Genomic DNA, 115,649 nt, shown 5'->3' on the forward strand with positions numbered 1-115,649 from the left:
TGATAACAATACTAATTCAAGCAAACAAACAAACAAACAAATAGTGATTGTTAATTTAATTTGTTTCTTTTTGCAAATTTTCCTTAAATGCAATCCCACAGCTCCAGCCAACAAATAAACATAATTATAGACAAAATAGATAGATTTGATAGAGAATTGCAGTGATTAAAGTGACATTTAATACATTTTGCTTTTGTAAAGTATTTTCCCATTTCTCACAAGAGAAATATTTATTCCACTTCAGCACATAGACCGAAATGTTTGTCAGCAGTATTATTCGTTTAAATTATTATTTTAATAATTAGAATTTAGGCCAAAAAACAAGCTTTTAAATATAGATTATTAGTATTATTACACTTCATTAATTATGATTAACTGACTCTTTTGCCTTTTTTTCCCTCTCTCTGTCTTTGTCTGTCAGCATGTAAGCGGAAGGAGCTGGAACAGTCTAAGCAGGAGAGAAACCAGGGACCCAAGCGTACTCGTCTGGTCTTCACAGACTTGCAGCGACGTACACTGATGGCGATCTTCCGAGAGAACCAAAGACCAGCCAAAGAGCTGCAGGTGACCATTGCACAGCAACTGGGCCTCGAGCTCTCCACCGTCAGCAACTTCTTCATGAACGCTCGCCGCAGAAACCTCAACCGCTGGATCGAAGAGGGCCGCCCATCCTCCACCGGGTCCTCAGGGTCCAGTACCTCCTCCCCTACTGTATCCTGCACAACAGCATGATGCTCCACAGAGCTCCACAACATGTGAAAGATCTGACATCTCTGTTGCTGACAGAGGTTTTTTCTTTTTTTATTCAAAGATATTTTACACAGGAATTAATCTACAACTGAAACCAAAGATAAAACTCTACACAAGAGATAAAATTCTCAGCATAGTTATCAGTGTTTAACTGGTAGTTCATCTTTAATTTGGGAATAGAACAAGTGATTTTCTTTTCATTAGAAGAAATCATGTCTGACTTAATTTCAGTAAAAGGTGATTGACCAATAATGCTGCAGTAGTTTAGTGAGCAGTAATTTTTGGTATTTTTGGTACTTTTGTTTTAATACAGAAAACAATATCAGTATTTTAAAACCAAAATCAAGACACATCACTTGGACATTTGTTTCCTAAACGACGTGCTTTAAGTTCCCTTGATACATTATGTAAAGAAAATTATGACCAAAGAGAAATGCCAAAAGAATGTGGAATGATGTTTTCTCCTTCTTTGAGAAATGCTTGCAAGTAACTTTGTATGGATTTTTAGTGGTTTATTTCATCTTGGATAAATTCGAACAAAAGCTACAGCTCACCCGCTGATCCTGCTGCCCAAGGTTCTGTGTGGAGAGCCTGAGCCTGTGAGCAGAACTGACTAGCATCCTCCCAAACTAAACAATAAGCCTGAATCCTATAGGGATGAAAACGGATCCTGAAGGAGAGGGAGGAGGGGCAGAGGATGCGTTTTTAAAGCGTACCCTCAAGAGCACTGATCGATTGATTGGTGAATCTCATGGGAGCTGCTGCAGAGAAATACAGACAAAGGTACAAAGAGGAATCCTCTGTAGATGTACAGTGAATACCATCTATTAGCATTTGCAATTCCCATTCACTGATCTGAAAATGACCAGTAGAGAAAACTCTTGTAGATTCATTGCAAGATTTTCCTTGGTGCTCATACTGAACAATGGAGAAAATTATCACTAGATAATGGTTTTCTACAAATATCAAGCACACAAGCCATGGTGGATTACTTAATGCCTGCTGTTCACTCTCCAAGGCATATCATTTATCATACCCAAAAGAAAAAAATGGATATCATTTGTCTCTCAAAATCTAAACTCGATGAACTAAAATGTACTACTAGTTTTTTATTATTATTATTATTATTATTATTATTATTATTATTATTATTATTATTATTATTATTATTATTATGCGGTTATTTATGTATTTATGTATTTATTTCCTGATTATTTATTTGCTAAATATTGTAACTATTTATTTCATCACATGTTGTTTGTCTAATAACTTGTTTCTGATGGGAATCCCATCATGATACCAAAGATGAAGGTTTGTCCTCCCTGAATGTAGGCTCTGCTGTTGTTTGTTTCTGTAACAAAGCTAGTGTTCTAACTGTCCATTTGAAAAAAAAAAAAAATCACACACAATGCATTCTCAAATGAGAGCACCTCTGACACTAGAAACTGCACCAGCTGGAAGACTAGAATATTAGAACACACTCACATAAAGCTAGCTGAAAATTCAGACTGAAAGTGCAGCTTGTTTATAGATGTTTTTTGACTAAGTCAGAGGCAACCAAGTTCCTAAACACGTTTGCCATTTTCACTAGACTCAGTTTAGTCATAATAGATTGATGCGATCCCCTTCAATTTAAATGCATTGTGCTCTATACATACACAAGCTCTGTGTCTTTTGGGATGTGCGGCGCAGTGTTACGTGGGGTTCAGTGGTACAAGACAAAGTTGCAATGCCGTTTTGGCTGTTTTCACGTGTGTCACCCCATCTTTAACCTTCACGGGGTGTGAAGTCAGGCCCCATCACAGCATGCACTTGAAAGAGAAGCCATGAAAGAGGCCATCGACTTTTGCTGACATGAAAGAGGCTCTTTTTATGTGTGTCCTGTTGGAGGCTGGGGCCGAAGCTTGCCGCTCACTCAGCCAGACCCATGGGCTTAGGGCATTCAGAGGGGAGGGCAGATCAGAGAAGGGCTGCATTACCAAACCAAGGGATAGCGAGCAGGGAGGGAGTGTTGGAGAGTGCAAATTAAACTTTAATGAGTGACAATTGTAAGCGTGCTGCGAGCAGAACAAGAACGCATGCATCAACGCATGTGTTAACACTCAGCAGTTGTCCGGGTGCAGCAGTTTTCCTAGTATGGCCAAAGGAGCCTTATAGATACAGCAGAATTTTTAGTTCAGATTTGCATGTTGCATCTCTGAACCCAAAACAACCATGGAACTATAGAAATTCAGTGAAAGTAGCTTAGGGAGCCCCTAGTGGTTAAAGGATTTTGCTGTCTCTTAAAAGAAAATGGCTGAATTGTTTAGAGGATAGGCCAAATACAGGCCAAAGGGTTGTGTAGGAGCTGTAGGAACTGGTCTGTAAAAACTGGACTGCACTGTGTTAGCGATGTTTTGGCATGTACATGCTGTAAACATACACTCTTGTTAATGTCTCTCATTTCTCCTTGTGCATATATATGTACACTACTGTATTGAAGCATTTGCATACCCATTTGAATACTACACAGTGGCTGGCCCATATTTTCTGGCTACAACTGTACACATGACTTCTTTTTTTGCCATTCACCCCATTCACTACTACAAAGAATTCATCTACCTCAATTGTGTGTGGTGTAGCTGATATGTAACTGTACCAAAGATCCCATGCATTCAGGGAGAGTTTGTGTCTCATCTTTTCTAACCAAATGTGCTGGAATCAATCTGAAAGCGCTAATCACAGTTTTATCTATAGACAGAGATAAAACATACATACAGAAGGAAAACATATTAGTTGTCTGTGTGTTGACAGGGAAATAAAAATCATCAATGCAGATACCAAACGGGACAATCGAAGCAGGAAAGGGTGGTCTTGCTGTATTTATGATTGTTTATTCTTCCCACAAGAGTGTAACCAATTAAAAATAGAATTAAAAAAGAATAGGTGAAAGTTGAATATAGATGACTTAAGAGCCAAACTTGACTAAAACTGTAAAGTGTCTGTTCATAATATAGTTACAGCCACTGGAAACCTTTTGTAATTTGTCTAAATAGAATCTAATTTTAGAAGACAATGTTACATTGCTAGAGAGCGTTTGAAGTATATACACAATTAACCTTTCAGCTTGTAGAACTGAAAGACACTTTAGAACAAAAGTTGGCATCTGATTTTCTTGTTTAAAAGGTGTTCAATATTGTGATCTCTAAAACATATAAAGGTTACAGGTACCAAAAAGCTTTAAAATCATTGCCATTCATCGTGTGTGTCGGTTTTTATTTGAACATTTGTCAGTAAGTCATTGTGCCATTCTCTCCTCATGTTAACCTATGAATGTTGCTAACCAACCAAAGGTTTTGAATCATGACAGTCTATGTGTCAATCATAACTGGATGTTGTGTACCAATTTTGAAAATCCTTTGATACCTCATGTGAAATTGTTTGTGGTGATGTTGCACTAATAAAAAGTCACTTGTAAAATCAGTGGGGTAAAATCATGTTTTCATGACACTTTTTCAAAATCTGTTCAAGCATAAAAGCTATTTATTTAGTAAAACAATAACATTTAAGATAAAGATAAAATCATAAAACAACTGATTTAAAAACAAAAATGTGATAAAATATCAATGAATATTATTCTGCCAATCTGTGCTAAATTCCACACGTTTCCTTTATTGTGGGCAATGTGGATGTAGCCTCCATCTCCAAATCTAGTGCCCAACCTGTCATACAAAGGACACACAAATTTATAAAAACACTATGGTCATCATTTGTGAAACATATAATGGCACATTCTAAAAATTCTTAAACATTTCAGCTTCTCAGATGCAAGTGTAGAATTAAATGAAAGCCACTAGTTCTCTGCATTCAGGCTGCCATAACCTACAGACACCATTCCATGTCATTGAAGACACCTGTTAAGAAAAGAAAATATAAAAAATATAGACCAAACATAGACCATGTAGAAACCAAAACAGTTTTAATTTCATGTGCATTACAGTGGCAGAAAAGACATGCCTCTCAATAACGCTGTGTGTACTGACAGTAGTAATTCAAAATGGTTACAATTTATTCCTTACAATGCAAACTGGACTTACTGTCAGGGTAATCATCACATCCACCAGCTACTTGTTTTGAGACCATTTGTAGTTGTTAAAGTAAATCATGAATTATGGGCAAATAGCATCGGTAACCACAGAGATAGCTCCACTGGTGGCCACAGCTTGCATAAGAGCTTCCTCATAACCCTCAGAAACATATTTGTAACTGAAGCAGTTGGCAGTATGTGATGGTTATACCTGCATTGTCCAGCCTGAAAAACAATTAAGAAACCAGTAAGTACAATTATTTGTACAGTACTGCTTCATAATAGATGCAAAGCAAAGTTGTACATTTCTATGAAGTTTAAAGAGCTACTACACCATTACAGGGTAATGTAGACTTCTTCAGAAACAAAGTATAGCCCTCTTAAATTAACCCTTTTAAGATTTAGACTTAAAGTTGGTGTTGATATTGGCCTGGAATTAGTACACAATATATGGAATACCACACACCTCCCTGCAATCATGGTGATCTGTTGGTTTTTAAAAGAAAGAATATTAAATCACAGACTATAAAATCAATATTTTAGCATGGTTAAACAAAATATTATCTGGTTCTTGACTTCTGTTATGTAGCCCGTATCCCTCCAGCCAACTGAATCTATTACTGAAATTCCAGCATAGGCAATGAAAGTAGAAGTTAGGAGGTACTTGGGTCCTAGCAAACATCTGCAGGATCTCTTCCCTAGTCTGACATTGATATAAATTGTTTGTCAGTAGCATTTACTGTCTTTAAGGCCACTTTTATTTTAAAGAATGTCAGACTGAATGAAGAAAAGCTCTACTCCACTGAACCCACTGTTTTCTAAATATATTGTGCTGAGATTTCATTAAGATAATTAAAGGTGACATTAGGGACAAAAGAGACTGAAATAAGCTATTGACAAGGACTGTGGTTCTTGACTTATGACCAAAATATTTTACCACAAATATACATATGAAATATACTCCTTCTAGTATTTTAGCATTTTCCTAAAGACCCAATTAGCTGACTTTGAATTTGTCAAGATTTTTGTAACTAGCAAATCTTATAATATTGGTGGTAAATGAGTATATATTATGTATATTGAGGATATATCTCTTAAGTCAATTTTGTCAACTTGCAATAAAATTGACAAACGGCAAATGTTTTTCTGATTTTTTAGTGTTAAAATTATTGAGAACATATAAACTGAATTTGAGTTTTCACTACAATTCTGCAATATATTTTTTGATGCACGTAGAGTATTTCCATGTATCTGAATTGCATTTTTGTTATATAAAAATCAAAGTAGAAAATCATATTTACCGGAATTTTTCAAATACACTTATCCAGAGCAACTAACATTTGATCTTATTTTATATGATTGGACAACTGAGGATTGAGGGCCTTACTTGTTGGACCTGGGGTCTGTGCTTGCAGCCTTCTGATTGCGCCCAAACCATATAAAATGAAAACATGCAAACACTATAAGTTGCTTATACACATTTGGAGCTTGGTTCGTAATTAATGACTTTACGGAGAGGGGCAAATGATGTAAATACTCGGTCAAGATCTTCATTGAACAGAAAGATTTTATTAAGGCTAAATTCTGAAGATACATAAACATTTATATGTAGCCCTTGCAGATGGTTTTGACATCGATTGTGCCTTTTCCAAAATTACTAGCCTACTACAAATCATTTGTATAACGAGTCAGGTTTTACAGCCAGATTTTTGTTTTTGAAATCTAACATGAGAATATTTCTCTCCCTACTGGTGCACGGTTTGCTTTGATTTTTCTGATATAAACTTCACTATAAAGTGATACACAGACATTTCCATCATCTCCCAGAAGACACCAAAAGAGTGCTTGTGGTTGGCTTGGTGTCACAGAAATCTCTCAGACCACCTGTTCTTTTCTGTCAAATTGTGTATAAATACTGCCCCCTTTTGGGGTAATTTTAAAATGAGCCATCTAAACAAAAAAAACAACAACAACAACAAAAAAACAATTAAAAGAGAGAAACAGCAACATGCAGCAACTTTCTCAACACATCATTTCAAACACACAAACGTTTAACCCCTTTCTACAATGTTTTCTTTTCTCGGTGACTTTTTCATCTGATGAACGTCAGTGTGGTTTAGTAGCAAGAAAAGCAACACAAGGAAGTGAAGCTATAACCTGATATTCGCTGAAAAAACCGCAAACCTTCCACAGAGTTTTAACTTTAACCTAGCAAGCGCAGTGTGTTATGATGTCATGTCCGCCATTTTCTCATGTCCCATAATAAACAACAAAATGCAGGCGCATAAACTGCTAAGTTTATGCTAAAGTTCTACAGTGACTTCCCCAAAACACAAACCGAAATCTTCTTCCGTTCTGTGGAAAACCGTCACAGAGTAAAGGGTCAAAACGTGCTGTCTGGAAATGCGTCGGTTTAGCTGAGATTTTGCAAGATCCTGTGATGTCATATTTTTCTCCCTTTTGCTCAATATCGACACATGCAGGCATACATTTTTTTAATATTGACAAATGACAAAGTCATCTGAGATTCTCTTGTTTCAATGTGTTTAATATTGTAATATCTAAAACAAATTAAAGGTTCCAGGCACCAAAAAGCTTTAAAATCCTCATGCATGTGTCGGTTTTTATTTGGAACAAATTAAAAAAAAATTATAATAAAAGGTCACTTGTACATTGTCAGTGGGGTAGAATCATGTTTTAATGGAACATGAAATTTGAATTTCTGTACAAAATGATGAGGTTTGAGTTTCTGTACAAAAAAAAATCTGCACCCGTATAAAATCATTTTATTTAGTGATGCAATAATATTTAAAACAAATATAACTGTTTTAAAAACATACAGATATAAAGGTGATAAAGTATCTAAATATATTCTTCTGCTAATCTGTGCTACATGATGGGGTAACAAGGATAACTTGCAATTCCACACATATTTCCTTTGTTGCGGGCCATGCGGATATAGCCTCCATCTCCAAATCTAGTGCCCCAGCTGTCATAAAACACACAAATTACAGAAACACTATAATCATCATTCTTTAGACATATAATGGCACGTTCTTAAAATGCAGAAACATTTCAGCTTCTCAGATGCAAGTTTACAATTACATTAAGGCAAATGCAGAATTTTTACAAAACAGTCTAAAGTTAATTTTGTTAGAATGTTTTAAATGCTCTAGAGAAATCAGCTGTTTTATATTACAATTAAAACTAACTTGTACCTGTTTTTCACTATCCAGTAGTCCTCTCCATTCTGGCTGCCATACCCTACAGCCAGCACTCCATGGTTTACATCCTGGGAGCAGGATGGATCATTGTAGACACCTGTTAAAAAATAGACAAAATACAGACCAAATATAGACCATGTATAAACCGTAGCAGTAAAATCATGTGCATTAAAATGCCAATAAAGAAGTGACTACTAAGAGCACAATCATGCTGAGTGTATGGACACTTGGCAATAAAATATGTTTAGAATTAATTCATTCAAATGCAAGCTAGACTTACAGTTGGAATATGGCAAATCACACTTTCATGTGTGTATAAATAAAGTCATCAGCTATTTATATTATTTTGAGGCCATTTGTAGTTGTTAAAGTAAACTATACCACTGCGATACAGGATGAATGAAGGGCGAGTAGCATCAATAGCCACGGAGATGGGTCCAATGGTGGCCACAGCTTCCTTAAGTGCCTCCTCATCATCATGAGAAACAAATCTGTAACTGGAGCAGTTGGCAACACGTTGTGATTGGTCATACCTGCACTGTCCATCCTGTAAAACAAGTTAAAATACAGTACAGACCAATATTTACATTTCCGAATAGTATATATAAGACAATTTTACACCATTTTTGATATGACATTTAAAGGGTTACTGTACCACTCCGTTGTAAGGGTAGGTTTTTTCCGAAGCTATGCCATTATCAATGACGTACTGAAAGGCAGAAGACATGTAACCTCCATTGCAACCCTTATTTCCATACTGAGAAGAGCAGTCCACCAAGTTCTGGGGACTGAGGGAAAGCAGCTGACCCGTTTTCTTCATTAGTTGAGCCTCAAGTGCCCCAGCGGCACTAAATGCCCAGCATGAACCACATGAACCCTGACAGAAGGAAATCACATTATATGAATAAGAAATTGGAGTGCAGTTCCTGAACCAGCTTCCTTCACTTAATTCCACACACACATTTGCTAGTCTAACTTCCTTCAAGTCACTACAGGGGAAAACTGAAGTTAAATATTCATATTTATTCAGATACAAGCACTTGAAGGAGTCTATAATATTATACATGGTCTATAATATATATGGATGTCTGTCTAACCCTCATTAATGTCGGGCTTTGTGTGTAGGTGTTATTCGGACAGAGAGAATGCAATTACAGATTCTCACTTACAAAAAACTTACAACTGTTACAAACAGTTAAATTAGGAACACAGGCATTAGTTTGGATCCAAGGTTAGGTTTCTATTAGAATAAATATGCAGTATATGGAATACCAAAATGTTCTTTTTACATAGAAAGAATATTCAACCCCAAAATACTATAATTTGTTTTATTCTGACTGTGGGCAGACTGTGGGAAAATCTGATATCATGAATTAGAATATCAATAAGAGTCTGATTACATACAGGCTGTAAATATTAGAGCATGGTAAAACTAAATACAACAAAATATTACCTGGTTCTTGACATCTGTTACGTAGCCCTTATCTCTCCAGTCAACTGAATCTGGTACTGCAGTTCCAGCAGAGGCAAAAAAATTAGATGACTTTCTCACCAGGGTAGAAGGTATTCGGGTCCCAGAAAACATGTTCAGGATCTCTTCTCTAGTCTGACATTCATTTAAAGAAAGTGTTACATTGAGGAGCATTTGCTGTCTACAAGGCCACTTTTAGCTTAAATAAAGAAAACCTCTTTTCCACTATTTCCACTGCTTCTCTGTGCAGAGACTTCATTAAGATAATTAAAATGTGACATTAGGGATAAAATAAGTTAATTGAAAGTTAATAATAAAAAAAAAATTATATAATGAGGACTAAAATATTTTACCAGAAGAAATATTCATATAAAACATACACCTGATATTACTTTGGCATTTGCCTATAGGCCCATTTAGGTGATTTTGTTGTTCTCATGATTTTTTTAAATTAGAAAATCTTACCATGTCTCCCATATAGTTCATGCCCAGTTCATAGGTATGCATTCCCAAAGACGCCTCCAGGTTATGCAGGGAGATCAAGTGTAGGTTCTTCTCCCAAATTTCCCTCCGACCCATCTCCTCTAACTGCCACCACACATTTACAAAGTTTTTGTACTTTTTGCATATTAAGAGCATAGATTATTGACAGTCATCATTAGTATATAATAAAATTATACAAAATTATATGGAATGGGAAATCTTATATATATTGCATGTTGTTTATAGCATAACATTTATGATGCAAATGATGCCATATAGTGAATTTGATCATTTTATGACAACTTTTGTATGTATCCCTTACAGACATTCATGTTCCAGAATGACTAGTCTAGTGCAACTCTATCCTTGGATAAAGCGGTCATGGATCATTTGTACAAGATGTTTGCCCCAAATTCATCTCAAGTTAGTGAAGTTACCAGGTAGCATTTCTTTGTGAAATCTAACATCAGAATAAGTGACATTTCTGCTACAGATATTACTGCCAGTCTTTGAAGTTATCCTTACCTCACTGGTGTATTTTTTGCTATGATTTTTCTTCCACAGGAGCCAGTGCATGTCCAGGCTTGGGTCGTTAAGGGCTACTACCGCCCCACAGATTACTGTGAACAGCAAACCCCTCAACATCTTTACCTGCTTATAAATCAGACAAATAATTAGCCTAACCAAACTGGTCAACAAGGGACAACAGATTGAAAGTAAAATTACCATACAAATTTTTTAAATGCTTTAATGTGGATGTCCGTTATGGAAGTAAAATTAGCAAATGTATTTGATCTTATCATTCTCCGAATATTCAGTGTTGTCCAAAAGACGATTAACTATTAACTTCACTACTAAGAGATACCCAGACCTTTTTCGTATGCATGTGAACGTCCACTGATATCTTTTCAAGAGTACTTGTGCTTAGCTATCACTCTTTTTATGTTTCAATGTCTAGACGTTTTTGGTCTTTTTTAATTTTAGTTTATTTTTTATTTTTTAGTTTATTTTTTATTTGTTTGACAAACTCAATATAAATACTGCCACCAGTTGGAATAAATTAGGGATGCTATGTCAAAAAAAAAGAGAAAAGAAAAAAAAAAAAGAAACATAGCCTGTCTACCAACCGACTTTCTCAACACAGTTTTATGACCATACTCAGTGTGGGTAGATGGGGACAAAAGCAGTAGCACACGGAAGTTAAGTAATAACCTTTTGTTCACTGGGAAAAAAAACACAAACGGTTGAACCAAGATAATACAAGACTATTTTTGATCTGTTAGTTTTTCATTAGAACAAATACTAGAACTAAATTCACAGAGCTCGTACAATTGATACAGAAACATAAAATGGGGATAATCCAGATTTAACACACAGGGATTTCACAACTGATTTCCTTGCAATGTACCACAGTGTTAAAGTGTCATTTCATCTTCCCCTTTTCTCTTCGTGTACTATAATAATCCAAGTGCAAAACAAAGACACGAAAGCTGATATGAAATTCTTAAAAGATTCCCCGAACACATTTTATTTACATAACAAACAGGATCAAGCTTAAATAACTGGATACTAAAAACGAAAGTAAAATTTTCGCCAGTTCTAATAGGAGTCACAATAGTCTTTCTGGAGATTTGTCGAAGTAATGAAATAAACCTGTCACGTCTTTGAAACATCTATATCTATATCTATCTATATATCTATCTATATATATGTATATACAGTATATATACACACCGTGTGTTGTTAGTCTCTCTGCGGGCGTCTGAGAACCAGTGAACCAGGAGGAAGCAAAACCTTACTGAATCTAGCTGAATCGTTGTTAACGTATAAATGGTTCATCACGTGCCAAATGAGATCATGAGACCTCTTTTTCTCCTTTTTTTTTTTTAAACAAACAGGTGTAACAGACACGCGATTTTGTAAATCCAGTCAAAATGCAACAGATGCGACAAATGCAGTCAGATATATATTTTTTCTATTTTTCATGGTTTCTCTATGTCTAAAGTAGAAATAAACAGAATTAGTTTATGATTAGACATCTATGACCAAACACCTACTGCTATAGGCTAAATAAATATGTTAAGTTGGCTTGTTGAAGTGTGCTTATTAGAGACCATGAACACTCACATCCAAACAAACCAGTTTGAAAGTCATGTCAAAGTCACAGTGTAAGGCTTCAAGAAACCTTTTATCGTTTCTTTATTTACTTACTCAGATTTTTGCATGTAGTTGCATGTATATTTTAGTAAGAAACGTCAGTCAATCACTATGGCAAGACAAATTGATGTACAGTAATTGCTACTTTTAATCTGTTCATACTTAAATATAACCATTTTGAATTAAATCATAAGCCGATACCTCATAGTGGAATTTCTAGAAAGACATTCACCGGAATGGGCTTCATTCTTCCTTCCTTCCTTCCTTCCTTCTTCCATCCATCCATCCATTCTTCTAAGAGTTCATTTTTAGTAAACCTTTTTTTATCCTGCCCAGGACCATAGAGGATCTGGAGCCTATTCAGGTATGTTTTAGTTACCCCTTTAATTGATCTCCTTCAGGGCATTTAGCTATAAACTTTTAGCTTATGGGGCAACTGCTTTTTCTACAAAAAAAGTCAAATCTGCACCCAGTCCATTTTATTTGGAACAAATGGCTACCTGCAAATTACTGCCATTAATGATCCAATCAACAAACCATATGACAGCAGCCTGGTGTCTAAAATCATGCAGATACTGGTCATGAGCTTCAATTAATTTTCACATCAAACATCAGAAGAGATAAAAATGTGATCTCAGTAACTTGACTGGTTGAATAAAACTGAAGTTCTGATCTGCTTGAAATGTATCTCCCAACAGTCACAAAACCAGAGTTTTCATAGAATAGTGCAAAAGACAGAAACCACTGAGTTAGTAACAGTTGTGTAGTTGAAAACTCTTTGATGATTAGAGAGGCCAGAGAAGAATGGCCAGTCTGGTTCAAAGTTTCAGAAAGGACAAATCATGTAACAACTCTTTACAACTGGAGTGAAAAAGGAACACCTTCAGGCCAGCTCAGAAGAAGACTGCATCGGGTTCTATGCTTAACCGCCAAGAACGGGAATTTGAGACGATGGTTTACATTTTCACGTAAACCATATTGAAGCAATGAACCAGGAGGAAGCAAAACGTGACTAAGTCTGCCTAACTACAATGTGTTATCACGTGTCAAATAAGATCATGAGATCATTTTCTCTTTTTTTCTACAAACATGCAATTCTGTAATATTGACAAATGCAGTCATATGTTTTTTCTCTATGTTTCAAGTTTTCTCTATGACTAAAAGAGGAATAAACAGAAGTAATTTATGATTACAGACACCTACTGCTAGGCTAAATAAATAATATGTTAAGTTGGCTTGTTGAAGTGTGTTTATTAAACAACATGAACACACACATACACATACACACAAACCCATTAGATTATTGAAAGTCATGTATGTCAAAGTGACAGTGTAAGCCTTCCAGATAAACTTTTTAACGTCTTTTCTTTATTTTTTAATCTGCTTTTTAAATGTAGTTACATTTTTAACAGCAAACATGTACATGGTCTAGGCTGGTTTAAATTACTCAAATAACAACTCTTTTTCTAACCTTGAGGCTATCACAGCAGAAGACTACATCAGGTTCTACACCTAACCTGTCACAACGTGGGGCAGGAAGCGGACCCAGACGCAGGATAGCAAAATAAAACAGGGTTTAATAACAGAGCAACACGAAACACGACACGAACTAGAGACAGGACAAAGACAACAGTAGATTCCGCCGCACCAGGACCCTGCAGGATAGCAGCTCGGCTGATTGTGGGAGCATTTTTGTTTTTTTTCCCCCACCTGGACTTCGCGGGTTTGGTGACATCAGTCCGCATTTTTTCGGTGAGGGACTCCGCTCCGCATCCGGTTTCTCCGCGGGGGGGCGCCGCCTCACTTCCGGGTTGCGGGCCATGTCGCCAGCCCGAGTTTTGTTTTGTTTTTTCGGTGTCCTGTGACATCGCCCCGCATTTGTCCGGTGGGGGGCGTCGCTTCACATTTTGTTTCCGTGGAGGACGTCGCCCCACTTCCTGTTCGTGGGGGGGTGTTGCAAGCCCGTATTTTTTGGATTTTTTGGATTTTCTGTTCTGTGGAGGATTTTTTTTTCTTCTTCCCCGCCCTTCCTCCCCGTTCCTGGTTGCTGGTTCCTGGTTCCTGAGAGGTGGGACTGGCTGCGGTGCGTCGGGGGTGGCGCTCGGCCCGTCGGCTCTCCTGTGGATGTCGCTCGTTCCCCCTGCTCGGCTGTGGACGTCGCTCGTTCCCCCTGCTCGGCTGTGGACGTCGCTCGTTCCCCCTGCTCGGCTGTGGACGTCGCTCGTTCCCCCTGCTCGGCTGTGGACGTCGCTCGTTCCCCCTGCTCGGCTGTGGACGTCGCTCGTTCCCCCTGCTCGGCTGTGGACGTCGCTCGTTCCTCTCTGGCTGCACCGCCGTGTGCCTTACTCCCCCCACCTGCCTCGCCGTGTGCCTTGCTCTCCCCACCTGCCTCGCCGTGTGCCTTGCCCCCCCCCGGACCCCGTGTCGGGACCATCAAGACGGGTTGGCACGTCGGGAGCCGCGCCTTGGGGGGGGGTCTGCCCCACCTTCGTCTGCCCCACCTTCGTCTGCTCCACCTTCGTCTGCTCCACCTTCGTCTGCTCCTTCCTGTCACTACACCTGCTCCTCATTGTGTCATGATTGTCTTGTGTATTTAACTGTGCTGCGTTGCATTGCGCAGCGCGGAATCTACTGTTGTCTTTGTCCTGTCTCTAGTCCGTGTCGTGTTTCGTGTTCCTCTGTTAGTAAACCCTGTTTTATTTTGATTTTTATTAGTCTTGAATTGACAAGAGACTGAACAAGTACCAGAGAAGTCTGTGTGGATAAAATAGGCTGAATCCTTTTGATTATGCAGTGAAAAGAAAATGACGTGTGTGTAAAATTACCAACATGCAAGGAAAAGGACAGTTCATTTTCCCTGGTTACCTCAAGGTTGCAAGTCGTGACTGAAGGGGGAATTAGATTGTTGTGTAGGGATATTGCAAGATCCTGACCTGGGGATGAATCACCTGGGATGACCAGCACTTCAGTTTTGGTGGGATTGAATTGTAATGAGCCGTCATCCATGATAATATATCCGCCAGACATGCTGAGATCCGTGGTAGAAGCCATGGTGTCTGAGGGAGGGATGTAAAATGTAAGTTCAGTGTCTTCAGAATAGCAATGGTAAGAGAACCCATGTAAAAAAAAATAACCACCAAGAGAATGAGTATACAGGGAGAAAAGGAGAGGACCAATTACTGAGCCTGTGGGACACCGGTGGAGAAAATGCATGGAGCAGACGTCACTCTCCTCCATGTTACATGATATGTGCAACTTACCAGGTTGTAATCATACCAACCCCATTCTGATTCTGACACCAATTTCACCACTCTTTAGGGAGGACAAAAGAGTCTTGTGGTTGACCATATCAAATGCTGTTGAAAGGTCGAGTAGGATGAGAACAGATGAAAGCTTGGCTGAACTAGCAGCATGTGGTTTCTCAAAGACAGCCAAAAAGGAATGTGCTCCTTTAAAGCTGATCTTGGAGTTTGTTCTGCGAGAGATAGACAGACAGTAAATCATTTTTAAAGAAAAGAGAGAAGTGATACCGGTCTGTAGTTACTGATGAAAAGTTGCAGGCTATTTGGTAGTAGGTACAGGCTACAGCAGGGGCAGCGCTTTTCTTACAGAGGCCAACAGTTATGGAACAGACTTCCAATTAGTCTTTGGGACTCGGACACAGTCTTAGTGTTAAAGTCCATGCTAAAAACACAGTTGTTTAGTTTAGGTTTTTAAGGATAGCTTCTCTTAAGTAAAGGAGCAGATCTGGAGGGTTCATGGGCATAGAGTTTTTGGTGAACTGTGATGTCTGGATGCTGTCGGCTTACAACCCTCGCAAGTCACTCAGGTTTGCAGACAGAGGAGTGGTGTTATTCTTTACATCCCAGGAAGCCCTCATGCCTGTGTCACCTTCTGGCTCTAGCCTATGCTGTCATAGCTAGTCTTGCAGGAGTCCCTGTCTGCACTTTGCACATAATTTAAAAAATTTTCTCAATTCTCTCTCTCTCTCTCTCTCTCTCTCTCTCTCTCTCTCTCTCTCTCTCTCTCTCTCTCTCTCTCTCTCTCTCTCTCTCTCTCTCTCTCTCAGATCATTGGAATCTCTGTTCCCTCTGTCATGGACATTTACACAACACATTTAGCCAACAGCATTGTGGAGGACCCCACACACCCCACACACATGCTCTTCTCCCTCCTGCCAATATGGAAAAGGTATCGAAGCATTCAGGCCTCATGACCAGACTGTGTAACAGTTTCTTTCCACAAGCCATCAGACTCCCCAACAATTGAACTAAACTGTACCACGCACAGCATGCACACACACGCACACTCAACTTAGTGGACTGCACTGATCTGCATTAAATACACACTCTTCCATTATACATCCATGTCTACAGCACCAGCCATATCAAACTGTTTACATGCTGTTTTGCACACTGTTTTTACTCTTTTCACATTTTGTCAATTTCTTTTTTTTTGTACAATTCATTACAATATCTTATATAACTGCTGTTATTATATTAAGTGTTCATTACTGTATTTTTGCACATTTACTGTAGAATATACAGTGTGTACTCTGGTTGGTGTTTCTTTTGGGTATTGTCTTTTGTATATTGTCTTTTGTGAATTGTCTTGTAGTGTTTTGTATCGTTTGTTTGCACAGATTTTGTCTTGCACTGTTTGCACCCAGTTGCACAGATGCACATTATGTGGCTAGGACTACTTAAATCCTTAGCTCTGTCTTTGTTCTACTGTATGTAGCACTGTGATCCTGTAGAAACATTGTCTCATTTCACTATGTACTGTGTCAGCTAAATATGGTTGAATTGACAAACTTCTTGACTTCACTTGACTTGTCAATATACCCATAAATGATCTGTGATAGCTAACTAATTCCTTCGTAAATTCTAAAAAACAGACTATTATTAGACTATAATAATGACTATAGTTATTGTTTAATGTAATTAGCTGATTTGTTGCTATCTGAGTATTTGTCAGGGGAATTATAGCTCACATTGTGGTAATTACCACTGTATGCAGAGTTCAAATAATGTAGGATATTTTAGTTTAATAATAAAAACATAATAAAGTTTAAAAATAATAATTTTAAATTTTATTCTATAATACTTTATACAAGAATAATAGGATTTGGCTTTAAATCTAAAAAAGGTCATGTGATTGTGTAAAAAAAAAGGTTGCCATAAAGACTTTGGGTGTCTAAATGACTGTATTTGTAATAATTTAATTTATTTGATTTAAATTCTGAATATAGAAAATGTTAAATAGAAAGCATTATTACTCATACAAGTTTATTTACCTTTAGTAAAGTGATAGCCTGAGAAACAAAAAAACCTAGAAAACAACTTTGTTAGACAACAAGCGCTGACGATAATTTCACATTTTCTCCTTGTCTTTTTGATGATCAATTGTGATATCAGGAAAAAGGAAGTAATGTAATGAAAAAGTGGTACATTTAAAAAAAACAGAGAACACAATCATGTCAAGAGGTACAGGGGGAAACTACAAAAGGAAGTGAAATCTGCAAGTTAGAATTCTGTCACAAGTTTTAGCCACTGAACGTTCTGTTAAGCTTAGTTGTGTTTGGAAAATTTGGCCATTTTGTTCAAAATGAATTAGTCATGATTAGACCATTTTTGAGACTTTATATAAATGTATTGTGTTTGTGTGTAGGAAAATATACATCCTCAATGTAAACAAACTCACTCATTCACTCACTCACTCATTCACTCACAGCTGACAGATGATTCTACACAATGTGAACAAATACATTTTGTGGGTCATGTTTGAAAGGGAAGAAACTGGATAGGCTGATAATTGCACAATACAAACCATATCATGTAATGAATTCAATCCTGCTTTCTTTACTGGGTGAAAATGAGGCATATTTGTGTTTTTGACATCTGCTGTACTCATTAACCTACAACCAAGACAGTTTTGCAGATTATAGATACAAAGAAACTGTAAAGACATCTGCTATCTTAAGTTTTTTTTCATTTTATATGTTAGTATAATTATTTTATAATTTTCATTTCATTATTTTAGAAAAAGGAGAACAGTATTGTAACATCTACAACAGTATTGTAAAGTCTAGGCTTTATTCTTCCTTCTATTTCTGTGCTAAATTCTTCTTCTGTATTAGTCAAATCAAGAAGCTTTTATTGTCATTTCAATCATATATACCTGTTGCCATACACAGTGAAATGAGACAACTAAGACATTATAAATAAATAAATAAATATAAATATATAAATATAAATAAAGTGAAACTGTGCAACCTGGTGCAAACAGTGCAGTAAAAGACAAACAAGACAGACAAGACAGTGCAGGACGAAAGACAGTGCAGACAAAAAATTACAAGACAATACAAAAAAGACCATACAAAAAAGACAATACACAAAAGTTGATAAACAGAAACAGCTCTGATCAGTGTAAATACTGTATGTTCAACAATATTGCATGCAGTAATACTAGAATGAACACAGTGTAATAGCAGCAGGTCCCTGAAATAATGTAAAGAATTGTGCAAAATAGCAGACAACTGAAATGTTAGACAGTATGTGCAAAGAGCAAACAAGTGTACAACAACAGCATGTAAACAGATTGGATGTAAACAGCATGTTAGCAGGTTCATGGATGTATATTGGAAGTGTGTATATTTGGTGTAGGTCTGTGCAGTCCATACAGTTGATGTGTGTGTGTGTGTGTGTGTGTGTGTGTGTGTGTGTGTGTGTGTGTGTGTGTGTGTGTGTGTGTGTGTGTGTGTGTGTGTGTGTGTGTTGTGCTCAGAATAGTTCAGTTCAGTTATTAAGGAGTCAGATGGCTTGTGGGTAGAAACTGTTATCCAGGTTAAGCAATATACTTGTGAATATAACTCTTTGAGATTTTAACTTATAACTTGGTAAGTATCAGGGTGTGGTCTGTGAGCGTCCTCTAGTGTGTCAGCAATTTCACCTTAGTACATTTGCCTGTATTGTGTTTTTAGAATTTGTTTGTTTGCCTGCTTCATTACTTAATTAACTTTGATTTGTTTCTATTTTTTTTTTGTTCATTTTGTTCAGTGGTTTGTATGAGTGTGCATGCCTACGTCTGTTCCAGGTCTGTAACATAGTATCTCATAATCAAATACTGTGACTCTACCTACATCGCAAGGTGGACTGTTTTGTATGCAGTGTGTTTTTGGATTTGCATTCATTCATTCATTCATTTTCTACCGCTTATCCGAACTTCTCGGGTCACGGGGAGCCTGTGCCTATCTCAGTCATCATCGGGCATCAAGGCAGCATACACCCTGGACGGAGTGCCAACCCATCGCAGGGCACACACACTCTCATTCACTCACACACTACGGACGATTTTTCCAGAGATGCCAATCAACCTACCATGCATGTCTTTGGACCGGGGGAAGAAACCGGAGTACCCGGAGGAAACCCCCGAGGCACAGGAAGAACATGCAAACCCTGGAGGTGTGAGGCGAACGTGCTAACCACTAAGCCACCGTGCCCCCATTTTTGGATTAAAATAAATATATTATTATTTCCCATATCAAAAAACTTATATTTGGGAACAATAATCACCTAATCAACTCTTATTAGTTTTAATTTGGTTTTTGGGTTACATTTTGAGTTACAATCCAGAAAGATCCAAAATGTTTCCTTGCCATGATTTCAAACTTGGAATGCTGTGTTGGCGGTAGTCAAAATGTCATAATGTCATCTGCCATAACATTTCTGTGTTAAATCAAACAACACAAATTATTCCACATCAAATCCTTACCAGAGGAATTTATTTATTTACTGATATGTTTAACTGGCTACATATTGTATAAACCATAAATAGATAAACTGTTCACAGAAACATTCCATGTTTAATTATACTGAAATTACATTTTAATAACTCAAGGAACTGAAGAAAAAAACAACAACAACAGCAACATTTCTTATGTGTTTTCCTGTGTTCTGAAAAGCAGGTGTGTTCCTCAGCCCTGTATGTCTTTACTTAGTGTCAGTGGTTGATTCTTTTGGTAAGTTAAAGAGGCCTAAACAGATTTCATTACAGGAAAACTGGCCAGGTTGGCAATTCCACAGGCATTATTACGGTTACGGGCCATCAGGACATAACCTTTATTTCCCCACTCCTCACCCCAACTGTAAAAGAAGCAAAATAAAGATAAGAAGGTATATGGGTAACCAGGCAGTAAGAAATAATTCAAAAATAAGCTTTTCAAAATGTAAAAGATGGTAAAGGTGTGTAAAGTAAATGATGTTCTACGTAACCCACCTGTTTTTGACAATCCAGTATTTTTTCCCCTTTGGAGTGGCACCATAGCCCACTGCCAGCACAGCATGGTTGATATTTTCCTTGTCACAGTTTGGATCATAATAGACTCCTATGAGAAAGAACATATGAAGCTGGGTATCAAATGAAGTGACATAGTTTCTGCTTTTAATAAGTCTTTGTTATTGCAGGATTAACCTTATGTTTTGTTTTTGACACTCACCTTTCTTGTAAAACTGGAAAGTTGACTGCATGGCGTCAATGCCTACAGAAACTGGGCCAACTTTAGCAACAGCAGATGACAGTGCATATTCGCTTCCTTTCTTTACTTCCTTAAATCCTCGGCACTCAGCTGCTTTCCCAGATTTATTATATGCACACTGTTGGTCCTGCAGAGGGCAGTGTTCCCACAAACATGAGAATCAATACGACGGAAAGACTAAAGAACACTGATCACCTGCATTTAATATGTATCTGATATGGTCATCAAATATCTGTTTGTATGCTAAAATGAAAGAACATAAAGTTGAGTTTTGAATTACTGGAATTGTAAAAGCCTTTATAGACTAATTTACCAAAGTTATACATCACCAAAGTTATATATCACCATAATCTACAGTTAGCAATACTGTAATCTAATTTAAATGAATTCACTAGTATTCTCTTTGAATACCAAACATTGGTGTGTTGTAAATGAAAAGAAAATCACTGGCAAATTGCTTTGAAAGAAGAAGAAATACACAACTTTGAGCATGACCTTACAAAGAAATAATCATCTTTTGTGAGGTACTGCACTTCTTTATGTTTAAAGCTATGCATCATGCCACAACTCTGTTTATTATTTTCCTACAACGGCATATAACATTGTGTTTTATTCCTTAAATATTTCTATGTGGAAGAATGGCATACCTGTCCCACATAGGGATAAGCCTCCTCAGAATCAATACCTCTGTTGTTTTTAACGTAATTAAAAGCATTGGTCATGTATCCACCACCGCAGCCATCATTCTCAGTCACACAGTCCACCAGGTTCTGAGGGCTGAGGTTTACCAATTTGCCTGTGGTCTTCATTAGCTGACCTTCTAAAGCACCAACTGAGCTGAAGGCCCAACAGGAGCCACAAGAGCCCTTAAAAAGAAGAATATTCAGAATAAAATTTTTCATACACACACATATCTCTGTGTAAAAGCATCAATTCAGGTCAAAAGAAAACATAGCACTGAAACCTTAAACTGTCCAACTATACCAATATACTTATCAATAGACGTTACTAGGATTCTATCTACTAAGATTCTGTCAGAGGTCAGCATGTTTAGAGGTCTTCGATACCACAAACTCTTACCTGGTTCCTAACAGGAGTAACATATCCAAGTTTTCGATAATCAATGGATTTGGGAAGTTTACCCACTGAGTCACCAGTATAGGCATTCATAGGATCACTATCCATAGGAACCTGAAGACCCAGCAGTTTCTCAGCTACTTCTTCTGTTGTCTAACAGGGAGAGATGAATGGTTAAAGACTGTTTAAGAATACAGACTACAAAATATACACAATATACAGTCACAGTTATGCTCAACCTAACAGTAACTTGAATGAGGTTAATTGTATTTGATAAATTGTTTAGCAGACTATCAATGTAAACAAAGGAATAAGAGCTTCAAAAAAAGTCTATCCTTATGAGAAATACTGGATGGGTATTAGACTGAATTTGTCATTATTCACTAGTATTTTTTATACTGTAACCAAATGTGATGTTGGCTGACGACATACTTTTCACACAAAGGATGCAAATTGTTTAAAAATATGCCATTATCATGTATGCAATGTTTCTCATTGCTTACTAACACTAAATTTTGAGCAGAACTGGTTATGTTTAAAATGTATTAAAGTATTAAAGCAAAATCTTATTCAGAAGTACTGATTTGAAGCTTTTCTATAGGAATCATGTCAGAAATTAAATAAAAAAAGGATTGGATTATCCTTAGTTTCCATTTTAATGATCTGCAGTTATGCATATTTCTTCTTTTGTCTTGTTCCTTACAGTCGATGTTGGCAACTGACAGCTTTTCTGGTAACAGTGTATGCTGTACTTTGACATATTAAATCTTTTAAAAAGACATTGACTTCCAAAAGGCCTAAGACCACTTCCTCTTAACTGATCTCAGTCTGCTGTCACTTCCTGGTTAACAGGTGCAGAGAAAGAGAGCCTTTCAGACTACAATAAATAACTAACAAAATAATAAGAAATTAGAGTTTTGTTGAAAATAAAAGATGTGAAAACAAAATTATGTGTATTGTTAATGTTTTTAATGACAGTGGGTTTAGAAAAATTATATTAACCATGTCTCCGAGATGGTTCATGCCTAGTTCATAGGAGTGAAGGCCCAGCTCATACTCTTGGTTATGACTCTCAATTAGCCTCATGTTCTTCTCCCAGACAGCCCTACGAATAGTCTCCTCACCCTATCATGCATAAATACAAAGTGATTAGTTTTGTACATGATTGCCATTTGTATATTACTATATTTGATTTGCAATGGCAAAATCGTAATAGTCTGAGGATATAAAACAGATATTAAAATTGGGTCAAGAATTATCAGCTGACAGTGAATAAACAGACATGCTATTTTATCCATATGCAGATTACTCCATAGATAGATAGATAGATAGATAGATAGATAGATAGATAGATAGATAGATAGATAGATAGATAGAGAGAGAGAGAGAGAGAGAGAGAGAGAGAGAGAGATCATATCTGTGTGTATGTGCGTGTGTATATGTGTGTGAGAGAGAGAGCGCGCGCGCGTGAGAGAGAGAGAGAGAGAGAGAGAGAGAGAGAGAGAGAGAGAGAGAGAGAGAGAGAGAGCATATGTTCTGTTCTATAAGTGTTTACATATTTACTAACAATACAGAATAGAGTAAGTTACCAGGCCATTGTATTCCTTCCTATGAGTGTGTTTCCAATTTTCCCATGATGCGTCTAGCGCTACAGAATCCAGAAGAAGACTTACTGCAGATCCCAGCAGCAGGAATAACACTAACCCATATTTCAACATAGTGACTGCAGGGAAACAAGCAAAGAGTCACGAGATCACTGAGTCACAGACAGATCACAGACATACAGACTCACTTTGTCGAGTTGAACTGATCACAGGCTAAAACTTTTGTCAAACTACAACATTTTATCATAGTATATATTTCTCTTTATTTAATTTCTACAGAGGAACAATAAAGAAACCTTTGTACTATATGTGTTCCTGACATAAAGGAAAGTGAAAGTGATATAAAGCCCAGTTGAAAAGAAGATTAAGTCAAATAGTCAGAAAAAACGCTCAAATGCAAAAGCTTTTTTTTTTTCTTTCCAGGAAACGAAACGAATTTAAGACCGAATTTAAACTTGTCATACCTTAAAGTGACCTCGAGACAAATCGCTTCTGGTGCAGGGAAGGTTTCAACTCAGTCTGAAACTGTTGAGCATATAACAGCTTTATATACTAAAGCTTTGAGGAAGTGTTCATTTTACAAAAGAAGAAAAAAAGGAGGGAAGGTTTCAAGGCAGTTTTCTCATCAGGAATTCCAGCCCAGTTTTATGATGTCAGGTGTCGAGTTACAGGATCAGGAAACTCAACAGGGAATTCTGTAGACTTAATGCTATTTCATATACGTACACTATAAAATCTGCAGAACCTTAGTGATCATGATGTACCTACTGTACCTATAAACAGTTTAAAAGTATTGCCCAGTTTCAGCTAATATTAATATTAATATTGTACCACTAAATATTGTCCTAAATTCCATTTAGGAGTACCACTAAAATTGTATTTAATCCATATTATCACTGTAAAACACAATAGCCTCTTAAACTCATCTTAATTTTTCTCTTTAATTTCAGATAACAAGCTTTGGATTTTGAAGCTTTTTTTTATACAAAGTAATGCATTGTCTTAACCACTTGTTATGGCAAAAGGTTAAACTTTGATTTCTAAGAGAAACCATCTTAAAATGTCTTACAGTGTACTATCAGATAATATAAGTTAATCCATATACAAAGAAATTACACTATTAATGTTAGTTTGAATTTGTTAACAGGTTTTTATGGAAAGTTTAGGAAAATCATACAGTATGTATATGGGTTTTCATTAGAATTTAAATGTATAAACAATGCATCAAACTGTAGTTTAGTTTCATGCAAATGCAAAACAATTAATCATAAATTATATTTTCTTGTGAAGTGATTATTATCTACATAAAATCATTGGGCCTTTATATATAAAATGATGCTAAGCTGGTAACAGGTTTTCATAACAGATTAACATTTATGTTCTTCATAGAGAATGTTAAACAATTTTAAAGAATTAGTCTACATATCACTCTCCTTCTCTCACACACACCTTCATTATATTATATTATATTATATTATATTATATTATATTATATTATATTATATTATATTATATTATATTATATTATATTATTCATTCACTTCACTTCTCATGCCCCCTATTGACAATTTATCTTAGCCAATCTATCCACCTACTGGAATAAATTTTTTTGAGGTGGAATGAAGCCATGAACCTGCAGGAATCTCAGGATTGAACCAAGATCTCTGGATTTACATGGGCCATCTAATTGCTGTGCCTAATTATTATTATTATTATTATTATTATTATTATTATTATTATTATTAGTAGTAGTAGTAGTAGTAGTAGTATTATTAGTATTATTAGTATTATTATTATTATTGCATGCTATACTTGCTTCCCTATATATATAGGGAAGCAATTTCATCTTATTTTATATATATATAAAACATAAGTTGAACTTGCTTCCCTCTCTTAGTCAGCACCTTGAGGCAGCATGTCTGTTCCTTACTCAGCATGTAAGGTATATTTGAACGCTGTCCCATGATGTTTCTAAAAGACATACTGATGGCCATGGCTATAATTATCACCCTGAGGTGGAAATATGTGTTTTACATGTTTAATGGGCAATTCCCTTTTTTGTGCATAGCTGCATGTCATGTGCATGTTAGTCACAAATACACCAGATTCCATAAATGATCATAATAAAAATAGCACTGCTTGGGAAGACAGTAACATGGGATCATATACAAAAAAAAAGTATATTTACAGTATATTTATACTTTAAAATTTAGATTTACATCTAGAAATAATATTTTTGTACCTGATACATCTGTCTTTCAAGAACTGTGTATGAAAATATCAGCACATACTGCATGTAATTAGCATTTCCAAAGATCAAAGCCTGTTGTTTTTATTACCCATACAGAAAAATGGCATAAATGAATTCATACTATGTGTATGCCTGTCAATGATGCATTCAATCATTATTGTAGATTTGTGTGCAAGATTGACTGTGGTTAAGTGTGTGCAAAAGTACATGGTGAAGCTTTTGCTAAAACACACTCTCATCCTATTACCACTCTGTGTAATGAAACAAGACCAAAGCTCCATGCATCAGATAGTCCAGGCAGATTAACAGTCAAAAAGAGGTTACATAGGTCACAGGAAATTGTAAAGAAAAAAAGCATTTGCTTTCCAGACTGAATAAATAAGAATCTATTAATTTTGGTCTGAGATCCAGATGTAGAACTGAATGCCATGGGGTCATCAGTTTTAGAGTAAATTTGATTTGTTTCTGCAGTATGCATATACATTATACACATCTAATACATATATTTAAAAGCTGTTAATTTTTAACAAATAATTCTGCTGTTGGTCTGTGTTTGTGTGTGTATGTGTGTGTGTGTGTGTGTGTGTGTGTGTGTGTGTGTGTGTGTGTGTGTGTGTGTGTGTGTGTGTGTGTGTGTGTGTGTGTGTGTGTAACCAACAAAACAGTACTGTACATTTAGTTTTCAGTAGGTTTTATTCTCCAGAAACCTATTTGATAAAAATGCATATATTTTGCTATTATTTCTTGAAAAATAAAATGTTCATTTTTTTAAGTTAGTATTGTGCACAATATAATAATCAATTAATTTAATATGTTTTTCACACAAAAAATACGTCACTATGGTACCAAGTCCGCTGTGACATCATGTGCCAGAAATATATAAAGAGGAACACTGGTCACAAGTTTACTGACAAGGTAGTCTTAAAACGTTCATGCAATTGAAACATCAGTTCTGTAATAAGGCAGGATTACTATTTTAAAACTACAAGACATGTATACATGTACTAGACCACAGACCTGCTGAAACAAGAACAAAACCTGATCCCCTGTGCAACTGGAAAAGAAACAATGTAAAGCTATATCTTTCTTTTCTTTCCACATGTCCAAGCATGAGGATGCTGTAAGCCCTCAATCAATGCATTCTTTTAAAGGTTTAGCTGGTGGATCCAAAGTCATTCTAATGTGAATTTATCTCTTTTGAAGCACAGATGATTGCAATATATACTCAAGGCATTTTATTCATTTATGTCTATGTCTGCTAAATTGCTACTGTTGAGACATGTTATCCATCCTTTTATCTGACGTCACTAAGAAGTAGATGTATTATGGGACCAGGATTCAAACAATAGTCCAAAGCTACAATTGCTGAGTGATCACTGCTCATCACTAAGCTTTTGGCGTTTAGTATATTATGCTAAATAACATAAAGTCATTTTGTCACTTTTTAACACTCTTGTAACAACATGCTACATTTTAATGTGTAATTTTACTTAGTTACTAAACAATTTTATAGTAGGTTGATAGTGTAATAATTTGCCTTTGATTAATAAATGAAGAATGCTTTAAGAGATGTTTAAGATAAACCTTAAAGAAATATATGTCAAGTTCACATCCGGACATTCCATGGGTTTACCAAATCTTTAGAGATGTCTCTTGTGCAAAAATTAGGATATAGATTTTTAACTGGTTCATCCCTGAATGAACCAAATATTGTACACATGTGGTCTAATTTTATCCTATTTCATACAAGTTTCACTATGACTCTCTACCTGTTTCACTTAGAGCTGTAAAGAGCAGGCAACATGTGTTTCCTGTTATTATACCCCATTTTAGTGTATCCAGCAGCATATTCTTCATTATAATCATATGACTGATCACATGACAAGTCATGAGACTTTTAAGGCCTAGATTTTGCAGCCTGTTGTTTGTGAGAAATGAAACTTAACTTCTTTCTTTTGGTGGTACGTACATACTATAGCCAGATCTGCCAGATTTACACAGACCATTCATTTTAATGTGCATTTTGGTCATGCTCTGCTTTAGCAAGGTTTGAATCATTACACTGTGTGAAAGATTTCCAATACATTTTACAACTTCCATTTGCAATTACAACTAAGCATGGTGGTGAAACCAACAACATTTCATTGTTTTTATCATTGAAATCATGAGAAGTGTAAACCTAAAAAATGGGCATATAGACAGTTCCTGTTCCACTTCTTATTTTTTTTTAACTATAATGTACTATTACAAACAGAATTTGTCACTTACACATATTAGGAAATATGGCTGTGAATCCCAAAAAAACTCTCTGCACAAATGTAGTCCAAGTTAAATGGAAACAGCTAACTAGCTCTGCTTAATATCATGAACAAACTATCATTATTATCTAGGGTCAGCCTATAGATTTCAGTTCCAACTGGAATGACAATTTTATTGTCACAGGTTTTTCCCATATTTTATGATTGGATGAAGAGTGTTGAGAGAGACAATAATTATGCTGGCCAAAAAACTCCAAAGCTCCTATAGACTTTCAATAAATGTTCAGAGCCTGGCTCCAAATGTTCATAATTCAAACTTCAGCTGTCAAAACTCATACATACTCCTGTGTGAGCAAAGCCAGAAGCCTCGCTTCTCTCCATCTCACTCTGTCAGTGTAGCTCTAACAAAGAATCTCAATTCATTATCACTCTCTCAATGCCACATACTTTCTACGTCTAAATCTCTATCATTTCACAAGTAACACAAACACTCTCTCCGTGTTTTTGTCCATGTTTCAGTCTACCTGTATCACTTACTCATTCCATCTGCCTTTCTACTAATAACACCCTATCTTCATCTACAGTAGCTACTTGTATTGCTCTATTTGGCATCGGTTATTTTACTAGTACCTGTCTGTCTATCTTTCTGAATGTTTGTCAATCTTTCTTTTGTTGACAAACTTTACCTATCTACTTATATTTGTGTTCAAACATTATTTGCTTTTATTTGTTTGTGAAGCATTGTTGATTTTATTTTTACTGCATTACAAATTTGACAGTAACAGTGGTTCAGCATATTTACAACAGACAATAAATCAATATGTAATAGAAACTACCTATAATCTAACCCCAAAAATACCCTGGTGGGGCTAGGGTGACAGGTGAGAGCTTTATGAAAGACTCAAAAAAACCTTTTGCCTATCAATTAATTTTATATATATATACGGTATATTTATGTTTAACAATATATTTGTGTAATTTTTTTTTAAGCTTGTGCACATGATTTTTGTTATTTTAAATCAAAATTTGCAGATCTTACACACTAAAGGATTTGTGTGAAATTCTGCTTGAAAAACTGCTTCTGAAGTGAATCAGGTCAGGTCAGCGTCGGGTCAGTGTCAGGTAAGTTTGCCCATAGAGACATAATTATTTGGTCTCGAAATTATTGTGCTTTTTGGCATTAACAAACTTCTTCACAGAGAGTTTGTTCCTCTGGTCAGCTCTTACCTGTCTATAGGATCATGAAAAAACATATTGTGACAATGCACTAGCACACACGCACACACACACACACACACACACACACACACACACACACACACACACACACACACACACACACACACACACACACACACTCACATACACTGTTTATAAATACATAAATAACAGAGGCTGTGTTGCTTTCAATGTAGTGCAGATGTCACCCTGTTGAGGATTACGTGTACTATAAAGCAGTGCAGACAACACAGTATCCATTGCCCTTAGAACCAAGGGACATTTACATACTCTGCACATTCACAATTTTTGATGATACCATCTGGCATGTGATCATGGGATTGATGGGATTTAGGCCAACTCTGGGGTTTGTCTTGCCTCTTTAGAGGTTGAATCTTAAATGTCTGGGTCAATGGAGAGGCAAGAAAAACATGCAACTGGAAACAGTTGTACTGTATAAACAATAGCACTCAGGGTAGCATAGTAAATGACACTTCTGGTGACTTTAATTTCTCTTTCAGCAGCGATATGTGCTGTTCTTTATAGTTCATATAATTATGAATAAAACATATTTCATAAAATGTTTTTAATAAACCCTAAATACAATTAAAGTTATCTTTAACCTGATTTTTTTTAATGCACCTTTATTTAGTGTTTTATTGCATTCATTGTAGGCATTTTGTCCTATGTCTTTTATTTACATATATAAGCCTTGTCTCTGTTATTAATGTTATCATCTTTATGGTCTTAGATGTTCAGCTCTGATTCTGATGGCCTTAGATTCTCAAATCTAAAATTGCTAAACAAAGTTGCCCATCTTTTTTTCTGTAAATAACTTTAAAACACGGCCCACTACTTTCATTTAAACTTTATTTACACGTGAAAGAAAAGAAAAGAAAACTGTTGGGGCCGGTGCAATGTGATTCTGAGCGAGCTCCTCACCCTATCTCTAAGGGAGCGCCCAGCCACCCTGCGGAGGAAACTCATTTCGGCCGCCTGTATCCGGGAAAAGAAAAAAACTAGGGGTTGGGTGATGAGACAACCCAGCACATATCCAGAGTAATGATATTCAATTGTAAAAACAAATGCTCCCTAAATACCAAGTTAAGGCCTGTAGAGGGCCGCATGACAAATTTCTGCCACAAGGATTTGGTTGTCTGGTTGTCTGAATGCCCAAGAAAGGCTGATTCTGATTTTTGATTGCTGTAAAATGTATTTTTTGGCTTAAAAAAATGAATGTAAAATAACAATATATTCCCAGTACTGCTTCTCAATTCCCTTCAGAGGCCATATTTAAACCAAAACTCTATTGCACTATATTGCCTTCCCTACTGAAAGCAGTCTATAAATTATTATTCATTATCACTATTATAATTCACAAAAATCTCTTTTTTTAGTTTGGGCAATTACATTAACATTAAGTGAAGACCAATATATTTCTTATTTCAAATAAAGCTAAAACCCCATTGATTTATCTTTATTCTAGTTTTCTTATTACCTTTGTCCTAGTCACAGTAGATCTGGTGCCTATCTCAGGGACATTGCCTGTGAGGTGTGAACACACCTTAAATCAGTCCATTTGAAAGGTACAACAGATACACACATTCACACACTAATTAACATCTTGGAACAATTTAGCATAGCTACACCACCTACCAGCATGAAACTGGAGAACTTGAATAAGAAACCCATGCCCACTTGAGGAGATCATACGAAACTCCATACAGAGAGTAACATGAACTCAGGACCTAGCTGGAAACCCTGGACCCAACCACATAAATCTTGATTCTTTTTCCTTTTATAGCAAAATATCAGACCTTTTATCTCACACTCACTTTGGCATGTTTACATGCTCATGCTTTCTCACTTTTTCCCCCTCATGCTTTTTTTATTTTATAATATGAATTCTAGTAGGTATATTAATGGTGGGTATATTATGGTGTTTGAAAAATCTGAGCTGCCATTTAATGTGAGCATACCAATTGCACAAGAACATCAAAATATACAGTAAAAACTGCATGCAATATTTTTTTCCTTTTAACAAAAAAATCCTATAGAATGTATCTCCAAGAAATTAAATATATATAACTATATCTAACCTCAAGCATATGTAGTCCTAACAATGTAGGATTTGGTATTTAGGGTAACCATGCTACTGTACCAATCTATTATGGCTTAACATAATTATTACAAGCCTAAATTTGGGATGTAACTATCTGGGTGTAATGGAAACTGGGTTATGTAGAAAGGGCTCTAAATGATAATGAAATTTTGTAGAAAGCCTTTTTTTTCTTGCCTGGAGCATCTGGCATGTATGTGGAAATGTGAGATATAGCCATATGGTAAATTACAGAATCCTAGAGAAATGTTACTTAACCCTGCAAACAAATGGTCCATGTGCCCACGACTGTTGGGGACCAAGAAGCCTTTTGTATGTTTGATAAAGAAAATACGTAATTCAGCAGTATATTTAATGAGATACAAAGGGAAAACAGAGTTCTCAAGAGTTAGTTTTTGTTTTTGATTTCTTAATTAACAACAGCCAATATATATTACTAAAATCCCAATTGGTTACTTAGATTGATTGACACTCTATACGTATAACCAGTGAACTGGAGGGACACAGGGAATATTAATTTAATACTTTTTGCACAAGCTTTAATTGTTTACTTACAATAAAATACATTTTTTAAAAAAACTTAAAATTGGGCTTAGAGACCATGCTTCCAGAGGCTTTTCACGATAGGTAAATGTGTGTGTGTGTGTGTGTGTGTGTGTGTGTGTGTGTGTGTGTGTGTGTGTGTGTGTGTGTGTGTGTGTGTGTGTGTGTGTGTGTGTGTGTGTGTGCGTGCGTGCGTGTGTGCGTGCGTGCGTGCGTGCGTGCGTGTGTGTGTCCTGAATGAACTCCATCAGCGACTCTGTGTCTAATACAACACAAAATCCTGTCAGGACAGTCGCCGCTCACCAGCACACTCTTTAAACCCCGTTAGAGCTTACGCACATACGCACAGCGGCGCTTTTATTTGATTCTATTCATTTTTCCCCTCTGGCATGAAAGATTCGTCATGAACGTTTTTATATCTGTCCCAAATTAATCTCATCTCTCGCTCCATTTGCGCGATGGCAAAGTGCGTAGAAGTTGCAGGAGGGCTGAGGAGAGTCGACCTAAATTATGGTCGCAATTATCTTTTGAGACCCAAGAGACAAGGCGCCGTAGACAGAAGGAATTAGTGAAGGAGTAAAACGATTAAAACGCTCGACCCCCTGTCTCCAGACAGGTTCGCTCATTACCGCGATAGAGGACACGAAGAGTGGAGGAGAATTTCTGAGGACAGAAATGCGGATAACGACTGGGAAAATTACCACAGTGTTTTGTTGCATCACCGGTAAGATCCAGCGTTAACTTTCCCGTAACTTGCGTGTTTGTTTTAATGTGGTTCAGTTGAATGTGAAGGAGGAACTGCAGACTTCCTGTTTTACGTTATGAATAATGCGTAAAGTTTCCATGTGCGCATCAAAGGATCACGTTGCTTCCCTTTTGGCTAGCCGTTTTGTTTTTGTTTGTCTGTTTAAATTGGGAGGGGAAACCTGCTGTAAACAGGTCATGGTGGATTTGTTAAGCAGTATATTAGTGTCACTGCTGGTGTAAATATTGTTGCTCAAATCCCAAATGGAGAATAGATTTGAAGGGCAGTAAAACAAGCAGTTCCAACAGTATTAGCTTGAAAAGTAGTATAATGGGTACTTTTTTAAATATGAGCATTTATACATATTTATTATACATTCAGATTTACTTATTCACCTGGAGATATCGAGACCTACTCATCATGGTACTAAGCTGTAAGCTAAGGTGAATAAACCTGATACACCAAGATGTTGTCAATATTATAACACAGGGATTTTGAATGATTCTATAACCCATATTACACGTACATTTACTTGGATATAGCTTATAACAGACTCCATTATATATCATTATACATTGAAATCCCCGTTGAATAATGCTAGTAAAAATAGGACAGCGTCTACACTGAGGTAAGGAATACAATAAGTAGTAGGAATAAGTACAAGAAAACAAAGTCAAGCACTAAAAGCAAAACAAAACATAGATTAATGCTTATTTAAGTATTTGGTAAAGAGGTAGGTATTTAGTCTTCTCTTCATTTGAAGCCACTTAGGGACTTTTCAGACAGGGAAATTCATAACACCACTGCAGTTCTCCAGGACTGAAGGGAATGTGGTGAAGAACAAGATCATAGTTTCACCTCTCACTACTATAGGCAGTCCACCTCGATATCTAGAAAGAGGTAAAAATGGAAGAGTACCAATTTAAAAAAGAACTTCGTGCAGAGAAGTAAATCTTGCCACATTTTGATGAACTGACGTATTCTGATTCGGTTTTTGGCTCGCCTGGCCAATGAAGGCTGTCAATTTCATGTTAATCTACAGAATAGAATGCACACAAGAAAAAGGCCTCTTCTATCCCATATCTCAGCTCTCACCACCAATAAACACTACACCACACTCACTGCTCTTACCCTGTTGTTCTTCATAACTTCGCCCTGTATTCAAGTAAGACAAAGGTCTGCAGTTTCAACATGGTTTTAATAATACAGCTACCCACTGTTCGGTTGAACAGTCAAGCTAGTCACATTACATTTGTGTTTTTTTCTCATTAAACACATGGTCCTTTAAGATGCACTGTAATGTTATTTATAACTTTCAAGTATGTCACTATCTTAAGCTGATTTTAGGCTGTGTGATTAGAGCAGTCTTTTAAGATTATTACTTGTCACATTTACAAGATAAGTGCAATTAAAAATCTTGGCTGAATTCTATAACAGACTGCACAATGGCGGTGTCCATGTCAGATGATACTGTCAGATGTCAACTGATACCAATAACATCGTCTAACAATAGACTTGCTGTTGAAGAAAATTACTGCCTTGTGCATAATCAATCAGTGTGATCTGGGCTTATGCACAAAACATGATCACCTAAACATCCTTTAATGAGCTTGAGGTAATGAGGATATTTTTACAGACCATTATCATATTTTTTCATGTTTCACCATTGCAATCACTGTATATACAGCTTTCCCACGAGTTTTAGGCAGTCCTGTTCTCCTACTGGCAGCTTTTAGTGAGGTGGCATCCTAGCAGCTACAACAACAACAACAAAAACAATAACAAGATTCTATGACCTTTCTTTCATCATCACTTCACAGAGGAATTATGTAGATCTTAGCCTTCAGTGAGAAATGCTTTTATAACAGGAAAAGAAATAAAGATTTAAAGAAAAATCTACATTGTCTGAGATTCATAGTACGATGAAAAGATTAATTCTACCTTTTTTGAGTCATTACATACCATATCAAGTTCCCAGATATGAAAAACTCATCTCATATAACCCTGTTATAAAGACACTTTAATTGACTTTTTTAAAACATGAGAGAAATATGACAAAACACATAATATAACTATACTGTATCTATACACATGCAATTTTTTATAAATAACACACACATCAGTGTTAATCAGTCTTCCTTTACTGCAGTCATTTAACTTAACCACAAGTTTCAGACATATAGGCATATATGTTTTTAACCCACCCACCCCCTTCCCCCAAGGGCTATATCAAATACACTTATTACATACACTGTCTGGGGCACTTGTACAGACTGAGGGCAGGGCCTCAATATTTATTGAGTGTTTCCTGTAATTGAAGATAAAACAGCAGACTGTACCAGTATAGTGCAGTGAGGCAATTTCTACATTTAGGCTAAAGTGAGTAGACTTCTTAAGATCCAAAGGAGCATTTTAATCAGCTAAATTTGAATACATAGCCAGTGACACAGACCCTAGACCCCTGCTGCTTGATTTATTTCTGACTCCTGTAATTCCTGGAGTGCTTGCACTGATGGAATCCAGCAATCACTTATCTGATCACTGGGTTTGTTTTGCTCAGTAGCTTGGTCAATATTGCATCCTACGCTTCAAATGAATTAGTTTGTGATTTAAGAGCTCCAGTTATAGGTGAATGAAAATCTGTGGCATTTTATAGGTTGTATTTCACAACAAGGCCCTTGTTTTTATATGAACTATGTAATCACTTAATATAATATTTGTTTTATAATCCTATTAAAATATAAACACTATAGGATCCCAATAACCACACATCCAGCTTTAGCTTTAAAAGTTTTCATTGTTTGTGCCAAGATTGTTGGCAGTGATCAGCTTGTATTGAGTCTAGTGTCTTTTCCTAATTTTATTAACCTTTCTGTTTTTAATATTAATGCTAAGAAGCAGATGGACTGATCAGATAGTTTAGCCCCTATGTATTTAGCAATTTAATGAATTACCCAAACAGGACCCTATCTAAATATATGATCTAATTCTAAGCTTACCAGGAATCTCAATCTGGTATACACATGAAACAGACTTGAATCGTACCCCTCCCCCATCAACAGCTAATTCCTATGACTGGAATATAGACTAAAACCAGGCCTTTGCAAATTATATCAGCTCTAACCAACCAGCATGTGTGTCAAACAGAAGCCAGCTGTCTGCTCTCTGTAAGGGATTAGGCAAATATTTGTTTGTGAACTGGTTATATGGTGTCTAATCCACTGCAGTCAGTAGAGGCCCACATTGCATTAATAAAATGCTCAACCTTTAAGTGCTATGAACAAATGTGATTACCTTATTACAGTAATGCATACACAGTCAATTGTATTGCATGAGTCATTCATACTGCCAATACGAGTGATTAGTTTACATGCTAGTGCTGCCACTCAAATAGACAAAGGTAAACTAGATAATTTCATTAAGCAACAGTCTATCACAGATGTATGTCATCAGTGTACAGTATGTACCTTCTCTAATGACAACCTTTTTTAGTGTTATAGAGTACAGAACAAGGTTATCTTCAATAATCTTCAATTTAAGAAAATGTTCTTAAACTTTGGATTAAGCTTTCTTTTGCTCTTTAAAAATGTAGGCAAAAGTGATCACAATGCCTCGTCAGTATAAGCAAAAAAAAAAAGGTTATCCTTTGTCCTTGCTTGTTCAAAGGCAACAAATTAGGACACATTTTTCCCGTTGAGCCTTGCAAAAAACAAATCAAGACTTACTAATAAAAAAATACAGTAAGCTGTGTGTTTTCATGCCTCACCTCTGCATGTGCAACAGCCTCAGGATTGATATTGATGTATACTTAAGCGATGACTAATGTAATAATTTTTGTTATAGGCCTGGAGCCTATGTACACAAACCTCATTTTTTTTCTTTATAGCCTTCATGCACTCATATGGTTCTATCATAAAAAGCAGTCTATTCTAAATATACTATGCATAAATATGAAAATATATACTATACATAAATGTACAAACTGAGGAAATCCACAAACCTTATATATCTGGTAACATACAAGATATATCTGGGTACAAGAACAGTTTTTATTCAATGCATTGAATAAATACAGATTGGGAAAATAAACAAAATACTGCAGCAGAGAATGATAGCTTAATACATTATAAAATAATAATCATATTTATGAGACAATATTGTTCTTTGGAATAACCGAAAAAGGAGGGGGGAAATACACTAAGGCTGTCTTTCCACTAGGGCTAATTATAAATACATGATCCTATTTAACCTATAGAGTTATTCTTTTACACCTTAATTACCATCTTATTTGTTTTATATTATTATTTCTTATTTTGTCCCAGGATTGGTTGTGGTAACCTATATACAAAATATAATTTAATTTATATGTAGTAATTCTAGGTATATTTATCAAACAAACAAACAGGAATCACACCATAAATTTATCAAATGAATAAAACATAAGAAATCAAAGCCAAACATAAATCTATACTCTTGCTCAAGGGGACTCTGTATTCTGTTCATTCATTTTTTTTATCATTCAGTCCTGCACCTGTTATGTGCTAGAGGAGCCTTTAATAATCACGAGTGCAGAGCTGCTGAATTCTGCAGCATGTGGAAATGGTACCAGTTGCTGGAGCAATAAACAGCTCACTCTCACGTGCACAACCTTTTGTTGTTGTATCTGTTGAATGCTAATTGGGGATTAGTGAGCAGCTGGGGTTATTTCTCACACAGGCAAGGTAGGAATAGCACCACAGTGTGTAAAAGGGAGTCAGCATTACCCATTTCTGGTCTGCACATTGAGTTCAAATGTCAGGCTAGATACAGAGGGTATTGACCTTTAATACACTTTCCTGTTTAATGCTTCACCGGCACAGACGGAATTTTAAAGAAGGTTAAAATGAAGTCAATAAATTCTTGAATGTTACTGTATATTTTATTTGATGACACACTGCCCAAAACAACACTTTTGACCTTTTCAGTCAAAGGTACGTTTACAAGGAGTACTATTCACCCTGTTTTATTATGTTGGCATTGTAGAAGCCAACATTTTGTTTTCCTATTTAAGCTTAGACAAAAATTTATCAAGAGTGGTCTGAAGTTTGTTGCTATTACTTTTCTAAGCGATCCGAGTACCATACTTCCAGTCTATGGGCCTTTTTTCCCATAGACTCCCATTATAAATTTTGGAGGTTTATAACTCAGCAAGCTTTTGAACTATCTACACCAAACTCGGCCAGCTCCTTTAGGGTGATACTCTGAACAAAGGTTTAAATTGGTGTATCGACTGGCATTTCGGTTCCCGCCCCACCCACAAAATATTTAAAATCAAAAAACATTTTACAGTAGTCGATGATCGAACATCCCATAGACTTGATTGGGTGCGCAGAGCTCAGGCACGGCTTCTCTTCTGTGTACTATGCAGTATAATAATAAGTAGAATCCCATAATGACTGCAGTATTGACATGAAATGTCCAAATCCTCAGTAGCCACTTGTCGCCAAAAGTATTGGCACCCCACCGGGTATTCTGGTGATGGTGCTCGACACCATGTGACGTCACGTGTAGCCCCGCCCCGAAATCAAAAAGTAGAACAACATGGACATGTGACATATCAAAACACTCAGCACAATGAGGGGAATTGCCTCACGTGTATTTTGGTCATGTCACTTGACATCACGTGAAAATCAAAAATTTGCACAACTTGGAGATGTGACATTTCAAAACACTCAGCACAATGAAAGGAACTGCCTCACGTGTATTCTGGCCACGTCACGTGACGTTACGTGATGTCACGTGATGACACGTGAAAATCAAAAATTTGCACAACATGGACATGTGACATATCAAAACACTCTTTCTGTCAACTTGCCTCCAAAAGTAACACTGACCCTTATGTCCACTCGCCTCCAAAAAGCACCGGCCTTTGCGAATACTTGCACCATCAAAGCCAACATCAAAGTTTGTCGCGACAAACTTTACAAATCTAGTTGTTACTATTATTGCTCTGCTGAGTTTTATGAGAGAGGGAATTCAAGAAGATTTTTTTTATTGCCATTTCATCTGACCTTGTTCTACACAACTTAATGAAGCTGTCAGATTTGATGATGTGTTTGACAATAACATGGTTTTTAGTTTATTATTATTGATTACATTTGATTATAAAATGCACAGGTGGGGCAGGTTTGTTTTTGTACATGTAATTTACTATAAAACAAAGGGATTTAAAATGGTTGGTGTATTATGCTTTGTTTTAAACCATTAGATGCATACAATCAGGCACAAACCATTCATTTATATAGCTATTGTTGAACATTTAGAGTGAATTAATAATACGATAGAGAAAAGGACAAGGTGAGTCATTCCGTAAGCACTACACACATATTTGTGTACCTGTCTAAATCTTACAGAGGGCTCAAGACTTTAATTTTGTGTAAGCTGGGTTCTCCACCCCACAGCTGTTAGAATAGGACTGCCCATTCCCTATAAGACCCTTTGTGGGAATACTAAGCTTGAAACCAGATTGAACTGGTATCTTTAGTCATGTGTCTGCTCTTTAGTGATATTAAAAAGAAATTTTGACTGTCCTGGAGAACAGCGAGTGACTTTGAGCTGCACAGGTTTGAATTGGTCTCTGTGAGTGATTTATTTAAAGGATTTATACGTTTTCATGTGCCTTTTTTTGGCATGCATCAGATTTAACATTGTTCAAATTGTTCAGGTATTTCATGTAACTATAAAAAATTATATTAATATTATGTTCATTTATTAACATAAAGAAATTGTGTGTATTCAATACAAACTGAGGCAGAATTAATGTTAATATTAGCTCTAACAGCCAACATATAATCTTGAATGTTGTGGTTAAAGGTGAACTATCAGATTATAAAATTTAAATTAGGATTTTCAGTATGATCTAATACTGTTTAATAACACCTACTTTATTCATTGATTGATTGACTAACTGAATGAGGAAGCTTTTTAAAAAATAACACATTAGAGTAAAAGTACATAATTGCACTTTAGAATATTTGGGGAAAACTGCATGCCATGAACATGTTTGCTTGTTTGCAGATAACATTGTTTTGAAATAGTTTTTGAATCTTTAAAAATCGCAGACTCTAGTACATTTGTTCAACATTTATCCATACTAAAATATCAAAATGTCATTTTTAATGTATCTTAAAAATATATACATTACTTTCTTTTTATTGGTAACAAATAAATGCTAAATAGAGCAAACTGGATAGGGAGCAAAAATGAACAAAGATCATTTGATGATTTATATGGATATTATAATTTTTTTTAATTTGATGTTGATCTGCTACTGTATATAAATTAATCCTAACTGAGACTGTTTCTGTGGTTCAAACAGGTAGAAGGTAAGATGTTTGTGGATTCGTGTCATAAGAAGTGGGTCACAGCACTCCTGCTCCTCTACTGTTTGCAGTCATCAGCATCTGAGTTCCTATGGCCATGTCCTCAAAAGTGTATTTGTAAGCAGGACACACCAGAGGTCAATTGTTCGTCCAAACACTTAACAGTTGTTCCGGAAGGATTACACATCAGTACCAAGCGTCTGAATCTTTCTGGCAACCGCTTGAAGACACTGAGTCGGCGACAGTTCTATGGATTAACCCAACTAGAGGAGCTGGACCTTAGTGAGAACCTTATATCTATGATTGAAGTGGAAGCCTTTCAGGGTCTAAAAAACCTACGAATATTAAAAATAAAAAACAACAGACTTAAGATCATCCCAGTTGGTGTCTTCTCTGGTTTGTTGAACCTTCTCAGCCTGGACATTAGCAGGAATGAGATACTTGTGTTTCTAGACTACACATTTCAGGAGATGGTGAACCTACAAGAAATGAATGCAGGGGAAAATGACCTGGTTTTTATCTCACAGAGAGCCTTTGTTGGTCTGCAGAGCCTACAAGAGCTGAATGTGGACCGCAGTAACCTTACCTCTATCCCTACTGATGCATTTTCACAGCTCCAAAGCCTGACCAAACTGCGCCTACGGAGACTCAATATTAATGTATTACCCAACAATGCCTTTCGCCGGCTGCACCAGCTGCGTACACTGCAGATACTTCAGTGGCCCTCACTAGAGACTTTAAACAGCAACAGCCTTGTGGGTCTTAACCTCACCACCTTGGTTATTAGTAACTGCAATCTGGGTGCCATACCATATGCCGCATTGCGCCATTTAACACACCTGATCTATTTAGATCTGTCCTACAATCCCATTACATCTGTAGAAAGTTCTATGCTGGGGGAGTTGCTCAGACTTCAGGAATTCCACTTGGTTGGTGGAAAACTTCTCCGCATTGAGCCAGGGGCCTTTAGGTGTTTGCTTCACTTTCAGCTGCTCAATGTATCCTCAAACCGACTTACAACCCTAGAAGAGAGTGCCTTTCATGCAGTCGGGAACTTAAAAACCTTGCGGTTAGACAGGAACCCACTAACTTGTGACTGTCGTTTATTGTGGGTGGTGCGGCGTCGTTTGAGGTTAAACTTTGATGGTCGCCAGCCAACATGTACTACGCCTGATCGTGGCCGTAAACGGGAGTTTCGTGACTTTTCAGAGGCAGAGCTACCAAAAGTGTTTATCTGCAGACAGGCATGTATCATGGAACATAAGCTGCAAGAAGCAAAGGTGGATGAGGGAACCAATGTGCAGTTTGAATGCAAAGCAGATGGGTATCCCCCACCCTCTATAACTTGGTTATCACCCCAGCAGACTCCGTTCAGCTCTATGGGGAGAATACGAGTACATGCAAATGGTACTCTGGAAGTGCGTTATGTCCAAATGCAAGACACTGGAACTTACCTATGCATTGCAGCTAATGCTGCAGGGAATGATAGTATCTCTGCCAGACTTCATGTGAGGATCTCCCCTCGAAACTATACAACTCCCAATTTCTTTGATGAGAGCTGGGTTGAACCTTCATTGCCTCCTTCCACCAACTCATCAGCACAAGTATCAAGTCCTTACCCTTTTGATGCCAAGACCCTTGTCATTGCTACTACTATGGGGTTCCTTTCTTTTCTGAGCTCTGTGGTCATTTGTTTTGTGTTCATGTTCCTCTGGAGTCAGAGTAAGGGCCAGATTAAGCACACAGCCACCATTGACTTTGTGCCACGTACATCTATGGGAGGAGGTGGAGATGGTGCAGACACAGGGAGGTTTACAATGAAGCTCATATGAAGTCTTCTAAGGACAGAATTTAAGTGTAGCTAATGTATGCTAAAATATCCAGAATTGTGGCTCCTGTTAACTCTACTGAAATTTTGGGGGATAGTTTGGTAACTGCCTTCAGTTCATCATTGCCATTATCTGTCATTCTATTGGGGCAGTCGACCTGCAAAAGATGTAATATTAAAGAGCTTATTTATCTTGAAAAATACAGAAAGTAATGTTTGTTACTATTTAAAAATGATATGAGTTTATTTGAGACAATTTGACTCAAAAACAAACATCAAAAGATATAATATGCGTATTTTGATCAGGTAATGTGTATATGTTAAAAAGTAATATTATAGAATACAAATTATTTGCTGTTTAATATTTGCATTGTGGTATTTAGATTAAATTAAACTAGATCAAAATACAATAAACTTCAGTTTAACTGACAGCTGTGGTATATTATACTGGGCTGTAAAAGCAGTACCTGTTATGAATTCTTTAAAAGCATGTATTTTGGCAATTTTTTAAAATAAAATAGATTTACATGTGACTCATCAATGCATAATTATAGAAGAAAAAATATAAAAGAGTATTACTGTATGTGATCAAGTGACATAAGATGCTTTGCTATATAACGTATGTAATGTAAATACTTAACACTTCTGCTGCACATTCAGCTGATTTGTTACTAATATAGATTTGTTTTGTCATAAATACTATTTGTGTACTATGCAGGTCTGTCTGTTAGGCATTGGCCACTGTTTTGCATGATATTTTTTTTGTTGACAACTTTTTATAATAAATTCAGATTTTACTTTTTTTATACTTACGTACTTATATATACTTACTTTAAATATTGCATTGTAATTATCTACCGATAGTCTTGCGCTTATAAATATCCCATTGCAAATATTTTCTTACACACCCAAACTTTAATCCTAAGGGTACAACAGAAATATGATATGACTTTGTTAACAACTGTTATGCTTCTGTATGTGAATAACCTTCCTCCAAGAGACATGTAGATACTAATTGATGCCTGGAGAACAATGGTGTGAGGACCAGTTGTGCTCTAGTGAACACACACACATACACATACACATGCACATGCACATACACACACACACACACACACACACACACACACACACACACACACACACACACACACACACACACACACACACACACACACACACACACACACACACACTTCTATACTGATGAGATTGGGAGATTGGTCTCTTTAATAATGACAAGGGGATAAGGGGTCCATGGTACAGTACAAGGGATCAGTGAATGATTTGATGACTATGGAAATGATGTAAATCATATCATATGGCCTTTGAAGTCACCATTTATCAACTGACTGAACAGCTACATTGGATATAAAAAGTCAAAACCTTTATACACCTGTATATTTCAAAATGAAATCAAGATAAGTTCTTTCCACCTCTAATATGTGTTAGCGACCTACACAAGTTAAAAACAAATAGTACCTGTTTAGGGGAAAAAATAGAAAGCATCTTTTTCATGTAATACAGCACAATTAGGCAAAATTGTAGTTCACCCCTACTTGTAAAAAATGTTCCAGATATAACTGGATAGGATTTATTTATTTTGGATAGGATTTGGCACTGGGTTCTACTGGGCCATTACAAAAGATTGAGCTTCTTCTTCTGAAGCTATTCCTTTGTTGACCTGTATTTATGCTTTGGGTCATTGTCATGCTAGAAGGTGAAATTTTTCAGAGGCCGGTTTTGTGCCAAATTAAGGACATAGGGATCCCTGTGGTGCCCCATTTTCTCCAACTGATGTTGGCCTTCACTGTTTTAAGGCACATCAAAGGATTGAAATTCCTTTCTATCTCTCTGCTGATTGATTGCTTTAACACTGAGATTCTGTGCATGCTCTTTGTGACCAGCAACCGGATGAAACCAAGATGTCAAGAAAATCTCTATGTTTTTCTTCTAAATTGTTTATATTTGTTTAATATCTTGAATTATTTTTTTTTAACATAAAACAGGGGTGTGATGGTATGTAGGGGTGTGTAGACTTTTTAATTCCACTGCATGTGAAATTTTGAATTAATGTAGTGAGTTCCATCACCATCATCAATACACCAAGGAATATATTTTGAAAGAATGTTTGTCCACTGTTCCAGTGTAGCAGCAGAAGCTTGTGGAATCTAGTGCACTGATGCTGTCATAGTGACTAATTTGTATATTTGAGTCAATAAATAAATGAATAAACAAAGTTATTTAAATGACAAATATGTAAGTTTTATTTATTCCTTAGTCCTCTGTTTCTCTAAGTAAATATACAAAATCATATATTAAATACAGAAAAAGAAATCAATGTTTACTTATTAGAGGCAATTTATTTATTTTTGTTGTTATGTATTTATTATTATTATTATTATTATTATTATTATTATTATTATTATTATTATTATTACTTTTTTTTTACTTTAGAATTACTTTTCCAGATAATGAAGGTAAAAGGCGTTGATGGCTATATATAATACATATTCTGATATAAAAGGCCTTGCTCATGCAGTTGCCACAAACAGCCCAGAATAACAACGTGTATGACCAGCTGTTTAAAGCCTTCAGGATTACCTCTGGAACACTTAATCTGTTATATAGGTCTGGCTGCAGACAGGCCAAGACTATAGATGGATCATCAAGTGAAATAATTTATTAAATACAAAAGTATATTTTCCAAATAATAATAAAAAAAAGGGATAAATAAATAAATAAATAAATAAACAAACAAATAAAATGTGATTAAATCTAAAACATTGCATTCATATTTTATTACAATTCAAATCAGAGATGTTTACAAATAATTATTCATGCGTCTATGCTATTCATGTCTGTCTATGTTTCTATGAGTTATCGGCACTTTTCCTTATACTGTTGATAAGATTTGGGCCAAGACTTTACGAGGTCCCTGTCATTAATAGTAGTATCCACTGAGTGGCGCAAAATGCATGAAGAATCAGCCACCGGCCACTTAATTATGTCGTTGCACCAAATGCAAAATTATGGTTTATATCCCTAGATCTTTCATTCAATCGGTATTTGACCTCACTGCAGCGAGCATTTTACTAATACATTAAATCAAGTGCTTGATTATTTATTTCAACTCAAACTGAAATTATACTTTCTGTTTTTTAAAAATGTGAATCAAATCGGATTCCTTATTTACATGTAAATTATTGGGGCCCATCTGAATACAGTGTGAAGTACAATTCCACAATAGGAAACAATGTTAGTGTCCTATATAGAACTTAAAATTGTAATAACTTTAGTCTGACAAATAATTCATAAAATAAGTCATCAAGGAACATTTTCATGTATCATAATTTTCAAGTATCTTCACAATGCAATATATGGACAGATTAATTTATAGCTAGGAGCTACAAACAGTATATATGCAAGCATAAAAAGAATACAAGAGCCTCATTAACACAAAGAACTTGGCTAAACACTCAGGAAAAGCTTTCTTAAATGGCTCCAGGAATGTCACAGATTCAGTCAAATCAGTAATATTTGATTAAATAAAGAAATGTCTCAGCAGATATAAAAAGGCAGATACATTTTGGCTCTCATAAGTACTGTTCAGGATTAGAAGATACATGTTTCAAAAGGTATTATTTGTGATCTTGGTCACCTGCTGAAAATGTAATAATGCACCCCTGCAGGCTACCGTTGAATGATGTTTCTCAAATGTTACACTGCATTTCACTGCAGTTTCCTCCATGTCAAAAAATAACCATTCATACACTGTGAATTTTCATCGGATAAGAACTGAAAATGAGCAGCAGGTGCTGCTAAGTGATGATCGGTGCAATTGGTCAAAAAGAAATAGTATTTTATTTAAAAGCCACCAGAAGTGCTATAAAAGATCTGGCATTTTAATCACAATTTGATTCTACTCTCCAACAAGAAAAAAACCTTTAAAGTCCTAACAAACAAAGTGCTTCCTGTGTCAAGTCAAGTCAAGTCAAGAAGCTTTTATTGTCATTTCAACCATATATAGCTGTTGCAGTACACAGTGAAATGAGACAATGTTTCTCCTTCATTAACTGTGTGTGTTGTGCATCTATTTTCTATATAAATCTATAATCATTCATTCATTCATTTTCTACCGCTTTTCCGAACTTCTCAGGTCACGGGGAGCCTGTGCCTATCTCAGGCCTCGTCGGGCATCGAGGCAGAATACACCCTGGATGGAGTGCCAATAAATCTATAATCTATAATCTATAATCTGTCTCTTCAGTCTTGACTAACATGCCTTTCTAGGATTTTGGTTTATATACAAACCACTCATAAATGTAAACAGCCTTTAAAACAGCGATTAAAATACTATAGCTGTTTAGTCTCCACTAAAACAAAGTTAAGGTACTGAATGTTGCAGTAAACACATAAAGCATGCTGCATTACACCCACATTAACCAATGTTGAAACTGGGCCCACAAAGATCAATATTAACCAGCACTTCAATTAAAATATTTATGTTCTTTAACCGGATAAAATCTGAGCTGAGGAAAAAGAATGAACATTAGTCTTGTGCATTTCATTAATATTTTAAAAACTTCAGGTCCTATATGTGTAATTCGATCTTATTAGTGCTAACACAGACACAGTTCTCACAGACATTTGAAACACACTGAGAGCTTTTCAGCACGTTATGAAAGCATCTATGCAATGATCCTAGTGGGATCATTGCATAGATGCTTTCATAACTTGCTGCATGAATATGAGAGGCCAGACAGAGATCCACTAAGATGACCAACAATTTGACAAGTCAGACAGAGCCTGCATCAAGTGGATCCCATAGAGCGGCCACTAAGACTCCGGTGTTATGGTAAGTTGACTTGGTAAGTTGACTTTAAAATGCATATCATTCACTGTCAGTATAAATCCTGGAAACTGTATGTACACATGAATACATGCATATATTGTACATCATCCACTCCATGTGTTTCATTCGTTTACATTTACATTTACAGCACCTTATCCAGAGCAACGTACATAAGTGCTTAAATCTCTCATTGGATACAATAATGGTTCACTAGGTTGCATACTTAAGATACCACGAGTTTAAAACATTGTTCAAAGTTACAATGAAAAAGTTTCAAAGTTTTGTTGTTGTTGTTGTTGTTGTTGTTGTTGTTGTTGCTGTTTTAATAAATGCAGAAGATAGGGAAAGAAGTGCTAGTTGAAGTGTTTTCTGAATAAGTAGGTCTTCAACCGCCGTTTGAAAATAGCCAGTGGCTCAGCTTTCCGGAACCCTAGGGGAAGTTCATTCCACCACCTTGGTGCCAGAACAGAAAAGAGTCTTGTAGTATACTTGCCTCTTACCTTGAGAGATGGTGGAACCAGTCAAACAGTGCTGGTAGATCGGAGCGTGTGGGGTGCAGTGCGAGGAGTGGTGAGGGCTTTGAGGTATCATTCAATATTATTTACTTATCCAAACACTTAGTTATATTTAGTTACTAATGTTAAGGTGCTAATACTTTTTTTTTTATTATTATTCTTCGTTGTCTATCCCAATACTGTAAATAAATAAATAAATAAATAAATAAATAAATAAATAAAAAAGTCATATTCTGCCACCTATTCTGGCGAATTGTTTTTCAGGCTGTAGTGATGGCTTCATTTGGAATATGATGGAAAGAATGGGATTGAGCTGTGTTATTACAGCCTGTAAAAAAAAAAAAGCCTGAAAAATCCTGTAGTTGGACACTTGGAAGAAGTACCCTCACTGAACTTTAAATTGAGCTTCTCGGTGCTTTAAGTTGCACAGACTGGGAAAACTAAAGAAAAGATTGAATGAAACAATACAGAGCATATCTTCATGCCCTGTCAAACCCCTATGTGTTTGATGCAGTTAACACGTGTTTCCAATAGGGAACATTTTTGTAGAGGAGATGTCATCATATCCTTTATGAATGAACTGGATGGAAAGAGTTGGTGAAAAGCCAATAGTTGTACAGTACCACACATGTCCAAATTGTGAATGCCAAAATCTTCTGTAGTTTTGATGGCTCTTCTTCTTCTTATACAAAACATAAGTGGCAGTTTTTCCAATTAATATGTATATGTGTATTGTCCAATAGAGTATTTTACTTCTCAAAACCAGAACACATAAAACTAAATAATTTATAGCAATGAATCAAAAACTGATGTTTGTCTTTAAACAAGCTAAAGTGATATTACAACAAAGTGAATAAGTACAGTAAGTTTAATCTATATTGCCCTTGTTGTAATAAAATTAAAAAAATAATACAATTAAATTAATAAATGGATGCATCAGTTTAATAGTACACCAAATTGTGAATTATCTTCTGCATTCTGGAGAGCCTCCAGGAGGTAACAACCATTTACTTAGCAGCTTTCTTGTTGCTCCCTTCTGGAGACAGACGAATGCTAAAAACATCATCTACCTGGTTAGCAGTCAGTTTATTGGGATCATAGCAGAACAGGGGTGAATGCTGTCTGGATACCTTCAGATTTTCTCCAAAACTCCAAGATTTTTAGCAGTTGCCCTTATACAGAACGACATACAAAAGGTCCTTTGAAGTCTCTATCAATGAATACATTACACTAGTTCACTAGGTCACAGACCTAGAATACCATCAACCTAACTAAACTCTGTTCAGATTTTTTTTTAATATACACATAAAACAAACAGGTAAAATAAGCACTAGTTTAAGTCTCAAAATGACAAGAGACTCAACAAGTACCTGAGCAGCCTGTATAGAAATAGCCTACTCCTTGTACTTATCATGTACTTGTACATTTGTGCATTGACAATTTGTTTCTTTTATACAAAAATCTTAGATTTTTTTTAGGCTTGTTTAAGACCATGTTGGTGAATAGGTATAATTCTGATTACTATTCTGATTAACCTGATTTTAAACAACCAACACAGAATACCTACAGATCCCTTTTTCTTATTGACCGCACAGGCCTCAGACACCCTGCATTGGCCAAGTAGTCAAACAGAGGTGCTAATAACTCAAGTGTTTTAGGCTCTTTTAGATATCGAGCAGCACAAGGAGCAGCAGAAGAGACTCCTTCTATTATCAAGGTTACTTATTAGTCTGTATAATAACTTGATGTCCTCCCAGTACATAACAGTGCAGCTTTTTCCCATATTTCTACAATAATATAAAAAAAACAAGGAAAATACACTTTGCTTTGACTACACATAAACAGTGATAGTGTGAAAAAAGTGAGAATTCTTTCAATGGTCAGACTCATTGGACTGATACGCCCTCTCAAAATGGAAAACAGCAACTTAACACTTTAGTAAAAAAACAACTAATGCAATATAAGTTTTAGCATCCAACTATTAAATGACATTTCTGTCTTTTTCCAAAAGTGTCAGCTATGTCTTCTAGGAGTGGCTTTGCTAAACAATCCATCAGAAGGTAAATTCTACAGGTTAGAGAAAGTTTGGTGGTGGACCTAGATTTATGAAGCTTTCTGCAGTGGTTCTGCCAGCTGTGTAGTACCAGTCCCCTCTTAGAGCTTAAAAATAATGGTATAAAAGGAAAATTATATTGATAGACACATAACTATTATCAACTACATAAAAGTATACATTTCATTGTGGTATCAAATACTTGTAAATCTGTTCAAAAATCACCATAACTTGAAATCTGTTCATTTTAGCAAAACAAGTCATTACCAATACTACATAGAGAGAAAGGTTTTTTTGTTGTTGTTGTTTTTTTGTTTTTTTTTTTTTACTTTTCCCTCAAACATGGGTGACATGGCAAGTGTCAGCAGCCTCAAAATTACCTACTTGTCCCCCCCAAATCAACCCCTTCCTCATTTTTCCCAACGTTATCTGAGAATTTTACACAGATCATTGAGTGGGGGTAATAGGATACCCTTTGGAAACTCTGCATGGCTCCATCACATACTGCAAAATGATTGATATTAAATCTGCACTGCTGGTTTGTGTTAATTTTGCTTGACAGTTACATCAATATCTCAGGAGTGGGATCCTATCTGTACTATAAAGAGATGACAATGTGGTGCTAAGACATACTGTAATTTGTAAAAACCCCTATACTGAAATTTGTACAATTGTAAGCAACTGATTAATCTAAAATGTGTATGCCATAATAATAATAATCCAAATATCAAAGATTAAATTATGTCATTCTTAATATTTATTCTGATTTCTCAAGCTTATATTCTGTGTGTGCTACTCACAATTGAGTCTCTACACTCTTCATATATAGCCACGAGTGTTAAATATTAAGAGAAGTCTTCATCGTGCTGTTGCTAGAGTTGCCATCACTTTTTGTAAGACCTCCATCATGAACACTATTTCCACAGTAGCCATCACTTCCTTGTATAACTCTTCACCTTTTAACAGCACTGCTAGCAATGTGGTTTGTGCCATAGCTGTCTTCATCACTAGTAGTGCCAAGGTTGCCTTCTCCATTGTGATTGCTAAAGTTTCTAACAGCCCTTCTGTTGCCATGGTTGCTCAATCTTAAACAGAGAAAGAAAGAAGACCAAAAATATATATCAGAAGCAAAAATTACAGCTTTGTTTAATTACTGCAAATAACCATACTAAAACCTTTGCTTGTGGTTCTCGATGTTGTACTGTAATTGCTCTAAAACCTTTGCTTTCAGTAATATTTACTGTATACTGATACATTCAATAAAATGTAGGCATTATTACATATGTTAGATATATAAATTTTGATTTAAAAAAAAGCAAACTTACTAAAATGGTCATTGATGGTTTCAAATATAGGGCTATGGTCTTATAAACCTTATGGATTAGCATCCCATTCAGCTTCTGACACTCCTGGAGCTTAGGGGACACTAATTACCACAAGTCATTAGAATCTGGAGGCTAGAAAAGACAATGTGCATATTACAACAATAATAAGTGTTTTGTACAATGTTGTTAGAGAGTGTGTATGTGTATCTTCCTGTTTTCTTCCTGTGAGATGTGTGAGTGAATTCTTCATTGTAAAACAAATTATTTGGTTATATTGTTACAGGTTTGTAACATGACAGCAAACTTGTGTTTCTTTGTTGTTTTTGTGGTGAATTAATAAATATTACTATTTACTAATCACATTAAGAAGAAAATAAATAGGCCTTTATCAGACTTGATATCATTGAATAATTTTATAATTGTCTGGTGATCCCAGGCCTTCTGGAATTCAAAGGTATTAAAGATGTGCCCATGTTTTTGTAACCATAGTTATGAACTTTGTTGTAAACTACTCTACATGATGCATTGGGAGTAGTATTATGTCCTTTCTGGAATGGTCAAATGTAACTGGGGGGTACTTTGGCTTAGTGGTTAGCACATTCACCTCACACCTCCAGGGTCGGGGTTTGATTCCCGCCTCTGCCTTGTGTGTGCGGAGTTTGCATGTTCTCCCCGTGCCTCGGGGGTTTCCTCCAGGTACTCCGGTTTCCTCCCCCGGGCCAAAGACATGCATGGTAGGTTGATTGGCATCTCTGGAAAATTGTCCGTAGTGTGTGATTGCATGAGTGAATGACAGTGTGTGTGCCCTGCGATGGGTTGGCACTCCGTCCAGGGTGTATCCTGCCTTGAAGCCCGATGACGCCTAAGTGACCCGGGGTAGTTCGGATAAGTGGTAGAAAATAAGTGAGAGTGAGTTTTTTCATGTGGACTACTATTAGTCCACATGAAAAAAATGCACTTTAATTCAGAGACAAGAAAAGTAGAACATCAATCTTGTACAAAACACTAAGCGTCAGGTCACATTCTGTAGGTATCTTAAGTATGGCATGTTTGACAACAACAAAATATTACCAGTCACTCCTCATCAAACCTCCTCTCTTCTTCCACAGCCCAAGGTGACATATTACATCTCATGACCAAATAGATTTTACAAATAGATTTAGACTACTAATTTGCCGTTTCATATTTTACAAATAATTGGATTAACACAAGCATACAGTATAAACAAAACCATAATGGGTGATTGTTCCTCGCTGAGGCCAGTAGATTTTTTAAGTACTAGCAGGCTCTTGAGAAGACACAAAAGTTGCTGTATTTTGAAAAATGCTCCATTTATTTTTCAACCACCTACTGGTTCTAGTGCAATGCCTGCAGGTTCAACTGATATTCTCTTGCATAATGTTTGAATGATCTTCACAAGTGTGTGAGAGGTATATTTGTGTGAGACAGTTGTTCATTATAATACATTATTGATTTTTACTTTCGTGTGTAAGAGGTTTTTAAATACAATGAATAGTATGTAACAATCATTTTTCACTTGTGTATGTGCGAGCATTGCACTGCGTGTGTGTGTGTGTGTGTGTGTGTGTGTGTGTGTGTGTGTGTGTGTGTGTGTGTGTGTGTGTGTGTGTGTGTGTGTGTGTGTCCCTCTCGCTCTCTTACTCACTCACACATCTTTCTGTTTAGGAATGTGACGTGCAGCCCGACGTCCTCTCAGAGAGCTAAGAGACTCGCGGACTCACGTCAGCACCCAGGTTTGTACTGCGTATTAAAGCATAACCCTGTCAGACCTTCACACTTCAGACCAGCACTGCTGTTTCCCACATTTTTTTATCCTTGTAGTTTTCAGGACAAACTTTCCTTCTATGTGCAGCATTTGATACTCACGCATTTCAGCATCATGCATCCAACCATTCTCTGGGCAACCCTGATTTGTATTGTTCTGGCTGAAAAATCCCCTCGACTGAAATTTACTGTGCAAGGTAAGACCCTGCTTTTCTTTCCCACTTTGTTTTCAAGTCGTTTTGTGGTAAACATGATAAGCAACGTCAACTGGTTCAGTTACGGAAACGTCGCGTGCTGCAGGCGGACAAAAACGCCCTGTTTTCCCCATCATTGCCTTTGTATTGTGAAGTACACTAATAAACTCATAAACAGTGCTCATATTTATCATTTGCTACTTAAAAAATATCCAGGTATAACGAAAGGTCTTCTGCTCATAAATAAATAAATACATGGGTAAATGAATGATGGTGTGCCAAGCTGATGTTAACATACTTCTGGAGCTTATGTATAGGAAATAGGTGCTGATTTATTGGCTTTAGTTCATGTTTGCATTGTATAGACACTGAATATAACAATCAGGTAGAGATATGTTCGATGCTACATGAGCTTGGAAGCCTATTCCATGGGCCCAGTGTTAAATCAATACTTATTTAGATTTGTAAACATCATTTCTCCATGATAGAACGTGCACAGGTGGCAGTCACATGCGACACCGCTGTATTAATGATGTTTAAATGTGTAATGAGTTGAAGCTTAGAAAACGAAATCACAGAAAAACACTACGCACACTGCGTCTAATTAAAAACAAGTAAAAAGCTGAATACACTCATGCAGTGTTCATTTGTGTAGACATAAATAAATAGGTGTTGTGTATGTGTGTGAGCTTTAATACAGCGGCTTGTGCTGTATAATCCTGTAGTCATGACATGTTTCCCATTTTTTTCCCAAAACCCATTTTTTTATATGTTCGTATCCATGGTAACGACATCTTGACATGCGTTGGTGTTTACTAATAGCCTAGATGATGTCGGAATGAGAATGAAAGCCAGACCAGCCTACATGCAACCTACTGACACGAACAGGACAGGAAGAGGGTCGTGGCTTGACTGCAAAATCATATTCAGTAATCCGCTAGCTACTGGTCAGGTTCAGACTCGCTATGTGTTTGTGTGTACAATATTACACCGTTTTAATTCCGGTATATGCTATTAAAGCTATGAGTAGTGGATGCGCGAGCTGCAGCGCTGCATTGCAGGTAGTACGAGCTAATGCAGATGATGCCGTTGCAGCAGAGAAAAGGTATTTCATAGACAAAATAGAAGCACAGACGACCTAGTAAAAGGCACGCGCGCGTGCACACACACGCACACGCACATTACATATTCTGTGCACGGTCAAGTCCTTTTACAGCCATCGCGGTGATGAGATATATGATATAAATCTTCATGATATAAATCTTATTCTGGATAATTATTTTATGGAGACTTTTCTTTATGCACTTTAATAAGAATACAGATTTGTGTTGTATTTCCATCTCTCTTTTTTTGTCGCTTACTGTAGTATGTGGGCTGTTTCATGGCTGTCACGGCAAATGGAGAGCGGCTATCGATCTCTGTTCGTGCTCTCTATTATTCAGAGCACGTCTGTATTCACAAAAGAGGGGCCGTGCGATGCCTTGTAAAAATATATACAAGATTGGCTGGAAACATTCTATTACTGGTCTTAACACTCTAGTTGTTACTTCTGATACGAAACACAGGCAAGAAGCAAGACCTGTTGATGAGTACTTTTAGATAAGAAGCACTGCATATACATACATTCATATACATACATACATACATACATACATGCACACACACACACACACACACACACACACACACACACACACACACATATATATATATATATATATATATATATATATATATATATATATATATATATATATATATATATATATATATATATATATACAGCATTTGGCAGACGCCCTTATCCAGAGCGAGGTACATAAGTGCTTAAATCTCTAACATTGAATACATTAATACTGGCTCGCTATGTTACATACTTAAGATACCATCAGTTTAAAACATTTGTTCAGAGTTACAATGAAAAAGTGTCAAAGGTTTTTTTTATAAATGCAAAAGATAAGAAAAGAAGTGCTAGTCGAAGTGTTTCCTGAATAAGTTGGTCTTCAACCGCCGGGCAGCTGCATTTTGGCTCATTTGCAGAGGACGGATTGCGTTCATAGGTAGACCTGCCAGCAGTGCATTTCAGTAATCCAGTCTAGAAATGACAAGAGACTGAACAAGTACCTGAGCAGCCTGTGTGGACAAAAATGGCCAAATACTTCTAATGTTGTAGAGAAGAAACCGACATGAGCGAGTCACATTAGCAACATGCGAGGAAAAGGACAGCTTATTGTCCATGGTTACCCCAAGGTTGCGAGCTGTGGCTGAATGGGGAGATCAGATCGTTGTGCAAGGATATAGCAAGATCATGACCTGGGGATGAATCACCTGGTATGAACAGTTCAGTTTTGCTAGGATTGAGCTTTAACTGATGAGCAGTCATCCATGATGAAATTTCTGCCAGACATGCTGAGATCCGGTCAGAAGCTGTGGCATTTGAGGGTGGGAAAGAGAAGATAAGTTGTGTATCATCAGCATAGCAGTGGTAAGAGAACCCATGTGAGGAAATAACTTCACCAAGAGGGTGAGTATACAGGGAGAAAAGAAGAGGACCAAGTACTGAGCCCTGTGGGACGCCAGTGGAGAGTCTGCGTGGAGCAGATGTCACTCCCCTCCATTTTAACTGATATGAGCGTCCTTCCGTGTAGGAAGCAAACCATTCCCAAACTGATCCACAAATCCCAAGACTCCTGATTCATGGCTGTCACGGCAAATGGAGAGTGGCTATCGAACTCTGTTTGTCCTCTCTATTATTCAGAGCACGTCTGTATTCACAAAAGAGGGGCCGTGCAATGACTTGTAAGAATATATACAAGATTGGCTGGAAACATTCTATTACTGGTCTTAACACTCTAGTTGTTACTTCTGATACAAAACACAGGCAAGAAGCAAGACGTGTTGATGAGTACTTTTAGATAAGAAGCACTGCAATGTTTCATATACATACAGTACATACATACATACATACATACACACACACACACACACACACACACACACACACACACACACACACACACACACACACACACATATATATATATATATATATATATATATATATATATATATATATATATATATATATATATATATATATATACATACACTTTGTACAAGGCCCTGACCTTCTATTATCTTTCAGAGCCGGCAAGGTTTCACTTCGCAAAGCCTGAAAACTACATGACCATATACCACCAGCAGGGGAGTGATGTTCTGTATGTGGGGGGGCAAGCAGTTATTTATATGATCAACTTCACCCAGAAAGGAGTGCAACATAAAGAGGTATGGGTCTAAAACTGACACTGAACTCAAACACTCCCCTATGTACTGTACTGTATGTGATTAAACATATAACTATATGTAGAAACGCTGGCTATAGAAATTAGATGTTGGAATGTAGACTGATTATGATTACTGATTACTGATGATTAGGTTCATTTAAAAAGAAAGAAAATAAAAAGGATTCCAGTATTTTTTTTTAACTTTATTTATATTGTTATTTATTCACACAGATATCTGCAGTAGCTGATGAAAATTCCAGACAAAGCTGTCTTGCCAAATCAGTATCTAAGGTAAAAGAGACTCATACAACTAAATGCATTTTACCATTTGTGAATATATATATACTGATATGAAACACAGGCAAGAAGCAAGACCTGTTTTTGAGTACTTTTAGATAAGAAGCACTGCAATGTTTCTCATATATATATATATATATATATATATATATATATATATATATATATATCGACTGCGAGTATATATATATATATATATATATGTATATATATATATATATATATATATATATATATATATATATATATATACATACATATATATATAGATATATATATATATATATATATATATATATATATACATATATATATATATATATATATATGTATATATATATATATATATATATATATATATATATATATGGATGTTTAGTGAACAGTGGCCTAATTTTCATTTGACAGAAATAGTCTAATGTGATGGGAAGCACATCACTCGCAGTCGATTGAATTAGGTTATGTTTTAAGGTCAATGGCAGACACAGTTTTGCTTGAAAAAATAAAGTCTCTTTTCAATGATCAATCAAATATTTTAAGAAAATCTCTGCAATAAAAGTACTGTACCATTCTAACTGTAATGTGCTCTTTCCTTCTACAAAGATCGAGTGTGACAATTTCATCACTGTCATTGAGAAAGTCAATGACACCTTTGTGGTGTGTGGGACAAATGCAGGCACCCCAAAATGTTGGTTATTGGTAAGGTGCTAATTATTTTTGCACATAGAAATACATTTTAGAAGAAATCATTTTATTTAGTTATTTTATTAATACCGCACTATGACTTGTACGTTGACATTCTGTAATTTGTAAAGAAAAAATTTTACTTTTACCAAATTCATATGTTTAAAGTGAATTCATCCTAATAATGTTGCTATTTTTCCAAAAGCTCACATTTCCAGGTTAGATGTTATATTAAATAATTAATATTACAATGTTGACAGTTTACAGGAATAACAGACAAAACCTTGGGTAAAAAGTAAGGTGAATTTTTTATTGATTTACTAAAAGTGTCTAATGAGTCTTATATACATCTGTTCATACATTTGGAGTTTCAATTGTGGTTTTTGCTGACACTACACCACCTTAAGGAAGCTCATAACATCTTATAGTCTAATGTGGTGCAGGTGGTGTGAGTGCAATATACAGTATATGTTAAAATTTTGTTTTTTTTTCAGGAGGGATGTGTATAAAATAAGCAATTGCTATTACTTAAAATGCTTTGACTTAAAGTTTACATCTTCTGGTGTACATCTCTAGGTGAATAACTCTGCACTCATCAACATGTCTGATAATGCACAGAGGATATCACCCTCAGATATTTCCCCGACCATTCCTTCTCAACGCTCTGTCAGTCTCTCAGCAGGTAAAGTGGCGTGTGTGTTCACTGGTCATGAATGAAATGGCAAACAAATTAATGAAGTTAATGAAGATTTGTATAGTAGTATTATTTTATTAGACATCTTTAAATGCCCAGCATTTCTTTTGAGCATTACACAATGTTGCTATTGCACAGTTCTCTCTTTGTGTTTTTCTGCCTTTCTCAGGTGGAAGCCTGTATTCTGCTTTGTCAGCTATGGGAAAACAGCCTGGCTCTATACGTCGCACATACAGCACTAACAAGCTGCTGAAGACTGAGAACAAATGGCTGTCGAGTGAGTGGGCTAAGGTGTTACAAACTGTGTTAAAAAGTCCTGAGGAAAACACAAGCAGTTCTCATACAACCTGGTGACTGCTTAATACAAAGACAATATTTCAGCAATGATGATTATTCCGAGCACAGTTCATGATACTGTTATCATATTCAATTTACAATATTTATGTTGATAAACAATGTTGCACAAACTGCAGGAATTTATTATTATTTTTTTCATATATCCATTACTAGTACCTTTTAGTACAAAATTGAACAATGTATCTAAATATACTGTGCCCAGCCTAAACTCAGACTTGGACCCTTAGAACATCTGTGAAGAGTCCTGACCTAAGATGACATGCAGTCTGATTAAGATTGAAAAGAATTAAAATGTCGATTCATTTACATTTACATTTACGGCATTTTGGAAACCCGTATCCAGAGCGACATACAGTACTAAAGGGCTTAAGTCTCTATGGGCCTTTTTAAACCTGGTCACTTCATGTATTTTCTCTGATCCGATAGCTATCTGATTTGTTAAAACTGTTCCATTTACATTAGGCCACATAAATGCGTCTTGCCGAATCGGATATCAATCCGATCTTTCTACTCCCGCCCAATATGCAAATATATTTCACCTCAATTTTGGGGTAATTGAAATGGAACACACTTTGGTGTATGCGGTCAGCATTTACTGTTTGCTGCATTTTCGCTGGCGGCAGCAGTGCATTTTAAGACCCAGCGAGACACCTGGGTGAAAGATCGGAGCCAGCACTGTGGGAAAACATATTTGTTTCTGGCGCGATGTACGACTCGCGAGTCACCTGCGAGTGACGTACTTCTGTTTGTAAACCATGAACAACCACATGCATTTACACCTGTCCAGTTTCATCTGAAATGCATCCCAGACCACCTATTGAAGTGGTTTGTGCAATCGGATTTATATCCGTCTCGAAACCGTTTCGGAGGGCATTTACACCTGGTCTTTTGCTAGTTGAAGTGTTTCATGAATAAGTAGGTAAAGTATTATACTGTCATTTGAAGATAGCCAGTGACAGCTGTCCAGACCCCTACAGAAAGTTCATTCCACCACTTTGGTGCCAGAACAGAAAAGAGTCTTGTAGTATACTTACCTCTTACCCGGAAAAATGGTGGGACTAGTCGAGCAGTGCAGGTACTGTAGCTCTGAAGGTGCAAGGTGCAGCGTGAGGAGTGATGATGGCTTTGATGTAATAGGGAGTTGGTCCATTTTTGACATTCTAGGCAAGCATCAGTGTTTTGAATCTGATGCATGCAGCTACCGGAAGCCAGTGGAGTCACAGGTTGAAAACAAGTCGTACAGCTGCAGTTTGGATCATTTGCAGAGGACAACTTGCGTTCATAGGTAGACCTGCCGGCAGTGAGTTGCAGTAGTCCAGTCTTAAGATGACAAGAGACTGAACAAGTACCTGAGAAGCCTGTGTGAACAAAAATGGCCAAATACTTCTAATGTTGTAGAGAAGGAACCAACATGAGCTTGTCACATTAGCAACATGCGAGGAAAAGGACAGTTTATTGTCCATGGTTACCCCAAGGTTGCAAGCTGTGATATTGCAAGATCATGACCTGGGGATATATCACCTGCAATAATCAGAAGTTCAGTTTTGCTAGGATAGAGTTTCAACTGATGAACCGTCATCCACAATTATATGTCTGTCAGACATGCTGAGATCTGAACAGAAGCAGTGGTATCTGAGGGTGAAAGTCAAAGAGTCTGCATGGAGTGGATGTCACACCCTCCATGTTACCTGATATGGGCGTCCTCCCAGGTTGGAAGCAACCATTCCCACTCTGATCCACAAATCCCAAGACTCCTGAGGGTAGACAAGATAATCTTGTGGTTGACCGTATCAAATGCTGCTGAAAGGTCGAGGAGGATAAGGACGGATGACTGCTTGGCTGATCTACAGTAGCAGCATGTAGTTTCTCAGAAACATGCAAAAGGACTGTCTCTGTCGAATGTGCTGTTTTAAAGCCAGATTGGTTGGGATCTTGGAGGTTGTTTTGTGAGAAATAGACAAACAGTTAATTATAGACAATGCTTTCAAGAATTTTTTAAAGAAATGAGAGAACTGATACTGGCATGTAGTTACTGATGTCTGATCGATGCAAAGTAGATTTCTTCAGGATGGGAATAACCCTTGCTCTCTTGAAAGTAGTTGGTACATGACCAGATGTTATGGATCCATTGATGATAGTGGTGATGAAGGGCAGAAGGTCTTGCGCGATGGTTGGCAGCATAGTGGAAGGGAGTGGATCCAATGGGCAGGTGGTAGGATTTCATTTACATATGTTTACATTTACATCATTGGGCAGACGCCCTTATCCAGAGTGACATACAAAAGTGCTTAAGTCTATGGATACATTAACTCTGGTCCACAAAGTCACATACTTAAGATACCATAAGTCTATATAAGGAATGAGGGCTTTGAGGTAAGAGGGAGCTGGTCCATTTTTGGCTTTGTAGGCAAGCTTCAGTGTTTTGAATCTGATGCGTTCAGCTTCCAGAAGCCAGTGGAGGGATTGCAGCAAAGGGGAGGTATGCAAGAACTTAGGCAGGTTGAAAACAAGCCATGCAGCTGCATTTTGGATCATATGCAGAGGACAAATTGCATTCATAGGTAGACCTGCCAGCAGTGCGTTGCAGTACCAGATGAGTTGTTTGCAGTACTGGATGAAATGTTTTCTGCTGCTACGGTTGAGAAATGTGACAACGAAAGAGCAGGGGAATCCTGACTGTGAGATGTAGGTGCAGTCGGGGCAGAAGTGATGGTCCTGCAGATTTTCTCAATCTTCTAGTGGTAGAAAGAAGCAAAATTTTCTGCAATCAGGAAGGATGAAGCAGGTGGATTCGGGGGGGTTGAGTAGAGAAGAGATGATGTTGTGGAGCTTACAAGGGTCTTGTGCCAAATCTTCAAGCTTTTCCTCGTAGAAAAAAGTCTTGGCAGAAGTGTAAGGTAAGAGTCAAGATCTGCATCAAGTTGTGATTTCTTTCAGATGAACTTAGCTCTCTTCGATTGTTGCGCAACACACCTGAAAGCCAAAGAGCAGAACAAGATGTTTTCTTGGATTTAGTGGACAAAGGGCAGAGAAAGTCAATGGTTGAGGAAAGAGAGGAGAGGAAAGTGTCTGTGGCTGACTCCAAGGTTAGTGAAGAAAAGGACTCAGGAATAGGAAGAGATAAAAGAGTGCCATCAGCTACAGAAGAAGGGGAGACAGAGTGGAGGCTGCAGAGGGCAAGAGAGGGGATTGAAAGTTAGTTTTAGGTAGGATAGGGAGTGTGATGGTGAAGGATACCATACCTGTAGAGATTTATCTATGAAGAATTTCAAACTGTATATTCCTGCCGAATGGGCTTTTACAAAGTACTGCAAAGTACTGCTTAAAGGGTCTGTACAGTTGTATAATCGAGAGATTTTAGTTTTTAATAATTTAACAAAAAAAAAAAGTGATTAAAAACCTGTTTTTGTTTTGTCATTATATGCTACTTTGTATAGCCTGTTGTTAAAAAAACAGAATGGTCTCTGCTTTGGATTGACCACAGCCCTTTAAAAGTCCATCAGTTAACAATAGTGAAGGTTAAAATGCTTTAGTTTATGGAAATATCAGCTCTCTCCCTCTCTCTCTCTCTCTCTCTCTCTCTCTCTCTCTCTCTCTCTCTCTCTCTCTCTCTCTCCCTCTATCAGACCCTCAGTTTGCAGGAGCTGCTGTAATTCCTGCAACAAACCAATACAATGAGGTGATCTATATTTTCTTCAGTGAAATCAACAAGACAGCTGATATGGATGAAGAACCATACAGGGCTCGGATAGTGCGAATCTGCATGGTAACCAAGTCTAGCGTATTTGCTTAGGTTTATTGGTAATATTGTGTTTGTTCCAACCAGCAAATGTTTGTAATATCCATCATGTGATCCATCAAAAACAACTTTTGTAATTGTAAATGTAAAAATGTTAAGTGTTAAAGGGTTTAAATGTAGCTATTGATGGTTAAAAGTGTGTGTGTGTGTGTGTGTGTGTGTGTGTGTGTGTGTGTGTGTGTGTGTGTGTGTGTGTGTGTGTGTGTGTGTGTGTGTGTGTGTGTGTGTGTGCGTGCGTGTGTGCATGCATGTGTGAGTTAGAACGATAATGGTGGCACAAGGACAGTGCTGCCTGACTCTTGGACTACATTTCTGAAGGCTCGTGTCATGTGTGGGACAGACGGCACCCCTCAGCACTACAATAACATCAAGCGAGCATTTGTTCTCATATCTCCACAACGTATAGGTGTCACGTATGGACTTTTCTCTAATGCTTGGTGAGTGAAGTAGCACTACACTAATACATTTTTAAAATTAAAATAAAATTCCACATACTTCTCACATATTTGTAACAAATGCCAAATATTTTATTAGTTTCAGCTCAACTCATAACAATTGTATGTGTCGTTTTGCAACAGGGGCACAACTGTTGTCTGTGCGTACTCAATTTCAGACATCGACATGGCATTTGCTAAAACAGAGCGTCAACGGTCCAACGACCCAGTCACTCGAAATCTAGATGGAATGGTACACAGTGTTCACTTTTACATCCTAAATGATTCCAAAGTATATGTATGGACAAGTATTTGCATGTGCACACAGTTTTATCTTACCCAAGCTGATACTTCATAAAATATTATATCATTGCATGGCAATCTCATTCTATACTTTCCAATTTGAATCTCATCAAAACGACTGGATCTCTGCCTCCAGTGTGGTCGTAGGAATCATACAACAGCTCAGTACGTAAAAATGCTGGAAGTGATGAGAGATTATCCTGAGATTGAAGACACAATACTGTCAGTGGAAGACGCTCCTCTGGATCTGCCCACTGAAGACCATTTCACACACATTGTGGCAGACAGTGTGCTCACAGTCAATGAAGAACATTACATCGTCATCTACCTGGGCACAGGTGGGAGAAAAGACCAAACCTGTAATGCTCTTACAGATTTGCAGTCATCACAAAGAAAAGTAATTGACTATTTATTTTCTGAAAATTTGCTGACATATTGAAAGGGTATTGTCCTTGTAGACCACAAAGCATTGGCTTTCAGAATGCAGAACATTTTTAAAACCCTACAGAAAAATTCATCTTAAGCATCTGAATGTTATTGTTTCTTTAGTGTTACTTTTCTTGTGTTGTCTAGATACTTAAAGATGGTTTCTTTATTAAGATCACTAACTCACTGATTAAGAACAATTAATACAATGTGCATGTTTCCCTCTGTTTTACAGAACAGGGAAAAATTCTAAAAGTCCTTCACACCAATGAAGAAGTTTTTATTATATCGCAGTATTCTCTGTTCCATAATGAGGGGCCCATCATTAACATGGCCATCGACTCACAGAAAGTATGTGTTCCTTCTTCTCTTTTGTTGACCAACATTTCTACCCAGAAAAAAATTATTTTAGTGCAGGGTGAGAGTGTTGTGAGAGATTTTGCCAGAGAGATTTTTGACTCATGCAGATATGTGAGAACTGTTTTGAAACGGCTTTCAAGGTTTTTTCATACTTTATTGCTTCCAGGGTCACCTTTACATTGGCACTGCGATGGAAGTCCAGCGCCTACCACTGGCTGACTGCAGTCGATATGGAGATACTTGCAGGGAGTGCATTCTCTCCAGAGACCCATACTGTGGATGGGACTTGACCAAAAAGCGGTGCCTGGCTATTCCGGCAAACTACAATATCACTACTGGGTATGGTTATTGTTTCTCCTTGTTTAAGAAAATACCAAACATGTTTCACAAGACAGTTTTTATCTGTTTAGTAAATATTATCTTATTTTTTCACACAGTGGAATACTACAGAGTCTTGACAAATCTAATGCCTCAGTTTGTGGGGACACTGCAGGTAAGCAATAGAAAAATGTCAAGACATGATTTAGCTTAAAAGTTGCCTATATTTTTTGCTGCTAAACACATATAAGCCGTTATGATTGCCCTCTTGTGGAGCTTAAGGGTTTCTTTTTGTTGTAGATAAAACATCATTTACATCATGCACTTTCTTTACAATGCAAAAAATATTTAGTGCCTACTAGGCAAAACCAGGCTTGCAGTAAACTCTCTGGAGTCATCACTTTTTCTCAGAGGTGATCTGAGGTTCCACCACAAACTTTAATAAAATCTGACTGTTCCCAGACTTTTTATTCACAGACTTATTAAATCTAATTAATAAGTAATGATAACAGTTTTTGAGATTATATGAAAAGGAAAATGACCAGACTTTCAGTTTCAGTGGTGTAACAGCAACAACAATGGGGAATTAATAACAATAAATCATGTTTTTTTTTTTTTTTTTGTCATTACAAAAAACCTAATTGATGAATTGAAGCAGTACAATTCTTAACTAATTATTAATAACTTGTTTTAAAATTCTCTTCTAATTATGTATCAGCTTTAAAGATACGCAGTACAATTCCAAAGGAAGTGCGGATGCACAAAGATGGCCCAGTCCTGTTGCCATGTCCCGTTCGCTCCTTCCATGCCACGTACAGCTGGGAGAAGGACAACTGTATTAAGCGATACCCCTGTACCATCTCTGGCTCATCCTGTGTGCTTGGCTCAAATCCTGATCTGCCCTTGAAGGAGGGTGTATTCCGTTGCATGGCCACAGAGAGCGGCCTGAAACAGGAATTGGTGTCATACAAGCTGGTATTTAATGCTGGGCCTTCTGCCACTTCATCGGCTATCAAACTGGCTCTGTCTCTACTGCTGACCATCATTGGCTTCTGCCTACATTAGCCTGCTAACACACTACCTCTGGCTTTTAATAGAGATGATTGGAGCACTATTTGATACCAAGGTTAGGTTCACAAAACAAATCTTTACAAGGTCTGTTTAGTCAAAGGAATGTAGGTTTTAATGTCTAATTACATCAGGTGAAGCAATTATATTTCAGCCTCAGAAAAATTGAAAACATATCTGAATGTCATTTTGTACATATCAGTGACAGTTTGAGAGGATAACTTAATGCACTGAGCTACACAATGGTCTCACTGCTTTGTGAACCTAACCTGGGAAACAAGCAGCAGGCCTATCTATTCTGCATACACCAGATGATTTATACTTCTAAATTATGGATCTGAAGCTGAAGTATCACTGTAACTCAGATATTCTGTTCAGTGTTAATTATGCTGTTCTTTTCTTTTTTTAATTTTGCGAACAACTCAGAAACGACATATACAAAGCCGGAAAACATGTATATTGGGGGATCTTCCTAAGCACAATTTACCATTTGAGCAGAAGCTGCAGGATCTGCCTTGGCTTATTTTGTGTGCCATCATTTTCCTGGGCAGGTGGAATTAAACTATAAAGGCAGAAAACTGATCACCCAAATTTGCTACTGTGTAAAACAGCATCACTTCAGACCTATACATTCTTAGATGTATACAGAGACATATAGCATTTCATACTCCTGTGAACACCTGTGATAATTTTTTTAAACAATAAGCATTGAATTTTCAAAAGTTAGGATATGATGGCCAAATATGCTTGAATAGTATAATTACATTTTGTAGTTGCTGTGGACAAAAAGCTTGTGATTAATCTTATATTGATGTAAATTTAATGCTCCGCATTTGCTGATCTCCACCATTGCTGCCTATGTAGATGGAGGGAACACCTGACAGTTTTATAGTGATGTGAGTAATGTCTTTAGAGAATATCCTGTTTTGTTGAAGTGAACTTCTCAATGTTTGATCTACTGTTCATGTGGGACTGTGATTATTATACTGTAAACATTCAAAAGACAAACAGTCATAGGAGAGAAGAAGAGAGACAAAACGTCATTCATTGTCCCATTCCTAGAACAATCACTCAAACTGACCCCATATGCCATTTATAAATGAATTTAACTTCATTCATTTTAACAGTTATGTCTCAGAGATCAAGAAATACTAAAATGAATTACTAATATAAAAATAAAATGACGTGTGCTGATTACTATAATTTACTTAAACTTTTATGGTTGATGTGTTTATTTTGTGTTAAACATTTTTGACATGTTCTACATCTCTAACAAAACTCTACATTTTTACATAATACAACTACAAGTGACAGGTCTCAAGACACAAATCTGACCTTATATGAACTAAACATTAATAAATGTGTTTAAATGAATATTTGAGAGCATTTTCTCCTCAATTCAATCCAGCAAAATTGTTTTGATTCTCACATATTCATACATTTAATGTGTCATATATCAGCTTAGAACATCAGAAACTAAATATAGTGAGATGGACAAATTGGCACTTTTTCAATTATTCACACTTAAAAATGGAATGTTGCCTTTAGCACCACAGTAAACTCAGTACTTCTTCTATTAAGTGGAAAGATTTGACTTCCATTCAGAAGATTCATATGGCTAGATTTATAAAATATGGAGTAAACAGTTTTGTTCCCCACATTGTTGAAACATGAAAGAAGCTTCCAAATGTCCTACACCTTAATTTAACCTAAATATAACCTCAACACATCAAATTAAAATAAAAAACATGCTGGATATCACAGTACGCAAACCTAAACAGTGATGATTGCTGCCCAACTGTTAGATCATTATCATAGAGGATAAACCTCTCAGATGTGTCTGTAAACATACAGTAGTACCCTTTCAATCCTCTGATCAGATTGCACACTGACCTATATGGAGGGCTATGTTAAGAAGCTCAGGTTTCAGCTTCTAAGTTATTAATTTCAGCTGAGCCATGTCTGCCACCAAGTCACAGATTCGTGTAAAGAGTAGCTCTGCATGCTTTCTGGGCTTGATCTTCTATGCTGGCTGTCAATCGCAGGACCTTGACATTTGTACAGTAACTAGCAAGATAGATTGATTGTCTTGGTCCAGATTTGAATTAGACACAGTTTCCTTGAGATGATCAGTACAGAGCTAACTTTATATAGCTGGTGCCCATCTGCATCATCTGTGTGATTCAACAAACTTATTTTGTAACATTTAATTTCATTTTGTAACGTCCTTTCGAGAGTTTCCATGCATTGGATTGCATTCCTGACAAGTCTATAATTTTGTTAAGTTTAGCTTCCTACTGTACCATGGACAATTCATTTACACTCATGTCCATTTGCTATTATCTATTTATATTCTGAGTTTCAGTAATACATTTGTCTGCACATTTTAAACTCAGTTCAAACCTAAAATATTAGCAGTCGATCAACATACATATAACACCATTTCCTTTTACATCATGAATGCATCATGAATAACAATCTTGTGTGTGTGTGTGTGTGTGTGTGTGTGTGTGTGTGTGTGTGTGTGTGTGTGTGTGTGTGTGTGTGTGTGTGTGTGTGTGTGTGTGTGTGTAAAAAATTTTTGCTAATTGACTTTATATATAATTTCATCTAAAATTGTTGATCTTGGCTTAACTGTAGATTAATGTCATGGGCAGTAATTTGATGATTAGGAAATGTTTGTTTTAAGCATGTAATTCAACAAATCAAATCAAATGAAATAAATATTCTAAAACAAACAAAATAATAATTTGAAATCCATTGATGTGAGTGCTACAGGTATTGTCATACATTTTAAGTTGGATAAATATTTTAGTTCCCAAGAACATTTTTGTATTCAATGACTCCAAGATCTAAGGTTTCAGTGATGTAACTACAGCAAAATACAAAACAAACAAACAAACAAACAAACAAAAAAAACAATGAGCAACCAATTGTTTGTTTAGTTAGGGATCTCCAAAGGTAAAACTTTATGTTAAATCCAGACCCTTAACTGCCTTCTCATAAGGCGGGGTAAATCTTTGAGAAAAAAGTTCATATCTAAGTTGAAGAGAGTGAAAATACTGTTGTGAACCAGAAAAGTGAATAGTAAACAATATACATCCAGACATAAAGATGCCCCAATTCCAGATTTCAACAAACAACAAATTGTCACTAGAGATTTTTTCTCTCTCACATACAGTAATGAGTTGCAAGTGTACAAAATATTGAAGTTCATGCTGACAAGGCTTGCATCAAATTACACGGAGGTAAGAGAAATATGAAGCATCTAAAATTATTGTGTATGTGTGTTTGGTAACCTGTAGAGAAAATACAGCACCTATTTGTCAAAGACCAGGAAAACAATTGACAAAACCAGATACTGATTGTCACCATGACTACAGTAGGCCACAAGATGTGCTGCTATATGTCTGTTGGGCAGTACAGGGCAGAGAATATCTTGACAAAGTAGATATAATAAGGCATTGCTATCTTGACAGTTAATCAGATTTTTTGCTATATGACATTGGTTACTGCACTGACTACTACTACTAATAATAATCTCCCTTTTGCCACCTGGGATTCAATCTTCAAAGATCCATAAACTATGGGCTTTGAGTACAAGACAAAAACCATGACAATGGACCATACTGTGGCATACACAACAACACAAGACCAATTCAACATCAAACACTTGACAGACCGACACTGAAACTTGGGATTTATGTAATTGTGATAATCAGAATTAGGCACGAGTTCAAGTGATTAGGACGTCATGAGTTGATACTGATAGGAAATGTTGTCATGGCACGCGGCATGTTTCCCCTGTGCTTTCCTCTGTGTACTCGTCCAAAGACATGAATTGTAGGCTGATTGACGTCTCTAACCTGTCCAAGGTGTGTGAATGTTTGTGAAAATGTGTGTGATTGACCTCTGCAATGGGATGGCACTCCATCCCATCCATCCACCACCTTGTGTTGGTGCCCAAGTGCCTCGGGAAAGGCACTAGGTTACCTGTGACCCTGCATAGAAAAAGCAGCAGAGAAAATGTGTGGATGGATGGAAGTGGCTGCCAGAAGAGCCACCTCATGCCCATTTCTACATTATGAGTTAAATGTTTAATTATTTAAAGGTAAACTAGATGGCTTTGTTGAAAGTGGCTGTCGTCAAAGATAAGATCTTTTATTTTAGGACACATCTGTTATATTGTTGTGTACTTTTGACTAACAGCACCTTGATTAGATTTATATCTACATCTAGATCTCAGCCATTTGACCTAAGATGGGAGGAGAAGGATTACACCATGCGCACAAACACAGTGTACATGCACTGCCTTACAGGACTGCACTTGCTCTTACTTAATCCTTGTCATATGTGACATTTTTGGAAGGAATTATTCTTTTCGAACTCGTTTAAAGTATTTTAGGTGAGTGTCCAGGCAAATATTTATTTCACAAAAGGATATCAAGAATGCAAAAAGTTCCCTCATCTGTTCGACTATTACGGGAGTAAGAACAAGTAAGTGTTTTGTTCATGATTCAAAAGGTTTTGCTTAGCATGAAATGACAAAATTGTTTGATTACCAGAGGAATGAGTAGAATTATCATCGTTTGAGACGAGAAAAGTGAAATATATTTTCTGACCACAATTTCATCACTCGGGCCATTTATAAAATTCAAAGTTTAAAAAGATCTATATAGTGATTCAAAATTTAATTAATTTTCCAAACATATACATGAGTGTCTTTTATACTATACCAAAAAGGAGGTACTGACCTCTATGAGTGAACATGGTGCTCATCTATACTATACTAACTAAGAGTGTTATACAGATCTATACAGTTTATTTTGTACCATGAACTCAGTGTATAACCTAAATTTGACCTAACATTCTCTTCTACTGCAATTATTTACTCAACAGTGCATTTGTTTCTGCTGGAGGTAAGTGTTTTAATCATGCTTAAACACTTGAACTGTGTGAGTAAAATATTTACTAATTTAGACACAATTAAAAGCAAAATACCAAATGTTTAGAATATTGTAATCTAAGCTTGCACTCATCTGACACAGGCTGCTATCTTCTAGACAGAGGGATATTGATAGCATAAGACAGTGCAGATGATCACACCTAGCAAAATTCCTTCAAACAAAATGTTTAATTTTTAAAAATGTAATACATTATAGTTGATAGGTGTCATAGATGCTATGCAGGTTTTTGACTGCAGGTTACAGTGCTATTATATTGTGATATTAACAAAATGTATTTTTATGTATACTATGTACTACGGTATGAAGTTAATGTTTTTATAAATTTGTTATATTTCTCAGAATTTAAAAATGTCCACAGGATTTTAAGTTAATGTCCACAGGATCAGTTAATTTCTTTAATTCAGTCAAAAATTGTATTGTTGAAAAAGGAAAGTGGTTGAAGAACATTAAAAAAAAATGAAATCAAATTCAAATTCAGGCAGTACTTTTTTTTGTTTTTTTTTTGTTTGTTTTTTTTACAAAAGTCACCCACCTTTGTTTGTAATAAAAGTAAGATGTTACATTTTTATTTAAAATATATACAAAATGATACATAATTTCATGTGATTATACCTGTACTGTAAATGTGCAATGTTAAGCCCATGCAAACACTCTAAAATTGTATTTATACAAATTAAAAGGTATACACCATGGCAATAACAGCCTGTTTTTATATCTCTACACAGATCCAAATGGCAGATGTGAGAGTATTTACATTTTTCATGCTTTTGTTTGGCTTACAAGTATCACTCATCTTACCATTTCAAGCTGAACAAGCCTGTCTGATATCTGCTGACTATCGCACTGCAGACTGCCGAGGCCAGCGACTGGATAAAGTGCCTGTGGGAGAACTACCTTCTTCCATTGAGATCGTAGATCTATCTTATAACTTTCTACAGTTTATCAGAAAGGATGATTTCATTGAACTGCCTCTCCTCAGAGTCCTCTGGCTTCAGTTTAACAATATATCATTGATTGAGGATGAGGCTTTTCTCAAAAACCTACTACTGGAAGAAGTAAATCTGTTCAATAATTCACTGACTACTATTCCATCAATAGCCATTGCACCACTCAGCAAGCTGAGAATTTTAGAGCTTGCAAATAATCTCTACACTGAGTCAACACTGGATCATGTGTTTTTGAATTTCAATAATTTAAAACTGTTGTCTTTGGGTGGTCCTGTACTCAGCCTTTTGAGAAATGGGGATCTTGATGTGTTATCGAATATATCTCTGGAGAGGATTGCTATTAAAACTGCTTCTAGCTTGGACATTTATGATCCAGGATATCTCAAGAACATCCAGACCGCAAACTTGTGGATGAATATAGCCGTAGATAACAGGACACAGGCTCTTCCTCTAATGCTAAAAGACCTTGAAAACAAAACATTTGAAGCCATTCGTTTCCGTAATCTCTTTGAGTTTGAGTACTATACTGACACAGAGGATCTTTTCTATGGATTAAGGTTTATAAACTCCAAGCAGCTGACCTTTCACCATGGGAAATTCAGTGAGGACCTGCTTAGAATGGTTCTTGTGAATTTAGAAAAAAGTAATATTAAAACACTAGGACTGTTCTTCATTGACTTTGCCCGGTCACAAACATTAGTGAGTAGTGAGGAGGGATCCAGTATGACAAACCTAACACTGGATACGTTGGTTTTGTCGTAAGTATCTCAGTTTATATGAACAAGGACATCTACTACTTCTTAATATCCCAAGATCATATAAAATTTCCAGAATGAACAGTTCCCCTGATTGATATTTTTGATTTTACAGGGATATCAGCAACCCAGGCATCCTACGCTTTGACTGGACTTTTACATGGTTGAACAACATCCGTCACCTGCGCATAAACAACGTGAATTTTAACATTGTACCCTGTGATGCATGGGAGGAGATGAGAGGGGTTGAAATACTTGATTTATCCAAAAACCAACTTAAGGACTATTTCCTTTTTAACCAGCAATGTGACTACACAGATGTAATGTCAGCACTTCACACTTTTAATCTCAGCAATAACAAACTGACCAGCCTTAGCTCCTTTGCATCTCTTGCTGGGAACTTCAGAAACCTAAAGGTCATTGATATCAGTTACAATCAGTTTGGATTTAAAGAAAACAGCCCCTGCTCTTGGATACAGGACATAACCACAGTCATCGCTAACCACAACAGTATGGTTATTGACAGTTTCGAATGTCTCCCAACTACTGTATTGTACCTTGATCTCTCCTACTGTAATTTGGACCAGATAGATGTGAACTACTTCAGGAAAGCCATTTATCTGAAGGAGGTTATCCTCAGTGGTAACAAAATTAAATTTATTCCATTTGATTGGAAGAGCCAGAATTTAATGTCATTGAGTTTGGACGGGAACTCTTTTGGGGTTATTAGCATGAGGTCTTTCAAAGGACTGCCTAAACTGGAGAAACTCAGAGCGGGTAACAATCCATACCACTGTACCTGTGAGCTCCATGCTTTCATACAGGAAACTGCAGTCAAGGGAAAAGTCAACATCACAGACTGGCCAGAAAGCTACAAGTGTTACCACCCTCAAGACCTGGTCAATACAATGGTATCTCATTATCTCCCTGGTCAGATAGTGTGCGATATCAAGCTGGTCATCATAATCTCTGTAGTCTCAACAGCAGGAGCTGTGCTAGCACTCATGCTAATATGTTATTTATTTGATGTTCCATGGTATGCTAAAGCTACATGCAAAATTCTCATGTCCAAGTATAGGTCTCATAAGGAGGGACTAGCAGATTCTTTGGACTATACATTTCATGCCTTCATTTCCTACAGCCACTCAGATGCAGACTGGGTAAGGGAAGAGCTGTTACCATGTCTGGAGAACTCCAAGCCCCCTTACCGTCTTTGCATCCATGAAAGAGACTTTATGCCAGGAAAATGGATCATTGATAACATAATTGAGAACATTGAAAACAGTCGGAAGGTATGTAAAAATAAATTCAAGTACACAGAGGAGTGAATACAAAATAGTCCAAATAATGTAATGCCATACAAAATGTAAAATAATAGATACTATATCTCATTTTTAATTTACTTATTTGTGTTATATAGACATTTATGAACTTATATAGACATGAAATAGAATGGTTGTCTAAACTGTAAGACTTTCATCCCTGTCAAATTGACAGGTTACATGCATGAGTAGACTTTCAACCATTTTGTGAAATTTTCTAACCTCCTGTTTCATTTTCAAGGTTATCTTTGTCATCTCACAGCACTTTGTGAACAGCGAGTGGTGCAACTACGAGCTCTACTTTGCCCAGCAGCGAGCCATGGGCAAGAACTTCAGTGATGTCATACTAGTGGTAAAGGAACCCATCGATCCAAACTCTCTGCCCAGCAAGTACTGTAAACTCAAAAAGATGCTGAGCAACAAAACCTATTTAGAGTGGCCTACACAACCCAAACATCAAGCCTTCTTCTGGGCACAGCTAAGGAGTGTCATGGGAAAACCTATTGTCTCACAGCAGTTCTCAGCCTCCATGCGGAAACGTTCCATAAGATTGAACACTCTGTCTGTGATTGAGCTGGCCCAGGAGAATCAGGGGTCTGCAGATTCTGGGCCAAAGATAGATAAGGCATCAGAGATTAAACTTCAGATTGTAGGAAAGAGCGAAGGTCTTTAAGAAAAATATCAGATCAAGAATAATGAACATTGTGTGATGGTGAATAAGTTTTTGGGCTAAGTGCATGTCACGGTGATCTTGAAAGTCTTTACTATTTGTGCTTTTCTACTGGATGTTGTGGCACTGCTCAGTGCAGAAAACTAACCATGATCCCGCATGATTCATTTTTCCACTGCCAAGCAAGCTATGCTGCATCTAACAACCCGTGCTGAATTTGTTTACTGTTCTTGCCCACATACAGTGCAGGCCAAGTTGATATATATACAGAGAGATGTCAATTTAAAAGGAAAAAAAACAACACAAACAACTAGTCATCAGATCAGGTTCAGTGTTCCTTGGCACAGATTCTATAAGTCTCTAGAACTGTACCGGAGGGATGATCAGCATTTCTGCAAAGGATATGAATTAAATTGTTTTTTCTTTCATTTGTCAACCATCCTTTAAATAGTGCCTACCACTGAATGGTCAAACACAAGCTTCATTGACTTATCCTGATAAATGTCTCTAGTTAAATCACTGTTCTTCTAGCACAGAATTTTCTAATAGTGTTTGTCAAAGTTACTTCTCTTTTAAAATACATTTTAAGTAACAGATTTATGTAAAAATTGATGTGTCTTTTTTGTCATGAATCAATTTTTTAATATTTTACATTTCTTACTTGAGATCCAAGTAAAACAGAATATAATTGAACCCCATCTTGTGCTCTGCATAGTATGTTCTATCAGGAATCATTAATGAGATTCAACCACAAAAAAATACACTGAACAGTTTATTAGGAACATTATACAAATATTATTAGGAACATTATACAAATATTGGGTAGTGTTTTCTTTTGCTCTCAAATCAGCTTCAATACTTTGTGAAATAGATTCCATAAGATATTGGAAAAATTCCTTGATGAAACCAGTTTGAGAAGACTTTTACTTTGTGGCATGGTGCATTATCATGCGGAAAGTTGCTATTAGAAAATGGGGAAATTGTGTCCAGGAATGGATGCACATCAGCAGCAGGTATTATGGTAGGCATGGTATTAATTGGTCCTCTGCAGCAAGCAACTTTCTGTTCTTGGCTGTCAAAAGTGGAACCTTAGGTAGTCTACTGCTGCTGTAGTCCGTCTGCCTCAAGGTTTGATGTGTTGTACATTCTGAGATGCTTTTTTGCTCACCACAGTTGTACAGACTGGTTATTTGACCTACTGTACCATGTCTTTTTGTCAGCTTGAACCGGTCTGGCCATGCTCCTCTGACATCTCTCAATAAGGTGTTTGAGATTGTTGTGTCTGAAAATCCCAGGCAGTCAGCAGTTTTAAATACTCAAACCAGCCCATCAGGCTCCAACAAGTATGTACTAGTCAAAAGTCTTGTATATTGTCAACAATACCTGAAGCTGCTGGCATGTATTTGCATGATTTTATGCACTACACTGCTTCCACATGATTGTATGATTAAATAATTGCATGAAAGAGTAAATGTACAGGTGTGCATAATAAAGTAGTCAAAGTGAACATGTTCCTTGTGTTTAATAATGTTTGCACTCAAATTTCTCTGTATTTTCATTATGGATTAAAGTATTGACACATTTGGCTGCATTTTGATGCGGGCAAAGCCACTGAATGATTGCTTGCTTCTTTGTAGCTTTTTTGAATATCAAGTACTTTCATTTGTGTGGACACAATCATCGCCAGGATATAGATAAGCAGAGCCCTTCAGTGAAAATGCACTTATATGTCTACTGTAGTAAAATAATATTTTGTGTTATTGGTATTTTACAAGACCTATTGAATTTATAATGACTTAAAACCTAGTATAATGATTAGCAGCTTTGAGAAAGATTTGTTAATTTTCTTAATTCTGTCATACTGTCCTTATCCTAAACTGGCTACACATTAATTCAGACTTAGTTTCATTATCATTATGAATAGAATAGTTTATATGCTCTAGATTTAATAAGTACTTGCATAATCTGATATTAACAGGGTTTGGAGTGACTCACACCTCACCCATTAAGACAGAGATTAAAAAATGAATGAGAAAACCATCCCACATCTAGACAATCAAAACCCCCGAGGCACGAGAGAGAACATGCAAACTCCGCACACACAAGGCGGAGGCGGGAATCGAACCCCGACCCTGGAGGTAATTTTGTATTCTATTAATCTTTATATTATTCTTTATATTAACCTTTTGTTCTATGTTTATGTTCTGTAAATCTGCTTTGAGACAATGTCAATTGTAAAAAACAAAACAAAAAAAAAACGCTATACAAATAAACTTGAATTGAATTGACTCTAAAATACATAAATTGATGTGCAAAATGAATTAGTGTCCATTACAAACATTACAATACATTACAAACCTACAAGTTATGAATAATCGGCAAGTAGCGGGCCATTTACAACATTCATATTTTACAAGAGCTGCATAAAATGTATTTAACCTAGTTCTGAGCTCTGCAATACCTCCATGACTCACTGGGTGGCCCCAGCCTACAGGTTGAAAGCCACTAGGTTACTGATGCTCAACACATAAAGTGGAATCACATACAGTACTGTGTAAAAACAAATACAAATAAATTAAATTATATATGTTAAGTAAAAATAAGTATTAGGTCGTTTATTCATTAACAAAATGACCTATGAAGCAGGGGCGGTTCTAGGCCTTTTTATAGGGTGGCTCCAGCCCCCCTGTCTGTGATCTCAGCCACCCTAAAACTAAAAGTATAATTTTTACTTTTATAAATAAACAGTAAAAATTACGTTAAAATGCAGGACATGTCGTCGATGGGAAAGAAAATTATTTATCAGTTTGATCCAAGAGCGATTGTTTTACTTTGCTTTTATGTACGTCATCAGCTGTCTGCTTTATTTGAACGGAGAAGCATAGTCATGCGCAACGTGCACGCGCAATCAGATCTGGAGGCATCTATATTATATAGATTCTATAACTTTGCGGAAAACCGCAAAGACAGCAACCAAAAGCAGTGAAATTTCACTATTCTTATTACCAGAGTTGACACAAACAGAAATATTAACTTTTGACACAAACAAAATATTAATGCAAACAATCCATTCAATACTAAATGAAAATAAAATTATTGATTTGGTCTTTGTCTTGTGAATATATATATTTTTTTATTATTAATGACTGCATTCATTGGACTCACTGTTCGTAGAGAATGTAAACATACAGTACATGAACTGATTTGATTCAAGACTGGCATCATTACATCATGAATAGAATTTTGGTGTCCACTTTTTCCATTTTAAATAATAAAAAATAATTTTGGCTTACTATGTAGTCATATAATATATAATATAAAATTCTTCTTGTTTTAAATTCTCACTGAGGGCTAAAACCCCTAAAGATGAAATCCTAGAACAGCCCCTGTTATGAAGTAAAAAACGTAAATGAACAGAAGAGAAATCCAAATCAAATTAATATTTGGTGTGACCTCTCTTTGCCTAGGTACACACTTGCACACAGTTTTTGAAGGAACTCTGCAGGTAGGTTGCTTCAAACATCTTGGAGAACTAACCTTCTCCTGCAGATGTAGGCTGCCTCAAATCCTTCTGTCTATTCAAGTAATCCCAGACAGACTTGATTTTGAAGTCAGAGCTTTGTGTTGAGCCAAACTATAACTTCCAGGATCCCATGTTCTTATCTACACTGAAGATAGTTCTTAATGATGCTGGCTGTTTGTTTTGGGTCATTGTCTTACTTCAGAATAAATTTGGGGCCAATCAGACACCTCCCTGATGGGATCACATGATGGATAAGTGTTTAATGTATTTTTAAGCATTATGGACACAATTAAGGCACTTATGACAAATCTACAACTCTAATTGTAGAAATGTATCCCCAAACTCCACCATGCTGAACTGTTGCCTGCAGACACTATTACTGTACCACTCTCCAGCCCTTTGATGAACAACCTGCCTCCTGCTACAGCCAATTTTCTTTTTGACTGATAAATAAAGAAAAATGACTGATAAACTCAGAATAGAAAGTGGTCATAGTGATTATTGGAGACTTGATGGACTTGTAGCTTGAAAGGTGAACTTGTAGCTTGAAAGCAATAACTATTTTCACAACCTTAATACAAATGGAGATTGGAGATGGGTTTGTAGCTGTTTCCAAAATCGGATCCAGCTCAGGTTTTTAAATAACATTGGGATCTATTGACTTATTTAGTTCCAACAGGACTGTGACAAAGGCAACTGAACAATTAATAAAAGAAGGAAACTGAAGCAGTCAGATAATTTTAAGGAGTGTTGGGGTAATATCTAACTGACAAAATGGTGAGTTGCATATCATGATTATCCCAATAACAGAGGATGAGTTAGAATAAAAGTTAGAATAAAACTAATAATAAAAATGTAGACTGAGCAATGTGTAGAAATAATTTTATTTAGAAAGAAGGTAGGAAAGGGTTTACATAACTCACCGTTTGCAGGAGGCTGGGTAAATTTATTTGTGGCTATGAGAAGTGTTAAGGTTTGCATTTGAAATTTCTATTAACAGAGAAGATGTAGAATGTAAATGTATATTTTATGCTACAGAGTCCAATTTGTCTGCAGAGCCACAGAGAATCAATGAATGTACATTCCTTGCATCCCCATCATCTTCTACATCAATCAATGTTCATCTTTACCATATCAAGATCAAAATCGACTGATCAAGGTTTACTTTACGGTTCACATGGGTTCAGGGTTAAAACTCAAATGTTTTGATGCCTGTATGTATAGAAATTTACGTTAGGACTATGTCTATATAATTTATATTTGAAATCATTCAAATCTGTTTTTACGATTATGTTCTTTAATGTGTTTATCGTGACTTCTTTATAATGTTGTTTTCCTTTTTTTATTTGGCGCATTAGAGGACGCCTATAAGGGGAGAGGAGGGGATGGGGTCTGACACGCTAATTAGAGCACGCAGATGAACCGCTGCCATTTAATGCGTGAGAAACAGAAGATCTGAATCTCCTCACATATCAGCTACAGCTTTCATTTTCTCGGTAAGCTAATTAATTTCTCCTTTCTCTTTAACTACCTGGAAAGACAACGACCAGAAATAATCTTTAGCCTAGAAAAAGTTAGCAAAGTTGGCTGGCCAATGTGAAATTATATGTAAGTATAAAAATAATACGCGAACAACGCTCAGAGAAAAGCGTGCTGCACTTTTTTTATTTATTTATTTATTTATTTATTTATTTATTTATAGGGTTTTTTTTGTTTGTTTTTTTACTTTGTTTGGAAATGGCGTCATTTATTTAAAACGATTAAGTAATTAGACCACAATTAGAGCACAGCTTCACTCTATACTACATGCACCGTTCTAAGTAAAAGATCTACAGTATACTAATTTTTTGCTATAATTTGCTTTACCATCTCAGTGAGAAAGAAGGAGCATATTTTATTTATTTATTTATTTATTTATTCATTCATTTATTCATTTATTTATTTTTTCTATAGAGTTCATGTTTATGGTTGCTGTATAACTAGTTTACACAATAATATTGTCTAGACATCTCTGTAGCCTAGAAAGATTCAAAGCAAAGATGATTCTTAAATTATATCATATTTGTTGTAGGTTATGGCATCCTGTGGATGGTTTTCCTATTCAAAACATAAATTGAATTGGGTATTGAAATGATTGGATTACCAGAGTTGTCATTTTATTTCTGCTACTTTTAATGTTTCCTAGAAGTAGTACATTTAAGAAAGTTTACTTAATTTTAGATGGTCATTCTCAACCTCTTAAACTGCAACAAAAGGACTAGTTAAATATTTGATGCATGCCAGTCCTCCTATTCCCTCAACATCATCAGTCTACTGGGGCCAAACAACTTGTTACTCTGAGACACCGGATATCTCCATAGAAGTGAGAAACTGGTCAGTGGATCGGAGTTGTAAAGGGGTCAGCAGGTGTTCATTATGGGTAGAAGAGGAGAGTGCGTAATAGTGGAACAAATATCCTATTCACAGTGGAATTGCATTATTCTTTAAAAGGAATTACAAATGTTTTTGCTTAGGGAGTTGATTACAAATGTGTCGGGTATTAATGTGCTTTCATTTATTTAAAATGATGACCTTGAGAAATCAGAACTAAGATATGTGATCAGGCCTTAATCCTTCATGTTTTCCACAGGGAATCTCTAGGAAAATGGTTTCTCAGTTAGAAAATGCAATGGACAGCCTTATCAAAGTGTTCCACACTTATTCTTCCAAAGAAGGGGACAAATACAAATTGAGTAAAGCTGAAATGAAAAGTCTTCTACAAGGAGAGCTAAATGACTTCTTAGCTGTGAGTTTTTATTTATTTATTTTATTCCATATTAAAATCTTGGTTGAAATTTGCTTGAAATATAAGTTTGAGACTCCTGCATTCTCATTCCAGGCAAGTAAAGATCCACTGGTTGTGGAGAAGATAATGTCTGATCTGGATGAGAACCGAGATGGGGAAGTGGACTTCCAGGAATTTGTAGTTCTGGTGGCAGCACTTACTGTGGCATGTAATGATTTCTTTGTTGAGTGTATGAAACGCTGATGCCTGTTCATGTCATCTGAACTACTTCGTCTGCTTTAATAAAAATGTGTTGCACTGAGCATATGATCATTCTTTTGTATACAACCATTTTTGTACTTATTTCTTTAAAACATTCATTGCTTTTCAAGGGACTGAATGTAAATCCCTCATATATCTTAATAAAAGCTGCTTGGACAGCTTTTTTTCCCACACCAAGAAAAAGTGCAACAAGAAACATGTTTTTGACTTTGGACAACCACCTTTTTTTACCCAGGTAGCCATTGTTTTAAAGTTGCTATCTGATTTAACAAATGCATGTCATTTGGAAGGGAAGTATAATTAATTATTTTTTGTTAACCTGTTCAGGACAAGCTGTTAGAATAATATTGCATCTAATAGCACCATAAATACAGTTTTTATGACTATGTTAAAAACGTTCAACAGTGGGTACTATGAAACCCATTATGCTAATGTGACCTCATAGTAATTGCACATTTTGCATATAACTGAGTGATTAGACACAGATTTAGCAAACCAGTACTGGCTAGGTACTTAAGGATATTGGAAGGTTGGGGGAGTCAATTTCCTGCACTGCCAAGATACCTTATGTTGGGCTCTTGAACAAGGCACAGAATTTTCCATTGCTGAGTCCAACGTTCATCTAAGTGGAACTAGACACTTTTTTTTTTTTTTTTTGTTCTGTAAACATTTGTATGAGGTTAATCTATATGGCCTCAACAACTAATTTTTTTGTGGGTATAGCTGAGATGAACATGAAACAAAATACCACAGGTTCCTTACCCTCCACGAAATTTTACATGAAGTGAACATTCAGGGAAGATTTTAAAACACCAGTTTCATGACTGCACTGATGCAGATTGTTAAAATATACAGTAAATACTTTACAAAAATAGTCTTCTTGTAGAAATTCAGTCAATGTTTGAATAGATTGCAAATCATTTACCAGATTAGGTACACCAAATATCAGTGACATTAACATCATTAAATGCATGAAGATTAAGGTTATGGAAGAACTCGTCAAAATCAATAAGTTGATTTAAGAATCTGTTTTGGGAAATGCTTTGTGAGAAGCCATGATTAGCAGATTCAAGTGTGTCACAAGTAAATGGATAAACGTGAGGTGAGTAGATGCAAGAATTCAATATGTGTAAATTGATTATATATTACACCTTCATGAGTTCCCAATGGTGTATATTCATGTTCTGGTTTTCCAATAACAATGATGAAGGCATGAAAAAAATCTGCTTGAGTTGGTAATAGCTCCACCTTCTGGAGAATCTTCAGTTAGCTCAATATGTGTGAAAGAGAAAATGGGGTGATCTGATGGTGTAAGTGAGGTCAGGTACAAAGCCAGGTCTATGTTGTGCCTCACATCTAAAAGAAGCCCTTACATGGGGTAGCAGTTCTATGTTTACATTGAATATGATTTTGGAAAGCCTCCAATCCATTTTCAGCATTGTGCATGCTATTTAGCACAGCAATAATTTTTTTGAGCCTTTTACAATTTATTACTATTTATAATAGTTTCTGATATCTGAGCATGTTCTAGGATTCAATCTTCACTCTAGCCATGGTCTACTTATACAATTTAGCATAAATATTTAGCATAGAGGATTGTAGCCCTTCTAATTTTTTAATTATTCCTGGCAGTAGGAGGAGCTTTGTCCTATAAGGAGCCAAGGCAGAGGTACACTGTAAGCTGCTGCCATTTAATGCATGAGATGCTAGAAAGAAGAGACAGTGAATCTCCTCAGGTGTCAACTGCGGCTTTCCCTTTCTCGGTAAGATAACAAATTTCTCAATTTGTTAGTGTAACTCAATAGACCAGATAACACTCAGAGATGTAAGGTAACCAGTTTGTAATGGATTAGAATCATAGAAAAAAGTAGTTAGTGGCAATTTATTTGCAAATAAATTTGCATAGCATTCAGTATAAGGATTTGCCATTGTCTTACTAGCATTTTTTAAATACAAACTACAGTAAACTGCACAATAATGCTGATTGTCCATTGCTTAAAAATAATGTGGTCTAGACAGCAAAATTCACAACTGAGACATTTTTCTAAATAAATTTAGTGTGGCTTAAATAATAAAAATAATGAAATAATTAAAACATTATTAATGTTAAAAATGTTAAAGTTAAGTTAAATAATTATGTTTTGATGGTTTTACTAATAAAAACACCATTACTAATAAATGTTAAGATCCATGTATAGATGTTAATGGGGAAAGCTTTAACTTATATTGTTTGTTTAAATTAGGCTATACCAACTTCTTTTGTCTTTATTTGATTTCTGGCTGTTCACTTACACATGAGGCTGGCTGATCACTTACACATGAGCACAATTTGTTCATAAAATTTTTTATGAACTTTTTTCTTTGTTAATCTTAAACTTTTAAACTATATACAGAAAAAATACATTACTGATTCATATCTGCACTGAACATCAGTTATTTGGACTAGACATTTGACTTGAATTTGAAAATACTGTGCTAGTTAAACATGTTTTATGTTTTGTATTTTGATACTTGAATGATCCATGAATTTAATAAAGCAATTTTAGGCTCACTTTCAAAGAAAAGCTGTTCCATTTGTAAAGCAGCCTAATATGGTTGTCTCTTTTTTTATATTTAATGAACAAATGCAAAACTAAGCATGATTTTGCTTTTCGGGTTTATTTATTTATTTGTTTGCTTATTTTGGGGGTTTTCTTTTTGGTTATAGGTGACAAAAAAAAAAAAAAAACCCTGTTCCTTGTCCTAAAGCATCACATACAACTGCATGGTGCATTGATTTGGCTACAGAATTTCAGTAGCCAAATCCCTTTAACCTTTATGTTTTATACAGATCTTGACAGTAGAAAACATGGCATCTCAGTTGGAAAATGCAATGGAGACCCTTATCAAAGTGTTCCACGCATATTCGTCCAAGGAAGGGGACAAATACAAACTGAGTAAAGCTGAGCTGAAGAGTCTTCTCCAAGGAGAACTAAGTGTTTTCTTGGCTGTGAGTTCATTTCCCAAAGAATTTAATTACACTGAAACATATTAACCAAATAGTTTCGGCTATTTGTGAACCAAATGTTTCATCCTTTTGATAAATCCTTTTCAAATTGTTTCTTAATATTTAAATCCCATTTAAATCTAGATTGTCTCTGATTCCAAGTTTACTTTCTTTCTAGGCAAGCAAAGATCCACTGGTTGTGGAGAAGATAATAAATGATCTTGATCAGAACCGAGATGGAGAGGTGGACTTCCACGAATTTGTAATTCTGGTGGCGGCACTTACTGTGGCATGCAATGATTTCTTTGTTGAGTGTATGAAAAACTGATGCCTGATCAGGTCATCTGGACTCTCTCTCCTGCACAGAAACATATGTGATGTATCATACTTGAGTGTTCTTTACTTATAAAAAAATTAATATGTAATTGACTTCTTGTACATTTTTTCAGCTTTAGGCTTAATAATCTTCCGTTTCTGCATTTAAAAGCTTTGTTTCACAACCCTAGTAACATATACTTGACTGTGTTGCCCATCAAAGAAATGTAAAACTGTGGGCTGATATTTAGATTTTACTTAAGAATTAAATTGACTTGTTAAATAATATCATTATTAAAGCTTTAATCTGAGATGCAGCATGTACTCCTAACATGCTGAACAGCCGATGGGTATCTAGATAGTTTTCTTCACCAACTCGGTCTACTGTTGGAATGGCAATCAGTAGTGGGTAATTATATTATAAACATGTGTGTGTATGTAATGTGTATGATCAGGGATATGAAATATCTGTAGCCATTTTTGTGATGAAACGCTGTTTTTAATTAAAAGAAATAAAACAAAATGTACATTCACATGGCTACACATACAACATATAATACAAATCACCTGTAATGAACCAGTGCCTGGAGTTGAAGTATACTGCTGCTAATGACACACTTCCATGCATAAGTGAAAAAAATAAATTAGTTTTTTTATAATTCAGAAATTGGCAGAGGAAACAGTTCATTAAATATAGTCTTTCATTACTTCAGTCAAGCTGTTTCTATTTTTGATTCTGCATAAAATGCTATAGTAGGTTCATATCTGTGCCATTCTAAATGTTTTATGAGATGTACCAGAGATCCTGAGCTCTGATACCTTCATTAATACTTTTAGGTCTCAGGCAAAGCCTGCTAGTCAAAGGCCACCCACTCAGCAGCTCTTACGTAACTGAATACACAGATAATGGTTTAAGTACTCACAATATGTTAATTGTGTATCAAGCCAGGTAATTAATCAGAGGCATTAATGTAAAACAACTTGTATAACACATTCACTCTGGTAACTATGAAAAAAACTGTTGGAGACTGTACAGTTCCTCTGTAGGGCAAAGAGGATTTTTTTTTTCCGCCAGATTTTTGTCCTAGATAATTGCTAAGAAAATGACAGAGAAAACAATGTGTTTAGAAAAGCTATGTAAAAAAATAGAATCACTGTGCATACAATCAATGGGCATACATTTAGAGAGATTTCACATTTCTAGAAAGATTTGGTCTTATTCCCAAACTCTTGAACTTTTGGTCAATAAAGCAGATAAAAACATAAAATGTCAATACTACTCAACAGAAAATACTTGTCATCAGGTTTAAAAAAGTGATTTAAATTTCAGAACACTGCATTTTGGCAAAACAATGTCACTAATAAATACACAAGACCCATCAGTGCACTTTCCCTTTAAGCATATTCAGTCTTGGACATTTTGGGGATTCTGGGCAGTGATTGCAGATGACTGGTGTGAACTGTTCTGCTGTATGACCTCTTCTCCATCTTTTTTTGGTTTCATTGCCACCAGCACAAAATTTCGTGGTGAAAGTGCTGGATCAAACAATGGAATCAGATGGCTTTGAAAACCTGTGAATATTAATTTTCACATTATCTATAAAACTGCATTTATACCACTGAAGAAATTAATTCAGGTTGTTCAATGATTAGATGATAATCAACAATTATTATTGTAAACAATTATTTGAGTAAGTAATATACTGAACTAGTTAGCTAAAGCCCCTGTCTTCCCAAATGCTCACCTCTCTCCTGTAGAAAGAGCATTCTGTCGAGGAGGACCAGAGTCTCCACAACTGGAGCCAGCAACAAAGCAAGGCTGAAATATACCACCACTCTGCCCTGTTGCTCCAGCAGGCCTTCCACATTTACAGGGTCAAATGTCAGGTCAGCAGGCAAACCAACACGGGTGAGCCCCAGACGGGCATACCTATAAAAACAAGTAAGCAATAAGCTCTGTTGTCTCAGAGACAAAATATGATCGAATTTAACTGCACTCTTTACAAAAAAATTATCTTTAGCCTATGATTATTTTAGTAATTGCACAGGTTACTGGATTCGTTGTACAAATTTTGTGGTCAGTTTAATACATGCCAACTCTGAAGAACAATAAAATCCCTCCAAGGATGACGGTTGTAAAAGAACACTTTTGATATTGTCATTTTAGAACTGAAGTTGAAGCTCACTGAGTAAAAAAAGCTCAAGCTCACTGAGTAAAAAAAAGATTTCTTTCTAGCTTAGAAATAAAAAAATAATTAGAATGTGGGTGTGTAAACATTTCTAGTGCCTAGATCATAACTATTAGCTCCATGGGCCGGACTACAATGTCTAAAAGTGTGTTCTGACCAAAGCAGTTGAAGCAAACAGAATTTTTGATCACTTTTCATCGGTGCATTAGTTCTGCATGTTGTGTAGGAGCTGATCTAGCCTGAACTGATCTTGAAGAAAGGTTACAGAACAAAATCAATTCTGCTTGACTTACAAAATCCCATTAATTTTTAAAGATTTAAAGATGGAATGATACTGACTCTGCAAATGACAGCATATGGGCCTTTTTAATGGTCTGGATGCCTGCTCTGCGTAGCTGAGGCCTCTCTGCTCTGATGATGCTCTCCAGGGCAGCTCGGTAGCAGTGCGTTTTCAGCAACGAGCTCTCATCTCTCAACCTATGGAGATAGTCCTCGATTGCATGGCACGCTCCCTCACGAGCCTTATAAGATAGCTCATGTCCGGGCAACCGTCTCACCCAATCACTCATCGGGTAGCCATATTCTGCTTGTGACACTTCATTTGTGTTTTCAGACAGAGATGGGATGATGACTCCAGGAGGTGTAGGGTTCTCCTCGGTAGTGATTTTCATATAGCAGCAGGCTACAGAGGTGATTCCTTGAACATGGGGGCAGTTAGCAAAATGGCGAAGAAGAGTAGCACTAAGGTCACCGCAAGCATGAAGTCCAGTCAGTACAAAATCTGAACACACTGGTTCTTTAACACTAGAGCAGACCTCAGGATGCGTGGATGAATCCCATCCAAAACCAGTTTGTAGGTGAAATTCTGCCATAACAGTGTCTGACCGAGCTACACAGTCATTGCTTTCCTTTTCATGTTGTAGAAGAGCAGACCTAGCAGGATTCTCATCAACATAAGCTACCAAGCTGCAGTCCCCTGTGCACAAGTGCTGGCTTCCACAAACGAGCTCCGTTTCAAGCTCACGTTCCTTGTCTGATGTCATCGATACCCGCTGTCTCTTTTTACATGATCCTGCCGTGGCTGGGTAACTCTCACTGTTTTTCTCCCTTTCCCCCAACTGCTGAAGGAAAGACTCCCAGGTGTCTCTGGGGTTAATCCAGCCAACCACATGCCGGGGTACAGGATCAAGTGCTGTGTGACTGATGCCTGTCTGAAAAAGTGAAAAATTGCAAAAGCAGTTACTCAGTACTTTTTTCCCTTTGTTTAATTATAGATGAAACATAATGCGAAGGTTAAAACAATACTTTACGACTCTCTTTGGCCATTGTCGACAGGAGCTGTCCATCAAATTTAGAGGCCATGAAAACTAGATTGGGATCAGCCTCAACAGCAGTAACATTCAGGCCAAGTCCAAATGACAGAAAACGGGTCAAATGGCCCTATGATGGAATAAGACACTTACTAGTTCTCAACAGTCCAAAAGTATAACAGACTCAAAACAACAAATTATAAGGCTGCTTTCACACCTTATTTACTAATTTCTAGTACATAGTTTGTTTGTTTTTTGGAACATTTTATTCATGCTTTGTTTCACTTATAGGTAGGGTCTCCGTTGTTTGAGAAATGCTTCAGAAAACTGAGTCGGGACGACAAACTAAACAAAAACAAAACTAACGTGTAGCCAATGAGCAGAAAGGGGCGGCTCCTGTCAATATGGGCGGAGAGAGTGTTCAGTGAGCATGGGTGACATTAGCAGAAAGCGGTTTTAACATTGACATGGAGGATAAAAACAAAGAAAGAAGAAAGGCTTACGATAAGGCACGAAGTAGAACGTGTTAATATAGGATCAGCTTTCCAGCGCTGGAGAGAACTGAAGGAGCGGGAAATTGGCCGCATATTCACAGATCGGAGTTTCCTGAGTCAATAACTCCTGAGCTAAACGCTGTTACTACACAAATAACACCTATTTTCTATCGTAGTAATGTAGAGAGGCAGCTACAACCGTGTTTTGCTAGTAACAGCGTTTAGCTCAGGAGTTATTGACTCTGGAAACTCCAATCTGTGAATATGCGGCCAATTTTACTTAAGACACCGAGGCGCTGTTTTCCTTCTCGATAGGTGAGTAAGGTGGTTTTGCTTTGTTACAAGAACTAATATATGCCGTCCTTTGCATGATTATGCTTGTGTGTCATTTTGCTTGTTTGTTTATCTGTAATCATATTGTTCTTCCCTTCAGCTATGATAAAGACACATTTCTTTCCATTAGTTGCCTGGGTTACGTATGTATGTGTGGGCGGAGCTATCAATACAGGGATGGGACCCATTTGGGTTAGGGGCGTGTTTGTTTTGGTGATTTCAAATGTCAACATTGGCTTTCAAACAACAGAGACCCTACCTTTAATGTCGCACAAACACATTGGCTGTGATATATAGAACAACAGTGCAACTGTGAGTTTGATATTACTTTGATACAACAGTTTCTTAAACAAAAAAGTAAGTGGCAATTGAGATGCAATTGAAGAAGCAAATATTTTGTTCATTTTTGCTCTGTCAACAAAAATAATTTGTAAAGAAGCCACATGACAGAGGGACAGATTGATGTTAGCGCATTATTTCAAAGTAATAATTTATTGCTAGAATTGTAATTTTATGTAGCAAACACAAACAAATAATGATGAAACATCAAAATGTACGAATTGTATCATACTAAATGTCAGCACACAGATATTTCAGAGCTTGTCCAATCAAATTAGTGGACCAGAAATACTTGATGTATAAACTGGCAATAAATTTTAACTGCACCATAATGCTTTCAGATGAGGTTGTTCCTTGAGTCGTCATTAAATATGGAATGCTAGAGTTAAAAGTGAATATAGACTTGCTATACATTTTAATAGGAACTATATTATTTATATCTAATAATAATGTAGAATTTTTTATTCTGTCAATTCTTTTACTTTTATTATTCGTTATTTCCTTTATCATTAATTATGTTTACCTTCTGCTCTATGTTTATGTTCTGTAAAGCTGCTTTGAGACAATGTCTATTGTAAAAAGCACTATACAAATAAACTTGAATTGAATTGAACTATATCCTTCCTGGCAGCTCAGACCACCTGACAATTTCCTCTGACCTCTCTTATCAACAAGGTGCTGAACCACGCCTCAGATATTTGGTGAGCATCCACATTTTTTTTGAGTATAAACCAAAGTAAAGTTAACCAGAAAGTGATAGAAGATTTACCTGCCCAGACCCAACATCAACCACACTGCTACACTGAGTCTGGTCACACAGCTGTTTAACCAACTGAAATAAATTGGAGAAAAATAATTTTAGCTGTTCATTCAATAATAATGAATAAATAAAGACACATTATGAAATTACGTACCATGCCAAGCTTACGAATCTCATGTTGTTTCTTGGGTTTCACATGTTTGCGGAAGATATGGCCAAGCAGAGAGCTTTGACTGCTGTTCGAGGGAAATTCATCTAGCTTTACTGTGTCCTTGGACTGGTGGGCTGAAGACATCCGAGGAAATGCCAGTGTGTGAGCTGTGGCTCTTAGTGCCAGCAATGATAGCGGCCAGACAGAAGGGTAGCTTAAAAATATCAAAATGTTATGAAACACAATATTGCAGCAATAACATGTTTTAATGTGTTATTTTAGGGCTGAGTCGGAAGATACTACAAAAAAAGGTTTTATACTCAGTGATCATGGCATTAGAACTAATGGATAAAATCTATCTATAATATCTATTAATAGCTCTGCAGTGAAGTAATTAATGATGCTCAAGGCATTATGTAATGAGGTCTCATCCATAGCATAATTAAGAATGGTTTGGTTTAAAGAAAAATATTTTTAATAAAGAATGCATTTAGATATACAAAGGCATTTTAGGGGAAAAGAATAATCTATGAAATAATCCACCTTATCCACGAGAGACTCTAATTTGCATGTGTCTTCTCAATAAATTCTGAGGATATGTTACGGTCAGCATACGGACTCATGACATGACATTTTGTTCTGTGTAATCACCTTACACAGCTGTCAATTACAATCTGGGCAAGAAATAAATCAGGCCAGCCAATGTGCATGCATATGAGATATTAAGTGCTAGAAAGGAAAATAGTGAGTAGCACTAACACCACCGTATGTGGTTAGCGAGGACACACAAACCAAGTACACAATACTACCATCTTGTAACTGTGTGTATCTTTAAATGTTTGCACGGTTACAGAAATGCCTTGCATAGAAAGGATAGTTTGTATGCATTACAAAGTGATACAGGATGGACTGCGCATGCGCAATATCACTACTCATAAGAGTGCAGCAGCCTGACAATACACAATTCTCCAAAAATCCCATTGGTGGTGCTGTTGCACTTGTTCACACAGAAGTGCAGCATAACCTGGACCAGGCCGAAGTCTGTTAATGTGGATGCCAATACTGATGTCCCTAAACTGATGCCCCTTTTAGACAGGGACTACTACATCTGCCATATATGTGTACACCGGTTTATACCAGTTTATACTTACACCCTGTACCGGGGGTCTCTGTGAAGCAGCAGGTCTGCTACCTGAGGTGGTGATAAATCTCTCAAGGCTTTCTGCCATCCTTCAGGTAATGTTTCCCACAGATTCTCACTGAAAAACTCCTGAGAATAAATAATACAGTTAAACAATGTTCCAACATTTCAGGAATTATAAAGCTTAATCCCTGTAATACCAACATCCCACATAGCTCTAACACTGGAGCTACATTTAGAATGATTTTAATGAGACTATTATTATTATTATTATTATTATTATTATTATTATTATTAAGATTAAAAATTGCAAATTACAATAATGTAAGAGTCGGATATGTGTTTATATCTCGAGAGGAACAAGACAAGGCTCTTTGCTAAGACTTTCTGCTGCTGCTCTGAAAGTGTAACTGAAAACATTTTCTCCTCTCTTCTTCTTCTCTTGCTTTTTAATGAACAGAGTTTACATCAAGAATCTAGTTTAATATCCGAGCACCATAGCTCGAGTTGCTAAAACCACGGTTCAATACGATATAGTGACCTAGTGGCTCAATCATGTGCACTACATTGTGTGTAGAAGGCTATGCTTTATACGAGACATGTAGTGCACTATATCAAGAGTAAAGGCTTATTTGGGATTCGGCCTATAGAGAAGCCTGCCCTCCAACCCGGAAGTGTACTTTAGCCCGACTCGAGCACATGGAAAGAAAGGTACATTTAAAATAGCTAAATTTTAGCTATGTTTATTTTGTTGTAAAACATAAACATAGAGGTAAATCGTTTAGCAGAACAGAGCATGGGAGTTAAACACACAGAATACAATCGAAAGATTTGTTATCTAGAAACTTACCATTAGCTAATTTAGTTTTTTCTGTTTATACTTTGTTTATTTAACACTCTAACTTTATCTCTTTAAAACTAGCTAGTTAACTCTGGTTTATACAGGGCCAAGAACTAAAAACGTGTCGATGTTTCATTCAACTTTTACCAAAGTATTCGTTATGTAATTACTTATTGTCTATTAATTCAGCACTTATTGTGATAGAGTTCTGTTGTTCAGTTCTGATGTAACACCTGACACTTTTAAGGCTTTTAAGTTAACTTAGTTACAATATACAATATTTAGTCTAACAAGAAGAACAAAAATAGGTGTTTTACAAGATAAGTAAATGTTTTTAAGTGAGTGGTTAAAGAGAATAGATAGAGGCAGCATAAATAGAAAGCAGGTTAAAATAAACAAATGAATATACTTTTGGTAAAAGACAAGCGAGCAATACAACGACAATATATTAACGTTAACATGAACTACTTATTAACGTCTTATCAATATTGTACCGTTCTTTCTTTTCAAGATGCACAGGACGTCCATGTGCAAGGGCTAAATAAGCAGTTCTGCTAAGCATCACTGCTGGATATAACATCTCTACCCTGTAATGAACAGAACTTCTCAAAACATTGCAGTTATTCCTGTGGAATCTTGCTTTTTGTTCAACTATGTCCGAACTTACTCTTAACTTGAACTTCAGTGGCCCTGGCCATAACGAGAGCCAAGAGAAACCCAGCGGTAACGCCAGACACCAACAATTTCTTAGAAAGAGGCGCTACCTGGAGCATAAGGGGTTTCTGAATAACAAGCAAAACAAAAATAACACCCAAAAAGGAAAAGACAAAAGAGAGAAATTGCAAAAAGAAAGGAAAAGAAATGACCATGCACAACCCAGTGCTGTTTTCCCCAAATTTACTACTCTAAAGCCCGAATTGTCCACAAATCCCTCCAATACCATGCAGGCCCACCATGGAAACTCTGCAACCATCAAGGAATTTTCAGTGGCTTCAAAGTCAACATCTAAAGCAGGATCCAGTTCAGCATTGCTCAACCCGTTGAAATATGTCGCCCTTGACTGTGAGATGGTAGGGACAGGTCTCAAAGGTCATTGCAGTGAACTGGCCCGCTGCAGCATAGTCTCCTATGATGGGGATGTAATTTATGACAAATTCATCAAGCCGGTTAATCCAGTCACAGATCTTCGCACTCGGTGGAGTGGAATAAGATGGCATGATCTTCGTAAAGCAACACCCTTTGAACAAGCCCAGAGAGAGGTAAAGAAGTAAAGCTTTGTTATATTTTCTTGTTTCATAATTGGCAACATGCAGTGCATTTCTCCTAAATTGTTAAGCTGCAGAAAAGTAATTCTAAATAAATATTTGCTTACAGATTTTAAACATCCTCACTGGGAAAGTGGTTGTGGGCCATGCTATTCAGAATGATTTTAAGGTTTTGAAATATTCCCATCCTGTCCACTTATTGCGAGACACCTCACGGATTCCCATTCTGAATCAGAAAGCTGGTCTTCCTGAAAACCAACCTGCCTCCCTGAAGACCCTGACAAAGCTTCTGTTGAACAAGAAGATACAGGTTCGTCAGATATTAAATAAATAAACGGAATTACTGACCATTCTGTTTACATCAAATAATTTGCAAATGTTTGGGGAATAGTTATAATTAAATCACTTTCAGCTTCATGTGTGTTCAGATTTGCTACCTTTGCTACTATGTAGTGTTGCTAGTTTTCCATGTGCCACTTTTATCACTAGTTCATGCAGATGTTCTTATCCTAAGTCCAATTGAATGATGCAGTTTTAGCTAACCTGGAATGGTAAAACTCTTTATTCAGCTAAATGTATATATTTGATTTAAAAATTGCTTTTTTCCTATCTTTTGAGGCTTTAACTAAAAAAAACCCCTCTCTTTTGTCCTCAGACTGGAAAAAAGGGCCATTCTTCAGTAGAAGACGCAAAAGCCACCATGGAGCTATATAAAACAGTAGCAGTAGAATGGGAGAGGACTTTGGCTTCAAGAACTGCTTTATAAAGGAAAAAACTGCCAAGTGTTTTTCTTAATTAAAGTTAAATTTTTTAAAAATGAGTTTTAAGCTTTTAAACTGTCTACTTTTAATTATTTTAAAAAAAGTTGTATAACCAAATTTAAACATTTTTATGCTTCCACACTTTTCTGGCTTTTTCTGTTTTTTAATCCACATGTTGAATTTGTTATTTAAAAAACAAAACAAAAAAGTAAACTACAATGAGTAAAGATCTGTTGAGCATTGTTTTCAGTCAGCATTCAAGATTTGCTAAATCTCGTTGTGGAAAATACATTAATGCATGCATACAGTTGGTGTCTGGTTGTGGTTTGGGGGGGGTCAGGTATGGAAAAAGGTTGTTAGCACATCTGGAAATGGGGTGGTGGTGAGAAAGCAGGACTGCAACGTGTCGGATAGCATGTTTGGAAACGTCTGGGTGGGTTTGTCTCCACACCCTCTCTATCCGTTTTTTTTTTAAGACTTGGTTTGCATTTTTCTAGCTCTCATAAATTCTGCACAAGAGGAGTAAACTATATCCCAAGACTCTTCGGTCACCAATCCTTCAATGGATCATTCATGCAGCTCTTGTCCTCAAATCCTACTCATACATCACTTAGTCATTCATTCCATATCATGTATCACTGTCATTTCTGCTTTGATATTTGGATAACAGTTAGCTTGTGTAGAATGTGGTCGCTAAACTGTTCCTCACAGTTGGCAAATAGAATTCTGAGTCAGCTATTGACCATCTATTTTAAGAGGGTGGTCTCAAAGAAAAGGCTGTTCAGCATTTTTGTTTAACACACATTACACTAAATTGTAAGTTTTATTTGCCAGGCTGTTAAGAGGGAACAACTGGATCATATATTTAATATCACTGAGTTTGTGTAATGAATGTCTGAAGATTGTCTCATATTTCCTTTGGAGGAATCAAACGATTTTGCCTGGAAAACATCTGGGGCGAGGTGATGGCAGACACAACTGTGCATGTGGTATGCTAAAGCAAGGCACTTGATGGAAGTTCATACTTTCCTAGTAGTGGTTTGGAAACAGTGGGTGCTGATGGAAAGGTTACTTAACTGTACCTATTTTTATCTGTGCACTAATCCGAATGGTGTGCAGATGTGTGGCTTTGGTATCTGTCTGAAATTAACAAAAAATTTTACCTAATTAGTAATTTTGCAGATTGTTAGTATATGAATGCTAGATTTTGTTGTGTCCTAAATAATATAGTTTTTTAGCATTCATATGCACACCACTGGTAGGTTTGACAGTTACTTCAGAATTGATTTAAGGCTGTGTTTTGGTTTTAAATCTACGCTTTTTTTTATACCAAGTCTTTTAAGTTAATACTTTTCACCAACATACTGTATATAACAGAATTTCTACTTGGTGATGAGTCTTTCATCAAATACAGTGCAAGATGTACATTACAGTGGATGTCTTAATGGTAAATACTGATGTAAGATCATAATGTATATCCATGCATGATAGCATTGCATACAAAAAAAACCCAAAAACTTTAAAATCAATATTAAAATGGGGAGCTTGGTAATTTTATGGGGTTATTATAGTGTGGCAAATGGTTAACAATAAAAGATAATGAATGTCTATTATGAGTTACAGCAACTTAGCCACAACGTGGTCCAGAGCAGGGAAGGAGTTTCAAAATACAAAGTCTAAAAAATTTGCTTGACCTCAGCTGAAACAATCAGCACTGTGTTCCGAGCGGCTTGTGCAAGCAGCATCAGTGCAATAACTGTTCATCTGGAGTTAAACAAGGTTGTGTTTCCATGGCTAAGCAGCTGCCCAGAAGCCTAAAATCAACATGAACAATTCCAAATGTGAGCCAGAGTGGTGTAAATTATTGCCACTGATTTATTGGATAGAATTTCTTTGCTGTGATGTATACTCTAGTGCTTCACTCTGCAACAGTCTTTTGTACAAGTCTGGGTTTAATAGGTGCCTTTTAAACACACTACCTCAATGCATAATGCCAACTCCAACTCAACCCAAATATTAAAGGCAATCTCTCACTATAATGTATATTAAAAGACAATACAAACCTTTCAGTGAAAGTGAAATAAATAGTTTATCTACACAAGAAGTGATGTGTTTAAATTGTAGTAACAAAATGTGGTCATTTGTGTAAGAAGTCCCTCTTTTTCCATCTGCAGCAGTGAAACACTTTAGCAACAATAATTATAATCAATAATTAGGCAGTTGCATTTTCCATGGTCAGGGTGATGATGGATCTGGAACCTGTCCTAGAATCACTGTGTCAGGAATACACCCTGGATTTGATGCCAGTCCATCACAGCACACCATGCACAGATACTGTACACACCTAGGAGCAATCTACTCTAGACAATCCTGCATACATGCATGTTGTTGGGAAATGAAAGGAGACTGAATAACCCAGAGAAATCTCAGGTGTAAAACAACTAACTTTGCAAACTATCCCAAGATCTTAACCATGGACATTGTGCAGCTACTCTTGAACAGCAATTGCTTTCACTTCTTATGTATTCAGAAGCACTCTGCTTATACAGCTAGACGACTCCTTACTGAAAAATTACTCAACTTTTTCCAGAGTCAAAGTGTAGAGGTTGTGATCCCCTTAGAGTATGCACCTGGCTGCTTAGCCTGATTAAGGGCACTGCTGGCAAGGAAGCTTCCCTGTCCTGTTAGCCTTCCTGTCTAACACTGCTTAACCTATATGTTAAATTCCACTAGTGTCTGATATTCAGGCTGCAAGATTAAGGATACAAAGCTGTATTCACCCTCCTCCTTCTCTTTGGGATGACCCAGCTGCAGCCAGGAAGATTCGCCCTGCTGTCTCATTCATTCTGTTTGCTACTAGATACCTCAGTTCCTCTATTGCCACTGACATGAATCACGAATGGATTTCTTTTTTCCACATTTGTAGACATGAATCTCAAACGAGTCAGCAGCTGGGCATCAGGATGAATGTGAATTACATACAGATCATTGGATTATAGGCTTACCTAATGCCTGATGTCTGTTGATTTGGAACATTTTTTAATGCTTGGCAGGGTAGGTGGACAGGAAGATCTAGATGTGTACATGCTTCTCTCATGTAGATGTAATAGTCACGGTTTGTGTGTTTCTCTACATATGACTGATTTTCTCATGCATTTACCTGATGTTAAGGCATTGGCAGGATTTGAGACTACTTTATATTATATAAAGTAGTATAATATAGCTCTGCACACATAAATTATATAACGTTGTACTGGCAAGTCATTTTAAATAGCCCATGACAAATAAACAAAATTGCAAGGTGCTCTATTTTTCTGTTTGTTTGCTTGCTTGTTTTCTGTCATGGTCATGTTTTTGTAGCTCAACAGGAAACTTCAGACGTGCAGTTTTTAAAAAGGACTGCAATTAGCATGGTGGCACAAATGTTGGCGTTTCCACTTCACAGCTCCTGGGTCCCCAGGAGTTCTTCAGGCACAAAAGCAGTAAAACATCCCAGAATGCACAACACAGCAAACAAAGGGTGTACAGGGTGTACTCCTGCCTGACATGTCAAGAATCTGAGGCTATAGTGGGCACAGATTCAAGAAACACTAGGCAGTTGGTCACCTGTAGTTTTTCCAGTCTTTAACTGACCAGTTTTGGTAAGTATTTTGGATGTATTTGGTGATTGTTGTCATTTATGTGTATGTGTATTCCTTGTCAATCTGTGCATATGACAAATAAAATACTTTGAAATGGCAGAGATTTAAGTAGGAATATTTGTTTTGTTGTAATGTTGGGGCTTGGTTTTGTTTGTTTCCTTTTTCCAAAACGGTTTAATTTATTTTGGGTGATCTACAGGGGCCCTTAATATAATGAATGCTTGCTCAGAAGGATTTGCACTCTTTGTGCTTTTGCGGGATTGCCCCCTAATAATCTATGTTATTTGCATAGATTTGCTTATCTTTAAATTACTATTTAAATTTGTCAACTTTCACTTTTACTCCACTACACTTCCTAGATAAAATGTATACTTTTACTCCGATATATTTCCACTAAGCATCTTCCTTACTCGTTGTGTGCGACCCTAGATTGCATTATGCTCCGCACGCTCTATTCTAATGTTGCCAAAGGAGGAGGAAGCACAACTGAAACCGCCATGAAAGCACCTACAGGAGGACCTCACGTTATCGTAGACAACCACCCCAATGATAGTCCAAGAAGAAAACCACCTTCTTTTGAAGATGAACAGACACCTTTTCACTTTCAACTAATGACTGGCGTATTAGTAGCTGGTGGATATAGGTGGCCTGTGTGTGTGTGAGATGGTGACCTGGGGAGTAAGCCCTACAAATGCTCATACCACATGACCAAAATGTTCTTCCTACCAGCAGGTCTTTTTTTTTTTAAAGAAATGTTATTATTTATTTTTCATTTTTACCTGAAGTTCATACAAAAGTGAAATTTCTGTTTCTCTTTTTTCTTTGATGTCAGCTCTAAAAATATGCTGTTTATTTTTTTTAACTTAATAGAATTGTGCCTGAATAGTCCTGGAAAAGACTGTAATTTTGATCTGATGAGTGAGATTAAGAAGATATGGGAATCCCGAATATGCTTTATGCTTTCTGTAAGAAAGCCACAATAAAGTTCACAAAGTTCTAAAAAAAAAAAAAAAAATACTTTTACTTCAAATACTTAAGTTAAATATCAGAAAATTACTTTTGATACTTAAGTACAGTATCAGATACTTTAAGACTTTTACTTGAGGTAACTTACACTTCTACCAAAGTCTTTTTCTAGTAAGATACTTTTACTCAAGTATTGCTTTCTATACAACACTGACCCAGAGTAATGACCAGGTAATGACACGGGAGCTTCCAGACAGGTGTTTTACCGACATGTTCTTCTAAATAGATCATGTCTTGCGTGTAGTTATTTCCATTCCCGCAAGTGTGATAATGTGTCACGTGAGAAAGGCACTCACAAAAAGAAGAAAAATGCGGATGCAGGAATCCCAATGTATGAAGTGTACGGTCAGTTTTTTTTTTTACTTAACAACTTTACGTTAGATCGTTTAGTAATGACGAAGGTATCAGGTCAGTATCAGCAGAAATCCAATTCAATCCAATCCACTTCTGTCCGTCCTACTTTTCCCATAGAGAGAGAGAGAGAGAGAGAGAGAGAGAGAGAGAGAGAGAGAGAGAGAGAGAGAGAGTGTGTGTGTGTGTGTGTGAGAGAGAGAGAGAGAGAGAGAGAGAGAGAGAGAGAGAGAGAGAGATAGTGAGTGAGTGAGTGTGTGTGTGTGTGTGTGTGTGTGTGTGTGTGTGTGTGTGTGTGTGTGTGAGAGAGAGAGAGAGAGAGAGAGAGAGAGAGAGAGAGAGAGAGAGAGAGAGAGAGAGAGAGAGCTCTTCCTGCGCGCTCTTTTCTCCTGCCTTTCTCTTCTCCAATCTCACTCTCCGGGTTGTGCACACAGGGCACAGCCTTCTTTCACCTTTCTCCTGCAGAAAAGCACGTTACTGGAGCAAGATTATATCATCATTAATGCAAATCGTATAGGGATGCGGTAGGTAACTGCATATTTTTCCTGATCCACCCCGTAGTCTAAGTATATAGAGTGCAAGAAGTTATTATATTTAAGAGTGATTTTTAAAATAAAATATAATATATTGCAAAGAAAATTTAATTAAGTATATAATTCTCCTTAATTCTGCATGCTTATTGTTAACTGATTTTTTTTTTATTATTATTATTTTGCTGTTAAATGGGTTGTTGTTTATGCTAGTGTATGTAAGTTTTAAAAAATAGCTGATATGGGATGATATGAGTAATTGATTAGAATACATGGTTATTTGGCTTATGTATGTCATTGTGTGGAGGGTATTCTGAACCTGTCAGTTTTTCCTTACAGTAAAACGCTCAGAATCAGTCTTTTTAGAGAGTCATCTGTCCTTGACATTTGAGAGTAAAGCAACCTCTTCAAAGCTGTCCAGAAAATCTGCAGCCAAATCAATCTGTTCCAATTATCCACTGTTAGTATGTTTCCTACAGTTATATCTGGTTGCTCTCAAACATTACCTTCGTTGTAAAAACAAAAGATGCAAATATGATGACATGCAAGGCGGCCATAATGATTAATTACACAAGTCAGCTCCACGTTCCATAAACAGGAGAACTGCAGTTTATATTGTTATTTTACCTATTATTATGTTCCACCTATTATTGTTTTTAATAGAATTACCATTTGAAATGAATATTTAAATTTTTAATTGAGATACATTGGAACACACCCCAGGCCAACTCACCCAACAACAGTTCTTCTAAGATCTCTGCTTATACCTACCTATTTGGCTTAGGTTTTTGTTTTAATCACAGGACTAATGTCATATTATCAAATTTCATTATATTCATTGTTTCACTTTAAGCAAAACAGATTTACTATGAATTCACTTATTCATCATAAATTGTAGATAATAAATGCATTCATTTTTCTATGCTGAAAAATTTTAGACAGTTTTAAAAATGAAAACCATATATAACATGGGTCTATATGATATGAGTCTATAACAGTAGACATGTCTACCTCAGCATCATATCCTAATTCTGTTGCTCTTTCAGAGGATAGAAAAAGGACTATATTACTGAAATAGTAAGTTCCATTCAGTAATTTCCTATGTTCATGAAGGTGAAGATAGGATGGATTGAGATTGAGAACAAAGCTGTACGCAACGCTTCATTCCACAATGTTAATGGCACTTGGAGAACTTGTGTGCCCTGTGAGAACTGTCTGGTGGCTCTCTGCAGAAGATATAAGTATTAGGTCTGATGTAATGGCACAGCAATACTTTTTCGACCTCCTATTTATTTCTTTCCTCATCTTGCTCCTCCTCTTCTTTTGGATGTGACCCTTTAGGAGAGTCCGGTCTCTATCATTGACTTGCAGTTTCCCAAAGTCATTCAGTATTCTGTCCAAATGCTCCTGAGCTTTTTTGGACTGTGCCGTCCCCACTAACCCTCTGAACAAGCAGTCTGGCTTTTTCCCTTGGATTATGGAAATGTGGTCATGGCTATAGGCCATGCACTGAGATTATTGGGGAGGAATGACTTTAAAGGAAAAGAAATGTGGATCAAAGCTGGCCGCCCCAATGCGCTCATTAACAATTTAGAGCCAGACAATCTTGTAAATGTTAGACAGACTGAGGAAAAAAAGACATAGGAAGCTGCACATTTTCTGGGGAGAGAAATTGAGATAAATGGGGATAGAGCTGGCAGCATGATTGTAAGTTTAGTTGAGTCTGTCCCAGCATTTGGTTTTCCTTCATTTTCTCTGAGGCTTTCTGGTAACTGCCAGTGAAAATTACACCTTCCTCTTTAATTTTCCCCTCAAGCCCAAGCTGGGCTTTAAGTCCAAGATTCACTCTGGTGAGGGCAACTATAACACACCCAATAATTTTCTGCTTAGAGCAGCTCTCTCTCTCTCTCTCTCTCTCTCTCTCTCTCTCTCTCTCTCTCTCTCTCTCTCTCTCTCTCTCTCTCTCTCTCTCTCTCTCTCTCTCTCTCTCTCTCTCTCTCTCTCTCTGTCTCTCTCTTTTTACTTTGTTAATGCCAGTTTCCAGTGTTCTCAGACATCGACTTCCTCCCTTTTGTCCACCCCTACTCTTATGACCTGGTTTGTCCACATCATTTGTAAAGAGCAATATTATGTCAAGATGTCTTGCCTGAGGTTTTTCAGTGGGTTACTCTAAGCTTTGCTCCTGCTTCATACAGATCCATGTATCTGGTTTCTTAAACTGTGGCTTCTTAAGACCTTTCCTGTAATTCAAAGCAGAAATGTTAGTGTAACGATAAAGATTTTTGGATAAAAATTATTTCACTATTATCAGAAGCAGAATCATATAGAAGTATTTTTGTCATTGATGTTGGACTTTTCTTAAAAACAGATCCACATTTTGGGTATATTAGTTAAATAATAAAGGTTGGGATTCATTTTTTCTCAGAGCAGCAGTAAGATGTGGGACATTTTGTCACAACTTACCTGTCTTCCTGATCCTGAACCTGAATTTAAATCCAGTGTCTTTGGAAAACATTACATTACTACTGGCTCATCTTTTCCCTTAAGTCTTTCATTTCACATATGGTCAGTTGTACAAGCCTGCAAGAGTGTAAGAGACAGAAAAAAGACAGAAGAGTAGAGATTAGACTTCTATAATTACACTACATGCTACTATAATTATTATACACTGTTGTAATTATGCTGTACAGTATATTCATTCTCAATTTAAGTACAGCCTAAACGGACTGACTTGTCTTCGTTTTTGTTTATGTTCTTCATATATGTAGAAATGTAGTGAAATGTCAGAACATGTAATTTTACATACTGCAAATGTCACATTCTGTGCTAAATTTCTCATCCATTACCCTGCTTATATTTATTTTAAATATGAATTTAATATCAAAACTTCAGAGTATTTTGTCTGCTTATTTACATGTTTGAAATGATTTATGTTTATTCAAAATTGCATATGCACCAGCGTTATGTCCACCCTGGTTTTCAGGCACTTTAGAGCATAACTATGCACTTCATTTACTTTTTACAAATGCTAGTGTGCTCAGTCTAGCAGGTGGTCCTTTTTTCTTTATTTCGTCCAGTCTGCCGTAACAACTACCCATGTTTGATTTAAAATTTCTCTGTAACTAGGTTAGATGTGTATATTAAGGATGCAAGATTAACTGTAAGATTTAGTAGTAGAATTGGAGTGAAGAATAGAGAATTAAGACATTTTAAATAACAGGTTCCAGAAAGACAACTAGTTTCATCATCAGAATTCTGATCACACCCCAGAGCACTAAAAGCCCACTGAGTCCAAGTTGATGCCAACTGAAAGCACACAGGGTTGCCAGGTCCATTATCCAGTAATCCGCAACTGCTGAAGCAACAGGCAAATGGGAATATTAATCAAGATCAGAGCTTTTAAAGTAAAACTAAAAACATTAAAGGATCCATCATAAAGGATACCTTTGCATTATAAAGTCCACTTCTGTAAAGGAAGACCACACCTTATGCAAAGATGGTTGTTATAAAAATTGTTTGGAGTATGTGGAAGTTTCACCAAGTGTGTTATACTGTTTCACTGACATTCCTATGTAAAGTTTGGTATTTAATTATTAAAATATATAGATTAAATTGGTTTTGATTTGTGTCAGATGCACTGAAGAGAAAAATAATAGTATTTTCTCCAATCTGGCAACAGTAAAGGGACAAAGAACACACACTTAGTTTTTCTCTCTGTTCTCTCTTTCTCTCTCAATCTTGTAAACACGTGAAAGCACGCTTTAGTTTCAAAGATGGAAATGCTTCAAACTAGAACAGATCTAAATTGATAAATGACAGTAAATCAATGTGTTTGCATCCTTTATCTTAGTAAGAAAAAGTGGGTCTTATTTTGAAGTGACCTAATTATTCTTTTTCTTTTTTTTCCTGCAAAATAAGCATTACTTTGCTTTGAAAGTGGTTGACTTTATCTTTCCTTTTCCCTGTTCCCTTCTCAGATCAATGATGTTCCTGTCTCTACTGCTGTGTGCCATCTGTCCCTTTGTCCTGCTGTCCTCTGCTGTCCCTGCACCACGAACAGGTGTGTCAACTCCACATACTGGCTATGTTTTGATTAATGAGGTTCAACACATTATGCATGGGAGTGGAGATCACTATTTTACTGTTCTATAATATATGTATTCACGCAATGGGAGCTAAAGTAGGAAGTTCAAGGTCAAAGCTGAATACTGCCATTATCAACTGTGTATATGCTCAAATAATGTTCTTATAGTGACTAGCTAGTTCTCAAGCATTCTTGTGTCAGTCAGTTGACTGTTTTCTCAGTTTTTTCTTGTTAACTACAGTCAGGAGCCTGTGTTTATTTTAACATAGTTAAACATATGGGCATTTCATGTTTATTTTAGCAAAATTTGTAGATTCAAGTAATATAACTAAACAAATAAACCAACAAAAAGCCTTTTTTTTAAATGATCTGTAAACTATAATAAAAAAAAACTAAACAATTTCTTGTTAGGAAAAAGTAAGGACACCCAACATTTATTTGTGTTAAAAAGTTATAAAATTACCTACAGGTGTATCACATCAACTGCAAACTATTAGAACATTTTGAGAGAGGCTTGCCTTATTTAACAATTGGATATTTAGTTTGGGGGGACACGGTGGCTTAGTGGTTAGCATGTTTGCCTCACACCTCCAGGGTTGGCGGTTGGATTCCCGCCTCCGCCTTGTGTGTGTTTCGAGTTTGCATGTTCTCCCCGTGCCTTGGGGGTTTCCTCCGGGTACTCCGGTTTCCTCCCCCGGTCCAAAAACATGCATGGTAGGTTGATTGGCATCTCTGGAAAATTGTCTGTAGTGTGTGAGTGTGTGAGTGAATGAGAATGTGTGTGTGTGTGTGCACTGCGATAGGTTGGCACTCCGTCCAGGGTGTATCCTGCCTTGATGCCCGATGACGCCTGAGATAGGCACAGGCTCCCCGTGACCCGAGTAGTTCGGATAAGCGGTAGAAAATGAATTAATGACTATTTAGTTTGGTTTTCTCTTTATTGTCGAAGTAAGATCTATCAGCATGATAAGATTCAAAGATTGCTGATGCTTATGAGTCTGGTAAAGGACATAAAAAGATCTCAAAAAAATTGTAATCTGCCATCCTACTGTCCAAAATCATTTACAAGTGGAGAACATTTAAAACAACTGCCAACATGGCCAGGTCAGCCCAATCAAGCAAATCCACCCCAAGAGCAGACCGCAAGATCCTTAAAGATGTCTCCAAAAATCCTAAAATATCATCACAGGCCCTACAGCAAGCTCTTGCTTCAGTTGATGTCAAGGTACATGAATCACAATCAGAAAGAAACTGCACAACTTTAATTATCATGGGAGGTGTGCAAGGAGGAAACCTTTAATGTCTAAGAAAAGCATGAGGGCAAGACTGAAGTTTGTTAAAAGCCACAGAGGCAAATGCCAAGACTTCTGGAATAATGTGCTTTGTATAGATGAGTCTAAAATTGAATTATTTGGAGACCATAACAGAGGGAATATTTGGTGAAAAGTTTAAACCAAATACAGCATTTCAGCAAAAGAACCTCATACTGTACCATCTGTGAAACATGGAGGTGGAAGTGTTATGGTCTGGGGATGCTTTGCTGCAGCAGAACCTGGCCAGCTCATCATCGTAGTTTACCAGAAGGTCTCTTGAGGAATATGTGAGACCATCTGTCAAAAAATTTTAGCTGAAGCAGAACTGGACTTTGAAACATGACAAAAAAAAACACACCAGTAAATCCACCAAGGACAGGCTGAAATTTGGAGAAAAAATTGAGAATTTTGGGATGGCCAAGTAAAAGCCCAGATCTAAATCCTCTAGGGTGATTTGAAACAGACTGTGCATGCAAGAAACCACTCAACCATAACAAAGCTGAAATAAAAATTCTGCATTGAGGAGTCGGGGAAACTTTCTCCCAGTCCATGTCAGAAACTGGTAGATGGCTACAAGAAACATCTCATTGAGGTTATTTCAGCCAAAGGGGGAAACACCAGCTATTAGGACACAGTGTCAGGACTCAGCCCGGACTTTGGCCATGTGCCTTTTGTTTATGTTTGGTATTCACGTGTCTGCCCCGCCCTTGTCTTTTTTTCCTCCCAGCCTCTGCACACCTGCCCCTCATGTGTCATGATTATCAGCATTATTTAGTTGAGCCGCGTTGCCTTGTGCAGCGCGGTGTCTTCATGTCGTGTTTTTTGTTAATAAATCCCCGTTTATTTTAGCTATCCTGCATTTGGGTACGTTTTTTTACCTCGTGTCACCTGACACACAGGGGCCCTAACCTTTTCCTCAGTTGAAATACACATTTTGTTTATTGCTTTTGTTTAATAAGTGAAAAGTAATTTTTTTGTTGTTTACATGTAATTACATCACTTTCATCTACAGGTATAAATTAAAACAAAATCAGAAATTGACATGTTGAAATTTTTTCACATGACGTGTATAAAATTGGTGTTTTGAGGAATTGGTAGTCATTTCCTGTGTGATCATACTGCATATCACAATTACATTATATATTTTCCACAGATGAAACAATGCTCTTGAACGTTACAATCCCTAAAAGCCCTCCTGTGTCTGCCATTCTGGGAGCTTCCTTAACTCTGCAGTGCCTTGTGTCACTGCCACCAGTGTCCATCTTGGGCCGCTCGGCTGGGCATACCAATCCACGGATAAAGTGGAGCAAATTTTCCTCTGGACGAGAGACAGAGATTCTTGTAGCACGAGGGGAGAGGGTGAAAATCAGTGAGGCTTATAAAGGTAGGGCCTCTCTTCCAAACTACGACTCTTCCCCAGATGATCTCACACTCCAGCTGGACAGCCTGAGACACAATGATACAGGAGTCTACCGCTGTGAGGTCCAGCAGGGATTGGAGGATGCTCATGATCTGGCTCAGATCAAAGTAAAAGGTAATCACCCCATTTTCACTTAGAATCATAACACATTTAAGATAAAATGTTTGTTAATTGTAATCTATGAATATTTTACCTGTCTACCTAATAAAAACTTTTTTCAAATATATTTTCATGAGTCAAATGATAAATGAAAGGATTGCTAAATCTGTGCTTCATCAGCCCTAAAGCTAGTATTATAATAACAGGTGAGGAGCTTGTGTGGTTTGACGAGTTATCAATAGTACATTATCAACAATAATTATAATATAGTATTATAATTATTATAACTGTTAATATTCATAACACTTCAAATGGTTCTGTTTTTAATATTTAATATATGAAAATCCTTAGGTGTTGTGTTTCACTACCGACATGCTTCCAGCCGCTACGCTTTCTCTTTTGATGAAGCCAAGAATGCATGTGAAGACATTGGAGCTCGGATTGCCACACCAGAGCAGCTTCTGGCAGCATACTACAGTGGCTATGAGCAATGTGATGCCGGTTGGTTAGCAGATGGGTCTGTCAGGTCAGAGGATTATCATATTAACTAATATATAATATGTACATAACTAATTTTGATTACCATATAGCTTTTTTTATATTTAAAAAGCATTTTTATACTATATACTTAACCAAAAATCCAATTTTAACAAAAACACAGATATCCTATCCATACACCACGTGAGGGCTGTTTTGGAGATATGGATGGCCAGCCAGGGGTCCGGAACTATGGCATGTTGGAGACTGATGAGCTTTATGATGTTTATTGCTACGTTGAGAACATCCGTGGTAAATAATGGTATTTAGTTATTTTCAAATAAATGTTTTGCTTAGTTTCTATATTGAGGCTCTTGTTTTTATTTCAGGAAAAGTGTTCTATGGATCTACTTCAAAGCGATTCACACTGTCTGAGGCTAAAGCATATTGTGAGCATCAGGGTGCACAATTAGCCAGCACAAGCCAGCTGTATGCTGCATGGAATGACGGTCTTGATCACTGTAGCCCAGGTTGGCTAGCTGATGGCAGTGTACGCTATCCTATTGTAAACCCACGAGAGCGGTGCGGAGGGCCTGAACCTGGAGTTAAGACAGTTTATCGCTACAGCAATCAGACAGGCTTTCCTGAGCCTCTCTCTCGCTACGATGCCTACTGCTTCATGGGAGGTAAGCATGCCTTCATTTTAAATTGTTATTTGATTAAAGATACACACATTGCAAATACTGCTCATTGTTGTGTTTTGGTGCAATTAAATAGTATAGGAATTTCATTGTTTGCTTTTTTGTTATATTTTTCAGAGCTTAGTTCTCAGACAGTCCACCCATTGGATTACCTGGCCACAGAGCCAGAGGACATTGCCCAGGACATTGTGACTTTACCTGACAAAGAGGAAGAGTTCAGTTCAGGTCATGTGACTCAGAAGACAGAAAACGAGGCACAAGGAGCTGTTGAGATTGTCTCATTCTCCAGCAAACACAAAGATAAAACAGAGCAGCATGACCCCACACCATCCCCATTTGATAAAGTTTATTCAACCACTACTAGCAGAAATATTATCACCACTCCATCAGTATACGGACAGAAACCTGAGCCGACTCAGAGCTCTTGGCAAGAAGTGCTCATGAAACCCATTGACTCTGAACTAGTTCCAAAGATACACCTGCAGCCCAGCTGGAATCAACCAAAGTCAGCAGAAGACCAAGATAAAGAGAATACAACAGCCGATTCAGAAGTAAAGACTGATCATCATTCAGTCTATCAGCCGATGCCAGACACCATCCTGGAGCCAGGAGAGCAAGTGGAATACCAAACATTTACAGAAAGTAAACAAAGCACAACATTTGACAACTTGGAGCCACTGTATGAGTTTACAGAGATAAGAGGATATAAATTAATGCTTGAGACCAAACATGATGATCAAAATGGAAGCCATGTGGTTGAACATTCAACTGTAGAAGCACAAGCAAGTAACGTCACATTGGGACAAGAAACAGATGTCAGTGTGGACTTCAGAACTCCAAAGTCTTCTTCTGAAATTAGTGAGGGATCAGGAAGCGAAATGACCACAGTACTTGCAGGGAAGTTTAACACTAACCTCACCCTGAGTCAAGAAGATTTGTATGAACATACTTCGGCTGAAACTAGCACAGAGATTTCTTTGCTGGAAGATATAAGTCACCCTACACTGAGTAAGTTGAAAAATCCTTGTACTGTACCTTGTATTATCAATGCCACAATAATACTGCTAAAATATTCAATTAACAGGTATTATGCTTAATGCCACTTTACAGGTTTTCAGCACAGTCTTGAGCAATCAGTTGCACCAGACACTACTAGTGCTATAAATCAAGTGGAGCAAGAAACAGGGCATACTTCAGCTGAAACCCCAATAGTGTCTCTCAGTTCAGTTGATAATGACAGTGAGTCAGAATTCACTGCAACACCAGTATATTTATCTGAGAATCAAACAGAGCCCATTGATGGTTCCGGTGATGATGACAATGTACTATTGCTAACTCGTCAGACCACACAAGCTCCTCACTTGTCAGATACATCCATTTCCCCAAAGTCAGTGGATATCAGGGACTCTCCTGTTACAGAGAGCAGTACTCCATCTGGCATCAGCATCATGAAGGAGGAGGTGAACACCATGACAACAACTCAGCTGACTGAAACCAAGACAATGTCAGACAAAGACCACATTGGCTATGAAGATAACTCATCAGGAACAGAAAACTCTTCTGGAGATGGATCTTCAGTCACAGACCTTCCCTATGCCAGTGCCAGTCCAATCATACCCTTCAACTCCACATACCTGCTTCTCCTGAACACAACAAAGGATAACAATACTGAAAATGTTTCCAGCACCACTCACTTTGCAGTGGAGGTTACACTGATCCCAGACATGACCCTAACACCAATCTGGGACACTGTGACTTCTCCAACTCCACCACAGGAGTTCCGGTCAGATGTGGAGATCAGCGGTGATCCTCCAGTAACCACAGACGATCCTGACTCCTCAGGCGAATCAGACTCTACTGCAGTTCCCATAACTGAGAACCCTGATGAGACACATAGTCTGACCACCTCCATGGCAACCAATGTCAAGGAACATGGAGATCAAGACCTGACTGCCACAACAGAATCTCCAAACAGAAAGGAAGAGGATGAACTAACAACCCTAACTCGTCATACATCGTTACCACCCAGACCAACTGATATTGTGCTGGACAGAACAGGCATATCAGGTCTGAGAATTTGAATCAATGGATTTTTTTCTTATAGAATTCAATGCTGTCTAGTTATTTCAGGATATTTCACATTTAAGAATATGTGCACACTACATCTTGCTTTTTCCTGTTGTACTCTTGTACTGTTTACAAAACACAAAATACAGACATACTGTTACACAGACTTAGTGTATACAAGCTGTAACAAATGGACAAAGGCCAAAGGCCAAAAGCCAAATAGCTTCATTACATTCATATATGCATATAAACAGTAAAAAATGTATGCCCTTTTAGCTCAGATGTAGGACTGTTTGAATTATCTCATATATATATATATATAATATACATGTGTGTGTGTGTGTGTTAGTTTGTTCACTAGGTACCATTATATAATGTGGCATAACAAGTCATTTTAAAAGTTGGAACTGTGCATTTTTAGATGGCTGTCTGGAGAATCCATGTGCTAATGGAGGCACCTGTGTAGACATCAGTACTAATGTCAAGTGCCTGTGTCTGCCAAGCTATGGGGGAGAATTCTGCCAAATTGGTAAGTTGTGTATGACCAAAGTTTGGTCAATTTTAATAACGAACACAATTTTCCGTGTTCTTTATCTAACCACAATAATGTTAAAGACAAATATTTCACTGTCATCAACCTATAGATGCTTAAACTTACACTGCAAAAAGTCCTCAAATTCAGACCACATCCTAAAAGGGAGATAATTATCCTCACTGTGAATACTGATTTTAAAGTTTTATTTTATTTTTATTGTCTTTCTTAGATCTGGAGCAGTGTGAGCCAGGCTGGGAAAAGTTCCAGGGCAACTGTTATAAACACTTCTCAAAACGTCAGAGCTGGGAGGTGGCAGAGCAGCACTGTCGGATGAGTGGCGGTCACCTGGTCTCTGTTATGTCATCTGAAGAGCAATCATTCATCAACCGTAGGTCCAAACTGACTTAGCGGAATGTTGAAAATAAAATATGTGAATAAGTGAAAAATATTTAGTATTTTTAGATATGTACTTTCTTCACAGTTAGTTTAGCAATTTTGTATTAAATGTAGACTGATATTTATGACATAATAGATCAGTTTGATTTTACTATATTATACACTAAGCACTTGGAAATGAATGTGTGTAAGATAGGAGTTCAAGGCAGATGTGGAAGTGGAATTGGCCCAGGGAGCAGTCACGCAAGAAACTGTATAAAATATATATATATTCTAACAATGAAAAAAAGAAATTATCCAGATTGACTTGTCTGAACATATTTAAACAAAATTATAATTTTTCATTAAAACAAACCATCCGTCCCTCCTGTCTGAAGAAAACACTGGTGCTTGATGGTCCTTTAAAAACCTCTGAAGCCAGGGTTTGAGACCGTATTGTCTTTAAGCCTAGAAAGCATGATGATAATGAGGCATTTGCTGTGTGACTCACATCCTGGCTTTCTACCATAGATAGGTACAGGGAGTACCAGTGGACTGGTCTTAATGACAGGACCATTGAGGGTGACTTCCGCTGGTCTGATGGAAACCCGCTGGTAAGCATTGTATAGCCTAAACTGTTACGGAATTGTGATGCTAACTCACTGGTGCAGCATACAGACTTCTCTGTTAATTGCCATAAGTGAGAGCTGCTGGGAGAGGTGCTTGTAAACTTCTGTTTTTAAAGTGTTAGAAATTTTAAAGTGTCTCATAACGTTGTCAGACATAGATGGCTTGGCTTTTCTTTCTTTTTCCTGTTGTACTGTTTACAAAACACAAAATACAGACATATTGTTTTAACATTACACAGACTTAGTGTATACTGCAATGCAAACAAACTAGTAACATATGGACAAAGAACAAAGTAAAAATAAATAATGTCAGTTTTCTTATCCTTTTCAGATGTTATACAGCAAATGTCTTCATTACATACAAATATATGCCTATAAACAGTAAAAAATGTGTGCCCTTTTAGCTCAGATGTATTACTGTATACATTATGGCCCTTTACCTCTGGTATTCTGTTGTGGCAACATCCTAAGCATCTTTTAGGTATTTTCAGTCTGTATACAGGTAGCACATTTCTCACCTAAAGTGTTTAGTAAACTTATATGACACACTATGAATAACACTAACCCTAGGTCTTCAAGTATGTACAGTATCAGTGGGTGACACATTGAAAGGTTGCATGCAGGAAAAAAGGAAACCTTTTTGAGCTTTTTTCAGCTCAAAACAGTTTAAGGCTATGAATCATCCAAAATCATTCAAATAAGCCTTTGACTTTGACTCCAAAACCCATGGAAGCTTTTAAAAATGTTTTTATTGTTTTCAGCACATAGCAGCATCCTAGAAAAAATATTTTCCTGAAAATTGGGGCTAGCATCTTATGGGCTTTGGGCAAAGACCGCAAACAGAAAAAAAATTCACTAATTTTTCTCTCACAGATTAATTTAAATTAAATAAAAAAATTCTTTTTTTAAAAAAAGTGGTCTTAATCTAAGGATTTTGTACACCGCAGTGTATAACTATTGTGACTATTAATTGTTTTCTCTGTCTTCTCTGTCTTAGCTATATGAGAACTGGTATCGTGGTCAGCCTGATAGTTATTTCCTATCAGGAGAGGACTGTGTGGTGATGGTATGGCATGATGATGGCCGCTGGAGTGATGTGCCTTGTAACTACCATCTGTCCTACACTTGCAAGAAGGGCACCAGTGAGTATGCCAACCAGTGAAGCTTGCACAAGAAGCTTGTCTTTTCAAATATGTTTGTATTCAGGTTTAAGTTAACTTAACTCAGTAAACCACTTATATGTACCATAAGCTTTATGTATATATAACATAAAACATATTTTTTTCCCCAGCTGTATGTGGGCAGCCACCTCTTGTATTGAATGCTAAGCAGTTTGGTGTACGACAAAGTCGATATGTGATAAATGCTCAGGTGCGTTACCACTGTGAAGAGGGTTTCCTTCAGAGACACAACCCCATCATCAGGTGCCAACGCAACGGACAGTGGGAGGAGCCACAGATCACCTGTACACCACGTAAGAAACTGTTCCATCAATGATAATCTAAATTTCTTTCATAAGACTTTATACCATAATCAGTTATCTTTGTGTAAAATTACATGTATTGTGTATTTACTGCTAGTAAAAACTTCAGACTATTTTTTGTTTTCTTTTGTTTTGTTTCTCAACAGAACCAGTGGATTTAAATAGAAAACAAGATTCTTTGCACTCTGCAAAGAACGACGAAGCCACTGATAAAGCAAAACCAAAATGGTTGAGCTTTTAAACCAACCAGCTTCTTCATTTTTTCCTTTCGCTGCTCCAATACCTTTCCTTTAAGAGACCTGCATTACTCATCATTCATACTGTCGGTGTTTCAGACAAAACTCGCATTGTCTACTCCAGTCATCATATTTTATTATACAACATTTCTCTTTCTGTAGAAAATGAAAAACACTGAATTACATGTTTTGTAATTCTATGACACAAAAAACATAAAATTCACCCAAATTGTAAGTAAATACAGATCATGGTTTCCAAACAATAGAGGTAAATTTTATGGCACTAGCAGAAACTGCAAAATGCAAATACTATTTAACCTCAGCTGGTCTGAATTAAACTGTTGCCACCTCTCATAAAGAATCAATTTCATCTCACTAAAAGTGCCCAATACTGCCACCTGATGACAGAACATAGACAGTGAAAGGGTAAACAGAGGAAACAAATCCAGATCATTTTAAGTAACTTTGCCTTACAGTATATTTACAGCCACGTTAGCTTTTTCGTGACCTCTGACTGTAAAATCCTCATCCACAGAACTTGACATGTAATCAAAACCATTCCTTCAGCATGAAATAGGGATTTAATACAATTCATACAACATCCATTTCCTTTAAGGAAATGTGGAAGAAGAAGGTTAGCAGTGGCAGGCCTTGGGTTATTACATTTAAACCCCAGAAGTGGCAGCTGTCATACTGATGTTTGCACACAGTAAATCATGTGATTCCCAGCCATGCAGAATATGTTTAGAATCAACCCATTTGGTGTATAGAAATCTATTTCCAGAATTTATTTACATCATTTGGTTAAAATCTGAGGACCAGGAATCATCTAATCTGGCCTACCGGTTCCCAGACAACATGCTAGTTTTACTGTAGTCTTGTACATCTCTTGATTGAGAGCCTCTATTTTTTTACACTACCAAAAACTGGCTTGATATTTCAGTAGCCATGCTTTAAGAGAACCCTTCATTGGCTCTTTAAGAAAACAAGCAACCTTAGATACAGTGAGATAAAATAATTTTAGTAAATAAAGTATCCCAAGTGTGGAATAATTTGAGCCTGGCTGTGAAACACAAGCTTTACAATTTTCAAGTAATTTGGTGCTCAGTTTTTTCTTCAGGTCTCTTATTTGCTCTGGGGAATAATCAGTCCTTTATAAACGCTGTTCGTAACATCAGAAAAATAACTGTTTTTACTGATCTAAAGAATTTCTTTCTTTCTTTTGCTTTTCGGTGACATACTGTACTGGTTAAGTGTACACTTTTTTGAGTGCACATAGCTTTCTGCTTTTACTTAATATTTCATTGTTCTTCAGAAATATTTGATTTAAGTCTAATCAAATTCAGATTCATAGGGCAAGGGAAATTTGTCTAACCTGGTATAAAATCCACTATCCTCACTAAACATGTGAAAGTAATAGTTAGTTGGTTTTAGGATGACAAAATAAAGACTATTGGATGTATGTTACTGAATCTAATTGGATGTCAAGCATAGATCAATGAGGGTGTTACTAATAAACTAATCAGTTTTACTAACTCCATAATTTAGATTTGTGAAGCACTTTACCTATTTTTACACAACTGTTTTGTGGTAATTTATTTTACAGTTTTTTCCACTGGGAAATATAGTGTGGAATAAAGCCTCCTGAGAAATAAAACAAGGACTTCAATTCCTAACTTCAAAAAATTTGTCAATTTTATTTATCTGCTCATTTTGTTGTGTATGTGTTTAAAAATTGTCAAACCATCTGGTATATGGTGCCATATTGTTACAGTTCGTAGGATTCTGTATTTGATCTGGAGTTTAATTTAAAAAAAATAAAAAATAAAATAAAACAAATTTTACTAACCTATATGTACCAAGTAACTATGAAGTCTTTTGTTCTTTTAATGTTTTATAGTTTATTTCGATTTCACATAACTTCACACATAATGCATGTGAGTACATTCATAAGGATCCATATAATTTCATGTTAAAACATATATAATATAAATACAAAAGTGTTTGATATTATACACAACATTTTATGAAAGGCATAAAGATTTGTTCATTATTTACAAAAAAATTATAAAATATCTGCTGGTGTATCAATTAATTATACATTAATTGTAGGATCACCTTTAAATAGTATTCACTGATCTCAAAACTGAAGAAAATAGCAACACAGAAGACTCACATGAGAAACTCGTATGAATGTTGAAGCTTTAGGTCCAAAAAATCCTACATTTCCATGGAACAAATCTAGTCTTCTGAACTGCCATAATATCAAGTCTAAACATTATCTCATATTGCTGATAGGGAAAAGGTTATAATTCCCAGACTACATGGGAAGTGTTACAGTGGCACCTGCAAATTTGTGTCTTGTGTAGACTGGTGTAGACCTTGATTGAATCATTTATCACTATGTTGGTATAACTGTAACAATATGCCCCATAGAGACTAATACTCTTTTTAGGGAATCCAAAACTGTGAAGTCCTCACAGTGTTTCTTAGGGATAAAGCTACCATCTGCAAGCTGCCCAGGGACATTCAACACTTAACCTGCCTGAAGGGAAACATAAAAACCCACTCAGTTCAAGTGCAGAGGTGGAGGCTTGCATCCATCTTTACATACTGTACATACATGATTAAAATAATAGCAACACTGATTCAATCACTATGTAGTGTACATGGTCAAAAACATACTCAAAATGTAATGAAAACACATATCATATGTTTCAGACTTTGTGTTTCTTTGTGAGTAGACAATTTGCTTTAAAAAAAAAAAAACAAGTGAGTTCTCTGCTATGTCAAATTATTCTGATGACATTTTGTAGTTGCCAATATCACACTGACATAGCAGGAGCTCAAATGTCACCACAGAAACAATTTCACTCTAACAGACTTTCTCCTGTCTATTCAGACAACAGTGCACTGTCTGTTTCCTCCTCTGTTCTTTACGGAGCCCACCATACCTCCTGCATGTGTTCCTCAAGTTCATTTCTGTGGCTATATTCATAACATCACTAGCATTGTATGGGTGGTTGGATGGATAGATAGATGGATGGATAAGGCATTGGGTTGTTTCAGAAATCTGACTATGCCATTACAGAGAAATGATATAAGAATACTGAAAAATTAACTCATAATTTTTTACAGCGATTGGATATATGCAGCAAACAGTCGAGTGTTTTTCAATATCAAACATTTTCTCATATTAAAATTATGTGTGTTAGAATTGTTTAAATAATATACAGAGCTGTGCATTTGCTGATCCTCATTGGTAGAGGTGAATTAGAAGGCAATGTAATGCTTCTTGGTCTTAGGCCGGGGCCCATACTGTGGATCCCTGGATGAAGATCTTTCCCAAAATTTGGCTGTGTACACAGAATGGGGTAGTGGACAGTCCCATCATTTAGCCACCCATCTGTCCATTCTATAAATTGCATATACGTCATCAGTGTAAGAATGTTCTACGATTATAGGGCACTCCTAAATTTAGTGAGAAACTTTTCTCAAAAAAAGCTGTTTTCTAATAGGCTACTATTGTATCTATATTGAGTACAGTTGATATAATAAAGAATATTATTGGTTTACAGGTTAGATATAAATTGTTACCCCAGTAAAGCTGTGTGTATGTTGCCAGTGTTGCATCCTGCTCCGCACAAGCTTTTTTGGCATCAACGTAGGTAAACTTATAACGACCATGGCTGCTTTGATAATGAAATACAACCCATGAAACATAAGCAGTGTTTATATTCTTATTGTAAAAGATGAGAGCTTTTTTTTAGTAAGTCAAGAAGCTTTTATTGTCATTTCAACCATATATAGCTGATGCAGTACACAGTAAAATGAGACAACATTTCTCCAGGACCATGATACTACATAGAACAAAGAAAAAGCCTTTATTCTTTATTTTAGTAGCAATTAACAGAGGCAAAGGAGATCCATATAGATCCATAGCATCTGGGGTTATTCCCATCCTAAAGAAACCTGCTCTGGATCCATCAGACATCAGTAACTACTGACCGGTATCACTTCGCTCATTTCTTTCAAAAATTCTTGAACGCATTGTCTATAATCAACTGTCTGTCTATCTCTCACAGAACAAACTCCAAGACCCCAACCAGTCTGGCTTTAAAGCAG

At 36.7% G+C, this 115,649-nt stretch overlaps 11 protein-coding genes across 21 annotated transcripts in view; 8 read left to right on the plus strand and 3 right to left on the minus strand.

Annotated features, from left to right (window-relative positions):
* onecutl (one cut domain, family member, like) overlaps positions 1–4,549 on the plus strand; it is a 9,987-nt gene extending 5,438 nt beyond the window's left edge. The window contains exon 3 of the mRNA XM_027149781.2: positions 422–4,549. Coding sequence (XP_027005582.2) covers positions 422–732 — 311 coding nt within the window. The 3' untranslated portion in view covers positions 733–4,549. The remainder of the gene's footprint in view (positions 1–421) is intronic.
* Positions 4,550–7,496: 2,947 nt separating this feature from the next.
* On the minus strand, positions 7,497–11,884 carry LOC113644583 (cathepsin S-like). 2 transcript variants are annotated; one of them, XM_027149563.2, is made up of 8 exons: positions 11,729–11,884; positions 10,520–10,645; positions 9,977–10,099; positions 9,494–9,646; positions 8,696–8,917; positions 8,422–8,587; positions 8,035–8,137; positions 7,497–7,805 (listed from the first exon to the last, which is right to left on the minus strand). In XM_027149563.2, the coding sequence occupies exons 2-8, from the start codon at positions 10,637–10,639 to the stop codon at positions 7,706–7,708; spliced, it is 987 nt and encodes a 328-aa protein (XP_027005364.1). In that variant the 5' UTR covers positions 10,640–10,645; positions 11,729–11,884; the 3' UTR covers positions 7,497–7,705. The 2 variants fall into 2 exon arrangements, with proteins under 2 accessions (XP_027005364.1, XP_027005365.1); XM_027149564.2 differs by having other exon boundaries at positions 10,520–10,648; positions 11,729–11,878.
* An 8,021-nt stretch (positions 11,885–19,905) lies between these two features.
* On the minus strand, positions 19,906–23,993 carry ctsk (cathepsin K). The gene is made up of 8 exons (XM_027149880.2): positions 23,833–23,993; positions 23,354–23,487; positions 22,767–22,889; positions 21,768–21,917; positions 21,335–21,553; positions 20,649–20,814; positions 20,429–20,537; positions 19,906–20,295 (listed from the first exon to the last, which is right to left on the minus strand). The coding sequence occupies exons 2-8, from the start codon at positions 23,480–23,482 to the stop codon at positions 20,187–20,189; spliced, it is 1,005 nt and encodes a 334-aa protein (XP_027005681.1). The 5' UTR covers positions 23,483–23,487; positions 23,833–23,993; the 3' UTR covers positions 19,906–20,186.
* An 8,009-nt stretch (positions 23,994–32,002) lies between these two features.
* Positions 32,003–43,921, plus strand: lingo4b (leucine rich repeat and Ig domain containing 4b). Of its 2 annotated transcripts, none has more exons than XM_027149877.2 (2): positions 32,003–32,481; positions 39,860–43,921. In XM_027149877.2, the coding sequence occupies exon 2, from the start codon at positions 39,872–39,874 to the stop codon at positions 41,693–41,695; it is 1,824 nt and encodes a 607-aa protein (XP_027005678.1). In that variant the 5' UTR covers positions 32,003–32,481; positions 39,860–39,871; the 3' UTR covers positions 41,696–43,921. The 2 variants fall into 2 exon arrangements, with proteins under 2 accessions (XP_027005678.1, XP_047667666.1); XM_047811710.1 differs by lacking the exon at positions 32,003–32,481 and adding an exon at positions 38,996–39,120.
* A 7,929-nt stretch (positions 43,922–51,850) lies between these two features.
* Positions 51,851–64,677, plus strand: si:ch211-113g11.6 (uncharacterized protein LOC559008 homolog). 2 transcript variants are annotated; one of them, XM_027149873.2, is made up of 16 exons: positions 51,851–51,869; positions 52,126–52,193; positions 52,282–52,421; positions 55,564–55,703; positions 55,934–55,993; positions 56,603–56,698; positions 57,260–57,365; positions 57,547–57,654; positions 61,361–61,500; positions 61,795–61,970; positions 62,112–62,220; positions 62,407–62,608; positions 62,932–63,047; positions 63,223–63,395; positions 63,494–63,549; positions 64,093–64,677. In XM_027149873.2, exons 3-16 carry the CDS (start codon positions 52,340–52,342, stop codon positions 64,437–64,439), a joined length of 1,911 nt encoding a protein of 636 aa, XP_027005674.1. In that variant the 5' UTR covers positions 51,851–51,869; positions 52,126–52,193; positions 52,282–52,339; the 3' UTR covers positions 64,440–64,677. The 2 variants fall into 2 exon arrangements, with proteins under 2 accessions (XP_027005674.1, XP_027005675.1); XM_027149874.2 differs by lacking the exon at positions 51,851–51,869 and having other exon boundaries at positions 52,120–52,193; positions 52,313–52,421.
* A 343-nt stretch (positions 64,678–65,020) lies between these two features.
* Positions 65,021–73,391, plus strand: tlr18 (toll-like receptor 18). Of its 2 annotated transcripts, XM_027149870.2 has the most exons (4): positions 65,021–68,939; positions 70,135–71,114; positions 71,227–72,403; positions 72,675–73,391. In XM_027149870.2, exons 2-4 carry the CDS (start codon positions 70,141–70,143, stop codon positions 73,104–73,106), a joined length of 2,583 nt encoding a protein of 860 aa, XP_027005671.1. In that variant the 5' UTR covers positions 65,021–68,939; positions 70,135–70,140; the 3' UTR covers positions 73,107–73,391. The 2 variants fall into 2 exon arrangements, with proteins under 2 accessions (XP_027005671.1, XP_027005669.1); XM_027149868.2 differs by lacking the exon at positions 65,021–68,939 and having other exon boundaries at positions 69,979–71,114.
* Positions 73,392–77,981: 4,590 nt separating this feature from the next.
* LOC113644647 (protein S100-A1) lies at positions 77,982–79,713 on the plus strand. Of its 2 annotated transcripts, none has more exons than XM_027149676.2 (3): positions 77,982–78,122; positions 79,256–79,411; positions 79,505–79,713. In XM_027149676.2, exons 2-3 carry the CDS (start codon positions 79,271–79,273, stop codon positions 79,652–79,654), a joined length of 291 nt encoding a protein of 96 aa, XP_027005477.1. In that variant the 5' UTR covers positions 77,982–78,122; positions 79,256–79,270; the 3' UTR covers positions 79,655–79,713. The 2 variants fall into 2 exon arrangements, with proteins under 2 accessions (XP_027005477.1, XP_027005478.1); XM_027149677.2 differs by having other exon boundaries at positions 78,093–78,234.
* Positions 79,714–81,011: 1,298 nt separating this feature from the next.
* Positions 81,012–83,083, plus strand: LOC113644497 (protein S100-A1-like). The gene is made up of 4 exons (XM_027149406.2): positions 81,012–81,050; positions 81,305–81,435; positions 82,503–82,661; positions 82,837–83,083. Exons 2-4 carry the CDS (start codon positions 81,367–81,369, stop codon positions 82,984–82,986), a joined length of 378 nt encoding a protein of 125 aa, XP_027005207.1. The 5' UTR covers positions 81,012–81,050; positions 81,305–81,366; the 3' UTR covers positions 82,987–83,083.
* A 356-nt stretch (positions 83,084–83,439) lies between these two features.
* mettl25b (methyltransferase like 25B) lies at positions 83,440–90,242 on the minus strand. 2 transcript variants are annotated; one of them, XM_027149408.2, is made up of 8 exons: positions 90,009–90,242; positions 89,701–89,819; positions 88,553–88,763; positions 88,408–88,470; positions 86,468–86,602; positions 85,502–86,373; positions 84,719–84,903; positions 83,442–84,545 (listed from the first exon to the last, which is right to left on the minus strand). In XM_027149408.2, exons 1-8 carry the CDS (start codon positions 90,108–90,110, stop codon positions 84,379–84,381), a joined length of 1,854 nt encoding a protein of 617 aa, XP_027005209.2. In that variant the 5' UTR covers positions 90,111–90,242; the 3' UTR covers positions 83,442–84,378. The 2 variants fall into 2 exon arrangements, with proteins under 2 accessions (XP_047667665.1, XP_027005209.2); XM_047811709.1 differs by lacking the exon at positions 86,468–86,602 and having other exon boundaries at positions 83,440–84,545.
* isg20l2 (interferon stimulated exonuclease gene 20-like 2) lies at positions 89,565–92,616 on the plus strand. Of its 4 annotated transcripts, none has more exons than XM_047811726.1 (4): positions 89,565–89,785; positions 91,043–91,790; positions 91,906–92,106; positions 92,452–92,616. In XM_047811726.1, exons 2-4 carry the CDS (start codon positions 91,185–91,187, stop codon positions 92,560–92,562), a joined length of 918 nt encoding a protein of 305 aa, XP_047667682.1. In that variant the 5' UTR covers positions 89,565–89,785; positions 91,043–91,184; the 3' UTR covers positions 92,563–92,616. The 4 variants fall into 4 exon arrangements, with proteins under 4 accessions (XP_047667682.1, XP_047667680.1, XP_047667683.1 ...); XM_047811724.1 differs by lacking the exon at positions 89,565–89,785 and adding an exon at positions 90,264–90,401; XM_047811727.1 differs by lacking the exon at positions 89,565–89,785 and adding an exon at positions 90,417–90,462.
* Positions 92,617–97,944: 5,328 nt separating this feature from the next.
* Positions 97,945–112,438, plus strand: bcan (brevican). Of its 2 annotated transcripts, none has more exons than XM_027149407.2 (14): positions 97,945–98,099; positions 102,083–102,165; positions 104,656–105,036; positions 105,373–105,547; positions 105,683–105,810; positions 105,888–106,184; positions 106,317–107,207; positions 107,310–108,266; positions 108,688–108,795; positions 109,031–109,189; positions 109,708–109,790; positions 110,803–110,947; positions 111,097–111,279; positions 111,435–112,438. In XM_027149407.2, exons 1-14 carry the CDS (start codon positions 98,095–98,097, stop codon positions 111,527–111,529), a joined length of 3,690 nt encoding a protein of 1,229 aa, XP_027005208.2. In that variant the 5' UTR covers positions 97,945–98,094; the 3' UTR covers positions 111,530–112,438. The 2 variants fall into 2 exon arrangements, with proteins under 2 accessions (XP_027005208.2, XP_047667663.1); XM_047811707.1 differs by lacking the exon at positions 97,945–98,099 and adding an exon at positions 101,844–101,964.
* Positions 112,439–115,649: the final 3,211 nt, after the last annotated feature.

This window comes from Tachysurus fulvidraco, chromosome 3, assembly GCF_022655615.1.
Source record: "Tachysurus fulvidraco isolate hzauxx_2018 chromosome 3, HZAU_PFXX_2.0, whole genome shotgun sequence".
Lineage (NCBI taxonomy): Eukaryota > Metazoa > Chordata > Actinopteri > Siluriformes > Bagridae > Tachysurus > Tachysurus fulvidraco.

Bases quoted from the DNA above. Each gene is read 5' to 3' on its own strand.
- LOC113644583 (XM_027149563.2), bottom strand. From the start codon at position 10,639: ATGTTGAGGGGTTTGCTGTTCACAGTAATCTGTGGGGCGGTAGTAGCC. The intron at 9,647-9,976 runs GTAAGATTTTCT...AATGAATGTCAG, and splicing joins TGAACTATATGGGAGACATG to ACTAGAGAAGAGATCCTGAA. The intron at 7,806-8,034 runs GTACAAGTTAGT...GTTTTATGACAG, and splicing joins TACTGGATAGTGAAAAACAG to CTGGGGCACTAGATTTGGAG.
- ctsk (XM_027149880.2), bottom strand. From the start codon at position 23,482: ATGTTGAAATATGGGTTAGTGTTATTCCTGCTGCTGGGATCTGCAGTA. The intron at 22,890-23,353 runs GTAACTTACTCT...TATGCATGATAG, and splicing joins GGAAGGAATACAATGGCCTG to GGTGAGGAGACTATTCGTAG. The intron at 20,815-21,334 runs GTATGCCATTCT...TGCCCTCTGCAG, and splicing joins CTTATCCCTATGTGGGACAG to GACCAACAGTGTGCATATAA.
- lingo4b (XM_027149877.2), top strand. From the start codon at position 39,872: ATGTTTGTGGATTCGTGTCATAAGAAGTGGGTCACAGCACTCCTGCTC.
- si:ch211-113g11.6 (XM_027149873.2), top strand. From the start codon at position 52,340: ATGCATCCAACCATTCTCTGGGCAACCCTGATTTGTATTGTTCTGGCT. The intron at 57,366-57,546 runs GTAAAGTGGCGT...TGCCTTTCTCAG, and splicing joins CTCTGTCAGTCTCTCAGCAG to GTGGAAGCCTGTATTCTGCT. The intron at 62,609-62,931 runs GTGGGAGAAAAG...TCTGTTTTACAG, and splicing joins CGTCATCTACCTGGGCACAG to AACAGGGAAAAATTCTAAAA.
- tlr18 (XM_027149868.2), top strand. From the start codon at position 70,099: ATGGCAATAACAGCCTGTTTTTATATCTCTACACAGATCCAAATGGCA. The intron at 71,115-71,226 runs GTAAGTATCTCA...TTGATTTTACAG, and splicing joins CTGGATACGTTGGTTTTGTC to GGATATCAGCAACCCAGGCA. The intron at 72,404-72,674 runs GTATGTAAAAAT...TTCATTTTCAAG, and splicing joins ACATTGAAAACAGTCGGAAG to GTTATCTTTGTCATCTCACA.
- LOC113644647 (XM_027149676.2), top strand. From the start codon at position 79,271: ATGGTTTCTCAGTTAGAAAATGCAATGGACAGCCTTATCAAAGTGTTC. The intron at 79,412-79,504 runs GTGAGTTTTTAT...TTCTCATTCCAG, and splicing joins AGCTAAATGACTTCTTAGCT to GCAAGTAAAGATCCACTGGT.
- LOC113644497 (XM_027149406.2), top strand. From the start codon at position 81,367: ATGCATGAGATGCTAGAAAGAAGAGACAGTGAATCTCCTCAGGTGTCA. The intron at 81,436-82,502 runs GTAAGATAACAA...TGTTTTATACAG, and splicing joins CTGCGGCTTTCCCTTTCTCG to ATCTTGACAGTAGAAAACAT. The intron at 82,662-82,836 runs GTGAGTTCATTT...CTTTCTTTCTAG, and splicing joins AACTAAGTGTTTTCTTGGCT to GCAAGCAAAGATCCACTGGT.
- mettl25b (XM_027149408.2), bottom strand. From the start codon at position 90,110: ATGTTTTCAGTTACACTTTCAGAGCAGCAGCAGAAAGTCTTAGCAAAG. The intron at 89,820-90,008 runs GTAATTTGCAAT...ATTTATTCTCAG, and splicing joins TATCCGACTCTTACATTATT to GAGTTTTTCAGTGAGAATCT. The intron at 84,546-84,718 runs GTGAGCATTTGG...TAATATTCACAG, and splicing joins GCTCTTTCTACAGGAGAGAG to GTTTTCAAAGCCATCTGATT.
- isg20l2 (XM_047811726.1), top strand. From the start codon at position 91,185: ATGTCCGAACTTACTCTTAACTTGAACTTCAGTGGCCCTGGCCATAAC. The intron at 91,791-91,905 runs GTAAAGAAGTAA...ATTTGCTTACAG, and splicing joins TTGAACAAGCCCAGAGAGAG to ATTTTAAACATCCTCACTGG. The intron at 92,107-92,451 runs GTTCGTCAGATA...TTTTGTCCTCAG, and splicing joins TGTTGAACAAGAAGATACAG to ACTGGAAAAAAGGGCCATTC.
- bcan (XM_047811707.1), top strand. From the start codon at position 101,918: ATGACAGTAAATCAATGTGTTTGCATCCTTTATCTTAGTAAGAAAAA. The intron at 101,965-102,082 runs GTGGGTCTTATT...TTCCCTTCTCAG, and splicing joins CTTTATCTTAGTAAGAAAAA to ATCAATGATGTTCCTGTCTC. The intron at 105,037-105,372 runs GTAATCACCCCA...GAAAATCCTTAG, and splicing joins GGCTCAGATCAAAGTAAAAG to GTGTTGTGTTTCACTACCGA.